Here is a 144179-nt window from a genome sequence, read left to right on the forward strand (position 1 = left end):
GTCTGAGATAACATCCGCTCCCTGATATATTTTTGCACATTTTTCCTAATTTTGAAATATTTGTTTATGATGATATTGTCAGTGATAACTTTTTGGGGAAAAGGGGAAAGTCGGCTGAATATTTAAATTGTAAAAATAAACAGGAAAAAGGTGTTCATTATCGAACTGTCTACCTATTGTCATAGTTTTTCAGTTTTTTTTAATCTATTGAATTTTAACAATATTTTTTTTTAGGTAGATAAGACAGATGGGATGCCACAGAGAGTCTGCGAAGTATGTGGTGATTTGGTCACAAAAGTTCATACCTTCAAACAACAAATACAAGCATCTCATGTTATCTTACAAATAGCGTTAGGTCAAATAAATCTAAACAGTATAGGAAAGCCAGAAAGTAAATCGGAATTTGAACACCCTGATTTGTTGCAACAATTGGGTGTGCCTGATTTACCAGAAGATGATAAAATAGATATTGGTGACGAAAATAAGAAGGATGTTTTACAACCAGGAATGGAGTATTCTTGTTCGTTTTGTGGCCTAAAATTTGAAACAAAATCTGAGTATATTTTTCATAGAAAACGAGAAGAAAGACAAAGAAGAACAAAACAATCCTGTCCACATTGTTCAAAAAAGTTTTTTACTTATGAATTAAAGGATCATATAAATTCTCACACAAAATCCAAACCTTATGAATGCGAGACCTGTGGTATAAAGTTTGGTTATAAAACAAGCTTAACATTGCATAATTTAAGACATAAATCTAACGAAATTCCAAAGTTCTCTTGTGGAGAATGCGGTAAAAATTTTTTTACCAAACACACTTTGGGAGTGCACCAAAAGATGCATGGAGGGCCCCCATACCCGTGTAAAATTTGCCGTAAGAGTTTTTCCAAGAGAAATGTTTTGAAGTTACATATGCGATGTCATTCTGGAGAACGGCCGTTTTTATGTACCAACTGTGGTGCAAAATTTTCACAACGAGGACATTTGAATACTCATATTAAACTTAAACATAGCAGTGAAAAACCATTTGAGTGTACCCAATGCGATAAAAAGTTTGCTATAAAGAGCCACCTTTCCGCCCACACCAGAACTCACTCAAAGGATAAATCTTTTTTGTGTACTGTGTGCGGAAAAATGTTTCAACAAGAAATTGCATGTAAAGCTCACATGCTGGGTCATTCTGAGGAACCCGGAATTTTGTGTAATACGTGTGGTCAACTGTTTCCTACTAGAATAAATTTATTCGAGCACATAAGAGAAAACCACGGTGAACTTCCTTTTAGTCCCGTGAACAAGAGACGTTGGCCTAGAGGTGTCAAAATACGCATGTGTGAACTGTGTCAAAAGCAGTTCGATAGAAAGAGCACTTATGAGATTCATATGAGGAGCCATACAGGAGAAAAACCTTTTCCTTGCAAAGAATGTGGTAAAAACTTTACTCAGGCATCGCACTTGTACTATCATATGAAATTACACAATGGAGAAAAAGATTTTAGTTGTCAATTTTGCAAGAAAAGGTTCACTCTCAAGGGTAATCTTCTGCAGCACGTCAGGACACATACCGGAGAAAAACCATTTCAGTGTGATATATGTTCGAAAAAGTTCTGTACACCTCATACTTTGAGAAGACATAAAATTACTCATATGCCTGATAATAGTGGAATTTAAGCAAGTTATATTCATATGCCTGATAACAGTGTAATTTAAGCAAGTTAGATTGTCTGATAATTCATGATGTTTAATTCACCTTAATTTTAGGATCGATTATTATTACAATGTTTTTAATTTTCAAACATTGTAACTTTTAGATTTATCATTTTTTCACGAGATATTTTATTGCTCCGTTTTTAAATTGACCTACTTACTTTTCGTCGAATTATTTGCCTGATAGTTTTGAGATTAAATTATGCATAGTGATAGTGACTATTTTATATTATCGTATTTATTTATCTTTTTTAATGACGCTAGGTGTGAAGGTTCTATTAATTTTCATAGAAGTTGCTGTTATGATATGTTCCCTTGCTTTATGATATTATCATTAACTATCTACGGCCTATATTTTGCTATATTAGGCACGTAATTTCGTTGGAAAATTTACGGGAACAAGAGCGAGTAAGATACTAGCAAATTGACAACAGTGTTAGAGTGACCATTATGATATTCTACTGAACAGTAGCATCGATATCTAATTTTAAATTAAATAAAAGTTAGTAGTCTTCTTTAGTTAGATTGTCGGTGCGTAGACCTGAGTGATGTTTATATCAGAGGGACTAGAGTTAATCTTCAATAACACAACTCTGTCTGACATAAATGCGTAAGTACTATCACAATCACAGCTTTAGCTATTTCTCATTTACTATTATCGACATTTCTGTTTAGTTGTGTCATCTTCCGAATAGGATTTGGCTATCGACCATCACTGCATCCTAAAGTATCTATGTTCGGGCGTGTCATACCTTGCGTAATATTCGCTGTCTTGACTGCTTGGTAAATGCTTCAAATGTTTCACGTACCGATACCTCATTACTGATGCTATAATTTCTTTAACATAAAACTAAGGTCTTCTTCCTCTCAGTTATTGAAACTTGATCAGAAACAAGGGATAGTATAAATTATTCATCAACTCTGATATTTGATCTCTCTCGTTCATAATTGCTTTGTTTTTAATGGGTTACTCTTTGTCTGATGTGTTTAGTCAATCGTTATCCTTTTTAAAAATGAATTAATTTTCTTTTGGTCTTTTTCCTAAAAACATTAAGTTAAAAAGCTTTAAATATATCTATTGGAAAGTTTCTCTTAATTTTTTTATACGTTTAAATTTATTTAAATATATACTTGTTTAAATATTATTGTGTATTTTTACGATGCATGTGCGATCTCAATTAATGTATTTATTAAAGTATGCAAATATCGTATTTTTTATTTTAATTCCCATATATGTATATAGAAGGATACCACCATCCAAAGTAAACATTATATTCCCTTAACAACAATGTCGGTTTACTTCCTATCTTTTGAAGAGAAAAAAACGGGATGTGGCAGTCCGGGATGGATCGAGGAGAGGAGCATGGATTCGGATTCGATTCTATTTATTTTATTTGATTTCACTTTAATTTTATTTTATAATTTATATTATTAAGAAACACGCATGGGACTGCGTTTACTACCCCACGTAATGTGTGGTCGCGCGATCTGTCGTTACATTGCGTTTCTTTTGTTTTTATTTTTTTACATCTCGGCACGATCCAGTGAGTCGACCAATGCATTCTGTACGTAGCCCGCGATAAGAAAGCTATGCCTCCAAAAAGTAGAGGAATATATTAAGCAAATAAAGGTGGATTTGACAGAAGAAATAAACTCCAGGTACGTTATGAATTTGGATAATTAAAAACAAAGATTCTGATACAAAATGTAGGTCAGTGACATAATTATTAGCGTCTGTGTATTATTTTAACAGGAAGTGTGCATAAGCAGTGGTACCTCGACATAAAAGTGTAATTCGTTCCGTAATCTTGTTCGTATGTCAAAGTAATTTTCCCCATTGAAATTAACTGAAATGTCATTAATCCGTTCCAGTCCCCAAAAAAACATGTTTGTTGTTTTTGTTAAGTGTTTTTAAATAAGAAAAATGTATTTAAAAGAAGAAACATTTATTTATAAGTAACAAAAAATACAGACATATTCTGTATGTATTGGAGACAACGTCTTCCAATTCTGGACCCTCTTCAAAACTGATTTTTCGATGCGGCATCGCAATAGATGCCGCAAACGCGGTATCTATTGCGATGTCTACCTTCAATCGGCGGTCTGCCAATACAAGATCGCGGATTTTTGTCACTTTATCCTACGTGATAGTCGTTTTCAGGGCACCACGGCGTAGTTAATCAAAAACCGACGTGCGATAATGTTAACTTGTTACGCTAATTTTTGACGGTCGCCATCGAAGTAGAAGAGTCATCGTACACGGCGTTCAAGCGCTCTTTAATTTCGCTCCGCGATTTCTTTTCAAAAAACAAAAATTGAAGCACCGATCGAGTTGCTCTTTTTCCATTTTTCTAAAATCCTCGATCTACGAGTCCTAAACCTAAATTTTGACATTAGCCGTCTATTATAGGAGAATGTACTATAAGATATTGGCGCTATCTTACGATGAAGCTAACTACTTATCAGACGTCTTACATAAAAAAACCAAAATACATAAATTAAGATTTATTGAACAGTTTTGATAAATTGTTTGTTTTAATTTAATAAAAATTTTTGGTTACATTACAGAATACCAAACCTAAAAAACAGTAGCTAATTCGCATACTTAATTGCTTATTGGACATAAATGACAAGACTGTATTGTCAAAGTTAGGAACTATTATCATAAATAACTCTTCTCTAATCATTATTAGTTTTGTAAGACTGACTGAATTGTTGTATTCTAAAGCTATAATTTTTTATGTATTTTCACACATCTTAATTTTTAATTGTTGATTTTCCATCTTAACTGTATCTTGAATTCATCTATTTTATTGATTAAATGATATATTCATATGCTTATTAACGAATGGAATAAATTAAGACTTAATGTATGTTTGATATCCTGTAGTTTCCGAAGACGTTGCTGTCATTTATGTCTTACAAAATGCATCTCAGTCCAGTAAAATCATACTAACTGGGGAATCCTATATATTTAATGGTTTTTTTGTGGGTTATGGACTTCCTTTCTTTTATATAAAATGGATTTAAATTTAGGAATTATCTGAATTATAATATAGTTTAAATACAAATATATTTAGAGTTAACCAGAGCCAGTTACTTTCTAGTTGTATAGTATGAATCCTCTGTAATTTGATTCACTTTTGTAATTCTTTGTAACATTTTTTGGTTAACATTTTGGGAAAAAACATAGTGTATATACTCTTTTACATAAGAACTTTTGAAAAATTAAGGAAACTCTACCATGTGCTATTCACTTAAATCTGTTGCATGTGCTTTAGAAGCTCATATAATATACTATTACATTTCTGAAACAAACTCTATAATAATTTCTTCTGCAACAATTTTCATAATTAACTAAGCAATAATGAAAAGTCTTGCAAATATATCCAAAGTGTGTGTAGATGTATTTGCAAGACTTTGAATATACTTATAAGTCTGGTATTCTGCTTCTATATAATTTGCACTATTACTATTTTATATAGTTGTTATTCTGTTGAATGTACTAAATAAAATGCTTACTTTATACAAATGAAAAATTATAACAAATCAACAGCAGAATAAAGTAAAAAAACTTTAACTAAGATATAATGTAAGGAATAACATCATATTTTATGTCATTTATTTTGTGAAAAATTGACAGAATACCCTCCCGAATTTGGATCTTGATTTAACTGGAAGTTTTCAGTGGATAGTCCAAATGGCTTCAAGATCATATTACCCAAATCTTTCAGTTTTCCTAAAAAACATATTAAACTTAATAAACCTCGTGTAGAATACAATAATAAAGTTAGACTAAAATACCTATGTACACATTATTAAAAACAATAAGTTGCGTTTGATTCTATAATAATAAACAGAATATAAAACAATTAATTTTGTCCGTAACTTTTTACCATTAATAAAAATTTCATCAGTATGGACTGGTTAATCCAATCTAAAATATGGACTGATCCAGGACTGATTACCAAGGATCCACATGCAGTACTGACTCAAAACATGATCAAAGAATCATAGTTTCCTATCCTATCTACAACCTGATTATACAAGATAAAGATTTTTGTGATACACAGATTAGCAAAACAACAACCTGGATGTGAAAATGTGAAAGACATTAATAAATTTTGATACCTGGGAATCACAGTTAACAAGGGAAATATTTAACATAATAAATAAGATACTAGTATCAACAGAAATAAATATTAAGGTGAAACTAAAGATGTTAAAATCAATTGTATTGTCATATTGTAATATTTTTTATATTATATGCTACATCTTCAGAATATTGAATAGTAGTATTACAAGTTGATCAGCTCATTGGTTCATTGTAAATGATCAAAGTGTATTAGAGTTGGATATATCATATAAAAATATCAATAATTTTGAATAAAGGTCGTGGCATATTATCATGCACGAATTTAATTTCTGAAAAATATAATTTAAATGGTTTTAAATATGAACAACTCACACTGTCCGGAAGTATCGTATCAGATACCTAATGTTTCCGTTCAGTATATTCGAAAACAATATTTTACAGATGCCGACAACTACGGAATGAGTCGAAACCTGTTGGTATAGATAATGTGAATTAGGGGTCCGTCGTTTTCTCCTCGTTGTTTATTTAAGTATTTGTCTGATTTTGATACAGAATATTTAAAAAATAATTTTCGAGGCTATTTTGTCATTTATGCATGTGTTTTTATTGCTTTGTGACAATTAATCAAGGAAGTGATAAACAATTATGACTTTTACACAGAAGTGGTACCTCTTCTTTTTTAAAAATACTCTTTGGTTTGATATGTATGGCTTCGTTAAATGTAGTATTTTGTATTTTAACTAAAGGTGTAATTAAATTTATAATATATTCAAACTAAATCCTATTCATTCTAAAATATCCATATTTTTCATCGTCATCAATTAATTCTTTGTATAAAGTCCAGTGTTCACCTTCCTTTTTCTTTTCTCTTAGCATTGGATGTACTTCAAACCTTCTTTTTACTGCAGTTTTTCATTTTTCATTGTTAAGTAGAAGACCAATTGCACATAATTTTTGTCGCGAAAAACGAGATCCTATCTTCACCGAACCAAACTGAAACATTCTATATATGAAAATGTGAACGTGCTGTCCGATTGCTGGACTGGAAACGCTACGTGCCGGAAACTATACATGCATGATAATATGCCGCGACCTTAAAAGTAATTGCTGACAATTGATTGCAATTTTCACTTTCTGACAGATAATGAAAATGCAAATCAAGATTGTTAAACTCATATTCTCACCTATAATTGAACATGACTACATTCTAGGATCAAGCCAACAAACATAGAGAAGCATTTCAATAGTTTTTTAAATTTTTTCATGATTGAAAAAAGTTAAGGATGAAGGACAAATATAAAGGTAGCATGAAGGTGACTTATCAGTATACATATGCATGGTGTGGTATGAATCTGAAGTACAATTCTTGATATATCATTTCTCAAAGAAGTTGCTGAATGAAAATTGAAGAATGTTTATGTACTGGTTGTGCCATCGGCTCTCTTCAGTCAAAGACTTTTCTGACTGTTGCATATAGAACTAAAGTAATAAAGTAACTCTTCATTGTTATCAATAAGAATTAGCTTAGATTTCATATTCTTTAAGTGCTACGTTGGTACAAGTAATTATAAAAGAAGTTAAATATAAATGTGTCTTATAGTAGAAATATATTTTTAGAAAAAGTTTTTATTGATATCAAGTTTTTGTTATCTTAAAAACTATAACTTTGAATATTGGTCCTACCAGTAAATCAGTAAATTTAAGTAGTTTTGCATTCAACTGCCTCAATTTGTGTGTCTTAATTTAAAGTAAGGAACTCAAAAATTGCAAATATTTGTCATGATTGGTTATATTGCTGTCTAGGAAGTACAATGACACAATTGTAAAATTTTGAAAAATGACGTTATTGTATTGGAGGGATCAAAACTGCATTTTCTATATATTTGTAAATCATTATAATTGTCTTTATGAAATCCTCTGTCATGGCAAAAGTCATAAGTACAATTATGACTATTTACAAATATGTAGAAATATCAAGTTTTGATCCCTCCAATACAATAGTGACATTTTTTTAAATTTTACAGTTGTGTCAATATACTTCCTGAACAGTGAATGTTCATCACACTTTTCACAAGTGCCTGTTGGACACTTTTCACAAGGTCACAGGCAATATTGGAATGGGTCACTGGAATTTGAAGACATTTGTTAAAGACAAGACAAATTTTGGGCAGAATTATCTCGAAAGCCTATACTGAATGATGAAACTGAAAAGGCTCTGCTACCACTTCCACTTCTTGTTTCTGTGAAGCAGGATTTTGGTGCTTTCCTGTTAAAAAAGCAAGTACAGAAATAGACTGGAACCTCAGCATCACATGCTGTGTTAAACTTAAATCCCTTATATTAAAACTCCAGTGGTCCAAAAAATATAAGCTTTAAACTGGTATGTGTACATATAAGTACATCTTATTAAAATACAACACAGTATGCTTAAATTATTAATTTAAGCATTAATCTGTAGCACAAATTAAACAATTATAAGTTGCTGATAATATGATTGCCTAAACATGAATATTCTACCAGATAATATATACAAGAACAAATTATTACAAAAGTATAGTGCATTTAAATCAAAGAGTATTGCTAATTACCTAACATTTCAGTTTTAAGCTTTTCATTTCGTTCTGCTATTAAGGGTGGTAACCTATATTGGGCTTGTAAAGCATCCTTATTATTCTTATCTAGTTCTAAAACTTTTTTATAATCAGCTAGACTTTCATCTAATTTTTCTGTTTCTTCATAAAGTTTGGCTCTTCTTAAGTACGCTCTAATATATGAATCATTAAACTCTATGGCTTTGGTACAATCTTCTATAGCACTTTCTTTTCGAATGAGTGAAATTTTTGAAGCAGCTCTATTTGCATACAAGATAGATCTATCATTTTCATACTTTAAAGGGCACATTCTTAAAGCCTCAGTGTAACTACATAATGATTCTAAATGTAAACCTGATTTAAACTGTTCATTTCCTTTATTTTTTAATTCTAATGCTAGTTTGTGTCTTTCTGCTTTTTCCTCCTCAGATAAATCCTTTTCTAATATTTTTAGCTCTTCTTCGTCTATATAATCGTCTGGGTTTTTAGTAGTAGTACCTGTATCAGATTCTTCCTCATCGAAATCTTTCGGAATATCTTCATTATGGTGACTATTCAATATTTCTTCAGGATTAGATTCAGTTACTTTCAATTCCGTTTGTAAATCAGTAGTAATTTCATTTACAATATCTTCATTTGTTGGTATACTAACACTTTCTTTTTCCGTCATAATTTAGTAAAAATATTACTAAGTGAAACAATTTTTTAAAACACTCATCAGATTCAAGATTCAAAAAACACAGAAGACAGGCAAATGTACTATGACTCGTCTATGACGTATGACAGACAATGACAATTGACAGGCAATTATGGGCAATTTGGCATCATTCTTCTTTCATGTTTTTGACCTTTATCGTAATTCAAATTAACATTTTTGGTGGCAAAAGTATAGAGAAAGTGCCGATGAAGTTAGCTACAAATGAGGTATAAATTTGTATTTGTCAGTATTGCCATATCACAAATAAATCACGAAAGAGCATGCGATATAATATTAATTAATGTTACTAAACATTCAGCCCTATTCTGTAACTACAAATTGAATAGAGGTCAGCAAATCGGATCGGAATTATAGGAATCGGTATTCTGTAACTTATCTTGATCTCTATCGGAATTTCGACTAGACAAGCTCTGTAGATCAAGTTTTGACATCGAAATTGGTCTTGACGCTTGCGCATTGGTATCATTATTGTTTTGACATTTATTTGTTGACTTGTTAATATAAATTAGCGGTTGATTAATTTTTGTAGATGCTTCATTTTTTAGTATGTGGTGTTATTTATTTAGATAAAGTTTACTAAATAATTTAACTGCTCAGCAGATGTTTTTTCTTTGGTGTTCCGCTTGCCATTTTGTATTCTTATTCTTGTAACAAACGTTTGAAACTTAACCAAAACAAATCAAAACTACTTGACGACAAGCTTGAAATATAATCTTCTTTTTTGATGAATTTTTCGCTCACACTAGCCTTTCCAGTAACATAACGCCACAGAACACTTATTTCACTTTTCAGTGCGGGGTTGCCACCAACTTCTGAGCGCGTCAAGTAGAAGTTGGCGTTTTCGATTTACACCGATGACGATGTGAGTTACAGAATGCCAATCCAAACACGAGAACGACGCGATAGATATCCAAAATTCCGATTTCGGGTAATTACGATTCAACTTGGTCATTTCTTTTCATTTTGTTAAAAGTTACAGAATAGATCTGATTCTCTTTAAGTTTTTAATAGAAGTTTAATTAATTTAAATTTAATTTATTATAATTTAAATTAACTTTGAACTTTTTAAATTCTTAAATTTTCAGGTATTCAGGTAGCATTTCATTCCAAAATTATAAGAAAATAGGCATAAAATTGAAATCTGCTGAACATCTATTGCAATCTGACAACTAGTGTTTTCAAAGTTTTGACAATATTGCCAAGTTTATTTGCTAATCTACCAAAGGCCAATTATAATTTTATTATTATTCGAAAAAAAATTTATAATTGGCCTTTAGTAGATTAGCAAATAAACTTGGCAATACTGTTAAAACTTTGAAAACGCTAGTTGTCAGAATGCAACAGATGTTCAGCAAATTTCAATTTTATGACTATTTTCTTATATCGTTATTACATTCGTCGAACTTTAAAAACTTAAAAAGAATGTTTAGTAAAATTAATTAATATTATATGGCATGCTCTTTCGTGATTTATTAAAACGAGATGGCAACACTGCCAAATACAAAACTTTCCTTCATTTGTAGCTAACTTCACCGGCACTTTTGCCCTGTAAAGCCCTAACCCCCTTATCTATGCTACTGACCCTACTCCCCTACTGTTGTATTGTAGCACAATACATTACTCTGTATTGTTGATGTAGAGTAGAGTATCTACTGACAGGACCACACCCAGTAATCTCTTCTTTGTTGCCAATGGCATCAGCAGCTCTCGTGCCATTTAACATCCAGCCACATGCCATTATCATAAAACTGGTATATTGACATTCTGTTTTCGACACCGTTCATAGGTATCTTGTCAATCAGTTACCAGCTGATGTCCGTTTGAAGAGATTTAAGGCGGAAACACATTATAGTCACGTCACGTGAGCTCACGTGCTATCACGTGACTGGCGCAATATGTGCAAGTCCACGTATTCATAAAATTTTGTGTACGCAGAATCATACTATTGTCACCTCACGTATTCACGACACGTTCGTCTGCTGTCACGTGATAGCACGCCTCTGTTATCCCGCCAATTTACATTTTGCAGTGGAACGTGATATTACGTCTAGCGTTTTGGTGTACAAAAATGGACGAGAAATTAATTGAACTTGTAAGAAATCATAAAGTGCTATAAAATCACTCATCAGCCGAGTACAGGGACCAGGCGATTCGGCAAGAAGCTTGGAAAGAAATTGGTAGATACTTGAAAATAACAGGTAAATTCAGTGATTTTATTTTGTAGGGTAGTGCCAACTACCCTACAGCAGCGACTACTCGTGAGGGATGCAAACCGACGTTACTAGATATGACCTCTGTGTCTTTGCTCGACTTTACTACAAAATATCATTAAACTTTTCTATTGGTATTTAACGTGTGTAGCGAGACTTTTTGCAAAATAAAACATATGTATTTCAATTATTGGTAAGTACTTACGTTAAACACATCGCCAATCTTTCTTCGGTACTAATCGCCCCTCTAAACTGAGTATTTTGCTAGTGAATGTCATTTTTAATGAGTCCATGCAAATAATTAAATTCTTCTTTGGACATTCTAAAATACATCTGAAATCGGTTTGAATGTTCAGTCAATAATTCGTGGACTAATTGATGAAATTCCCCCACTTCTTCTCTACGCTGATTTATTGGGTGAATCCAATCACTTCGCTGTATTCCATCATTAGCCACTGTAAAAGCAGCTGTGTTTTCTCTATCTTCTTCCCAGTCTGATGAACTTGACGACGAAGAAGAATCTCTATTTCGCTTCATCACTACGCTGAGTACAAACATGAACTGCAACGCAAAGAATACCTCGCGTGAGCGGACCCAAGTGTGTCTCCTAGCGTAATATCACGCGACGGTAAGCTTAACGTGATGTGACTATAATGTGTTTCCGCCTTTACTCTCCGGACGCTGGTACTCACGTGAGGCATGGTTATGTGTTGCCTGAAGTTAAATATAATAAAATATTAAACATCACTCACTTTTAAACAACATGTACATTTTTTGGTAACGTTAAAATTTTTTGTAAAGGGTTGTACCCTAATATTTTGGTGGCTCAGGTATGTTAACCTGTAAGTATAACCATTTTGATTTTTTAACCTTAGTCAACATTTCAATCACGTTTGCTTTAATTAAATGGTTTATACTTATTTTAGGTTTTTTAACCTGATGATGGAATTATTATTCCGAAAACGTTTGTTTTTTTGTATGTAGCCCTTTAAGGGTTTTTTAAATATACCTACATACAAAGATTTAAACCTCTTTTAGTGTCATTTTTGGTGATAAGCACTTGCGCTCTCCAAATGGACTAACTTTCTTCAATAATGCCATCATTTAAAAGCTTCTTCACTTCATTTTTAATAAAAATCTTATCTTCAGCACTATGCCTCCGCAATTTTATTGCGATAGGTTTACAATTTGAAGTCAGGTTACAAAATAAAGGAACTTGAGGTACTGAGGCTTCAACTACACTACATACCTTGAATACTTCTTTGGGTACTCCAAATTCAAACTCTTGCCTTAAATGGTTAGATAGAACAATATGACCAATGATAATATCAGCACAGAGATTTTTAACTATAGGTAAATTAATGTTGTCGTACGAGTTCTCACCAATTTTAATATTTTGAGTAGTCACATATCAACTCCAGAGGAAGGGGAAATATTAGATACACCAGGTCAATAATCTAGCAAATAAGTATTCCTTTTTCAACATGTTTATCAGATGTGTAATACTCAAAAGTTTTTAAAATCTTTCTTTATTTCTTTGTATACAGCATTTCAATGAATTTAAATATTTGTCATACAATCATTTAAAATATTCTTCCTTACAGTAATTAATGTTTTTCTAATAACTAAATACGTTTTTTACTAAACTAAGTTCTATTCTATCTTAAATATACACTCCCGCACTTCACTTCTTATTCCTCTTAATTCAATACAATTTCTTAACCATACTAATTTTTCAAAGATCAATATTCTTTTTCATTTTTAAATCAAAATAGCTGACCATATCCCGTGCTGGTCTTAGCTTGTGTAGAGGAGGGACGCTGAACTAAGTAGGGGTCCTTCAGTACTTTGTGCAAGACAGACTGGGCGGGGAAGTCCTCAACCCAGACACGGCGCGCCCCAATGGCTGATAGGGAAAGTTCCTGTAGATATGCAGGACAGGTATGAATAAGGCTTCGCCAAATAAGTACCCGCGGATCAACGGAGGACATGACACAGGTCAGCAGCTGTGTTATTAGTGGCCCGTGGCTGAGGAATACAATTCCTGACAGGTGCGGTACCACAAAGTCGCAGGCGAAAATTAAATACTGATTTAACCGGCTGTGATACTGCGAACACTCACCAACCAGTACGGCAAGCGTGGTGTTTTAATGCCATTATACCCCTCAAAACACAACATGTTGAACTTGAAACAAAATGGGACGATACCCCAGGTGGGTAGAGCTAGCAGCTCAGAATCCCACACCGGAAAACCGGTCAGCCTCATGGATTCTGGGGGAGGCACAAGCTCAACAAAACGCGCCAAAATAGATACGAACAAACAAAAACAGTTACTACTAGCCACATACAACATCCAATCTATGGCTAAAGATGAAAAGGTCTACGAATTAGAAGAAGGACTATCCAAGATAAAGTGGGATATTGTAGGACTGTCAGAAGTGAAAAGAAGAGGCGAACAATGCATCCATTTAAACTCTGGAAATCGCTTATACTATACAGGGAAGATAGACGAAACATATGGTGGAGAAGGATTTCTTATCAAAAAGTATCATTTCTACATATAAAAGTGTTTCTGATAGAGTAGCTTATATTATAATAGACCTAAATAATAAAACCAAGATCAAGGTTATACAAGTGTATGTTCCCACAATAACACATCAGGAAGAAGCAGTTGAAATGTTCTACGAAGATTTGATAAATGCATTAGAAGAAAATGATACAAAATATACCATCATTATGGGAGATTTCAACGCGAAATTAGGTAAAAAAGTAGAAAATACTGAAACCAAAATAGGGATGCATGGTTATGGCACACGAAATGAAAGAGGAGAAAAATTATATAACTTCTTAGAACAACAAAATTTATATGCCATGAACACACACTTCAAGAAACCAGCAAACCGAAAATGGACGTGAATATTTTCCGATAAAAACGAGATCGATTACTTTTTGTGTGGGAACAAAGACATTTTTGAAGATATAACTGCTCTCAATCGATTCACAACTGGCAGCGATCATCGCCTTTTGAGAACAAGGATTCTTAGTAAACAGACGAAAACCAGTAGAAACAGGCCACATAATTATCGTAATGAGATAGATCAAACTAAAATACGACAGAAGGGAGATGAGTACAGAGAAGTCTTAAGAAAAGAATTTGTAGAACATTGTTAACGAAAGCTCTTGAAAGCAGGACTGACTGTTGCAAAGAAAAGGAAAAATAAAGAAGACCGAATAAGTGAAGGAACAAAACGGTTGATGGAAAAGAGACGCACATTTCTAAGCGAAGGACAGCGAAACATCAATGGTTTCAAAGAATTGAATAAACAAATAAAGAAGGGAGTAAAGGAAGATTTAAGGAACTAGAATGAAAACAAGGTAGAAAAAATAATAGAAAAGAACGAAATCCTAAAAGTTACTCAGACATTTTACCGTGATTTATATTCCTCAAACAAGAACCCAGATAACACTGCAAAGGAAGACCTTAAGAGAAAGATAACGAATGTCAACTCAGAAATACTCCCTAACATAGAATCCTACGAAATAAAACAAGCTATAGCACAACTAAAGAACAATAAGGCTCCGGGTCCAGATGGAATACTTGTAGAAATGTTGAAGGAGGGGAATGAAATTATTCTCGAAGAATTGAAAAAACTTTTCAACGAATGTCTTCACAGAGGAGAAGTCCCAGATGATTGGAATGAAAGTTTGACAATACTTCTCTTCAACAAGAGAGACAGGGGAGATCTCAAGAACTATAGGTCAATCTCCCTGCTGTCCCAAATGTACAAACTATTTACGAGAGTAATAACTAACAGGTTAACGTCGAAGCTCGATAGCTATCAACCGGTAGAGCAGGCAGGATTCCGAAAAGGTTACAGTACAGCGGATCATCTTCTTACAGTCAGAACTCTAATAGAGAAAGTCAATGAATATCACTTGAACTTATATATTGGCTTCGTTGATTATGAAAAGGCATTCGACTCCATAGAACTTTGGGCAATAGAGAGCTATGAACAACTGCAGGATAGACTCCTGATACAGAATGCTTATACACGATATTTACAAGAAAGCTACAATGAAAATACAAATTGATGCGAAAACCAAAGCTATACCAATCAACAGAGGAGTTCGACAGGGAGATGTTATCTCACCAAAGCTATTCACACTTGGACTTGAAGACGTGTTCAAAGACATTAACTGGGCAGATAAGGGAGTAAATGTTAATGGAAGAAAACTGAGTCATTTAAGATACGCTGATGACATTGTAATATTCGCTACAAGTGTCGAAGAACTACAGACCATGATGACGCAACTATTTCAAGTTTCGGAAAACGTAGGTCTTAAGATGAAATTGAAAAAAAAAACAAAAATAATGACAAATACACCGATCATTCCAGAAATAACATTGAACGACATAAATTTAGAAACAGTAAGCGAATACATCTACCTGGGACAGATAATGAAAATTAACAAAGAAAATCAAACTGCCGAAATTACCAGAAGAATAAGGTTAGCGTGGGCAAGATTTGGAAAACTGAGTTGGATCTTGAAAAGCACTAAAATAGAACAGTATTTGAAAACCAGAATTTACGATCAATGTATCCTCCCTATACTCACGTATGGTTCACAGACGTGGACACTCACCAAGTCCAATATGGATAAAATAGTAAAAGCACAAAGAGCGATGGAAAGATCAATGCTCGGGGTGAGACTTATAGACAAAAAAAAACAAACAAATGATTAGAAGCAAAACGAAAGTAAAAGACGCAGGAGAACATGCTGCCAAATTAAAATGGAGCTTCGCAGGACACAATGCCCGACTAAAGGATAAAAGATGGAACCACGAAATACAACAGTGGAGACCATGGTTAGGAAAGAGAAGCAGAGGAAGACCACAAATGAGATGGGCTGATGATATCGGAGGACACCACTGGAAGCAAGTGGCGCAAAATAAAAGACACTGGATTGATTTCGGGGAGGCCTATGTCCAAAGTTGGATTACTGAAGGCTGAAGAAGAAGACCATATCCCGAAAATATTTAATTTCAATGGTCATACCGAATATGTATTCGTTAATTGTTTAAAAAAATATTTACACTATTTTTCCAATATTTAATTTCAAATGATTTTTCAGATCACCTCGCTGGAAATATTGCTTAAAACAAACTTTACATGCTTAAGGTTTTTCACCAGTATGTGATCAGCAATATATATATATATATATATATATATATATATATATATTATATATATACCCGGTATTTTTAGGCGCCTCGCCCTTCCGGTAGGGATCTATGGAGGAGTATCACTGAGCCGCAAGCCCTTATCTCTTGCCGTACTGCTCCACCATAGGCCGATCAGACACCAGCATATTCTAGTCTAAGCCGCAGATTCATTTAGAATTTTAAACTGCTGCGTTAGACTTTTTGTTTTCTGTACACCGAGCTGGGAATCGAACCGCTGAACCACTAGCAGTGAAGCGAGTGAGAGCCGGCCGCCCAGCCCGCTTGGCTATCTGACCGACTGATCAGAAATGCTCTGATCTGATCAGAAATGCCTTTTCAAATTACCTGCTATAGTAAACGTTTTAAAGCAAACTTCACACTCGTGAGGTTTTTCTCCAGTGTGTACTTTCGTATGCCTTTTCAAAAGGCTTTGCCGAGAAAGCTGCTTAAGACAAATTTCACACTTTTAAGGACTTTCCCCAGGATGTGTTCGTAAATGCTTTTTTAAAGTATCTGCTGCAGCAAATGTCTTAAAGCAAATTTCACACTTATATGGTTTTTCCCCAGTATGTGTTCGCAAATGCTTTTTCAAATTATTTGCTGCAGTAAATGTCTTCAAGCAAATTTCACACTCGTAAGGTTTTTCCCCAGTATGTGATCGCAAATGTATTTTCAAACTACTTGCCGCACTAAATGCTTTAAAACAAATTTCACAGTTATAATGTTTTTCTCCAGTGTGTACTTTCTTATGCCTTATCAAATAGCTTTGCTGACTAAAGTGTCCAAGACAAATTTCACACTTGTACGGTTTTTCCCCAGTATGTATTCGCACATGTATTTTTAAAGTATCTGCTGTAGTAAATGTCTTAAAACAAATTTCACACTTGTAAGGTTTCTCCCCAATATGTATTCGCAAATGCTTTTTCAAATTATCTGCTCTAGTAAATGTCCTAAAGCAAATTTCACAACGGTAAGGTTTTTCACCAGTATGTGATTGCAAATGCTTTTTGAAATTACCTGCCAAAGTAAATGTCTTAAAGCAAACTTCACACTCATAAGGATTTTCTCCAGTGTGTACTTTCTTATGCGTTATCAAATGGCTTTGCCGATAAAACTGCTTAAGACAAATTTCACACTTGTAAGGTTTTTCCCCAGTATGTGTTCGCAAATGTATTGTTAAACCGTTTGCTACAGTAAAAGTTTTAAAGCAAATTTTACACTTGTAAGGTTTTTCCCCAGTATGTGTCCGCAAATGATTTTTCAAAGTATCTGCTGCAGTAAATGTCTTAAAGCAAATTTCACAGTTGTAAGGTTTCTCCCCAGTATGTATCCGCAAATGCATTTTCAAATTATTTGCTGTAGTAAATGTCCTAAAGCAAATTTCACACTTGTAAGGTTTTTCCCCAGTATGTGTTCTCAAATGTATTTTCAAATTACCTGCTATAGTAAATATCTTAAAGCAAATTTCACACTTGTAATGTTTTTTTGGAATGTGAACTTTTACACTCTTGTTTAATATGGTTTCTTCATCATGTTGACTTATTTGTTGTTGTTTGTGGTATGGATATATAAGTGGTGTGTTTGTAGTTTCCATTTTATTGTTGATTAGGGAAAAGCCTAAAATATAAATGAGACTATCATAAAAATTTGTTCTTTTTACTGCAATTAAATAAATGCATACATTCAACAACAGGAATAAAAATAAATCAGTCTATAAGAAACAAATGTAGACTACATCCATGAAAAATATAGAAATATGTGCTTGGCGTAGGAAGGCGACGGATAGGGACGATTGGAGAGAAATTCTTGAGGAGGCTAGGACCCATCTAATGTAATTTTAATATTAAATATCATGTAACTTATGTAAATTTCAGTTTTTATTACTACTAAATATATTCTAAAGTCAACTCAGCGTTTTTCTAAAAAAAAAAAATTCATGATAACATATCATTAGTACACGTGCAGAGGAGTACAAATATACTTTTAGTTAAAAATGAGAGGGCAGATATATATATATATATATATATATATATATATATATATATATATATATATATATATATATATATATATATATATATATAATATATATATCAATCAACCTCGAAGGCTGTCATTAGCAATTGCTCCAAAAAACTGTTATTCTACAATTAAATATTAACAATTAATTTATAAAGTTATACCAAGATATGCAAAATTAGTACAAGATAGGTATATAAAGATCATCTTTGTTTTTTGAAAAAACGATTTGTTTTTTTGTAAATTGCAATGAGAGGTTTATATTGTTACAATAGATGATGACGCATCGTATGACTCAGAACTGTAAACATATTTATTACTAATATATTTTTTATTCAAGTATTTTCTAGATCACGCATCGGCCGGCGGAGACGCAGGTAATAACCGATGGGTCCCTTCCGATAAAAACCAGCCTGAGTTCCCGTTATTCGAGGCAATTCTTGTCAACACCGCCGACAACCGGTCTTCCCTAATGTTCGAGTCAATTCATGTCTGCTTCTAAGGGATTCCGAAACTAACGAAGTTTTATATTTAAAGAAGGAATTCTGTTGTAAAGGGACAGTTAGTTTCTGAAGATCACGCCGCGTTTTAAATTTGTAACGCACGTATTATAAATGTAGATAAATTATATAATTATTAAGGGTAAAATAAATTAGTAGTAATAAAGACTTTAATAAATTTGTGAGTGTAATAAATGGAACCTTTAATAAATAAATAAAAACAATAAATTAGACTTATAATAACATAACAATATCTTTAGTTTTTAGGGTTTATGGTTGACATCCTGTTGAATATTCAAGTATGGGCAAATACTTAATATGCAAGAAAGATGCGGCAGAAAATAAGACTTCTTTCAAGTGTGATGGATGTAAGAGGGCTTTACATATTAATTGCGACAGTGTAACAGCCACACCAGTAAGATGTCTTCAATTAGCAGCAGATACTAGGAAACTAAAATATTTCTGTGAGGATTGTGAGCAAGGTTTACTGTTAGTACTAATCTGTTTGGGCTTTAAGAATGGTTTATTTTGCTTTGATCTTATCTAAAGTGGAAGTTCATTCTACTACATTGGAGAGATCGCAGAACAAATGTTTACGATATTGGGCACATAAATTAAACATATGCATTATAAATCACGATACTATAGATATTTTAAAAACACTCAACATGGATTTATTAAAGATCCGACGAAATATCTCTGATTTAGTATTTGTGTTTAAATTAATAAATTGTATAATTTGTTGTCCTGAACGTCTCCAATCTATTAGTTTATATTTCCCTCCAGAAGTCTCAGATATGTTGATCTGTTTTATATACCTTTTCACCGTACAAATTATGGTATGCATTCACCCATTGATAGAACCCTGAAAATTATAAATAGGAATAATTTAGATATTTTTGGTGTCTCCTTGGCTTCATTTAAAAATCGGATAAACAGAGCTTGACAAGTTAGAGCTACTTTTTTGTTTATTTTGTTACGTAAAAATATGAGTCATAGTTTTAACCTGTAAACATGTTTTTATTCACATGTTTATGTTTTAGATTTTACGAGAGGCTTCTATTTACCTGAAGGGACCTTCCAGAAACATGTCAATGACTACCCAGTGACCATAAAGAAAGAGACAAAAGTAGGAACTTGTGTACCTGTGACATCCATAATCCGTCAGGCGACAACATCTGATAATTCCAACGACAAATTCGACCAAATGGTTGCAGTTGCAGGACAGTCTCTAAACCAGATGGAGAAAAGGAAATTAAGGGAATTTCTTCGGCAGTATCGTGATATTTTTGTACCGAAAGGAGGAAAGACGGGAAGAACTACCGTTGTTAAGCATAAAATTGATACTGGTAATGCTAAGCCAATTCGTCAAACAGCTCGACGATTACCACAGGCGAAAAGAGAGGAAGCTGAAACGATTGTTCAGGAAATGAAGAAAGACGGGGTGATAGAACCTTCTACGAGCCCATGGGTCTCTCCGGTGGTCCTGGTTAAGAAGAAAGACGGAACGACGAGGTTCTGTGTGGATTACCGTTTGCTGAACAACGTTACCAAGACAGATAGTTATCCTCTGCCTCGGATCGATGACACATTGGCTGGAAGTAAATTGTTTTCTACTTTGGATTTGAAGTCTAGATACTGGCAGGTAGAAATGGACCCAGTAGATAAAGAAAAGACAGCCTTCACCACAGGATCTGGATTGTGGCAATTCAACGTCATGCCATTTGGACTCTGTAATGCTCCTGCGACATTTGAGAGGCTTATGGAAAATGTGTTGAGAGGGTTATCTTGGAAAACATGCCTGGTTTATTTAGATGACATAATCGTCTTGGGGGAGACATTCGAAGATCATTTGAGGAATTTAGAAAACGTTTTTAATCGACTTAAAGCTGCCCAATTGATGCTAAACCCCAAGAAGTGCCAGCTATTTCAACGCTGTGGATAAGGGAAAAATCGATTCCATTAAGGAATGGCCAAAACCAACTGACAAACATCAAGTGAGAAGTTTTCTTGGACTATGTACTTACTACCGGAGGTTTATTAAGAAGTTTGCAGATATCGCTAAGCCATTAACGCGACTTACAGAGGAAGCAAGAGAATACCGCTGGGATACAGACTGCCAAAATGCCTTTGAGACCTTAAAAAAACATCTAATAACAGCACCAATTTTAGGGTATCCACTGCCAGAAGGAGAGTTCATCTTAGATACGGATGCAAGTAATGTGGGAATTGGAGGAGTGCTGTCTCAGATTCAAGGAGGACAGGAACGAGTCCTCGGATATTTTAGTAAAGTTCTTTCAAAACCTGAGCGGAATTATTGCGTCACGAGAAGAGAACTTCTAGCAGTAGTTAAATCAGTAGAGAACTTCTATCAATACCTCTATGGCAGAAAGTTTCTAATCCGAACCGACCATGCCGCCCTTAAGTGGTTGATGCAGTTTAAGAATCCAGAGGGTCAGATAGCCAGGTGGATCGAACGACTCCAAGAATACGATTTTAAGATTGAGCACCGGGCCGGAGTTAGCCACAGAAACGCTGATTCTCTTTCCAGAAGGCCATGCCCAGCAGAGTGTTCCCACTGCAACAAAACGGAATCCAAGGAAGCAGCAGTGCTTAGAACGACGATTGTCAACGACGACTGGACGCCTACTAAGATAAGGGAAGAACAAGAGAGAGATCCAGTTATACAGAAAATCCGAAAATGGAAAGAGGAAAGCCGTCGACCACCTTGGCAGGAAATATCAAACCTATGCTCAGTAGTTAAGACGTATTGGGCCCAGTGGGACTCACTTATCATCGAATATGGCTTGCTTAAACGAGTCCTGGAAAATGATGACGGTTCAGAGAAGAGAAGACAGTTGGTGATCCCAAAGAGCAGAATAGCCGAAGTACTTCGTCAGTTACACGACAGTCCATCGGGAGGCCATTTTGGTGTAAGGAAAACCCTTCAGCGAATTCGGGAACGGTTTTATTGGATGAACAGTTCCGACGATGTAAAGGACTGGTGTAAGAAATGTACTATTTGTGCCACGAGTAACGGGCCTTACCGAAAAAGGAGAGCTCCTATGAGACAATATAATGTTGGAAGCCCGTTTGAAAGAATAGCTTTGGACATCGCTGGGCCATTTCCAGAAAGTGAAAATGGAGGCAAGTACATGCTGGTAGTAATGGATTACTTCACTAAGTGGGTCGAGATTTACGCACTTCCAGACCAGAAGGCCGCCACCGTTGCAGATAAGTTGATCCAAGAATATATCAGCCGATTTGGAGTGCCTTTGGAGATCCATAGTGACCAAGGCAGGAACTTCGAAAGCGATCTATTCCAAGGAATATGTGATAGACTAGGCATGAAGAAAACAAGAACTACCGCGTATCATCCGCAATCGGATGGTATGGTAGAACGAATGAATAGGACGGTTGGCAAGTATTTGACAAAGATGGTGTCCGATCATCAGCGAGACTGGGACCAATACCTTCCGTTCTTCACAATGGCCTACAGATCTGCTGTTAACGAATCAACAGGCCAGACACCAGCCAAAGTCCTATTCGGACGCGAAATGCGACTACCTTGTGATCTAGAGTTTGGGTGTCGACCTGGAGAAGATGTAGCAGGTGAAGATTATGTGATCGAATTACGAAGAAGAATGGACGATGTACATGAGTTGGTCCGTTCCCACCTTCAGATCGCTAGCGACCGAATGAAGAAACGGTACGATACACAAGCCGAAAAGGGTTGCTTTAAGAAGAACGACAAAGTCTGGCTGTATAATCCCAAGAAGCGGAAAGGTTGTTCTCCCAAATTGCAGCAGTTTTGGGAAGGTCCATACCTCATTATGGAGAAGATCAACGATGTCATCTACCGAATAAGCAAGATTCCGAGGGGAAAGCCGATGATAGTACACCATAACCGGCTGGCGTCTTTCGAAGGTGACCACGACGTAGATGAAGAAGTGGAAGTAAACCAAGTCCAAGATGTGTCTGACCTCACGTTTGAGGAATTCATGGGTGCCTATGGAGGTACCGGTAAAGCGAGACATGGTGTTACCACTGAAGAAAAGCAAGATCTACTCGCGCTCCCCGATGACTACTCGCTGGCCCTTACCATCCCGGCCAGTATCAAAGACGCACCAGGGTTGGCATCCATCTTTCGAAGGAAGTTTGGTCGAGTTGCAGAACTTCAATGCCAGGTGCCAGCTCCCGGTAAAACCTTGAAACTCCAAGATGCATCACGTTACCTTTTCTACCTGGTAACAAAAGACACTGCCCGTGACCAACCTACCTACCGAGATGTATGGGAAGCCTTACTTCAACTGAGAGAGCACGTACTAGAGTCCGACGTGCAAAAGTTAGCCATGCCAAAGTTGGAGTGCCGCCAATTAGATTGGAGGGTTATCCGAAATATGGTGGAGGAGATCTTTAAAGACACCGAAGTCCAGGTGTTAGTCTGTTGCAATCCGCATAGTTACTGGTGCGGAGAGAAAACCGTCCCTTGTCATTTTTATACAACTGGAAGTTGTAAAAGAGGGTCCAGTTGCCGATACCAGCATACCGTTCCAGTTCTAGTCCCGACAAGGTTCCAGGAGGAACCATCTTTTGAGAGGGGGGCAATGTTACGTAAAAATATGAGTCATAGTTTTAACCTGTAAACATGTTTTTATTCACATGTTTATGTTTTAGATTTTACGAGAGGCTTCTATTTACCTGAAGGGACCTTCCAGAAACGGTCGAGCCGATGTAAAAATACCCGTTTGCCTTACCGTTATAATTTCGCCGCTAGTCGAGAAGGCTGTTCGATGGTTCTAGCGTAAAGGCAATGGCATATATAACAGGACATTTTATTTGGAAGGGACAGTTAATTCTGAAGACGCGCTCGCGAATTTAATTGTTACGTACGGATATATATAAATTATTGTCAGATAAGTTAATATAATAAATAAAAAAAAATAAATTAAATCCATAAGTGTTATAAATATTGAACCTTTTAATAAATTCACAACAATTTTAATTCATCTTGTTTCACATATAATTAATATTTTGTTTTATTTATAATTAAGATTTTAATTCCACTTAACATATATTTTATTTGTAATGGGGTAATGCATAGATAATGGGGCTAATATAGTGAAGACTACCAAGATTTTCCTAGGATCCAAAAGACATATTATTTGCTATACAGACACACACTCAGTTTAGTCTGCCAGAATTCTATGCAAAATTGTCCAGAACTTCTCGAGCCTGAGGTCCAAATCTTATCGGAAGTGTGTAACATCCTCAAGCGATTACATTGCTAAAGTTTTGTGCTCTCCAATTATAAAAATTGGCAGGACCCTGGTCTACCTGGCCTTTCGGCATACGACCGTTAACGAATCCACTGCCCCTACGAGTCCGACACCAAAATGAAGGTGCCACGCCACGTACACAAGGCACGTTTCGTGGGGCTCCACCTTCCCCGTAGTACCTGTGTTGCGATTGCCTCACCTACCCGTTATCCCCTCCTACAGGCGGATAGGTGACGCTGGCAGAGGAATTTCCACCTCGCACGTAGGCAGGTCGCCGCCGAGGATCTCTTCCCTACCACTCTTAAATCTCCTGGCGGGTACGTGTCGGGACACCAAGACCACGCTTGACGCAAGGCCAAGAGAGGTGTGTACGGACCCATCTCGTTCAACCTCGCCTGGTTCTCTTGGAATGAGAGTAGAGTGGTCCCACGAGAGTTTCGTCTCGGATACTAGGAGTGTAGACCGGTGACCGTGACACATAAGCGTTCGTGTGCGTTTCTACAAACCCGACAACTCAAGCGACGGCTCTCCACCTCTCAATTCCTATCCATTAGTCGCCTCTTACGACAGGCAGGGCATTCTGACCTCGGCCGTATTCTTATCTCCGCAAGCCGAACGGAGTCAAGCGATTACATATGGCAAACAAAGAAATAAATGAAGAAACCTATTTAACAGGCAGTTTGTGCATCCGCGTAGCTAGTAATACAAGAAAAAGACTGGCCGTAACTATAGACGAGGACTTGACCCATAAATTAAAAGTCAAAGGGCTTAAAGAATTTACCAGATTTGATCAAATTGAGCATTGCAGTTTATTGGGATTGGCTACATTATTGGACCCACGATTTAAGATGTATGTTAAAAATGCACTTACATGTAGCTAGTAAGTATTCATTTTTCAACATGTTTATTAGATGTGTAATACTCAAAAGATTTTAAAATCTTTATTTATTTCTTTGTATACAGCATTTTAATGAATTTAAATATTTGTCATACAATCATTTAAAATATTGTTCCTTGCACTAATTAATGTTTTTAATAACTAAATACGTTTTTTACTAAACTAAGTTCTATTCTATCTTAAATGTACACTCAGGAACTTAGTGTATATTTCTTCTTATTCTTCTTAATACAATACAATTTCTTAACCATACTAATTTTTCCAAGATCAAAATTTCTTTTTCATTTTTAAATAAAAAATGGCTGTTTGAGCATACCCCGAAAATATTTTTTAATTTCAATGGTCATACCGAATATGCATTATTTAAATTGTTTAAAACAATATTTACACTATTTTTCCAATATCTATTTTCAAATGTTTTTTCACATCACCTCGCCGGGAATATTGCTTAAAACGAACTTTACATGCTTAAGGATTTTCCCCAGTATGTATTCGCAAATGCATTTTTAAATTATTTCTTGCAGTAAATGCCTTACAGCAAATTTAATATTTGTAAGGTTTTTCCCCAGTATGTGTTCGCAAATGTATTTTCAAACTATATGCCGCAGTAAATGTTTTAAAACAAATTTCACACTTATGTGTTCGCAAATGCTTTTTCAAATTATTTGCTGCAGTAAATGTCTTCAAGCAAATTTCACACTCGTAAGGTTTTTCCCCAGTATATGTCCACAAATGTATTGTTAAACTGTTTGCTACTGTAAAAGTTTTAAAGCAAATTTTACACTTGTAAGGTTTTTCCCCAGTATGTGTTGCCAAATGCATTTTCAAATTACCTGCTGTTCTAAATGTCTTAAAGCAAATTTCACACTTGTAAGGTTTTTCCCCAGTATGTATTCGCAAATGCTTTTTCAAATTACCTGCTATAGTAAATGTCTTAAAGCAAACTTCACAATTGTAAGGTTTTTCTCTAGTGTGTACTTTCTTATGTGTTATCAAATGGCTTTGCCAATAAAACTGCCTAAGACAAATTTCACACTTGTAATGTTTTTCTGTAATCTGAATTTTTTCACTTTTGCTTAATATGGTTTCTTCATCATGTTGACTTATTTGTTGTTGTTTGTGGTATGGATGTTTAGGTGGAGTGTTTGTAGTTTCCATTTTATTGTTGATTAGGGAAAACCCTAAAATATAAATAAGACTATTATAAAAATTTGTTTGTTTACTGCAATTAAATAAATGCATAAATTCAACAACAGGAATAAAAATAAATAATGTATAAGAAATAAATGTAGTAATAAAAGATCTAAAACAAACAAATTTACCTTTCACAACTTATTATTTTAGACCCTTTGATAGACAACATCCATGAAGACATAAGAAATATGGGAATATATGGGAGAAATTCTTGAGGAGGCTAGGACCCACGGAGGGTTGTACTAACGTCACTGTCCAAATGGTAATACATACACATGCAGAGAGGTACAAGTATACTTTTGGTGAAAAATGAGAAGGCAGATATTTATCAATCAACCTCGAAAGATGTCATTAGCAATTGCCTCCAAAAAACTGTTGTTTTACAAGTAAATATCAATTAATTTATAAAGTTATAACAAGATATGCATAATTAGTACAAGGTATATGAAGATCATCTTTCGTTTTTGAAAAAACAATTTGTTTGTAAATTGCAATAACTGCAATGAGGGGATTATATTTTTAGTTTTTCTTTTTCAAATAAAAACTTAAAGCAATTGGAGCAAGTTGATAGTGATAGATAAGTAATTACGATCTACCAGTGACATAACTTACTATCTTTATTAAAGGGTTTATGATTGACATTCTGTTGTACATTCAAATAAGGCAAATGTATAATATGCAAGAACGATGCTGCTGAAGATAAGACTTCTTTCAAGTGTGATGAATGCAAGGGGGCTTTAAATATTAATTGCGCCATTGTAACAGCTACACAAGTAAGACGTCTTCAATTAGCAGCAGATACTAGGAAACTAAAATATTTCTGTGAGGATTGTGAGCAAGGTTTACTGTTAGTACCAATTTTGAAGTCTATTGTTGAAGATTTAAAATTGAAGTAGAGAAACTTAAATGTGTCAATGAAAAATCCTTATATGAAAAGGATAATCAGATTTGTGATGTAAGGAAGACTATTGATGAACTGAAATGCAGCTCCAATGCTTCAGTTTTGCTGTTAGAAGAAATGTTTATAGAAATGTGAGAATTGTAAAATCTAACAGTGTTATGTTGTTCAACGTTCCTAAATTCAATTCTTTGATTATTAAAGATAGGATAGAACAAGACATAACCAAAGCAGAGGAAATTATGAAGAAAATAGGAATAGATGAAGCAATGGATGATGTAGTGAAAGTTATTCAAGTAGGTAAGAACAAAGGTACCTTAGAGTTATTTTTTTTTTTTCAATAATAGTGTTGTTAAGGACATTTTAAGGAATAAAAAAGAGTACAGAACTCAACAATCAAAATAAATAGTGATCAAACAAATATACAAAAGAATGCATTCAGTAAAACTTGGAAAGAATTAAAAGACAGGCAAAATAAAGGTGAAAACGACATTGCCATAAAATACAGAAATGGTGTACCAAAAATTGAATTATTCAAGAGAGAAGGAAAAAACTAATTTCACCCCCATTACAAGTTTCTTGTTAGAATGTTAGAAGTTAGAGCACTTCATACATAACTTCAAGATCTTATTAGTTCTATTTTATGTTCTGATTATGACATATTTATATTATTTGTTGCAAGTTGGTTACAGGAGGATATTTTAGATTGTGAAATTAAAATACCTTCATATAGAACTTTTAGATGTGATTGTGATACTTGTTATAAGTGTAAGTCAAGAGTAATGGTGTTAAAGATAACATTATCCCTGTTCTGAAACCTTTGTACAAATCTATTCAACTTTTTTTATGTTCATGTGGTAAAGAAAATTTTATAATTGGAGAGGTACACATTTCCCCAAAATCCGTAGGATGAATATATGAACAATACTATTTATCAGTGGAAGATATATCTCAAAGGCATAATCATCATAAGACATATATATTCAATGACTTCAATCCTCCTGAAGCTTCATGGAATAACAATGAATCAGGTGTCCTGGTGAATTGTTCTCAAGGTTCACATGCATTGTACTTACCTGAGTTTTATGGTTTTTTGAATTTTTTCCAAATTATTAATATTCCAAATGAAAGAAATGTGTTTTTAGACTTAGTACAGTATACTCCCTCTATAACGAACACGGTTATTACGAGGTTTCGCTTATAACGAGATACATTAGATGTCCCGTGAAATTTCTATTGAACTATAACCGTCTATAGCGAGGCAAATTTGGTTATAACGAGAGAAAATAAGATCCAAAAACGTGTTTTTTACGTTTTTGGTCGGGTCGTGGCTATAAATAAATACCTTTTCAAAAACAGCCCCTCAATAAACTTAACTGCAGCCCGCAATAAACTTCTTTACAATGAATAAATACAACTGTTTCACATCTTTAGAAAATATGATAGAATGATACTGGACCATTTAAAGCAGTTAAAAATGACAGAGTTCTTAAAATTGCAGAAGCAATAGTTTATGTTATCCTTGAAAATACGCTTTATACATTATGTAGTTGGAAAAAAATATAAATACAGATTTTTTGTTTTAACGTATATCATTGATAATAAAAGTAAACAACTCTTTTATGTTTTAATATATTTCATTGACAATAAAAGTAAATAACTTTTTTTCAAAAACGCCATTCAAACAATATTTATTAGCATCTTATATTGCTCCGAATGGCTTCACTATAGGAAGTTAATGGTTTAGAAAACTACAGATTCATATGTATGCACAGTATTATTATTGTCTGATATAACGAGATCGGCTTATAACGAGGTAATTAGTCTGTCATTTCAGTTTTCGTTATAGAGGGAGTCTACTGTATTTACAAATAGTTGTGATTTACAAGTAGCAAAAGCTTCAGATCTGATTTTTTAAAATAGTTATCATCACATCATGCACATCAGTTCTACTTACAATATAAGTTTATGTGAATGTCAAGGTAAGTCATTAAAATATACTTTTATCATAATTTTGTAAACGCAGACTATGTAGGTCTTAATAACCATCTTTCAATGATACCTTCAATTGAAAATATGAACGAGATTATTTGAATGATGAACATGACTACAACTACAAATAAGAAATTTTGAAGCCCTCTCACTTATAATAACTTGAAAGATTTATCAATGGCTTTGCTAAAAATTTTTTCAGCCTTAAGCCCAATATTAAGGCAACCAAAACAATGACAAAACTTGCTTTTCAATATGAAATGAGTAAAAGCTACTAATAATTATTTCTTTGCCTCCTAGTCATGTATGCAACACTCTTTAGTGACACTAATTAGAGCAATACTCAATAGTATTAGCAAAGAATATGGTATTACCTATTACCCTTGTCATAGTAATCATCCAGTTGGTCCTCCAATTAAATGATGTTTAATATTACAGATATATTACTAAAAATGGATATAAAAGATGTATTTTGTTAACTTAAATGTTGTTCAAGGAAATATTAGAACTTCTGCAAAACTGCAACTATTTTATCTATATTTGGTCTCATATTTCTCATGTTTTTAGTATCTCACCTGAATCATCTTGTGTTTCCTTTTTAACATCTTCAACATCTATTATATCTACTTCTGTGGATAACTCACTCTGCATATATGGTATGTCTGCACTACTGAATCCATTATCACATTCCCCAAGTTCTTTCTTAATTTCTTCCTTAATATCCATTATATCATATTCATGTGCCAACTTTTTGTTGTCTTAAATGGTCTTAAACTTAAACCATATGAGGTATGTGTAAGTTGTAAGTAATGTGTAAACACTATTATTTATCTACAATATCTATTATCTATGGTGTAAACTGTAAACCTGCTGTAAACCGGCAAAAGTATAGAGAAAGTGCCGGTGAAGTTAGCTACAAATGAACCGTCAAATTTGCCTTTGCGGTATTGCCATGTCCTTATTATGTATATGTTTTATGCCTCAAATATGCTTTGAAACAGTACATTTTTATTATATTATTTTATGGAATCGGGTATTTTTTAAAACTTTTTAAATTTATATATGTTTTATATACATAATCAGGACATGGCAATACCGCAAACACAAATTTGACGGATCATTTGTAGCTAACTTCATTGGCACTTTCTCTATACTTTTGCCTTTTTGGATTAATAATCGACTCATTTCTAGGCATTCCGAGTCTATTTCTTAGGCAAAAGTATAGAGAAAGTGCCGATGAAGTTAGCTACAAATGAGGGACAGATTTGTATTTGGCAGTGTTGCCATATCACATATAAATCACGAAAGAGCATGCGATATAATATTAACTGATGTTACTAAACATTCTTTTTAAGTTTTGAAAAGAAGTTTAATTAATTTAAATTTAATTTATTATAATTTAAATTAACTTTAACTTTGTATGCTTTTAAATTCTTAAGTTTTTAAGGTATTCAGGTAGCATTTCATCCCAAAATTATAAGAAAATAGGCATAAAATTGAAAGCTGCTGAACATCTGTTGCAATCTGGCAACTAGTGTTTTCAAAGTTTTGACAACATTGCCAAATTTATTTGCTAATCTACCAAAGGACAATTATAAAAAATTTTTTCTATTAACTAACTGCAACTAATATCAAAAGAAGCAAATATTCATTCGTTCGTGTTTTATATAAATTTTAAAAAATACCCGATTTCATAAAATAATAAAATAAAAATGTACTATTTCAAAGCATATTGAGGCATAAAACATATACATAATAAGAACATGGCAATACCGCAAACACAAATTTGACGGATCATTTGTAGCTAACTTCATCGGCACTTTCTCTATATATATACTTTTGCCATTTCTTAACATAGATAAAGAATATATATTTTTCTTAAAATGTAACATACAGTTAAGGCTGATTTATAAACTTTACGTTGGTGTTTGCGCTGGCGTTCGCCGTTGACCTTGGCGCTGGCTATCATATAATTTATAATTCGGTGGCGTTGGCGTTAAAGCATACATTTTTGATTTGGTATTATTAATTTTTGCTTGAAAATTAATACAATGGAAAATGTTCGACCTTTGTTAGGTGCAGTGGCAATTATACACGACCGAGCCTTCGAAATAAAAGACAACGTCGATACAAACGGAGGCCCATTAACCAGAACAGAAAGACAAGAGGTAATTTTAATTATTATACAAATATAAAAAACTGGGATATAAATACCAGGAAGCAGGCTCCAGTATTTGAAAAATGACTGCAAATGGTAAAACCAAAAATAGATGTAAACTATCGCTCGGATGGAATTTCCAATATATAGGGAATATAAATTAAATTATTAATTATAATTTAGTTTGATTTGTTTGACAAACCTTGTCACCTTTTCGGTATGGCTTGGCTATTGGCTGCGATGACAAAGATACAGTTTTTTCTTATGTTCTATGATCGTGACTACAACCACAGAACTGTTGGTGTATTCTGTGCTACAACGGCAAAAGATAAAGTTGGTTCATCTTGAACGGAACAACGCCAACGGCGAACGATATTTATAAATAGAGATGTGAGTTTTCCATTTGACCATGTTGTAACGCGAACGTCAGCGCCAACGCCAACGTAAAGTATATAAATCAGCCTTTACACTGCATGATATTGTATTAAATAAAAAAATGTCAAAAAACTGGTTATACATTTGGTTAACTGGTATAAGAAATGATAAGAGACCAATTTTTTGACATCTTCTATTTTCTTAAATAATTAGATATTTTAAATTTTGTAACCCTGTACCACAGTTTATTTATACTATGCCTGTACTAAAACATATCCATGCTTCTTATTTATCCAATGAAATGGACAGTGGGAGTGTGACGTCACAACTGTCAATTACTTTCCAAATCCAAACAAAAGTTGAAATGCCCAATCTCAAGACTTTTTAATTTCTATAAAGTTAACATTTTGCTTCCTCTGCTGCTTTTTCTTTTAAGTATAGTGTTTTTTACGATAATACCATCATAATTCGGTGTTCTATTTCTATGAAATATAGTTTAAAAGTTTAAATTAAAGACATTCTAACCTTACTTTAGTGATAATTTTAATGCTATTTTTATAAAACAACATGCTTTATTATTTACACAACCTTGTAAAATTGTTGTAGTAACTATTAGAATACTTAGATATTGCAAAAAGCGGAAAGATTCTGTAAAAAAAATGAAAAAATAACGAAAAATACAAATTATCCCACACTAAACAAGATGTCAATAAAATCTACGTAATCACTTCCATGGTCCATTAAACTTACCCCCACAAATGATGTCTGATGTCATTGCTTATCTCTGTTCTTGTTCTATTCATATTATCATTTAAATTTAGTTATCAGCATAGTATAAAAAAGAAACTTTGTGGTTAAACTGTGTTATCAGTTATACGTTATACCACAGAATACTAATCACAAGTATTCTGTGGTTATACATTTCTATATTCTATATCTTTAAAAATAAATGTGTTTTGTTGCTAATGACCAAACTTTTATGTTTTAGCGAAGATATTTGCAAAAAACAACTAAAAACGGTAATGTAATAAAATTATTATTTAAGATTAAAAAAAATGATAATTTAAAAAATTTGTAAATATTTATTCTAAGGAAATAATTTTAATTGGAACTTTAAAAATAATCCCTGCTAAATATGGAGTTTTACCCCAAATAATTAATATGTTTTTTATTACAACTAGCCGATATAATAATAATTTTTAAATATTTAAGTGTAAATATTTTTCGCCCACTTTACTGAATTCTTTAATAGTATTTAAATACATGTTTATAAATTATTTGTAACCAATGTTAAAATATAATATAAAATGTGAAATATTGTGCAACATAATTAAAGAAGTCTATGTAATTAATAATGTTTATTTGTGTGATTTATTCAGGTATACTTGTAAGGATTTATTTCAAATTGTTTTACCTATGTATCTATTTTCTAACAATATTTCTTGATTATGAGTAACCAAATAGCATTATATGAATCCTGCATATGATGGAAATTTTGGTGATTGTCAACATAAATGTAATTATGTAACTTAAATTTATTATCCACAGGGAAACTAAATGCCTGTAGCTGGCTGTATATGATGTATTACAAAAAATTTATTTAAAAATTCCTTTATAAAAAGTATATATTAAAACACCCTATCGGACTACATCACAGAACATTTTCAGAATTAATATTCCGTCATCAGTGCACTAACCCATCCAGATACCACCGATGATGGAATATTAATTCTGAAAACGTTCTTTGGTGTAGCCTGATATAGTGTTTTAATATGTACCTTTTATAAATGAATTTTTAAATAATTTTTTTTAATTCACTAGTGGGGAAATACATACTTTTATGGAGATATAGGTAATACTATTGTGGAAGTTTTTATATAATTACTTATTAACTGAAATTATTGTATTGAATTTATTATTTTATATTAAATAAATAGTGTGATAGTTTACCTATGTGTGAAAATGGCACGTTTTAAAAATAATGTATTGAAAAACCAATACATTTATGTATAACAATGATGAATAATTATAATCTTATTATATAGGAAGGCAGGGAACAACTGTTTAATAACAGATCTGCAAGTTTTTTACATCTTTTAGATTGAGGTTTAACTGTAGGCCTCAGCACCTACTGTCGAGACTCTTTTTGGAGACCTAGCTCTCTTGCTGCAACTTTTTCAGTCCTTCCTAAGCTTTATCGTGGTTTCCTAAATACTGTTCAGTAGTTCAGAAACACATTCTTGTTGGGTACCTGATGTGGAGTTGCTTCATAGAATTAACATCACACTTCACAAGTGTGAATCGACAAGGTCTTACAGCTCTTGGAAGCTTTTATATAACATACAATAATAGTTACAATTAAAGATGCTACCTGGTGTACTTAGTTTACCTTTCTAAGTCTCATCTCTTCACCTTCAAAATCTGATAAATATATTTTTGAAGAACATTTAGTGGGTACAAAATTTAATACTTTTGATGAAATCAGGAAAAGTTATCTACATATAATACAAATAAACTCCTGGTCAAAATTAACGCACTACTCATATTTTTCTCAATATTCTTTATTTATTGATCATTTACTGTGCAAAAAGTTGCCTATTAACCTTGTTTGACAGTGACAGTTGTTACGTAAGCTAATAATAGTCTTGATTTAACAATAATTTGTATTAAACTTCGTTTTAGACTAAAAGTGAGTTAAACTTTTCATAAAAAGTGCCGATTAAAGCTAAGTGCTTGTGAGAAACAAGCTTTTTATTGTGATATTTTTTATCACATGCATGTTTGGAAGTTCATTTGCATAAAAATCAAATAAAAAAATTAACCGACAAAGAAATTTGTCAATGGAGGAGGCAGTGCGAGCATCGACTCTCCTAGATGAAGGATATTCAATGAGATACGTTGCAGGTTTGTTAGGAAGACATCATTCCAGCATCAGTCGCAAGGTGAGGTGATATAATGAAACAGGGTCGTACCATCGAAGACCAGGTCAAGGGCAAAAACGTTGCACTAATCAAATTGATGATCGTTTTTTGAGACAACGTGCTCTCAGAAATAGGAGAGTCACCAGCAATTTACTAAAAAATGAACTAGCAGATGTTCGAAATGTCACGATATCGTCTCGAACAGTTATAAGATGTTTACATGAAGCAGAATTGAGCAACAGGAAACCGGCCAAAAAACCCTTGCGTACCAGAGAACACAGGGTTCAGAGATTGAATTTTGCAAGATTGCATCAAAATTGGACCATCGATGATTGGAAACTAAAGGAGACTAAAGTAAGCCTAAAAGCTCCAGATGGTCGTGAGCGTGTCTAGCGAAGGCGAGGAGAAAGGTTTACCAGCTGCAATATCCCTCCTAAAGTACCTTTTGGTGGTCGCTCTAAAATTTTTTGGGTGGAATTTTTTTTTGAAGCTCGTACGGAGTTGGTCCCCATACGTAAGAGGTCTATGAATGCCCATTATTACTTAGACAACATTATTGTCGAACATGTAATGCCTTTTGCTCCGTTTCTTGGACCTAATTTTTTATTCATGCAAGAAACGCTCGTCCTTATGTTTCTCGACAGGTTATTGGCTACCTAAATGATGTTGATATTCCATTATTAGAGTGGCCACCTAGCAGTCCGGACATGAATCCTATAGAGCATCTATGGGACTATCCCAAAAAAAGATTCTAAGTCATAGACCCCCTATTGCCAACCACAACCAACTCATTGAGGCCGTTATTGAAGAATGGGAGAATATTCCGTAAGTTTTTGTTGAACATTTAATATCAAACATGCCACGACGCATAAATGCAGTCCTAAGAAGTAGAGGAAGGCCCACACGGTATTAGTGTTGACCCAGATGCATTTTATTGTGTTACTTTACTGATTTTTTTCCTTTTTGCAATTTGGAGTTATGCTAGCTTATTTACGCATTTCCGGCAAAAACAAATTTTTAAAGAAACAATAAGGCAAATTAAGGTCATGATAAAGTCATGTTGGACTTATTTGTTGGTGTTTATTAGTATTTCAATGTAACTTAGTTTTATTTTGTGTTCATATTGTAAATATTTAGATTATTTAAAGTGGTGCGTTAATTTTGTCCAGGAGTTTATATTGGTTGCTGCAATACAGTTGCATTCCCCTAGTGCGACAAAGGAAACTGACACAAAGCACTAAAGCAGTCCCTGCATCTGTTTCTAATTTGCTGGTTTATCGACCACATGACCTAAGTGACTGATAGAAGGTCATGTGATCTATAAACCCAGCCTAAAAGAGATGGAGGGACTGCATTGCCTCAGTTTTCTCTGTCTGCACTGGGGGGAATGGGCTGGTATTGCAAAGATAAGTATATATCTTGCATTATATGTCTACGAGAAAAGCTAAAAATCTATTTTAGGTTATTTCAGCTGGTAAGAATATATGACATCCGCTAGCTATGATGTGCTCTGGCAATTATATTAAAAGAATGGGACAATGAAGCCAGAAACTTATGAGCTTAAATAAAAAATACAAATATAAAGTAATATATTACTGTCTTATAGGGATAACAAAGAATAGAACAGGGTCAATTTGTAACACTCTCTTAAGTAAAATAGGCTGTAGAAATTAAAGAATCAGATTAAGATACAGGAATTTTGGACAGCTGTGTCATATTCTAAAGAAATAAAAAAAAATTGAAAAACAAATCCTAATATGTCGAAGAGACAAAAGAGAAGTGAATGAATCTAAAGTGTCAATAAATTGAAGGTGTAGAAGAAGTATTAACATAAACCATAAAATAGGGAATAGTAAATATAACAGTCCATTGTCCAATGTACATTTGACAACCAGTTGTATTCGAAATTAACGTTAAACAGTAATAAAATACATTAAGCACTCTTTTCATTGAAGTCACCATCAGTTCTAGACCTATCCTCATATCCTTATTCATGTATGATAAATTTGCTGAATGGAATAGGTATATCTATCCTTGATGTAGTTTTCATGTGTAACACTACATTTCCATTGTGTACTAGTTATTTCTTGAGCTCCATTCTTTATTAGTTCTATAACAGTAATATCTGAGTTGTTCTCGCAAACACATTTCTGTTTGTGACAACAGCACAAGGAGTTCGGTAGGATTTAAAATACAAGAGTAAGGAGGAGATAACCATAAAATATCCCTTATTCTTAACTAAATTATCAACTACATACGTCTTAATAATATTTACTACTTTTAAAACACCAAGTAATTGTTTCTTTTGAAATTTTCATCTGACCAACATTTTCTTACTGTATTGTAACTCCCATCATCATCATCATCCAGCCTCAAGAGTCCACTGCTGAACATAGGCCTCTTCCTCATGTTTCCAACCCCGTCTATCTTGCGCCGCTCTCATCCAGTTTTTATTGAGTCTTCTTAAATCGTCAGTCCATCTTGTAGGTGGTCGACCGACGCTTCTCTTGTCTTCCCTTGGCCTCCATTCCAATAACCTCTTTGTCCATCGCCCATCTGTCATTCTGGCTATGTGTCCTGCCCATCTCCATTTTAGTCTGGCTATCTTCTCGATGATGTCAGTCACTCCGGTTCTTCTCCTGATGTCTTCGTTGGTTATTCTGTCTCGCAGAGTTATTCCTAACATGGACCGCTCCATTCTTCTCTGCGTGACTCTCAGTTTGGTAGCTGCTGCTTTTGTTAAGGTAAGTGTTTCTGCTCCGTACGTCAAGACTGGGAGGACGCACTGATCAAATACCTTTCTCTTTAGGCATGTGGGCAGCTCACTTTTAAAAGTTTCTCTCAGTTTTCCAAATGCTGCCCACCCAAGGCCGATTCTTCTCTTCAGTTCATGAGTCTGGTTATCCCTGCCAATCATAATTTCATGTCCCAGGTATTTATATCTATCTACGAGTTCTATTTCTTTTCCACCAATACTGATGTTCTGGTTGGGTACCAAATTAGTCATGATTTTTGTTTTCGAGATATTTATATTTAAACCTACACTTTCTGTAGCCACAACGAGTTCCTGTACCATCTCTCTTGCCATACCTAGATCTTCAGCTATTATAAGTATATCATCGGCGAAACGTAAGTTGTTTAGATATTCTCCATCTATTTTTATTCCCTTTGTCATCCAATCCAAATTCTTAAAAGCATGTTCTAGCACCGTATTAAAAAGTTTAGGTGACATTGGGTCTCCTTGTCTAACCCCCCGTTCTATTTTTATGCGATTACTGTTAGTATGTAATCTGACAGTGGTTGTTGCCTGAAGGTATATTTTGTATAATAATTTAGTATATCTATAATCTAGCCTGCATTCTTTAAGCGCCTGTAATATTTTGCTTAGCTCAACTGTGTCAAAGGCTTTGTGAACATCGATAAATATTAGAACTAGAGGTTTATTGTATTCCACTGCTTTCTCTATTAGGGTTTTTATACTTTGTAGATGGTCATTTGTTCCGTAATTTTTTCGGAATCCTGCCTGTTCCCTTGGTTGATAAGTCTCTAATTTTCTTTCCATTCTCTTAACTAGTATTCGCGTAAACAACTTATATATATGGCTGAGGAGGCTAATCGGTCTGTAATTCTCTAAATTTGCTTTATCTCCTGCTTTGTGTAATAGAATCATAGTAGCGTTGTTCCAGTCTGTTGGAATATTGGCGCTGTGAAGGCAGATATTGAAAAGTTGTTTAATTTTTTCAAGTAATACATCCCCTCCAATTTTTAGTGCTTCTGATACTATTCCATCTTCACCCGGGGTTCGATTATTTTTCATTTTCTTAAGGGCTTCTTTGATTTCTGATTTTGTTATATCGGGCATTAAATCTGATCCTTGGTTTAATACCCCAGTTTTTAGTGTAATTGGAGGTTCCGTATTGTTATCTTTTTTTCTTGATCTATATAACTCTGTGTAGAACTCTTCGACTATTCTTAATATTTCATCTCTGTTCGTTGTTTCTTCTCCAGTGCTGTTTCTCAGTTTGTTAATTTCTATTTTCCCCTTTTGTACGCTCCTCTTCAAAACTTTCATGTTCTTATTTTGCTCTATTGCCTGTTTTGTTTTTTCTACATTGTAGAATCATCATCATCAGCCTCTCTCAATCCACTGCTGGACATAGGCCTCCCCTGTTTGTCTCCAAAGTGTTCTATCTTGTGCTTGCTTTATCCACTTTTTTGTTGTCTTTCGTAAGTTGTCTTGCCAACGTGTTGGTGGTCTTCCTCTGCTACGTTTATCGGCTCTTGGTCTCCATTCAACTAGTTTGCGAGTCCATCTTCCGTCCTTCATTCTGGCAACGTGTCCAGCCCATTTCTGTTTTAAGTTACAGCTTCTTTCAATGACGTATATGACTTTGGTCTTAGCTCGTAGATCTTCGTTTCTAATCTTGTCTCGCAGAGTGGCCCCTATCATTGATCGCTCCATTCTTCTGTGCGTTACTCTTAGTTTTCGTGCGTTTTTCTTTGTGAGCCATAATGTTTCTGCATCATAGGTCATCACCGGTAGCACGCATTGGTCGAAAACTTTTTTCTTCATATTTATTCAACTTCAGTGGATATTTAGATGTTAGATAGTTGGACGTTTTGGTCACCAGTTGGCGTAACCTGCACGATCTAGGCATCATTTAAGTGTAATGAAGCCTCAAACTTTGGGCGTCATTTTGGGTAAAGCCCAAAACGTTGATCGACTGACGCTGGAAAACCACCTGCGAACGGCACTCTGCTTTACTGCAGGATTGGTTGTGGATAAGAGTTCCAGCAAGGTATAAATCATAAAAGAAACAAAGAAAATTAGCTGGAGCCATCTTTTTATTCAGGAGATACAAGGAAACCAAATGACATGCAAATAAATAAGAAAAGAAAGACACAAATAAGATTGACATAACTAATCGTAAGTTCGAAGGAAATGGTTGCCTGGACTATATATTAGTATACCTGATTATACAGGGTTGGGATAAAGTATGGAACCCAGTAAATATCCTTGAAACGAAAAAGAAGATATTCATGAAATTTTTTATGCTGGTACAATGATATATAACGCATTTAACCCCACATTTTTTAATTTAAATGGGACGGCCTGTATATTTTTGCAGAGTATAAAAGAACTTGTAATTCCCAATTCATATATACCAAGATGTGTAGAAAAAATTGCTAAAACGAGAAAAAATCACTTTACATTTAAAAGATAAGTAAATTTATTTACTAAGACCAATGGGAATAAGTAATAATTTAAAAAATGTTCAAAATGTTTGCCGTTTGCCTTCTTAACATAATAAATAATAATCAGAATGCCCACTCTCAGATACCGCCTTTGAAGTTTGTCAGCACGCGGTCGCCATATTTTAAACGGAAACATAGACTCGAATTGAGAAATTTGTGATAAGCTACGACAGAACTGTAATTTAACTTTTTATAGATTAATAATTTAGTACATTTGACATAATTTAATCTATTCTTCAACTAAAAGTACGAATAAAATAGTGCGTATTATGTCTATAGTTGCCGTTACTAAATTAAACCGGGTTAATTTTTCTATGCACACCAGATAAAATGCCACTGAAGAGTACTGGTTCCGTTTAAAACATGGCTGATTCCGTCTGCGCGAACGAGATGCGCGTACTTATTTTTTCAAGCAGAGTCGGCGTTCTGATTATTTTATTCTGTGACCAAAGCCTATTAATTTATTTATTACTTTAATTAGAATAAAAACGAAAACTTATGTCTTAAAAAATGTACCTAGTAAAAAATAAACGAGTACTATCTAGTAGGTAACTGTTGCCAAACCAATTTACAGAAATTACGTTGTAACACGTTTAAGAACTTATAAAGAAATGTGTAATATTAATAAAAAAAAAGAAATCCACTATGTGGGCCACTACAAATCCAAAACACCTAAAATTCTTTAAAACATTCGTTATATATGTATTTCAAAATATCAAATGACATATATTCATAAACTTCAACAAAACAAGTTAAATCAAAATTCTCAACGAATATCTATATTATTGAACTTAAAGCCAAATGAAATAAAGGTCTTCTGACGTTTTATTCTTCCGCAAGAATCCGAATTGATGGCAGCACACATTTAACGTCACTTTTATTAACATGCTATATGTCGTCAACAGCGGGAAACAAAAGTGTGTTTTTACTTTTAGCACTATGACGCAAAAATGTGACTTTAAAGTCGTCGTTTACTGCAATAATATTCGCTACATAAAAATTGATTTTTTATCACGAAATGCCACCAGCACATAAGAATTAATCTCAAGCAAATCCTGGTAACCACCAAACTCAAAATCTGTTATTGATTCGGCATCTGAGGACTCAGACACAAATGAATCAGTGTCAGTGTCCCGTGTCCCTGGATGATGATAGTGCAACAGCTGAAGTACTCTCTGTTAATTTTGTCTTGGAGCTTTTATAGAGAGCACTGCTTCCTTTTTTTTTCTCGTAATGTTTTTCCTCGATTTTTAACTTCTCGGGTGTATCAGTTACAATCTTGCTTCGGCATTTTCTTCTCATTTTGAGATTTTTTGGGATGACCAAACATTTGTTCTGGACTTCTGAAGAGCTCAGTCAGAGCTTTTACTTCAGTCAGTTTCGACAATTTCTTCATTGTGAGGAAAACCCTCTTTATTTGTCAAATTTGTTCTGCAGCTTGGCTGATATTCTTAATCAGTTGTATCACCCTTCTCTAATATTTCATTCCTATCGGTTACGTTACTAATCAAAAAGTCACTCTAATCAAAGACGTATTAATGAAAAGACATTATTTCGCATTTTTTGAAATCTGCCTTTATGTTACTGTGGGTCATAGATTTATCAAACGCATATTCGATACATTCCGCGATTTTAAAAATTGTTATTAGCTTTCCTGGATTTATCATCACCCATGAGTCCATAGCACTGTTATAATATGTTTTAAATGGAGCATAAACAGCCACATCCAGTGGCTGCAATTTGTTGGAACAATATGGCGGTAAAGGGAGCATGGTAACTCCGTTGTAATCTCTCAATCGAGAAGTGGCTTTCATGATTATCCAAGATCAGTAATATTGGATTTGTTTTGGAACTGCTCGAGTGTTGTATAAAATGCGTATAACAGCTACAAATAATTCAGATTTCATCCATCCTGAGGGATTGCTAGTCCTAATGTTCAAGCCGTTTCGCATGGTGCGCCGTTTAACATGTGTTGCTTAAAATTAACTCTTGTGAAGATCATGACAGGGGGTAACAGCAGGGAGTAACAAACAGGGGGTTGCAGTTCCTGAAACATTAGGGAAAAAGTTAAGTATTGTAGTAAGTCATACTTTGATAAAATTTACAAATGCAGTTGAATTTATAATACAACACGTTAACCACAGTTGTGGTCGATGTTTCATCTAAATTGAAAATGCGTGTGTCTTCAGAAAATCCATCAAAACGCTTCAAAACTTACTTTAAATTTCGGAAAAAAGTGCATCCACATTACAACGATTAAAGGATACAGCCCTAGATAATCTGCAACCTTCCGGTTGGCGGATGCTGAGTTCGGGATGTCTCTTTCTGAAACCATGAAGTGTATGAATTATTTTATTATACAAACAGAGTTCGTAAGCCATTGTATTACGTAATTTTTAACCAATATTTCTTGTTCATCATTGAATGCTCTTCTAGTGGGGTTTATACAATAATACGTCGTTCGAAGCTTCTTTAGCTTTCTTTACGTATCGCGTTAATGTTTGATGTTTAATGCCATTTCTCTCAACTGCTATTCTTAAACTACATTTATGTTTTAATACATTATCTTCAGCAGTTTTCATAGCCTCTGTGCTAAACAATCCTTTGTTAGATTTATTTTTTTGACCGCGTGACATCTGTAAGAAAAAATCATAATTGAAGATTAGGTTACAACATTGTGGGTCACCTTGAAACACGTCCCATGGTAGCCCAAAACATTTGCCTCAAGGAGGCCCATAAAGCATTATAAATAAAAGTCATCGTGCAAAAACAAAACAGACTATCACAGAAGAAGATAATATAAGGTCTCCTTGGTCAATTAAAACGATAACATCTGGAATGTGTTATAACTCATTAAAGTATTTAGTATAAAAAAACTTACCTCTTTGGAAAACAAACAACACGTGTAAAAAAACTCTCGGGATGTGTGCACGTACCTAAACAACACGAGAACGACTGACCTTTAAGAGGCTACATCAGCGCGTCATCAAGACGGAAAACGCGTTCCAAGATTACAGCTTTAATTTTGAATATTTTGTCGAGATATTTGGCACACATATACGTGATATAGTAAAGAATGGCGGTACGGAGCCCAATTTGAGAAATATGTTAGTTTGTGGAAATTACTCTATAACTAAATAAAATATTACAAAAATGAGTCCGTACCGCCATTAGGAAAATTCTAGATCTGGAAAAACTGAAAAGATCCGAAACTCAAAAGAAATTTGAAGAAGAAATAAAGATGAAGCTGAGTCAAACTGCGGAAAATCGTTTCTGGTATATATACTATAAATGGTTTTTAGTTCCATCAAATTATCTCGTATAGTCAGAGAAGAATAGTTATATTTTCGTGGTTTTTGTCTTTTGTTCTTAGCCTTACAATTTTTATGTATATTATTTTGAGCGACAAAGGGCAAAATTGGTGATGACCAGGCAGGATTTACGTCAGGTAGATCATGCATAAACCATGTTCACACACTCCAACAACTGCTAAAAAAGAGAAAACAAAAAAAATGCATGTTATATTTGTGGACTTATGTAAGGCCTACAACTAAGTGCTAGGATCAGAACTCTGGGAATCAATGCACAAATTATAATTCAAGTGACTTTTAATTATACAGCATAATGCAGGGTTTTTTTGAATTTGCCCTATACTATAATAAATACACTTCAATTTCATTACAAATTTTGAAGGCGGAAAATAGTGTTGGTTTTGTAGGGTAGAAAAAAATAATATAAATACCATAAATAAGGATTAAATTTTAAAACACCCATCTTCTTCTTTAGATACCGTCTCCTCTAAGGAGGTTGGTAATCATCACAGCTATTTTCACTTTTGAGATTGTAGCTCTGAACAAGTCGACGGAACTGCAATTATACCACTGTCTCAGATTGTTGAGCCAGGAGATGCGTCTTCTCCCAATACTTCGTTTTCCCTGTATTTTTTCCTGCATTATGGTTTGCAGCAACACATATTTATCCCCTCTCATAACGTGGCCGAGATATTGTAACTTTCTTATCTTAATCGTATTCATGATTTTCATTTCCTTTGTCATCTTTCTGAGGACCTCAACATTTGTTATTCGGTCCACCCAACTTATTTTTAATATTATTCGGTAGGTCCACATCTCGAATGCTTCAAGTCGATCGCTCACCTCTTTTTTTAAGGTCCAGGCCTCCACCCCATACAGCAGCACCGAAAACACATATGAACGTAATATTCTTATTTTGAGTTGCAAACTAAGGTCTCTACTGCATAATACTTTTCTCATCTTATTAAATGTTGCTCTAGTTTGTCCAATTCTCATTTTTATTTCTTCTATATACTCGTTATTTTCATTAATAATTGTACCAAGATATCTGTATTTTTTTACTTTTTCTATTGGAATCCCTCTTATGTTTAAAATGCCTTGTTGTTGTGTTTTGGAAATTGTCATAAATTTTGTTTTATTAGCATTAAGCGTTAGTCCGCTTTCCTCACTAGCATTTACTACATTATCTAAAAGTGTCTGAAGATCTTGTATATTCTCTGCAATTAGTATAGTATCATCGGCATATCTGATATTGTTGATGGGTCTGCCGTTGACATTTATTCCAATTGTTACATTTTCGAGTGATTTTTTAATTATTTCTTCCGAATATAGATTGAACAATAAGGGGGAGAGTATGCAACTTTGCCTTACGCCTCTTTTTATCTCTACTTCCTCCTAAAGTTCTTTGCCTACTCTGACTTTTGCTGTTTGGTTAAAGTAGAGATGAGTTATTATTCTTAAGTCTTTTTTGTCAAAACACCCATAGTTGTAGTAAAATAAGTAGTATTAAAAGTGTTATTTGTGAAAAAATTTATGATCCCATTTATCTATCTATATAAAAGGTTAGGACGACAACTCACACTGTTTGTCTGCGACGATAACTCCTAGCCTCACCTAAGAAAGAAATCTGAACTACCAACTGACATCATATTTTGTTCTTGAAACGATACGGTTGATTTATTGCTAATTCATTCTAAAGATTAAAAAAAGAGAAAAAGAGGTTAATCTTTGTATATGGGTATATTTTATCACAGTATAGACAACAACCTATACTGTGATTTTATATACAAAGATTAACCTCTTTTTGTGATACGTGGTATACAGCCAGCTGCAGGAATTATTTTCCTTGTGGATTCTAAAAATTGATGATTCAAATATCCTTTCTGGGAAATTTTACTGCTTCATCAGTAATTAATTTTTTCGCAATAATACTAAAAATATAGGTTACAAATTTTTATTAAGCAAAATACCTTTTGAGCGTTTTGTGGTGGGATAAAATAGTTAGTCGGATCGTGACGTATGATACATCATTGGAAATGAGAGAGGGTAGCGTATATGTAGAGACATAAAACACTTTATATTTATTTGGCTTACAGGCAATAAGTTTATTATTTTAAAAAAATTAATGAGTGACTGTATGATGGCAACTAATTGGAAACCCCGTCGCATGCGACGGGCAAAATCACTAGTATGATATAATTACTTACTCGTCTAAGCTTATACCTTTTTGTTTTCAGATCATAAAATAAAAATGGAAGAAGAAAGTGACTTTGAAACAAAATTCCACAACATAAAAGGAGATGAAATAGCTGACAGAAAGGCAAACTTTTTTAAGCTTCTTCGTACACCATCATTATTTTCTAGTGAAATACAGTTAGACAATACTCTCAAATGTCTTACACCTACTACTTATCAAGAACAGTTATTTTATATTGAAACATTAATGTATTTTAAAAGAACAGAGGAACTTTTGGACATATTGCAACAAGGAAATGAAATCTTTATAAGTAAAATTTTAAAACAGCAGTGGTTTGTTGAATCCGCTTTTAAAGATGTCGAAGTTGATTGGTTTGTAAACGATTTGCTGCCTTGTTTGTCATTTAGTGTGAAGAAGAAATTGATTTCAAAAATTGCAAGGTGTTTGAATGAAGAAAAATTGGATGTTTTATTTGACCAGATTTATTTAAAGTACGTATTTGTCGTTTTATGTTTAAATTTGTTGTACCAGTTTGATACAAGTTTGCTAACTCAAAAGTTTGTACCAGATTTTTAGCATATACAAAAATGATTAACTATTTCTTTGAATTTGGATGTCGATATTAATATTTGCATACTATCACAACACAAATTTAACACAGAGGGCATCATTTTCAATTTCAATATTAGGGTTTTGGATAAATAACGTGGACACATCTGGTGTTTAGCTAAGAAGAGAATGTTACATGAGCAGTGCCAAGAACTAGAAGAAATTGAGAAAAAATATGACTTTTGAATTAACAGGAATGAGAAAAACACTTCAAACTAGGCAACTAAGAGATGAAAGTGGTGCACTTATAACAAATATAAACCAAAAAATGAAGAGATGGGCACAATATATAGCGCAACTTTTTGAAGACAAAGAGAGAACAGAAGCACCAAAAGAATTTAAGGATGATACTGGGCCTGACATTATACGAGAAGAAATTGAATATGCAATGAAACAAGCTAAAGGTGGTAAATCTCCCGGGCCTGATGAAGTTCCTATCGAATTACTCAAAATTGTGAATACTGAATCTATTGATCTTCTTTATACCATACCATATATAGAACAGGTATAATACCTAAAGAATGGCTCCAATCAATATTCATACTGCTACCCAAAAAAGCCAATGCAAAGGAGTATAATGAACATCGCACCATAGCCTTAATGAGTCATGTCTTGAAATTGTTTTTAAAAGTAATTCACAATAGAATACATAAGAAATTAGATGAAGGCATAAGTAATACACAAATGGGATTTAGGAAAGGACTGGGAACACGAGATGCACTGTTTGCAGTAAGTGTTCTTTCGCAGAGATGCTTAGATATAAATCAGGAAGTATATGCCTGTTTCATTGATTTTGAGAAGGCATTTGACAGAGTGCAACATAATCGGCTTAAAGAAATTTTATTAAATAAAAACATAGACAGTAGAGACATTAGAATCATATGTAACCTCTATTGGAACCAAACAGCAAAAGTGAAAGTTGAAAATGAACTGACCGAGGATATCCAGATTCGCCGTGGCGTCCGCCAAGGGTGTATTTTATCACCCTTGTTATTCAATTTATACACTGAAGCCATCTCAGAATTAGCGCTTACCGAGGTCAGTGAGGGCCTTATAATAAACGGTGAGCCACTTAATAACATAAGATATGCTGACGACACCGTCCTTCTGGCAGGAACACTAAAAGAACTGCAACACCTTGCTGAACAACTAAATATATATTGCAACGATTATGGACTAAAAATAAATTTGAAGAAAACCAAGTTCATGGTATTTATAAAAGCACACAACATCAAAGTTAAGCTAGTACTAGATAATACAGAAATTGAACAAATATCTTCGTACAAATATAGGGCGTGGATCACAGAAGATACTGATCAGACAAAAGAAATAAGATGCCGCATTGCGGCGGTCAACTTCTAATAGAATGAGAAAACTTTTTTGTAATCGCGATATCAATATATCGCTCCGAATAAGAATGCTTCGATGTTATATTTTCTCTACCCTTTTGTATGGGGTTGAAGCTTGGACACTTAAAAAATCCAACATTAAAAACCTAGAAGCATTCGAAGTGTGGTGTTACCGACGTATTTTGAAAATATCATGGATGGATCGCAAAACAAACGAACAAGTTCTCGAACAACTAGGAAAACAATGCGAAGTTTTAAATTCCATAAAAATCAGGAAATTGGAATACTTGGGGCACATCATGAGAGGTGAAAAATACGAACTACTAAGGAATATAATGCAGGGAAAAATCAAAGGCAGAAGAAGCGTAAGAAAACGTAAAATCTCGTGGCTACGCGATCTCCGTGAATGATTTGGATGCAGTTCAATTGAACTATTCAGGCGCGTAACCAACAAAATTATAATTGCCAGAATGATTTCCAATCTCCGATGGGATCGGAACTTGAAGAAGAAGATCTGGTGTTTACATTTTTTTCATCTTATAATTGATTCTTTTATCCTTTGTACGTTTGCAGGAAATGATTTTTATTTAGGGTTTTTTTGTGGAATTTTTGTAGGTACACTAACGTAATATGTTTTTTTTAATTGCAAACTACATTATTTAACCATTAAGACATTTTTAATGTGGAAAAAATAAGAGAAGTGATTAGGTAAACCGTAAATCTAAACTTACTGGAAGCTATTGGACGATGCTAGGAATAACCTTTTATTCCGACAATAGATCTACGGTTTACCCTTAAAAACACTATCTTTTGCACTCTTTTCTCTGCGTAAAAGGTTATAAGATATTGTTGTGAATTTATTAATTGTTAAGTCTTTAATTTATAATGTCTTGTTCTTATCTTAATTCATTAAAAAGCACAATAACTGATATTTATTTATTTATCACTACATATACAATAATTTATTAGTAGGCGAGCGTAACAACAATATCGCGAGCGCGAATCTTCTTTATTAACCGTCCCTCCATAACCAAAATTCCTCTATAAATATAAAGTCCTGTTATTCGAGAATGAAAACAGTTGTTTCTCGAAACACATCGAACATAGACCGCTGTTTTGCTGAAAGGCCTTCTAGACAGAGCGGCGAATTGTTCTCAGAACCGGTATGGTTAAATCGGCTTGTCTCCAGAAGGTTCGAATTGTTGTTTTTATTACAAAGGGGGACCCATCGTGTGTCAGGTAGGCATTACCTAAAAAATACGTGAATGAATGAAAATATTAGTAATAAATATATTTACGGTTTTGGGTCAGAATTTATCGTCAGAATTGGGTCAGAATATATATATATATATATATATATATATATATATATATATATATATATATATATATATATATATATATATATACAGTATACTCCCTCTATAACGAACACGGTTATTACGAGGTTTCGCTTATAACGAGATACATTAGATGTCCCGTGAAATTTCTATTGAACTATAACCGTCTGTAGCGAGTCAAATTTGGTTATAACGAAAGATATATTATAAATAAGATCCAAAAACGTGTTTTTTGGTAAGTGTTTTTTACGTTTTTAGTCGGGTCGCTATAAATAAATACCTTTTCAAACAGCCCCTCAATAAACTTAACTGCAGCCCGCAATAAACTTCTTTACAATGAATAAATACAACTGTTTCACATCTTTAGAAAATATATGATAGAATGATACTGGACCATTTAAAGCAGTTAAAAATAACAGAGTTCTTAAAATTGCAGAAGCAATAGTTTGTTATCCTTGAAAATACGATTTATACATTATGTAGTTGGAAAAAAATTTAAGTACAGCTTTTTTGTTCTAACGTATATCATTGATAATAAAAGTAAACAACTCTTTTATGTTTTAATATATTTCATTGACAATAAAAGTAAATAACTTTTTTTCAAAAACGCCATTCAAACAATATTTATTAGCATCTTATATTGCTCCGAATGGCTTCACTATAGGAAGTTAATGGTTTACAAAACTACAGATTCATATGTATGCACAGTATTATGATTGTCTGATATAACGAGATCGGCTTATAACGAGGTAATTAGTCTGTCATTTCAGTTCTCGTTATAGAGGGAGTCTACTGTATATATATATATATATATATATATATATATATATATATATATATATACTTCTCCAAGAAATTAACGCACCACTTTAAATATTAAAATATTTTATTAGCGTTAATAAAAATTTCCATTGTAATGTTATATTTTGCAAGCCCCTTGTATATGCTATTCGTACACTCTATATTTATTGACTGTGTTTTATCGCTATAGTTTTTTTTGGCACAAAACAAAAAGAAGCAAAAAATGTACTAATTCTATAAAATATACTAATTTCCAAGTATTCTCGAATTTTATTCGGCTACTTTTTACTTGTTGATTATTTTCAATTGTGTTTATTAGGGAGCGTCAATAACGTAATTTAACCCGAGATGAATGTACCCAAGCAGTGATGCTGTCGGAAGAAGGTTACCGAAGAATTGGTCGTCGGTTTAATGTGTCCCACACATCCGTCTCACGGGTGTTGGAAAGATTCCTCGAAACAGGGGATCATACTCGCAGACCAGGGCAAGGACGAAACCGGGTAACTACCCCTATTCAAGATCGATTATTAAGAATTTCTGCTCTTCGACAACGTTTTGTAACACATCGAAGTCTACAAATTCAGCTTCGAGACGTGTATGCTATACAAATTAGTACTGAAACTGTTCGCCAGCCACTTAGGAAATACAACTTAATACCTAGGAATGCTGCCCGAGGTCCTCTATTAACTGCAGAGCATCGAAGGGGGAGACTACATTTTGCCAGAGAACACGTTAATTGGTTAGAGGCTGACTGGGAACGAGCGCTATTTACTGATGAATCCCGATTTTGTTTGTACAATAACGACAGACGTGTTCGTGTGTTGCGACGACCCAACGAACGATATGCTCAGTGTAACTTCTCACACACCACATTTTTTGGTGGAGGATCCGTTATGGTGTGGGGTGTTATTTCTTTGACCGCACGTACGGACCTAGTGGTCATGCAAAATGGAACTGTTACAGCTGAAAGGTACATATTGGAGATCCTGGAGCAACATGTAGTACCATTCGCTCCTTATATCGGTGAAAATTTATTACTAATGCAAGATAATGCCAGACCTCAAGCTGCACAGATCGTCAGAAATTATCTAGAAGAGGTAGAAATTGACACTTTGGAATGGCCAGCACCTAATTCGGATTTAAATCCGATTGAAAATCTCTGGGATATCCTTGGTAGGCGATTAAGAGCGACACCGATCCAACCAAACAACTTATAGGAAGTGGGAGAGAGGCTGATCTAAAAAATCTTATAGATTTGGAGAGAACTAGACTAAAATGAAATACGGCGATTAATTTTAAGTATGGGCCAACGATGTGAGGCTGTTATACGTAGTAGAGGTGGAAACACTCGTTATTAAGACTTTTTTCATATTTTAGTTTACTTTTCTTATCATTATTTTTTTTTTTAATTTTTCTTTTAATTTTTTTTTTCTCCTGTACTTCACCTTTTTTTGATGATTAGACAAGTTGTTATAATTACTAATAAAATGTAGAATAAATCTGGAATAAATAAAGTTTTAATGATATGATACAGAAATTTGATCTAAATTTAAATACAATTACTGATTTTATAACTTTTAATATTAAAGGAAATAAATTCATTTGAAGATTTAAAAAAAATTTATATAAATTATGTAAAAAGTCAATTCAGTACAAATAATGAAAATCTTCACAATGGCTAAAAACAATAATACAATAAATACCTTGCAGTGGAACTGTTGTTCCGCAGTAGCAAATAAACCTAATTTAATTAATATTTAAAAACAGTTTAGTATAGAAGGCAACAAAATCGATGAATTTTAGTCATAATGATCATTTATTTTATCAGTTTGTTCGGCTATATTAGATAGAAATAAATCATTCAATATCTTAATTGTTGCTTTGTATTGTCCTTCTGGCATAAATATGAAATAGGGAACGGACCAACTCGTGTACATCGTCCATTCTTCTTTGTAATTCGATCACATAATCTTCACCTGCTAATCTTCTCCAGGTCGACACCCAAACTCTAGGTCACAAAGTAGTCGCATCTCGCGTCCGAATAGGACTCTGGCTAGTGTCTGGCCTGTTGATTCGTTAACAGCAGATCTGTAGGCCATTAGCCATAAGAATACAAATATATTATATTACAAAGATTTACGTTTCTTTATTTTATATGAACGAATAAAACAATTATTAAATTCTGTCGTTATCTTATCAATCAGCATACAAGAAAATAAATCAAATTTTTATAATAATAAGATTATAAAGCTACATACATTTATATTACGTGAAAACCAATTTTACTTAAAATTTTCTTTACTTGAAACAAGAAACAACAAAACTTTTAACTTTTGATTAGCCTAACAAAACCTCAGTTCTTAAATTTGAATGCTAATGACCATGATGTCAAACCGATCCTTCACAGATATAAAATTCAATTGTACAAACACTTACAGCTTATTTTCTTCTTGAGTTGTATGTTGGAACATACCCAGAAAAGTCCAGTCTCCTCAACGATGTGATCTCTCCTCTTTGGCACCTCGGCTCCTTCTTAACGTCTCTGCAAACCTCCTGCAGACTACACAAAAACACATGATTCACTTCTCCAAACTCAGCTACTTATTTATGACAACAGGACCTCCTTTTGTCAACTTGATGCCGTAAGAATACTTTCACATATACTTTATAAAATGCCCACGGTAGATACAAGGACCTCTTTTAATCTACTTTTTATCTCCTTCTGCAAAACTATTCACTTCTTTTCGTTACGCCGGTATCCAAACTCACGAACCACACCCTATCTTGAGACAAACGACTGTTTCCTTTCGATGACCAAAATATAACTAACTCCTCCGGTCTCCTGATCGGCTCACAAATTCCCATTTAAAAACGACCGTCCAATCAAAAGCTCAAATTGTGTTTACCATGATTTTGGAAAAGCCTAATTTCGGTTTCAGAGAAAAACTAAATAGCTTACTTTAAAATTGGTTTTGTCAATACATCATTAATACATATTTCAAAAGATTAGAATATGGTCATTTAATACTCGACTATACAAACAATGAAAAGATTAACTAAGACAGGTAAAATGTCTTCTAATTCTAAACAAAGGTTTTTTTTTGATAATTTTGTTTGAAACGGAAAAAGGTCGTTTGCCAAACAAATTTCTATTCTTATCTACACTAAATCTTATCTTAAATTACTATATACATTTTTGTTTATAATGATATCTTAAAATTTTATTCCGATGGATATTTTTATTTATTTTTCTTTGGTTGGGAAAGAAAAAGTATGACAATATATATATATATATATATATATATATATATATATATATATATATTATATATATATATATATATATATATATCTACGGCATTAAGTGAACTCCGCCCATGTTAAAATTCAGGTTCAATTGAGCTCCGTGGTCAAGTGGATACCGATATACGGAGCTCACTTGACAATTCCGTAATATTGGTTCAGTCGATTCATCAACATGTAGAGTTTAATAATTTATAAAAATTTTTTGGAGCCCGTAAATACCCCTGTATCATAAATGTATATCGCTTAGTTCACGTGTATATATTATAGGGGTCGTTCAGATCTTCTTCATTGTATATTTGAACCATACGTTTATCGGTTTAAGTAAGCTCTGAGAGTTTGGCAACTGTGCGATTATACCGTATGTTTTCAACATATACCCTGAACGGTTTATATGGGCTCCTTATTTTTATCTACTGTTTGTAGACAGTGGAATGTCATACGCATTACACTGTGTAACAGAGGATATTATATTACCTGGTATAACTAAGTACTAAAATGTAACTGGTTCTTTAAAAAACAGGTATGTAGATACAAAAGGATTTGGGCTTATTATTGAATGGAATGTTCGCTTGCATCGAAAATTTTATTTTTTCTGTATTTTTAAAGATGTTGTTTTTTTATTTAATATAATTTTATTAGTTCAATTAGTTCAAGAAATTTCGTAATATATTTTGTTTACGTGAGTATGTCTTTGTACATTTTATGTAAGCATCTGAATAATAAAAACTACTTTTATTTTATCCAATCTTCTGCGATATATTGTATAAAGCTTTTTTAATATTTTAGTTCTGGTCTTATTTGTGTACTACATATGATATCTTGATAGAAGGTTATCTCAAAATAAATATGGTTAAGTGCTACAATAGATATTTTTGTGTTAAAATTAATAGAAAGAATGGTTAATTTGTCTAACAAGGTATATTCGGCAGCAGAAGCATATAGTACAAGCGTCTATGTTTTAAGGGCGGAAGGACGTGCGCCTCATTTTTAGCTGACAAGCTTGCGAAGAATATTATTTCTGGTCCTCAATTTACCTTTTAGTTTTAAACAATAATCTGTGACTGACCCGGTGTAATACAAACTATTTTCAAGGAATTTATAGGAAGTCTACAGTTCAATGATTTTATGACAAGATTGGATGTTCAGTTTTGTGAAAACGTCTATGTCGAGGAAATTGAAGGAGCACCCACGAGTTTTTCAGGGGTTTTGGCTGAAAATTGATTCATAGTTTATTTTTATTGTGCAATAATAGGTGTCTCGTCTATATAATAGAAGTCCTAGTATCTACCGGTATGGATCGTTTGTTTGTGTAAATGTTATACAGTGTAGGTGCCTTTATGCTACCCCAAGCGAGACCGTTCTTCATCTGCTATTCTTAACATTGAGTGATACAAAAAATATTCTCTTGTGTAGGCATACGCAAATTATATAAGTGAGTTTGTTATCTAAGGGGATATCGTATAGTTTTTCGAGAAATATTTTGTAATTTAAGGTGTCGTAAGCGGCATTTGGATTGAAAAATACCACCCCTGATACCCGATATTTTTCGTACCCGTCTTTGATGTGTTGGGTAAGATTTAGCATTTGTAATGTACCTGATCTTCCCTATCTATAGCCACTTTTGTCTTTTAATTTGAGCTTTTCTTCAAATATCGGTGAAATCATATTAACGATCTTGTGCAAAAGTATTTTAAATAGCTGACAAAATAAAGATATTGGCCGATAGTTTTTGTGGTCGTTGGAGTTTTTGCCAGGTTTAAGCAAGGTAACAACTTTGGCTTGTCTCTAGATTTTGGGTGTTTCCATAATTTGAATACAGTTGTTCATCATCCGGATAAGCCATTGTGGTGTTTTTGGTCCAGATTTCGTAATAAGCTTTGTGCTCAGATCCTCAATGTCGGTAGTTGTATTATTTTTCATTAAATATGTAGATGGTGGATCCAAGCTCAACATCGTTGAAAGTTTCTCTGAAAGCTGACTGGTTTTGTCCTTTCTTACTTTGAGTTATTCTTTGCTTTTTTTCCAACAGAGATAGCATGTCTATATCTATAATGTGGTTTTTAGCGATAAGCTTTATTCCAAATACCCTACGTTAGGCCCTATATGTGTTTCCTGCACTAGAAATAAGTCAGATTCGTGTTTAGCGCATATGTCTGATAAGTTTAAGTAAAGTAAAATTTCTTGATCTCTAGATATACCCTTAACAGTTATAAACATTATGTTATTAGAATAGTTGGGGACTAAAAAGGACCAATTTGACAAAATCATATTAAAGGGGTGACTGAAGAATTAGCCGATTAATTATTTAATCATTACCCTGGGTATACCCGATTGTGGTGGTTTTCTTAGTACTTAAATTTTCGTAAAGGCTCGTTCTTTGAACCCCATAAGTAATGCCTAATATTTTACTTTTTATTGAAAATTTAAATTTTACATGCCGTGTATTACTTTTTGACGATATTTCGAATCAGATTTGTATAGTAATAATTTAAGGTATTAAAGAGCCTGTTTGTGGAAAATAAATAAGTTTGTGATATCGTTCGCAACTCATATATAGATAATAAAAAAATAAAAACAGTTAAAATAGGTGTAAAAAATTTCAACTTCATACATCGGCGCCATTGTTCAGGTGATGGGTTTATCACAGATATCAAAGGTTACATTTTAATTCAAGGTTCTATTTGCGTATTTTCAATATTAAAAAAGAGTAGGAAAAGACACGTTTATGCTTTTTTTTTAAATCTATTCTATTTTCTTTCTAGAGTTCTGTCTTTTTTGAACGACCTGTGGTCTTTTTTCAATTGGACACTTGTCCAAGGCTATGACAAATACTTTGTCCTCTGCTATTCTAAATTAATATGACTGATTCCAGTTGCTGCCTCCTGCTGAAAAAAGTAATACAAAACAACAAAAATATGAAATGCTTAAGACCGAAATTAGGTAAGTGTGAAATAAACAAAAAAAAAGATGAAAACGGACTAGAAACAAACGTTAAAGATGACATTATAAATATTATCCACCATTTCTACTCAGAACTATATAAAACAAAAAAGAAACCACCAGAAACAATTAAAAACCAACTTAAGGCTAAAGTAAAAAATGTCAACTCAGAGCTACAGCCAGAAATAAGCAAATCAGAAATAAAGAAGGCATTGAAAGAAATGAAAAACAACAAATCGCCAGTAAAAGATGGAATAACTGCAGATTTGAAGAGATATGGTGGAAAAGTGGTAATTAACAATCTACATTCCGTTTTTAACAAGATATTAAAAGAAAAAAGAATCCCAAACAACTGGAAGGAATCCGTAACCATTATCCTACACAAGAAAGGGGATAAAGCAGATATAAAAAACTACCGTCCTATAACACTCCTCAATGTAATGTATAAACTCCTAACAAAAATTTTAACCAATAGATTGACGACAAAATTCGATGGATACGAGTCAAAAGAACAAGCTGGTTTTAGAAAGGGATTCAGCACAAGTGACCATTTACTAAGTATGAAAATACTTATAGAACGAGCAAATGAATAATGAAAAACGAATAAGAAAATGAATTGACCACAGATATATGGAACTAATAGCCAATATATATAAGGAAGCCAAAACAACAATTAAAGTATATGAATAAACAAAATCAATACAAATAAATAGAGGCGTGAGACAGGGTGACACAATATCACCGAAACTTTTCAATCAGGCTCTGGAAGATATTTTTAAAAGATCAGAATGGGAAGAAAAAGGTATAACAATTTATGGACAACGCTTGAACCATCTAATATACGCTGATGACATCGCATTGATAACAGATAAATGAGAATAATTATTTGAAATGATGAAAGAACTGGACGTAGAAGCTGGAAAGATAGGCCTTAATATGAATTACAGCAAGACCAAAATTATAACAAATACAGATGAAAACATCACAATGATGATCGGACAAGATGAAGTAGAACAAGTTCAGGATTATATATATCGGGGTCAAACTATAAAACGTAACAAAGAAAACCAAACAGCAGAGATAAAAAGACGAGTTAGACTGGCATGGGCGGCATTTGACAAACTAAGCTACATTCTTAAAAACAAAAGATATCCACAGCATCTTAAGACCAAAGTATACAATCAATGCGTACTCCCTGTTCTAACTTATGGTTCCCAAACGTGGACATTTACAAAAGTAAACATGGACATAACCATAAAAACCCAAATAGCAATGGAAAGACAAATGTTGCACATAAGACTAATGGATAAAATGGAAACGAGTGGATAAGAGAGAAAACAAAAGTGAGGGATGTTAGATAAGAAGTTGCAAAATTGAAATGGAGATTTGCCGGTCACAATATAAGACAAAAAAAAACAGATGAAACAAAATTCTTATAAGTGGGAGACCGTGGGAATATAAACGAAGCAGAGGAAGGCCCCAAATGAGATGGGCAGATGATATCAAGAAGCACGTGGGCTCTAGGTAGATGACTATACCGACAGACAGAGAAGAATGGAAAAGGATTTGGAAGGCCTATGTCCAAAGATGGACCGAAAAAGGCTAATTAGATAGAGATAGATTCTTGTGATCTTAGTATTTCCGTTGATTGAATAGTATAGGGTATCCAATATTTTAATTAACGGTATGTCAGAGTTTTATTAATTTTTATATATATTTGCAAAATGAAGAAGAAAGTTCAGTACAGGCAGTTAAACAGCTGATCTGTCAATTTAAAAGTAAGAGCAAGTACCAACTTGCTGAAAAGCATACCATACACAAAAGGGATAATAAAATGTACTGCACAAACTATAGCGATATAAGCTATATATAAGCTATATATCTATTAATTATTAGGATATACAGTATTTTTTCTAATACACCTGGAACGATTGAGTGAATAGGTGAACTATCAAATAGGAGACTATTAGTGTGGAATTAGAAAGACTAATAAATCGTTGATCAATTATTCACTATTAGGCAGTTAATGAGAAATGTTGGGAATACAAAACAAAAAACATTAAACTAGTTATTTATAGATTTTAAACAAACACTGATATAATCATAAGAATAAAACTATGAAATACCATGGCAGAACTAGGCTTACCTAATAAACTAATTTAACAAGGAGTAATCTACAAGTAAAGTATCTTACTGTCGACTTATTTTCAAATGTACTGCAAAGAGCTCTAAAAAATGTGAACGAATTATTAACAGCTGTTTTGAAAACTAAATATTATGAGACGAATTGGGGATATTATATTACACAAACTAAACCGCTTGCCTACAAAAAATATTAGGAAAATATGATACGACGGAAAAGACTAATGACTTTACAGCTAATTGCCACATAAGTATCAATGTAACTATAGCTCACAAAATGGGTTCAATTACATTGCAATTTTTAAATTTTTCGTGATAAAATGAAGTGATTCATTGTTGTTTTGAAAAGGTAAGTTGTTTTTTATTTTTGTATTCCTATCATCTGATATTGTAATATCAACAACATTTTTCATAATATATTCTGAAATGCGCTTTCTATTACTGATAACGAACAAAAGTTTTTTTAACTTCTCGTTAATATAATTATGTAGGAATTTAGATTTTTATCTTGTTCTTACTATAGTGCTAAAGCACAAATGTAGTTATAGTCTACCGTATTTTTTCATAGTGGTCATAGTTTTTGATTGTAGTATAGCTTATGTGTTTATAATAACTAGCACATAGAAAATAATAAAATTTTGTACCCTGTGCTTTATGTTTATTATCCTTTATTGTATTGGAACATCTAGAAGTATAGTAATACATTTTAATTGTTGAACAAAAGAGAAAATAAAAACACTTTTTGTGGTGTGCCACTTAACCATACACAAAATCGTACACAAATAGTCAAATGGTAGTAAAAGTTTCCGATATAGGCCGCCATACGGCAAAGGCATCGCCGCGCTCGATGTCTATACTATGAAATGTTTTTCAGATAGTCTTCGGATCAGATTTTTTCAAAACATTAAATTACATCTTTTTGTCTTTCTTTATTTAGGCTAACCGCTACTGTTTTTTTTCTTCAGCGTTTCTTCTTAAATTACATTAATGTTATATTTACAATTCTTTCTGGAACGAGCTATAATTTTTCTCAAATAACCATTTTGTGTGGTTTAGTCACCTTACGGTTTAGCGTGCTTTGGCTCTTTAAAGTCCCTTTTAATATTAATATCGTTTGAGAAATTTTTCCCAGATGACTAAATAAATTTCTTTAACATACAAGAGAGAGGACGTAGAGTAGGGCATAACGTAACTTAGATGTTGAATGAAAACTGCAAATTGCTGCTTAGATTGACAAATACCACTCCTTATACCTAATATCTTTTGTACCCATCTTTGCTGTGTTGGGCAAGATTTAGTATTGGTGACGTACATGATCTTTCCTGTCTATAGCAACTTTTGTCTTTTAATTTGAGTTTTTCTTCTGTTTTACCTTTTGAGAAGTATTTTGTAAAGCTGACAAAATAAATATATTGACCGATAGCTTTTGTGGTCGTTGGAGTTTTTGCCAGGTTTAAGCAAGGCAACAACTTTGTCTTTGCTTTGTTTGTCTGAAGACTTTGGATATCAGTAACTGTTGTATTTTTGGTCCAAATTTTATAATAAGCTTTGTGCTCAGATCTTCAGTCAGTGCCGTACTATTCTTCATTATATACGTAGATAGTGGATCCAAGCTCAACATCGTTAAAAGGTTCCTTCAGCTGACTGGTTTTGTCCTCTCCCATTTTAAGTTTTTCTTTGCTTCTTTGCCGGCAGAGATAGCACTTTTACATTTATTATGTGATTTTCAGCGATCAGCTTAATACCAAATACACTATTTTTTGCCTTCTATGTATTTTCTGCACTAGAAATACGTCACATTTGTGCTAAGCGCATATGTCTGATAAGGTTAAGTAAAGTAAAGTGTCTTTATCTTTAGATATGCCCTTAATATTTATAGACATTATTAGAATAATTGATCCTAAAAAGGACCGATTTGACAAAAATCATATTGACCGGGTGATTCTGATTAGCCGATTAATTAATTATTCATTACCCAGGGTACAACTGATTACGGTGGTCTTATTTGTACTCAAATTTTCGTAAAGGCTTTTCTTTTGAACCCCATAAGAAATGGCTAATTAACTTTTCATTAAAAATAATTTTACACACTGTTACTTTTCGACGATATTTCGAATCAGATTTGTATAGTAATAAGTATAGTTAATATGAAGTCTCTTTGTGAAAAGTAAAGGAGTTTGTAATATCGGTCACAACTCATATATGAATGATAAGAACATAAACGGTTAAAATAAGTGCACAGAATTTTAACTAAATATATGGGCGCCATTGTTTAGGAGATGGATTTATCCCAGAGATTAAAGGTTAAATGTATATTCCAGGTTCTATCTACGTATTTTCATTACTAAAAAAGTATATTTAAAATAAAGGCCTTAAGATATATTTAGATTCTATGGAAATTAGAATCTATGGAAATTAGCAAATTAAAAAATACAGACATAATTATTCTGAATGACAAAATTGAGACAAACAGTTGCCTCAAGTATTGTTTATATTGTAAAGGTTATCGTCATAGTATAGTCAGAACGCAACAAGGTTCTATTGGCTTTTCTGCTTTTTGTCTCCTCATTCCTATTGAAAACTTAGCCACGTAAATAACGTTTTAAAAATATGTATCAATATTTCTTTAGTGCCTTTCCTAAGATAACTTTTTTTAAGCCTACTTCGTTTGACTACATGTAATGGATTTGATAGTTCCCAACAGATAAGTATTGATTGTAGGTTGGATAGCAGTTGGTTGTACAGGCATGTGTTGATAAATATGATGGGTCGGTAGGTAGTTCCATTATTCCTAAATCTGACCATATGTTACCTCCCCTGTTGATTCGTGGACGTCCTAAGGGCATTTTTTCTCTCGGGGCATTCTCCCAGTTTAACTTGGCAATGCAGTTATTAGAAAGCCTTTGGATGTAGCCAGCGTAACTTTGGCGTTGAGATTTAGTCTCTTGTATGACGTTGCTATCTTTATATATCTGTTAGACCTTGGCATTAGTTCCGGTTCGGTATTGGTTAGTATTCGGACCTTTGTAAGTTGGAAAATAATTCTGATGGCTTTTCTAGTAATCCTGATCTAATTAATACCTAAGTTTTACTTACATTGTTTTGTCAGCGTTCTCGTCACATTTAAGTCAATAGCACTGGTTTAATCACTGTTTTATATATCCTGATTTTAGGGATTTGTATTAGACTTCTGGATTTAAAAGTGTTATGTGGGTTATATTTACATCAGTTAGCTACCTGAATATTCCATTTTATTTCTTATGTGACAGCGTTATCTACGATACCTAAAACGCTGCAATCTTTCAAAATTATATGGCTTTATTGTTACGTTATGCCCTACCCTACGTTCTCTCTCTTGTATGTTAAAGAAATTTATTTAGTTTTCTCATTACTTAATATCAGACCGTTTTTTGCTGCTAATAGCATTATTTTGTAGCATTCTAATATTTAATCTATGAATTAAATCCGGATAGCAAATAGATATTTTTCACTTTCTCGGAGAAATAATATTCTAACATACAAAATCCTATTAAATTGCCAAAACCTTTCTTGCATATTATATTTACTTATGAGGGACAGCAGCAATATCAGTACCATAATAAGGCGTATAGTCCTGGACTGGCTAATCGTTGGATAATTGAAAGCATGAGTGTAGCAGTTATAATGTTTTCGGGACTGCTACCTGGTATCGGGGAGCAGAGATATCAGTACCAAGTTAGTGCATATAGGAATTGTTGCTTGAACTTTATTATTATTAAACAGCACTATATTTCCTAGTAAAATCCTCATGACTTTACAGTAAGACAAATTTTCGAACGTTGGTTATGGAAACATCATGTACATACCACCGGATTCCCTAGATCGACATTCAGCAAAATTCTTTTAATAATGATGCGGGAGTAAAAATATAAATATCTGGGAGCTTACATCAACAAAGAATTAGATTCAGACTAAGAAATCAGGGTACGAATAGAAATGGCAAGGGCAGCGTTCTTAAAATTCAAGCAATTGTTCTGTGACAAAAATCTTAATACTGCGCTGAGACTGAGGTTTGTTGAATGTTACGTCTGGTCTCAACTATTGTACGGAGTAGAAATATGGACGGTAAAAGCGCAAATAGTTAGGAAGCTTCAAGCCTTTGAATTTTAGATATACCGGAGAATGTTGAGAATTCCATGGACTGCCAGGGTCACCAATGAGGAAGTGCTGAGAAGGATGGGTCGAGACAAAAAATTGTTGAGAACAATAAAAGTACGCAGGACTGCATACCTGGAACACATACTAAGGAATATAAAGTCTTCTACAGACCATCATGCAGGGTAGAGTCGATGGCAAAAAGGGAATAGGTAGAAAGAGGAAGTCATGGCTGCGAAATATTCGTGACTGGACAAAGATGACTGTAGACGAATTATTCCACGTTGCAAAAGACAGAGATACTTTTAGAAATGTGGTCGCCAACCTCCGTTAATGGGGACGGCATAGGAAGAAAAATAATGATACGCTAAACAAAAAAAAAACAGAGATGAAGATAGGCGCCAAGAAACTCTGTGTTATAAAACAGTTGAATAAAATACAGATTCTCGATTCAAATATTCAAAAATTTAATGAAGAGCTTACCAAAATAGAAATAACGTCTATTTAAAATGCAATTCATTAATGGCTCAAGGTACAAAGCAGTCCTAGCATCTGCTTATGATATTGATCTTATAAGAAACTCTCTCCGCAAACGACATCTTCAACAAAGTGAAGAGAGCACGAAAAATGTTTTACTTAAAATCAACAAAATAAAAACCAAATACAAGCGAATCAACAGAAGAAAGCAATTCAATACAGAGCATAATTCACTTAAGACCTATTTTAATACATGAATGCGAATCATGGACAATGACTAAAACAAATAAGGAAGAACTCCGAATATTTGAAAGAAAAATAATAAGAAAACTTTTTTAACCTCATTATCATATTGCTACAAATCCGTATAGAATAAGAACACATACTAAATAAAGAAAGCTCTTATAAATATATTGTTTAGGAAAATAAATCGCTTAAGGTAGATCGGACACATGCATAGACGCCAAGATGTCAAACTTGGTTAAAAAACGTAAACTAATTTTTGAAACCAAATTCAGTATTTTGTTTTAATCTGTGCCTTCTAAGAATTGCAAGGAAAAACAGACGTTGATAAAACTGTTATTAGAGACATGGGGAATCTAAAAATTGCATTCCACAACATATCTCCTCAACTAAGCAAAAATCCTTAACGAATTGGTTTCTAGTACTCGTACAGAGTATATCGGAATAAAAGGAAAAAGACAGTTAAGCAAAAAGAAAAGTGCAAACATTTACGTTTTAAGGGTGAAAGGATGTGCGCCCCATTTTTAGCTGACAAGCTTGCGGAGCATACTATTTCTGGTCCTTAGTTTGCCTTTTAGTTTTAAACAAGATTCTGTGATTGACAACGTGCGATATAAACTATCTACAAGGTATTTATAGGAAATTCAGAGTCCAAGGATTTCATCACACTATTGGATGTTCAGTTTTGTGAAAGCGCCTGTGTTGGGAAAATTGAAGGAGCGTTCCTAAGATTTTCGGGGTTTGGCTTAAGTATCTACTGGTATCTGTTGATCATTTGTGTAAATGTAATACAGTGTAGGTGCCATTACGCTACGCCAAGCGAGACCGTTTGTCTGCGTTCTCCATATTACCATTGAATGATACGAAAAATCTTCTGTTCTGTAGATATACGCGGATAAAACGATGTTTACAGTTTGTCATACAGTTTTTGGAGAAATGTCCTCTAATTTAATGTGTCGTAGGCGGCATTTAGATTGACAAATACCACCCCTGATACCTGATATCTTTCGTACCCGTTGTTGCTTTTTGCAACAACGGGTACGTTATTACGTACGTTATAAGTATTACGAATAAAAATAAATAAGCAAGAAGAATATAAGTGAACCATATTTAAAATAAGTGACAGAAAAAAGAATATTATATATACATTTACTTCTAAATTAAAAATAAAATACTCGTATACCTGATCACGAAAGATACAAAATTTACAAGCGACAAAGTATTTTTTAAAACAACCGAACATATTATATGTAATAATTGTAATAGATATGTTGGCTATAATCAAATTACCATAAAGTCACCGAAATATTTTATCTGAGTAATGATTCACTACTGATTGCTACGTTACGTTATACGATACATTTATAGTTAAAGCGAAATTAGGTGTTATGCCTACTTATTATTTTAGTATCTGTTACAAGTTACATACTAAAGTATTATAGTAAGATATTGAATTCCCTACATTTAAAAATTGAAATATTGAAATTAGACAGTAAAAAATTGTAATTTTAAGATTGATTTACAAATTATTATAATTTAAATTTTACTACTTTATGAAACAAATATTGTACATCATAAAACGTAGCAATCGAAACATCGGAACGTACATTTATATAATAAATTTTTCAGTGTCAATGCATTAAAAAAATACTAATACATAAAAATTGCCTTTTCCAAGCTTATAACAGACACTAACTTAAGTTTAAAAATAATTAAAGCAAGTAATATAAATTACCACCATAAAATATTTAACTACATTAACCAAGTATTTGTGAAATTTCAGAATGAATAGATTGATTGATATTTAAATAAATTTCAAGTTCCAAAACGTACCTGCTATAAAATTTAAAAATCTACGACTAATCAAATTATTGGCAACATCGGAGGAGTTTAGTTGTGTACGGGGAAGAATACATACGGATCCCAAAAGTGTTTTACCCTATTACGGAGTTCATTTAATCCTACGTGTTGGTCGGAGTCTACATAAAGCGCTACCCAGATAATAATATACACGGTGTATATTCTCCTGGAGTTAGTATAATACCGTTTTAGTACGGGGCCCACATTAACCGCTAGATCTATATATATATATATATATATATATATATATATATATATATATATATATATATATATATATATATATATATATATATATTCAGTAATTCACTGGATTTTTTTCATTACACCAGTTAGAAAATATGATATTTTGTATGTTTCAATATAATTATTGCTATAAGTAATTTTTGCTCTCCCATTTTATTATTTTAATCAATTTTTAAAGATCTATTAGTGTTAATTAAAATTATTTTCAGGTATGGCCTTTCTTTGGCACTTCCTATACTAATAAAGTGTAGCGTTGTTAAAATACAGTCCGTAATTGAAGAAAGTGATTTGAAATTAAGAACAGTTCAAGTATTACAATTATATGATAAATGTGAAAATATCTTTATATTGTACTTAAATCATATCAATTCTCTTACATCTTCCACTTACAATGATAAAAAAGTATTGAATCACATTGCAAAGAAAAATCCAAAACTTCTACTTAAACTTAAAGAATGTCAAAAAATTAGCATATCTAAAATTGGTAAAAGGATTTCTAAAATAGTAATAAACACATTTGCAGAGGGGATACCATTTGATATAGAACACTACTTACCCATTCTTAACAAATCAGTTTTAATACGGAAAGTAGGGCGAGATTTCGATCCAGTGATCAAGAAGAAATTCCCTCATGAATTAAGATATATAAAACCAGTTATTGACGACTGGTTCAAATACTACCCTAAAAAAAGAAGGTGGGAATGTTTTACGCAGACTTGTTTTGAAAAATATTCAGACGTTGATTTAAATAAATTATTATTGTTTGTGGATTATTATAATCTCATAACACTTAATTATCCAAGAAATATTCTACATACGTGGGCAGAAGTTAACTACAGAGGAAAGTATATAAGTTTCTTGAAATATTACGAGCTTTATAGAGCTATTGGTATAATTAAAGAAAAAATACAAAATGAAGAAGCAAAATCAGAGAGGGAATCGTTAGTTGTATTTTTAATATCACTTTGTCGTAACGAATACGATTTAACTGCACTTGAGGCTGTCCTGGAATACATTTGTACAAAGTAAGTATTGCGACAATTGTACTGTTCTTATTTTTTTATATATTAGATGTATTGTGTGGGTTTTCAGTATCTTGCGTATGTGAATTGATAATATCACTCAATATTTCCTGACGACATCCAGCATTTTTACAATGGTATAGTAGACCCACATTAAAGATTAGATACACTGTTTAATCTTCCATTCAATATAACAGTGTAAGACAACCACTCATTAACGTGATTATAGATTAAGATCTCTGTGAAAGAATAAATTCATTCGAGTATCTTAAACTATGAAAAATATTTTTAATTTAGCAATAAAAGTTTAACTCCACTTTTGACAATAATTTGCCAATGTTGCGAAATTTGTAAATATACAAATAACGTAAACAAAATTATAGAACGAAAATACTACTTGCTAGTTATTACAGTCTTTGTCTGTGTGTATTATTGTCCATACAAGCCACTAGCGGTAGTGATGTGGAGATGTGGCAACTCTAGCTATCTAAGGATACCAAGAAACTGTGCGAAAATAAGCTTCTTCAAACTTGTCGATTTCCACAAAAATAATTTTTGTGGGTACTACAAACTTATTGTTCCTCGTATGCTAAAACGGTATAAATCTTTGACAGACTGGAGAGCACTATTATATATATATATATATATATATATATATATATATATATATATATATATATATATATATATATATATATATATATATATATACATATATATGGAATAACTCCTTGACGAATTTTTGAGGGCTTCTAAAACAGAGGTATTGCTTCTTGCCAGTCTTAATTCGCTCTGCTACTTAGAGGGCTCTGCCTGGTTTTCGATGAGTCTATTTGATAGTGGATATCGAAGGTGAGCGATAAAATATCCTATCTCGCAGTTTGTCAATTTTTATATTTTTGGTCCAAATAATCTTAAATAGGACTATTTCTCACCCCATTCAGGAATATTTGCGAAAAGCGGCAAGGTCGTCTTTATACACAAGCATTTAAATTTGGCCTATTGAAAACAGACACCATTTGGAACGCGAACTGTCCTATCTAACATCTATTCTAATTTACGTGAAGTGCCTGTGAACATTGTACTGACTATTTTGGTATAAGCAGTCTAAATAGTCTGTGCAGCATAATTGACAGTAACGGTGATACAGAGCGTGATGTGCAGGAAAGAATTCGTAATACCTTATTTTTCTTCACGTGCCATATCAGAGTTATCCGACGTTGGCGATCACCATTGCGAAGGCTTCTCTATCTGCTGCCACATGGAATAATTGTCCTGCATTCGATATCTCAGTTTATGCACGAATCTTTTTTATCCAGGAAACCAGTTTTCTTCCTACACCTCTACGGCCTTATATTTTGCCTTTAAGGATCAGTTATAATATATGTCCCAGATAAGACATTTTCCGATGTTTAACAGTCTTTAACAATTCTCTATCTTTGTTGACTCTCCTTAGTAATTCCATGTTTTACTAGTATTTTTATGTTATCTTCAGCTATTAGCTTCAGCAACTTAGTTGGTGTATCATCTGGACGACAAGCTTTCCTAATTTTAGCATTTTTAAAATTGTGTTCTACCTCTGATTTCATAATTTCTGGGCCGTCGGTACAATTTTGGTAGGATTCGGTAATATTACTTTTGTCTGTAAACTAAAACTATGAATAAGTCGACTAAGAACACTAAAACACTAAACTAAGAATAAAATAAACTAAATAAATAATAAATACGAAACAATAGCACAGATAAGACAATAGGCTCAATTTCAAAGCAACAAACAAACAAAAAATAAATAAATACCTTTCTTCAGTCTTAAGTAATCCAACTGGACATAGGCCTCCCCCAAATCAATCCAGTGTCTTCTATTTTGCGCCACTTGCTTCCAGTTGTGTTCTCCGATCTTCTTAATGTCATCAGCCCATCTCATTTGTGGTCTTCCTCTGTTTGTCTTTCTTAACCTTGGTCTCCACTGTTGTATTTCGTGGTTCCATCTCTTATCCTTCAGTCGGGCATTGTGTTCTGCGAAGCTCCATTTTAATTTGGCAGCATGCATAAATACTTAAAGGATGAAAATTTCACTGAGTTGACATTGACATAAGAATATTCTCTTATGACGAGCCGCATGATAATGCTTATGACAAAATCATAAGACAAATCACACAGTGTAAACATGTAAATTTCACTCCATGACCAAATCATATGACAAATGACATGATAAATCATGTTCTGTTAAGAAAGTTCATTAGATTTCCAGAAAAGTGCAAGATCTGACAACAATGTACATACCACCATTACAAGACCCTTACATACCAAAATCTATAAAAATCGTGCAAGTCGTTTCAGAGATAATTGAGGCGTTCCATACATAAAACTCACTCTGTATATCCTTAAGGATATTACAAAGAACACTACATAATATGTATTTTCAGAATTTAAAGAAAAACCTTTCAACGTTATTAAAGTTTTTTTAAGGTGGTTTAAATATGTTTACCTCAATCAAAAAGAGGCGATTATCATGAGGAAATGAACTTGAATGCCTTGAGAAACGTTCTTTCTCTATATGACTCTGGTAGAACCTGGATTTAAAATTATTATAGTGGACAGTGTTCCTTACCGACTTCAGTACGTAGAAAGTCATACAGTCATACATCGAAGATTGGTTAAAAATATAATTTTGATGACTTAATGGTAAAGATTAAAATATAGTGCGAAAACATGAGTTCTTATCTCAGATTTGTAGTCGACGAAATGATACGTCAACAGTGTACTTTGTTATTAATCTGTGGTCTCTTCTTTGCTAATCCTCCTCCTCCTCAATCTTTTCTCCTTCGTAAGGATGTAGTGGCGTCATGTAATTTGTTTGACTATTTCTGTCCAATTATCTCTCTCCTGTGCGTGTTCTCCACTATCATTCGCTCCATACATTCTCTTCTTCTAGTTATATATCCAAAATATCTCAGTATATTTTGGTTGATAGTTGTGATGAGTCTAGTTTTTATATTAAGTTGTGCTAGAATTGAGTTATTTGTGCGATGGGCGGTCCATCGTATGCACAACATTCTACGGTAGACCCACATTCCAAATGCCATTATACGCTTTGAATCGGCTTTATTTATTGTCCCAGTTTCTGAAGTATAGGTGACGATAGGAAATATTAATGCTCGAACAGCTAATCTGGCAACAGCTAAACTCACAAAGATGGAGAGATGCTCAATCATCTGCGTTTGCCGACGACATAATACTTATTACCGAAGATCTGGGTGAAGCACAACAAATGGTACAAGAATTAGAAAGCGTATCTGCAACAATAGGTCTAAAAATGAACATCAGTAAGACCAAATTTATGAGAAATTTAGTTCCCAGCGAACACCTAATCATCCAAAATCAAGTGGTAGAATTAACAGAAAAGTACATATATCTTGGTCATGAAATCAGAATAGGCAAGGACAACCAGACCTGCAAATTTCAACGACGAATAACACTTGCTTGGGCGGCGTATGGTTCACTAAGAGACATCTTTAAGAGCAACATCCCGATAGCTATGAAACGGAAGACCAATGCGTTCTTCCTATTATGACATACGGAGCAGAAACTCTCACGCTCACAAAAACAACAGCACAAAAAAGATCTGAAAGATCAATTCTCGGCGTGACAAAAAAAGACAAAATAAGGAATCAAGACTTAAGGAAAAGAACAGGTATCAGTGATGTCGTCGAACGTATAGCCAAGCTGAAATGGAATTGGGCAGGTCACATAGCGAGACTGAAAGACACAAGATGGACCAGAAAACTAATTGACTGGCGCCCAAGAGAAGACAAACGCAGCAGAGGACGACCACCAACACGCTGGATGGACGACATTGGACGAATATCCAAGAAATGGCAACAAGAAGCACAGAACCGTGAAGAGTGGCGAAAAATGGGAGAGACCTATGTCTAGCAGCGGACAGAAGAGGTTGCATAATGATGATGATGATGATGATGAACAGGCCATTGTGATGCGTCGACAGATCTCGTCTTCCCATCCTCCACTGTTAGTAATAACGTAGGTAGCCTAAGTACTTTGGTTTTCTGCATATTTATTTTCAAACCATATTCCGTACTCAAGGTGCCTAGTCTATTTATAATTTGTTCCAGTTCTACTGATGATGACGCCAATATAACAGTGTCATCAGCATAACGTAGGTTTTTGATTTTTTTTCCTCCTATCGTTGCTCCACCTTGCCATTCCTCAAAAACTTGACGCATAATATGTTCACTATATAGATTAAAGAGAATAGGGGATACTATGCATCACTGTCGAATTCCAGATTTTAATTTGAAGTTTTTAGAAACCACATTATTAACTCTTTCATTAGCAGTATTATTTAGATATAGTTTTTATAATAAATATATTAGATGTGCTGGCGTACCCATTTCTCTAAGTACATTTTATCCCATTTTACGACATCGAAGGCCTTGGAATAATCAACAAAGCATAAATATGTTTCTATGTTAAACTCTCGAGATTTTTCGATAATTTGACGAATATCAAGAATCTTGTTCCTCTACCTGGGACGAATCCGCATTGTTCTTGGGGAATTTGTGGTAAGAGAATTGATTTTAGTCTTTCATTGATGATGGTTAGAAGTACTTTGCTCGCGTGTGATATCAATGCTACTGTACGGTAATTACTGCAATCTGTCGGTGAATAAACGTGAGTTTACCCCAGTCATTTGGCCACTTTTCGGTATTACAGATCTCATTGCAAATTCTAAGCATTACTTCCGTCCTTAATTCTCCCATTTCTTTGAGTGCTTCAGCTGTTATTCCATCTTCTCCTTCTGCTTTTCGGAATTTTAGCTTTTTAATTGCGGCCTCAATTTCTGATTTCAATATTTGAGGTTCTTTTTCATAACTTCGCGTCTCTGTATTATTGTCTGGGTCGTTGTTAGAGAATAGAATTTCGCAATATTGTTTCCACACCTCTGCGGTACCGTCTGGGTTTGTTATGGTATTTCCACTATTATCTTTGATGATCTGTGTCTGCGGTTTTAATTCTCTCACTAGATACTTGACTTTTGAGAAAAGTTCTCTAGATTATTGGCGGCCATCATGTTTCTCTAGCTGTACACATATGTTTTTAATATAATTATTTTTGTGCTTTCTGTACAAGTGTTTTATAGTTGTATTTATGGTGCATATCTTTGCTAATAACATCTATCAAAATTAAATACTTAAATGACGCTAGAGGGTTGACGTTTGCGGTTGAAGATTATAGGGGTAAGAGATATGAGAAAGTGGCAGGATAGCAATGCAGTACTGTTTATAAAGGTCTCTTTAAGACAGATTTTGTATTTTCGTAACCTGGAACTAGAACGGGATGGATTATATAGAAATAGAGTTGATTTGATTGGAGAAGGTGAAGTTATGTATTTTGCTCTACTGGTTGAGATACTTTTCAGTTCTTATAAGGAGTTGGGGTTTAAAATCGTTAGAAGGCCGTTATCATCACCCCGACTATTACTTTTTAATTATAGTATGGTTATATTTTAATTATTTAATTAATTTTTCAACATTTAATTTTTTTAGGCACAAAAATCAACACATAGGCATTTCTGTCTTGAAAGAGCTGCAATCGTGGAGACTTGAGAATTTCAACGAAAATATCTGGCGTTACACCAACGAACTAATCTGTTATTTAAAAAATCAAAATGCATTCGAATTTAAGACTTTTAAATCGGTTTTGAAACAGCAATTAGAATATTTGGTTAGGCGTAAGAAAGAATACAAAGCTGAACTTTTATATTATACTCAAAATATAGAAATTGAAAGGTTTAGCGTAGTTGAATTTTACGCAAACGACCATGAGGTAGAAAAAACAATTTATGTAGATATATGCAAAACTATTTGTGAACCCAACTATACCTGTTCGGTAAATATTTCTCATGTTTTACGCGCTTATTTGTTAGCAGTCCTAAATTTTAGTTTAAAGAACCCTAAGTATCGGATAAATATTATGGAATTTGAAAAATTCTTATCAATTATAGACGTCAGTTTTAAAAAAACCCAATATTTTAATTACGAAGATTTAATTTTAATACCCAAAGTAATTTTATATAACATCAAATTTGAAGATTGTGCTGTTCCACATCAAACTTTTTAGCTTTAATGTACTCTATAACCGATGAATCAAAATCTCTAGATGTCTTTTCCTCTGTTTTAAATGAGATTCTTAAAGAAGATCGAACTCCAATTATTACTGATACAATATATTATTATTTTGAACATATATTCCCACATTATCCCCAAAAGACGATAATTGATTGGTTCTTAAGATATGAACCGGATACTTTAGCTTGTTATGTTGATCATATTTATGGAAATTCCTATTTACTTGCTGGTGTCATAGACTACAGTATACAGCAATTTACTGCCTACCATCGAAACGAGCTTGTCAATGACATGTTGAAATTTTATTTGGAACATGTTTTTGAAGACTATCCCTCTGAGGATTTAGTGGATTGGTTCATAAAAAACGAGCCTGGTACACTTCAACCGTATTTCGATAAAATACTGGAGAGTGATGTAATTGGCATGTGCCATCTACCTTTAATTAAGCAGTACTCACATTTAGGTTTTGATAGGGAGATATCGACATTTTGTGAAAACAAAATAGAAGAAGATGTCGATGACAAATTTCCCTTCATCGACAAATTACGTATTATTCTGTCTACGGATGACTTCGTAAAATTCGTTAACGAAAAATATTTACCTAAAAAAGACAAACTAGATTTAGAAGATGAAGAAATGTGTGAAATATATAACCTACAGTGCGAAGTAGCTAAAATTTTGGCTAAAGTACATGAGCCGTACAAAATGCTACCAACGATAATGAAATTTTGCAGGGGAGATTACTTACAATCTACATTACGTTCTTTGTATAAAGCGTTTTACAGATCGCCCGAAAAACTTTTATATCCATTTGTAGAAACCTTGGCAAAACAGGCCGTTTCAGCGAGAAAGCACGCCATCTATCTGAGCTGCGGAGTATTAAACAAGCTGCATAGCTTGAATATACTTGTGGGTACCAATGAACGTAATATTTCAAGTAATAAATATCACTTTTCGGCAACTCTGAAGTTTTTCCTAAAAAACCCATCCCCCGACTTGTTGGAGAAACTCTTTGAATGCATGGATAAAACCAATCAAAATGATTTCGAAACTATGGAAAGTCTGTGTGTGGCACAAGTACCGAGAAGATATAGTGGTCAATATATTGAACATTGTTGGAAATTTTTTGAAAACATTGAGAGTCAGGGTGTGAATATCGATGAGTATTTAAAAACTTTGATAAATTCCTTGTTAAATACAATGGTTGTGCATTTAACAGCAAATTTTGTGACGTATATTATACAACGGTATTTTCCAGTAAAAACGCTCGAGTTAGCAGATTTTGTTGTTCTAGTTTTATATAAGCGTCCTTCTGATAGAGTACAAAATATGAATCTATTGTTTCAAAAAATTCCTGAACTGTCATCAACATCAAAACGCCATCTTGTGAAGCAGTTTATTAGTTATGCTAGAACAGAATATTTCAGTGTTGATATAGTAAGTCTCTTTTACACTAACTGGATGCAACAGGTAGGGATATTTACCAGTTTTTTCGAATGTATATCGTTAAAATTATTATTACTAAAAATTGAAACCAATTCTCTTATCCACTATGCATCTGGGGTTGTTGATTACTTGGACGAACTTATCAAAAATTTTGAATATCATGCCTATCCATATTTTAGACTAGCGTTTAGAGATACCTTGAAAGACATGACAATAGAGGATGAATATACATTCTTCTTGAATGTTGTTAAATATAGAATTACTCCAATGACGTGTATATTTGTTTTGGACGTTATGAGAGACAAACCACTTGAAAAAGTAAAAAGTATTTATCAAAATATCCTAGAAATTATAAAACTTGCCGATATACCCGTTGTTCATATTTATTATAAAAACAATTCATGCAGGTTCAACAAAAGTTAAGTTATTGTCACTCAAAGATGTTATTGTTAAAGTCATATAGTATATGTGCAGATATGAGATTCTATTAATGAAATTATTATTATTTTTTATTATCCCGGTTTTTTTATAGCGTTCTCCGCCTTCCGGTTCCCAGTTTCCAGCTACGTCGGTCATTCCATTCGCCAGGGTGAAGGTTTCTTTTCGACATTGCCTTCTGAATGCCGCCCAGCCAGGATTGTTTTGGCCTTCCTTTCTTCCTTCTTTCCCTTGGCGTCCATTTTAAAATTTGGTTTGGCAGCCTGTCGTCGTCCATTCTTTTCACATGACCATACCAGATCAGTTATCTCCTTTGAATTTCGTCAATGATGGTTGACTTGACTCCCATTATATTTCTGATATGGTCATTTTGTATTCTATCAAGCCTTGATTTTCTAGCTGATCTTCTCCAGAAGTCCATTTCCAATGCAAGTAGGCGTCGCTCAAGGGATTTAGTAAGTTGCCATGTTTCGCATCCATAGAGCACTATACTTTTAAAGATGGAGATGCTTTCTTTGATTTGATAGTTCTTTTGACCATAGCATCGGGTTTAGGCATCCTATCAACCTTTTTCCTTTCACGATTCTTTGCTCTCTCTTTTTCGGTGCGCCCACTCTAGTTGATTGTTGTTCCCAAATATAAATATTCCTCACAGTTCTTGATTGTTTCATGTTCGTTGACCATTAGATCTTCTACTTCATTCCCGATGCATAAGTATTGCGTTTTGTTTCTATTTCCAGTTTCATTAATGAAATTATTACGCTTATATTCTACTCTCTTCCTCTGAATTCTTGGTGTTTCCACTTTAAATTACACACACAGACACACACACACACACACACACACATATATATATATATATATATATATATATATATATATATATATATATATATATATATATATATATATATATATATATATATAGTAGTATACTTTGAGTTTTTAATTATTTATTGCATTAAAGCAATTCTGAGTTATAGGCGTTTGAAAGTTTTAAATGGTTCCAACATCTATATTTTTAAAAACCAACACATGTAATTTGTTTAAAAAGAAAGTACACCTTTATGCTATTATATTAACAGATACCATATAATTAGAAATTTATATTTATATTTATTTATAAGAAAAAAAAAAGTGTTTTTAAATTACGACTTGACTACTTTTTATGAAAAAAAAACATAAAAATTAAAAAGTGGAATTATGTCAAAATATATTTCTAAAAATTTTACCTATGTATCAAATTTTACTCATATCAGCATCACTGTCGATGTCTTGTACATTATTTCCAGTGCATGATGGTTAGCAGTAGTCACATTTTCGCCACCAAAAACTCCTATACTATAGAATTCAATATTGCCAGAGGTAACCAAATTGACAAATTTTGTAACAGTTTCAAATTTTTGGGTTTTATGTTTAATTATCTATTCCAATTAAGGCCAGCTGGAAATTTTTCTTATACCAACGATGAAATATACTCAGGATGGAACCTATCAATAAATACTTGCGTCCAAAGTAACTAGTAACAATGGCCGACTCTTGTTTCAGGAATGTCACTGACGTGCGAAAAAAAGTTTTCTTTCGAATCTCGAACCATTTATTATTGGCATGATAATATGCTGGTGGAAGAATCATAATATGGCATTTGGGATAGGATAATTTTAAATGTGTTGTGGGATTGTTCATAGAGGATAGGAATTTTGATTATTACGAGCATAGTTCGCTACGCGACACAAACTAATGTTTTAGATAGTTCAACTAGTTCATATGGGTGTTCGTAATTTACTAATAAAGAATTTCTGGGATACATTTTTAAGAGATTTATTTTAAGATTTTCAAGTTCTTTTAATGTAAACAATTCAATATTGGATATGTGTAGATGGTTCTGATTAATTTCATCAAAAATTCGTATATGTTTTGAAGGTTTAATATTTCGTTCTGTAATGCGACATTTCCGTCGAGGTCAGCTGACAGCTTGTTAATTGTGGATGTAAGCAAGCCATTATTTTTATTTAAGTTTATTAAGAGTTTTTCGATTCTCGTATCGCTGGCTTGTCCATACGAGATCTGATTAAGTGTTTTTATTATCTCGTTTTGTTTCATTTCTATAGCGGTAATATGGGTTTATAGGAGGTCTAAATCTTAGTGGTCTGGGTTTCCTGTAATATATTTTATAGGTGTACCTAGAAAGTTGAAAAGTCCTCTTTTTTGTGTTCTTTTACGTGCAATTTTGTGTAGGTCATCTTCTGTTGTGTTTTTTCTTAGATACATACAGAAGTTGTGAAAGATCGACTTCAAGTATCTCTTCGGTGTTTTCGTTATGTTTGTCTAAAGCGTGTTGTCTTTTTCTTTTTGTTTGTTGTAAAGTTCTTGGATGAATGGTTGTAATTCGTCTTTGTGGTTTTGGTTGTATGTTTCATACACTGTAAAGTCAAAATCGAAATGTATTTCTTCAGCATATGAACCGTAAAGAATTTTATAAGTGTAGAGTGGAAGCGTTCTACGGGTGAATTAGAAGATGAGTTGTTGGCAGTAGTGAAATATATTTCTATTTTATGGAGGTTTAAAAATTCTTTAATGATTGCAGAATTGAATTCTGTGCCTGGGTCGCAAACAATTTTTTGGGGATAGTTATGATGTGAGAAGTAGTGTCGAAGTTTGCCCAGAATGGTGATCGACGTTTTTTCAGGTAATTTATAACATTGGGCGTACTTAGAGAATGAATGAAAGACGTATATGTGTAGTATGTTAAACGGTTTTTGTCCCAAGAGTGGTCCTAATTCTAGCGGTTTGTAAGGGTGTCTTTCGTACTTGTTTTTTTAAGCATATTTCGCAAGTGTTGAGTAAGTTTGCATGGAGGGCCAGTAAAATTTATGTCTGAGGTGCTTGTAAGTTTCTACTATTCCATTATGGTAATCGGTGTGGTTTTTTTGACACATTCTACCTGTTGTCTTTCGTCTTCGATGTCTTGTAATAGTTTGTTGCAAAATATTGGTTTGACTGTGGAATTTATGTTTTCTTTAAAGTAATTGCATATGAATGGTCGGAATTCTTGTGGTATTTTTATCGCAAATTTTTAGTTGGGCCTAAGTAAATGTTGGAAAGTTTCTAGTAATTCGTTTTTCCAATCGTCGGTAATAATTACTATGTGGCGGTGTTTGTTAAAAATTTTCTTATAAGTCATTTCGTATTTTTCAGAGTTGGTTTCAAATATAATTTGGTTAGTTGACAAGTTGGTTAGTTCTTCCGATATTTCTATGCCTGTAACAGGATTTTCGACAGCGGTGTGTTGCGTGTTTCCGTCCGTTGGGTTTTGGTTTTGATCAAATTCGTTTAAGAATTCGTCGATTTCGAATTGGTCACTAATATCCGGTGGTTCGGCAGAGTTTGAACTAGTGCTTAAGGCATTTATTCGAACTCCACTGAGAGCGTCTGCTACTTGATTTTCTTTTCCTTTTTTATATCGGACTTCAAATTGAAATTCTTCAAGTTTAATTTTTTGGCGGGATAATCTTGAGCAAGAATCTTTGATTTTATTAATCCAAACGAGTGGGTTGTGATCTGTTTCTATGATAAAATTTTGGCCATACAGATATGGGCGAAAATGTTTTCAAGAATCTACCATGCAAGCAATTCTTTTTCGATTGTGGAATAGTTCTGCTCTGCAGTATTTAATGTCCGAGAGTAATAGGAGATCGGCTGGTTATTCTGGGATAAGACAGATCCAATAGCTATGTTTGATGCATCTGTTGTTAATACGAATGGTTTAGAAAAGTCGGGGTATTGGAGAATCGGGGCGTTGGTAAGTAACTGTTGACATTTTTGGAAACACTCTAAGAAATCTGGATTAGTGGGGTCAATGGTTGGGTGTTTTTCGTGTACATCTCGTGGATGGAGAGGTGATCTTTGCAAAGTTTTTACAGAAACGTCTGTAAAAGCCAATAAGACCTAAAAAGGATTTTATTTCCATGACGGTTTTAGGTAGAGGATATTTACTGGGATTCGGTTTTATACCTTCGGGAGTAACTATGTGGCCTAAAAAGACTACTTCTTTAGTCAAAAATTCGGATTTATCTAATTGAACCTTTAGATTGTTTTCTCGAAATGTATTAAAAATTGTGGAGATGTGGACCAAGTGGTCTTGTAGAGGTTTGGAGAAGACTATAACGTCATCCATCCAAAATTTATGTAGGAAGGGTCTCAAGATATTGTCCATTAATCTTTCGAAAGTGGCAGGACTGTTCTTTAGTCCAAAAGGCATTCGCAAAAATTCGAAGTGGCCGTGGGGTACTGAAAATGCTGCTTTGTTAATAGAATTTGGGTCAACTTCTATTTGATGGAAGTCTTGGGCGAGATCTAGGGTGGTGAAATATGTAGCTTTACCAAGATTGTCAAGGATTTCATAAGTTTTTGGTAAAGGATACTTATCTGCGACAGTATTCTCATTGAGTTTCCTATAATCGATCACCATGCGGAATTTTCGCTTCCCTAAGGCATCAGGTTTCTTAGGGACAATCCAGACAGGTGCCGAGTAAGGTGAAACTGAAGGTCGGATTATCTTGTTGTCTAAAAGTTTGTTTACTGGTCGAGTGATCTCCTCTTGCATACATTTGGGATGTCTGTAGCCTCTGACGTAAATGGGTGATTTCGTCCTTGGTTTTTATTTCATGTTTCACTGCTGATGTGAAAGTTAAATTCTTCGAATCGTAAAAAATGTCTTTTTATTTTTTACAGAATTTTATTATTTTACTTCTTTCTTCTTCGTTTAAATTTTCTGTTTTTATTGCTGATTCGTGAAATTGGGTCGGGCCGGATGAAATATCGCAATTGTCTAGATTTTCGACGTGTAATGTCTCTAATGGTATAGGTTTCTGTAGTGTAATGTTTCCTAAAAATTCGTCACATACATTGTAGATTGAGTTAGGTATTTGTAAATTTGCAATTTTTGTGGCGTTAATAAAGACTTGTCCTTGTTGTATATCAACGGGTATTTTATTGTATAAAGTATAGAAATTGATCTCGACGTTGTAAGTGGTTAAATTTAGTACTTTAGTTTCATAATTTATTACGGCTTTAAAACGTTCTAGCTTTGAGTTTCCTAAAAGAATGTCGAAATCTTCGCTCCAATCCGCAATTCGAGCATTTATAGGTTCGTAAATATTATAGACTTGCAGCAGAGGTGTTTTTATATTTAGTAAGTAATTTTGGGTTGTTTTCATAGATGTCAGTGTGAACGATTTTTTGTAAATATGTGAGGGGTTAAAATATTTTAAAACTTTTGGCGAAACGACTGTGTGGGTGCCACCAGAGTCGATTAATACTTTAATGTTTGAATTAGGCAAGAAGAAAAACGGTAGTCGGGGATTAGTTTGGAGATTACTTAGATCGATATCGGTGGTGGATGCTCGTCGGTCGGATCCTCGGGAAAATCCTGAGAAGTTTGTTCAATTAATTCGAAATCTTCGTCTGGGGTTAAATCTATATTGAACTGATGCGTGCATCTAGTGGACGTGCTCATGCGTTCATTTTTTGTGGTGATAGTCTGTACATCGGTCATTGGAGTAACATGATATCTTTCAGGTTGTGGGTTTCGGATTTGTAGTCTATTGATTGTTAAAGTTATTATTTTGTATAGAGTACATACAACTTCTGAAAGAATAGAAACTAGACAGTTAATATGGTATGGACACGTACAGAGGATGGACGACAACAGATGGCCATAAAGAGCTATGGAATACAATCCAAGTAATAGAAGGAAACGAGGAAGACCAGCCAAGTCTTGGATACAAGGTGTTATGGAAACCATGAAAGATAGAGCCATTGATGAAGACACCTGGAGAGATAGAAAAAGATGGCGATCGAAATGCGGGAAGCGGCAGAAGCTGTAGGATCCCCGCTTATATATATATATATATATATATATATATATATATATATATATATATATATATATATATATATATATATATATATATATATATTATTTTGTGGGTTATGTCTAGAAGAATTGAAATTCGATTGAGAGGTTACATTGGCGTTGGGCCTATATAAAATTTGTGTTCTAATGGGGGTTGTTTCTTACTAGGTTTGAATTGGTTTGGGAAAAGTTTTGTCTCGGATAAGAGTTGAAGTTTGGTTGAAAAACGTTTCTAGTGGGATTTGTATTGTTATTATAAAATGTCTGATTTGTATTAGCAGGGTTTTGTTTTGGTAAGAATGGTTTATTATTTTGCTGTGTCTTTAAATAATTCATATCTTTCTGTTGAGATTTGTGATTGTCATATATTATACATTTTTGTAGCGCTTCTTTAAGTGAATTTATTGAAAAATGTGACAAATATTCGTCATAAGGCTCATTAATGCCCGTGCAAAATGTTTTTAACGCTATATTTTTAAAATAAGGAGTCTTAAAATTAACAGTTTCAACGTTGTCATTTAATGTCGTATGCTGTAATAAATCATTGGTAACTAGAATATCTTCGGAGCGTCTGTCTCCGTATTTAGCTAAAAGAGCTGGACGTACTTCAGCCCATGCTGTTTTGTTTGAATAATTAAGGAAGTCCCGTGGTTCGACTTTGATACGAGAGATGATGTTTGAATTTAAAATAAATTCCTGAGGTGTTAACTGCTGACCTACCAGGAAGGTAATTAAATTATGAACTGATTTTAGAAAGGTAGATAAGTTATCTCCAGTGGAGAATTTTGGTAACGTAGCACATAAGCTAGTGATATCGGCATTTGAAAATGGCATTTCAAATTCTGTGATTAAAATGGTAGGAATTTGTTGAGGGAAATCGGCGTTGATACGGGTGTTAGAATTAATTTGAGAATTCAATGTAAGGTTTTCAAGTATGTATGTATGTACAGCGTTGACAGGCCTTTTAGGCCCATTGCTGGATGGATAATTTCCATCGTTTTCTATTCTTAGCTAACAGCTTCCAATCTCTGATTCCCATCTCTCTGACATCTTCCATCACTGCATCTTTCCATTTCTTTCTTGGTCTTCCTCTCTTTTTTTTGCCCTCAGGTACTCTCCAAGCAATATTGCTTGGACGCTGATGATGTGGTTCTCATTGCAAGAAATGGAAAAGAACTATCAAATATAGCAAAAAGACTGATTCGGGAAAGCTCTAAAATGGGACTGAAAGTTATTAATAAATCGAAGTACATGGAGATCTCGAGGCAAAAAAGGAATAAGCACCAGGGGATCCTTTAAATTGGAGGTGGAGAATGGATCAGTTGTAGAATTCGAGAAGGTGGATGAATATATGTACTTAGGTACTCTTATTGGTCAGACATGTAAAGAAGAAACTGAAATCAACCTGAGACTGACCAAGAGCAACAGATGTGCTGGAGCCATGAGCAAAATAATTAAGGCCAAAGATATATCTCGTAATACAAAAATAAGAGTATACAAAACTATAATTAGACCTACAATGCTATACGCTGCCGAGACATGGACTATGAACAAAACCGCACAGAACACATTGGAAAGAAAGATACTTCGCAGAATATTTGGTGGAAAAGTAGTAGAGGGAGAATGTAGAAGACGAACTAATGCAAAAGTGTATCAGTTGTATGCTAACCCTACAATAACAAAAGTGGTGAAAAAACGTAGACTAGAATGGCTCGGCCATCTAGAAAGAATGCAAGGTAATAGACTAGTCAAGAATATTGCTTGGAGAGGTTTTCAAGTAAAGAGTTTAAATTATTCACAGAGTCTTCAGTTATATTAATAAAAGTGCTCATAAATCAAAATAGGAATGAAAGGATAAGGTACTTACAGTAGGATGATCTGTTGGGATGTCCTGCACATAATCTTTTCTTTTCCAAAGTTCGGTGGATGTCTCGTTTAACAACTGAGTTGACCAAGGAAACTGTTTATGCTTCTTTTACGAGCTGTATCCTGTTCGCAGTGCCAGATAAATTTATGCACTTTCGATATAACTTTTAAAAAAGAATTATTTATTTTCAAAATAATACAATTAAATTTTCTACTTCAAAAAATACAATATTACTTTATTAAAATCTTAATTACAAAAATTGAAATGCATTGATCAAATAATAATAATCGAATGAATGTTATAAAAATAAAAATGGGTTTATTGTCCGGAATTGTTGCACATCGCACGCCACTGATGTAACTTTAAGGTTACAAAATATTACGGCAACAAAAGTGTTAGAGAATATAATTCTTAGCTTCTTACATATTCGTAATGCTTACAAATGAAACGTAATTTTATCTTTTATTATCTGCTGTATTTCTGCTTTATTACATGCAGTACCCAACCATTTTGAATGTTTTTTGTATTCAACTCATATTCAATACTTAAAACGACAATTGACTACAAAATAATAACAATTTAACGAATTTATTGAATTATCAAAAATACATTAAATGATTGACTTAACACATAATGTTACCTGTTTAACATTGAAATATCGGGGATAACTATATTTACGTTAATTACCTGTCAAATTCACGTCGGACATTGTAGCTAGTAATGTGACGTCAGTTCCGTGGTTTATCAGCTACGTGTAAATTTATGCATAGGTCCTGAGTATATTACATCGTTGGTTCATACCTACTCTATAAAGAGCCATATTGTTACACATTCCTTTGATTTGGTTTGATTGGGTTTCTTGCTTTCAAATTTTGGAAATACGAGTTACGGAAGTCTTGACACATGGTTTCACCCATTGGTGAGTGCAGCGAATCTTTGTGTTTTTCAATATAACCATTCAAGCAGATTATCTTCATTAGGCCCTTTTGGGTAAAATTACCTTATACTAACTAGGAATTTTGTAAGGTATGGCAATCCTTTCTTGGATATCCAAAAAATGTTAAATTCCTCATTAAATACCTTCGCAAAAATCCCATGTAAGACTTTATTATCGAAACGTGTGTTGAAATGTTCATGTAGTTTAGTGACTTATAGATTAGGGTCCATATATCTACGACTATCCGATCTCGTATTGTGCTGATTCTCGAGCTGGTGTCAGTAGTACATGATTTTATATAGATGTCGCCACTTAACTCAGTTATACAAAAATATGGACTTTTTATAGCTACTTTTTGCACTGACCCCTTCAATTATTTGTATGGAAGGAAAAGTTTGAGGATCATAATATTAAATGATGTAATTAATCATGTTCTTAACGTGCAAAAAAAGAGTATAGGTATCTCTAAAAAAATTAGTGCATCTAAGAATTTTTGAAAATATTAATTTTATGAGATTGGCAAGCATTATAACTATGACTATTCAAAAAAGAGATAGCTAAATGGAAATAAATAGTGTTCGATTCACCGAACATTAATAAACTTCTATGTATTTCTCCTCGAAATATTATTTTAAAGATATCTTAAAAAATTTCAACAAAAGAACTTGCTTTCCAGAATTTGTCGGGATTTTATTTCTTTCGCCTAAAACACAATTTCCCGCAACTGATATTGGTCCATAGTGAAAGGACATTTGTTGTTGATAATGCCACATTAACACAATTTTTCATTTTATTTTACCCTTAATTGAGAAACCTGTTGATTAAATAGTATTCTTGACCAAAGTTATAAGAATCTCACTTAAAGAGCACTCTTTTATATAAAAATGTATGTAGTTCATGACCATGTAGTCCTAGTTGCCTTATTTGTTAGTGCACAAAAAATTAGCTTTGTAATCGTAAAAAACTTTTGAAGTACCTATTTTTTTTAATTAATATGATAAGCAAACTCGGAATCTCATATATTTTGGTATAAATATACATAGCTTTATATAAATTATATTTATGTTTAACATATGTTATAACTTTGTAAATGTTTATTCAACTATTTTATATTAAACATTTTAAAACAAACAGTTTATCATTGCTTTTTATTACATTATTCAACAAATTAGGAGTTCGTATTTTTATATTTAGCATGTTTAATGGCATACAGTTTATATAAATAATATATTATAAAATATATATATATATATATATATATATATATATATATATATATATATAGGGTGTCCCAGACTAATTTACCCACGCTATATCTCTTAAACAAATAGAGATTTTCGAATGGGACAAAAAGTGATCTATTCTACTTGTAATACACTTTAATATGGCATAGAAAAAATCATCCCCTAAATATTCGTCCCTTAGTTACAACCCCTAACTTTAATTTTTTTAATAGCACCCTGTATATTTTTTTATAGTTTTGTATGTGGTCTTCTATCGTCTATTCAACAGATTTATTAACAGTAAAATCGGTTTGTAAATAATCAAGAAATCAATTTATTTTTTATTTTTGTTAATTAAGTGTCCCAGACTAATTTATCCAGGCTATATTTATTAACAAAATAGAGATTTTTTAAAGGGACAAAACTGGTCTATTCCTATTGTAATACACTTTAATATAGCTAAGAAAACATCATCCCCTAAATATTCATCTCTTAGTTACAACCCCTAACTTAAATTTTTTAATGGCACCCTGTACATTTTTTATAGTTTTAGATGTGGTCTTCTATCGTCTATTCAATCGATTTTTTAAAAATAAAATGGTTTTGTAAGGTATCAAAAAAATATCAGTTTATTTTTTAGTTTTGTTAAATTAATCAAGATAGCCTTAAAAAATAGAATAGAAAAGAAATATTATGCTTTATTATCACTGAAAATTTTACTATTTTAACTACGTAGTATAACTTCTTACGTGCGTACGAAGTTCACACTCTTTTTATGTAAACATTATTTTTAATTTTTCAAAATTTGGTCTTTGTAGGAGCATACGTTATCTTCCAGTGTGCAAAAATTAACAAAAAATTCTCTTATAATAAAGTCACAATATTTGAAAAACTTTTGCGGTTATTTTACGTCTTGGATATTACCCTTAATTCTGGTTGCCATGATTTGATCTGTCAAATCAACAATTATTATTTTTGACCTTTCGTATTAGACCCATTAGACCAGTAATAATTATATTTGTTGTAATTGTGTATTTATAACATTTCGATATGCCTTATTTATTTTCGCCTGACGAGTACGTTGATATCCTTTTGATTTATGGAGAATTTCCCGACAATTATATCAAGAAAAGTTTCCAAATCGAAACATTCCTAGCGAAAAAACCTTTAAGAATTTGGAACGCTTACTTAGACAGGGACATTTTCCTAATAATAAAAGAGGTACAATTGAACGCACAGTAAGATGTAACCAAAACCTTATTAATGTACTAGCATATGTTAATTTTAATCCCAAGGTGTCTGTTAGAACCCTCGCCAGTGAATGTGGCATTCCAAAAAGTTGTGTGCATAAAATTCTCAAAGATTTTAAGTACCATCCTTTTAAAGTGCACCTAGTTTAAGGATTACAGCCTGGTGATGACCAAAGACGTCTTGAGTTTATTGCAAAAATGATGTTAAAAATCAGTGATGATCCACTTGTTTTATCAAAAATATTGTGGAGTAATGAGGCTAGATTTCACAATATGATGGTGTTGTCAACCGTCACAATTCCAATTATTGGTCTCCCGTGAACCCACATTGGATGATGGAAACAAGATTTCAGAATATTTGGGGTATAAATGTGTGGTGCGGTTTATTTAATGGCCGTGTTATAGGTCCTTACTTTTTTAACGGTACTCTAACAGGTGTTCGATATTTAGACATTTTAGAAAACATTCTACCCGATTTGCTAGAAGATATTCCTCATGAGCGTCAAGAAATGTGGTGGCAACAAGACGGAGCTACTCCACATAATGCGCGAATCGTTAGCGACCACCTACAAAACCGTTTTGATAACCACTGGATAGCAAACAACTCTCCAGAAATTATGTGGGCCGCACGTTCATTGGATTTGTCACCTCTTGATACTTTCTTTTGGGGAGCGATAAAAGATATTGTTTATCAATCAAAACCGCAAAATTTAGAGGAATTAAAAGAAAAAATAAGACAAACATATCGCCAAATTACTCCCGAAATGATTCGAGCCACATGTACTGGAATGGACACGAATCTTCTGGAACGATTCGAAATTTGTGTTGCAGCAGGTGGATTACAATTCGAACGTTTAGTGTAAATAATACTAGTTGGTGTTTTGATTTATTTTTTCATGTAATTTTTATTGCATTTATTTTTATTGTTCCTTTAAGTTTTATTGTTCCTAAGGTTGTATTTTATTTGTACGAGTAGTATGTTCAATTTGCAATTTATTTAAAGTTTGCAATAAATTGTTTTTGTTTTACTTTCATTCTTTTCTTTTGTAATATTGACGATTTATCTAATTTCAGTGGCAATAAAGCATATTTCTTTTCTATTCTATTTTTTAAGGCTATCTTGATTAATTTAACAAAAATAAAAAATAAACTGATATTTTCTCGATACCTTACAAACCCATTTTATTTAAAAAAAAATCGGTTAAATAGACAATAGAAGACCACATCCAAAACTATAAAAAAATATACAGGGTGCTATAAAAAAAATTAAGTTAGGGGTTGTAACTAAGGGATGAATATTTAGGGGATGATTTTTTCTACGCCATATTAAAGTGTATTACAAGTAGAATAGATCACTTTTTGTCCCATTCGAAAATCTCTATTCGTTTAAGAGATATAGCGTGGGTAAATTAGTCTGGGACACCCTGTATATATAAATTCAATACTATGGCAGAAAAATATAAGACCGGAAACGAAAAAAAATATATATATATATATACCATATTGAAACCAGTAATTGTCTATGGCTCAGAAGTATGGAGGTTGTCACAAAAACTTAAAGGTAACCTATTGGCAGTTGAAATGGATTAGATATTGAAAAGACTACAAAAAAAAATATTAGAATGGATACCACCAGAGAAAAGAAAACGAGGACGACCACCAACAACATGGATGTAAGGAATTTCAAAAGCAATGTCAGCAAGAAATCTATCTGAAGAAGACAGGCAGAATAGACAGGCTTGGCGAACGGGAACCCAAAGGCGGATTACGCTATAAACGGGATATATATATATATATATATATATATATATATATATATATATATATATATATATATATATATATATATATAATAAAGGAAAAGATATCGGCATAGCTCGCAACACAGAAAAAAAATATAATAAAATATGCGTATAAGATGGAAGGCAACCGTATATACGTATTTCTGACTATTGGTCGTCTTCAGTACGGTGCAGCCAAGTTAGAAAAGGAGCATATTAGCATATTAACTTGGGAAAGGATCACTACAGGAGCAATGCGACCAATTTGTGGCAATAATGTTAGAAGACTGAGGTTTCCAGAGCAACAACCAACACATCCACGGAGGAAGCTAAGCTACCTGAGGAAAGGAATGCCAAACGTTTAGAACGTTTCAAACAACAAGAAAAAGCATAATGCGAGTTAATAGTAAAATAAAGGTAAAAGATATCGACATAGCTCGCAACAAAGAAAAAAAATATAACAAAATATGTGTATAAGATGGAAGGCAATCGTATATACGTATTTCTGACTATTGGTCGTCTTCATTATGGTGCAGTCAAGTTAGAAAAGGAGCATATTAACTTGGGAAAGGATCACTAAAGGAGCAATGCGACCAATTTTTGGCAATAATGTTAGAAGACTCTGAGGTTTCCAGAGCAACAACCAACACATCCACGGAGGAAGCTAAGCTACCTGAGGAAAGGAATGCCAAACGATAATTGAAATTTATAGAGCCAAGAAAAGGCAAGTATCACTCGTTTCATAGTCATTCGATTCTGTTTCATAGAATTGATCACGTTTTGAATGTCCCTTTGGGGATAAGTGGTCTCTTGTAGCTCTTCACATGTTGTTGGAGCAGACATTCAACGTCTTACACACCTTGTGAGAAGGCTCTATTCGCTCCGTGCGTGACCATGGTAGGGGTACTTTGAAACGATGCCAGCGTGCGTAACGGCGAAATGTGACAAAATTGGACCTACCTTTTTACGCATAAATTTTATCAAAAATGTGTGTCGCAATAATCCAAAACAGTCGTATAGTCGTGGAATAACCTATATATAAAAAATAGACAAGTTTTGTAAAAGCCTCAGCTATGCGTGTGAATGTTGAAAGAAAGAAAAAAAAAAAGAAATCCGAAAAATGACCTTTTTGGAATTAGGGACGAATAGGGAGGGGCAACCGGCTAAAATTGCGCCGAGCTTTATTTACATAAAACGTAAAAAATGAAAAAGTTGATTGAAGTTGTATAGATCTCAAAAAATAAGATTAGCTCCGCAAAAACCATGAAAAAACATGTTTTTTGTGGGTTTAAAGGTGTTTCGCCCAATTTTTGACTGCCCTAAAGGACCCAGTTACTTCGAATTATATAGAACCTGCAAAAAACCTTGATTTGATATATTTTAAAATGTAAGTAATGTGAAGAAAATCCCCAAGAACCCTAAAAAACAGTTTTTTTGAAGATGACGCACCTGGAGGGGAAAAATCTGGAATATAGGTTTTGATTAATACACAAAATAAAAAAAAGATCTGCATCCACCTAAAAAAAAGATACTTAACCTATGGGTATATAAAAAATAAATAAGTTTTGCAAGAGCCTTAACAATGCGTGTGAAACCTAAAAAATTGAATTCTGGGAGTGAGGATATTTTGGCTATCTTAACTGCTCTTTGTCAGTATAACGCGAAAACAAAACATGATTTTACTGAACTAAAATGGAGATCTGAGCTGGTGCGTACTATACATATTTATAAATCTGTCAAGGTAACTAGAAAACAAAGCATGGTGATTATAATGTTGCGGAACTGGAGACCTGCGCCGGTTATTCTTGCTGGCGGATACTACATATATTTATAAATGTATCAGTGTAATAGAAAACAAAACATTGTGATTTTACTTAAGTTTTTATTTAACAAAATTATTGAATATCTAACTCTAATAAATTGAATGTGAATTAACATCAGCCTTACAATTAATTTATTAATCATCAAACCAGAACTAGTCCTATAAAACAAAAAATAGCAATATGAAACTTGACAATTTTTATATTAGATAAACAGTCCTTAAAACCTTACATACAATATTTCGTATTTGACAATTGTAGAGTAAAAAGGATAGGTGTTTATTTATTATCAGAATGCATTGTGGAGCTATAGTTGCAACTCAGAATTTTGTAATCTAGAACTATCACTTGAAGTAAAAAATATGTATAACATGAGATATTTGTCAGATTCAGTCTTCAACCACATCAAAAACAAATAAGGCGCAAAAGAACATTCGAGAAGAAAAAAATTTAATTAAAGTAAACTCTACTGAACTGATGGTGTAACAGTTTCCTGGTGAAAAATACGACATACAAAAACTGGTGAAAAATACAAAAACATAATGAAGAATACAACACATGAACTAAGACATGAAATATATGATTACAAAGGGTATCTACTGAAAACAAAGAGCACAAGTAAGAATAGAAAGAAACAATTGTATGGGGAATCGCTAATATTTTAGCAGAAGGCATACGAATAATACATATGCTTGGCTTGTATACAATAATTTTCCCATGATAATGATTACCTAATGCTCATTTACCCCAGAAATACCAATTGAATTATACGATATTGATATTTTTATTATTTATTAGCAACCAACAAAATATTTCATTACTATAGAACAGTAAATTGAATAAAAAAAAAGAAACCTAAAAAATCTACCGAAATCTTCATATATGTCAAAATTTAATTCACAACATAAGTAGAAAATTATTTAAAACAAAACAAGGAATACTTTAATCTAGATTATCGTCGTCGGGCTGTTTAGGTTCTGGTTTTGGAGTTGTATCTGCTCCGGGAAATCCACCGGGAAAGCCAGGAAAACCTCCTGCGCCGGGGAAGCCGCCTCCTGCACCTGGAAAACCGCCTCCTGCACCAGGGAATCCCATGCCTGCACCTGGGAATCCAGCTCCACCAGAAAAACCAGGAATATTCATTCCCGATCCGGCGAATTTACTTGAAAGTTTAGTGACAAGATTCATTACTTTGGGGTTAGATTGATATTTGACGAAGTTGGAAGGATTCATTGAGATATCTTGGAACGCCTTGGCTACTTCTGGATCCTGTCAATAAAAATGATTTAATGAGTTTTTTACTAGACTACTATACTTTTACATTTAGTATTCATATGTAATAATAAAGAAATAAGCGGAAATACATTTTTCACTACTAGTAGTCAAGGCACTGTAAATCTACGAAACTACAAACTGTCGCTTTTAATATATTTCATTAATAAAAAAATATTTCATACATTTTTAGGATGATCACTATGTAGGTTAACAAAAGATAGAACTTTTTGGAAGCATAGCATTCTTATTGCTTTCTTATCTTAATCTCATGTATAATAAAATAAAATTAATAAAATAAATGAAAAACCATCGCTCCATGCGTAGACGAGAATAAAGCGATGCTTTCCCTACTTGAGTGCCAGATTCCGTTTTTTTTACAAAACCATTGTATGCTTCATAATAAAGCTATACTACTTTTTAAGCCATAGATTTGAAGTCCATTCTGTAACTAAAGTCAGAGCCTGTTGCATTATGTCTAATGTCTAGGGCTAAGATGACAGGTGATCCATATAATCCAGGACATGATCAAATTCCACAAAAGAGGAGCTAAGTCTACCCCTGTGGACAACATCTGGTTACCTGTGCTGCTGACACAATACACCCCAATAACATTGCATTCATCACAGCGATCCTCAGCATGCCCTGCAGCTTGTTTCATCTATTCCTCTTAGCCAAATCGCCCTTGTGATTGTTTCGTAGGTTTCTTGAATGCTCCCTCTATATCGATAAATCGGCAGTATTTTAATATGTCATTTGATTATTATATAAGTCCATTGGGTTTTGACAGATTAGTTATATATAAACTGTTCACCAATGCTCGATAGACCTCTTATTTTACCCTGGTAAATTCAGTACTCTTGTATGAAAGGTACATCAAACCTTCACATAGCAACATTAAGTTCTGCTGAAGTTACTGTTTCTATGATGGGGGTTCACCTGAAGGAGTCTGAATGGCGTCAACGAGGCCTCTGATGATTTTAAAGGATACCTTTGTAATGGTTTAAGGAGATCTCGTCAATCGTGAAGACTATGATTTATGCATATTTGAAATTCAGATTTTTGAAGTGTGGAAACATGATAATTGCTGGAAGCCAAATATGGGGAATAAAGTCAATAAGAAAAATAAATGTATTCCAATGTGTTTCAGAATATTCATAAAATAAATTGATTTGCAATTAAAGTTCTCACACAAATTCTTCTTGTTCTTAAAGTGCCCTCTCCTCAATGGAGGTTGGCTATTACAATTTTAAACTCTTCTCTATCTTCAGCTGTTCTTATTAGCTGTTCAAAATTTAGCCCTGTGCATTGTCGGATGTTTCTGAGCCACGATAGTCTTTTCCTTCCTAGGCCTCTCTTTCCCTCGATTTTTCCTTTCACTATAAGTTGGGCATATTGGTACTTATTATTTCTCAGTATATGGCCTAGGTATGATGTTTTTCTAACTTTTACAGTGTTAAAAAGTTCTCTTTCCTTGCCTATTCTATGCAGCACTTCTTCGTTTGAGGTATGCGATGTCCATGAAATTTTGAGTATTCTCCGGTAGATCCATATTTCAAAGGCCTCCAATTTATTTACGGTTGATGTTTTAAGGGTCCACGTTTCAACTGCATATAGAAGAGTCGACCAGACGTAGCATTTTGATAAACGTAGTCGAATTTCGAGTTTTATTCGAGAATCACAAAGCAGTTTTTTTTATTTTTTCGAAAGATTTTCTGGCCAGGTACTTAAATCTATTGACCTGTTCTAAAATGTGCCCATTTATTGTGCAAGGTTGAGGTACGTTTTGGTTTTTTCGGATTGACATCACTTTGGTTTTTTTTAATGTTTATTTTCATACCAAATTGCTCACAGGTCGAGTTGGTCTTGTCAATGAGTCGTTGTAGACCTAAGTCGGAATCCGCAATTAACACTGTATCATCGGCGTATCTGATACTGTTGATATTTACGCCATTCACATTGTCTCCATCCTTGGAATTCTCCAATGCTTCTTTAAATAGAAACTCGGAGTAAAGATTAAACAGCAGAGGCGACAGAACACATCCTTGTCTAACTCCCCTCCTAATTTCTACTTCTGCGGATGTGGAACCTTCGATCCTAACTCTGGCGTTTTGGTTCCAGTACAAGTTTTTTAAGAATTTGATCTCTTTCCATCTAAACCGACTTCTTGCAAACGTTCTAATAGTAGGTCGTGTCCTTACTCTATCAAATGCTTTTTCGAAGTCTATAAAGCATATAAATATATCTTTCTGTTGGTCGTAGCATTTTTAGGCGAGAACTAGTAAACTGAACAGGGCTTCTCTCGTTCCCATCTCTGAATCCAAACTGATCGTCTCCGATGATTGTTTCGCACTTTCTATAGATACGATTATGTACGATTTTTAGTAGGACTTTTACTGCATGACTTATAAGGCTTATCAAACGGAACTCATTGCAGTGTTGTGGGTTTGGCTTTTTTGGTAGTGGGATGAATATTGACTCCAACCAATCTTGGGGTATTTTACCTGTATCATAAATGCGATTGAATAAAAGGACAAATATTTCGATATTTTCTTCGCTGATTAATTTTAACGTTTCTGGGTATATTCCGCCTGGACCTGGGCTTTTATTTGTTTTAAGATGATTAATTGCATTTATGATTTCAGATTTCAGAATTGTTGGCCCTTCGTTGGTATTTTCCAATCTTGGTTCTCGTATGTAGTGAAAAAGAATTTTAATATAGTTTTCCCATTCTTTCAGTTTATCTTCCGTTGATTCTAGCAGTTTGCCATCCGTGTTCAGCATGGTGTGAAAAGTCGTTCTCTTGGTAGTCGATGTAAACTCTTTTACCTTTTTATGTAAATTAAAAAAATCGTGCCTTTGTTGTAGTTCTTCTATTTCCACGCATTTTGTTTCCAGCCATTTCTCTTTTGTTTCGGTTTTTTTCGAATTATTCTATTTAGTCTTTTGTATTCTCGGTCCTTGTCATTTTTTCCTTTAGATTCTCTTCGTTTGTTCATTAATTGTAAAATCTCATCTGTCATCCATTCCTGTTTGTTATTTCTAGGTGTTACTTTTAGATGTTTTTCCGTTACATTGTTTATTTGTTCTTTAATAGTTTTCCACAGAACGTTTGTCATCGTACTCGCTAATTCTATTGTGGTCGATATTTCCTAAATTTTTGTTTAATTCTTTATTTACTGTCTGATGTATGGTGTCGTTTTTCAATAATTGGATGTCTAATAGTTGGTGTTGAGGTTTTTGTTTCTTTATTAGTTTCCATCTTGTGCGAACTTTTGCAACAATAGGATTATGATCGGAATTGATGTCAGTTCCAGGATATGTTTTTGCACTGATGATTGCATTGTGATATCTTTTGTTGACCAATATGTAATCTATTTGGTTACGGATTACTCTGTTTTCATTGTGTTGTGGTGAAGTCCAAGTGTACAATCTGCGAGGGTGTAATTTAAACCATGTTTAAATTACACACAAATTCACACAAATTACTGTCTATTTTACATAATTACCCACATCATATAGCATACCATATGTCAGTTTCCCCCAAAATGTACAGAAGGAATAAAATTAAACTGCTTATTTCACTAAATATTATTTCTATATTTATTAGTAAGTAGAATCCGCACACAGGGGAATTCTGCGCATCAGTATCTTGACAACACGGCATAAGTATTTTAACATTTACACATCGACCACATGTTTGTAATATGACTGCATTCGTAGTGTGGGTTTAGACAAGCTTGCCGACTGTTTGTTTTTCAAGACGTTGATGTAATTTTCGAATAATCTTTAAAAAGTGGTAAGTGCTTTTTTGTTATTAATTTTCATTAAAACTATTCCATGATTATTTTGCTTTATATGCCAACATCATCATTCTGGCTTTACAGCCCTGCGTGGGTCCTAGCCTCCTCAAGAATTTTTCTCCAGTCCTCCCTATCCATCGTCTTTCCCCGCCAAGCACGTATTCCCATATTTCTCATGTCTTCATCGATGTTATCAAGGAACCTTGTTCTGGGCTTCCTCTTCTCTGACCAATGGGTCTATCAAGGAGCGTTTTTCTAGCTGGGTCATTTTGTTCCATCCGCATTACATGTCCTATCCACCTCAGACGTCCTATCTTAATATGTTTTCCAATGTAGAGTTCAGCTCTCTGAACCATATGTTAGGACTGGGGGTATTATTATTTTGTAGAGTTTTATTTTTGTACTTCTCGATATAATTGTGGATTTAAGGAGGGCATTGAGCCCAAAATAGCATCTCTTGGCCGTGAAAATTCTGTAGTAGTATTATTTTCAGTATTAAGGAGCGCTCCTAGGTATACAATTTCGTTCACTGTTTCGATGACGTCGTTTTCTATAACGAGTGGTCGTAGGATTTCTGGTTGCGTGCTTATTTTCATAATATGTAAAGAAAAATTCCAAATCACGTGCAAAACAACACTCATAAATTTTCACTTCCACGCCACTAAAAACTCAATTAGAAATAAAACAAGAAAAGAGAAATCTTAAGAAAAAAGCTAAAGAGGTCAAAAAAACTGAAACCAGGAAAAGAAGGACACGAACAGTAGAAAAAAAAGTGATGATTTAGACCTAACATTAGAAAATGATGAATGTTTGGTGTGCAGTGAATTCAAACAAGAGAAAGAAATTTGGCACTGTCGTGTAATATGTTCAAATTGGGCTAATTCAAAATGTAGTTGGGATTCACAGTTAATTATTCGTGCGATATGTGTGCCAAGGTCGAGCGGAAGACAGTCAGAAAATAAAATTATCTCTTTAATGTTCTTTTTTAATTTTGTCTTTAAGAAATTTGTTTTTACAATATTTGCTTTATTACAATAAATTTTTTTTCTTCGAATACAGCTTTATTTAATTTTTGCGCAGAATTACCCCACTTGGTGTTCTGAAATTTAAACATTTTTCTACCATCGGCTACAGAAAACGACGTCATCGAAGCAGTTAACGAATTTGTATACCTGGGAACGCTCGTCAATACTGAAAATGACACTATCGCAGAGATAAACAGCAGAATTTGCACGGCTAATAGATGCTTTTTAGGCTTGATTTCCTTTTTAAATCTACAGTTATATCAAGAAATACAAAAGTAAAACTCTACAAAACAATAATACGCCTAGTCCTAACATATGGTTCAGAAACCTGGACTTTAACAAAAAGCAATGAAAACAAGTTAGGATGTTTCGAAAGAAAAATACTAAGGCGAATCTATGGAGCGGTAAATGAAAATGGTGTCTGGAAAAGACGATACAACTTCAAACTCTATAGAATATACCAGGAACCAGATATCGTAAAACACATTAAGATATGACGTCTGAGGTGGGTAGGCCATGTAATGCGGATGGAGCAAACTGACACAGCTAGAAAAACGCTCCTTGATAGACTTATTGGTCAAAGAAGAAGAGGAAGACCCAGAACCCAAAACAAAAAGGCAACTTAAGAATCTAATTATTAATCTAGATATGCAATATATTTTTTTTAACTTTTGTAATTTGATATACTGTTTTAATGTACAAATTTTAACTGTTTACTTGTTTCTTTGTTATTGTTTTGATGTTTATTGTACATGATCTTTACTTTTTACTATTTGTTGTATTTTATTGTAAATGGTTCTACCGTTAAACTAAATAAATAAATAAAATAAAAATACTTGGGGGAATACCACGCAATGACAGTTTTTAATCCGTAGTCCATAAAACTTTAAACCTTTTTTATGGGAATTAGGCCTCTCCTAATTCTCGCCATTCATCTCTGTTGTTTGTAAGACGTTTCCACATTGGCCCTGCAGTTCTTTTAATATCGTCGCTCCATCGCATTTGCGGTCTTCCTCGTCATCTTTTGGCTTCATATGGCCGCCAATTCCCGATTTATTTATTCCAACGGCCATCCGTAAGACGTTCGTTATGTCCAGCCCATTTCCATTTCAGTTTAGCTGCCAGATCGACAGCATCTTTTACTTGTGTTCTATTACGAATGTTTTCATTGGTTTTTTATGAGAATAGGAGCGCAGAATTTCCCCGGTCTCTCCTACACTTTACATATTTTAACATAGTGAATGTCACTTCTCAACTGGAGGCTTTATTGTGCCCATAAGCATTGATCTACAACTTATTTTCTGCAATAGCAACTGTTAATGAATAAGAGTTGTGTTTTTTTTAAATCAATGTTATATCATTTATTGATGTCTCATATTCTTTTGTATAAATAAAGAGCCTAATTGAGACATAAACTGTAAACCATTGGGCAATTATGTTTATTATCTCCAATTATAAGATAAAGTTATATACCATAAATAAATATTTTTGTGGAATAATATTTTTATCACATGTTTTGATTTTTGAATTTTTATCAAAACTTGAGTTCATTTATTTTGGATAATATTTAATGTTATGTACCTCAAAATATTTAGACGAGAAGTGATCAAATATGAAATCACTAGAAGTAATTTAGAGATTTTTTGTAAAACCGAATTTAAGAAAATATTAACACTGATATGGCGGATGTGTTAAAACAGTAACAGCGCGAGTACGTGCCATTCCATCTACTCGTAATCGATGTGATTAGGGCGATGTTGTTTAATTAAACACATCAACTTTAACTGCATTCTCATAGTACACAATATTTTTTCCCGGAGACATTTTTGCATTTCAGCCTTTCGACTATTTGAGGTGGGAATATGTTCACTCCGGCGACTATGGTATGATGCATTGTCCATAACGATGACACAGTTATCTTCAACACGTTGCAGAACATATTAAAACCACTGTTCGAAACAATCTGCATTCATGTCCTCAATGGTAATCATCAGCTTTTTTGTGATAAAATAATTAAATTACTGTCTTTTAGAAAGCTGCTATCACTTCCAATATAGGTCACTATGAGTCACTTTCCTTTACCTGTCGGTCCTCGGAATCCTTGTGATAGACCTTTAACAAAAGATTACTGACTACTTGTTACTTCTTCATGTACCATGTCCTTTCAGAACGTTGGTTACCAGCATAGCTATCTTAATTTTATTCACTGCTACCCTAAATAGCATGCTTGTATCAACACACCATACCAATCTCGCAAGTTCTTCAACCATGAGGTTCTTCTTCGTCCTGGACTGTGTTTGCCTGCTATTTTTTCTTGCATGATATTTTGTAGCAACCTATATTTGGGACCTCTCATTACATGTCCGAAATACTCCAGCTTTCTCTGCTTGATGCTTTTTATGATCTCAGTAGTCTTGCTGAGACGTTCTAGTATTGTGGAGTTTCGAATCTTCTCCACCCAGGAAACTTTTAAAATTCTTCTATAGCACCACATTTCGAAAGCCTCAAGGCGATTTACATCGATTTTATTCACAGTCCAGGACTGGACACCATAAAGTAAGACAGAGAACATGTAGCAGCGAAGTAGGCGGATCCTCAATGCCAATTTTAGGTCTCTGTTACATAACACCTTGGACATCCTTCTAAAAGCCACTCTAACCTACTCTATCCTAGATCTAATTTCGCTGTGACTTTCTGCGTTACTTGTTACAGTAGTGTCAGTCCACACATTTTTAACAATATGTATATCCAGCATTGACCCAAGTTTCATCTAAATAATAGATTTTTCTATTTTGTTCACGGAACACTGATATTTTACGCATATAGTTACGACGCCATGTAATGATTTCAGGTCTCTATTAACTCTGAATTCCTGTTTTACTCAGCACAAGTAAATTCTAATTTATGTAACTGCTTATGCTTTATGTTATCCAATTTCATAACTCATTTGGGGAATTACTTCATTAGTTTTTATTGCAGAAAAGATTTGGTCTAGAGTAGGAATTTCCTTATTAAAATAAAAAGAATGAACTGTATGTCTTATTTCTGAATTTTTATGTTCATTAAATTCAATTGGTTTTTTACCTCATAGATGTGTTTGTGGGAAATGAACTTCACCCGAGCGTTGTTTTTGACGAACAATCCTGTAAATAGTGGATGGCGATACTTCTGTCATACATTCACAACAACTGATTGCCTCTGCCTGAGACAATATTTTTCTCAAATACTCATACACATTAGATACTATTTTTTAGCTTTAAGTCCTAACTGTTTGCGAGAACTTTTCACATTTATACTCTCCCTGCTAGTACTAGGTTCTTCCACTTTTGTTTCATTAAACAATATTTAACAAAAGCCATATATTGTTAAACACACAGGCATCTGTGTGCTTCTAAAACACAATGTACTTATAACTCTGAGAAAACTACCCTTTCTCTGCTACTAACATGCTACCTGGTAACATTCATTGCGATAGCTAAACAATACGAAAAACCCAACTGATCACATTCATGAGTCATTTCACTTTATTATTTGCCAGACTAGGGAATTAATTAATAAACAAAACAGAGCGAAAATGATCAAGAAAATAAAATGAGATAAAAGAACTGAGAATATATGCATTTAATAAAAAGGTACTAATATGAGAAGCAAAGTAGGTGATACATCAGAGAGTATAATAAATGTGCCAGTGTTTTATCTTGACACATTAATAACCAGGTATCACTGTATGACACCTCATTTATTTACAAAAGTATATTTAAAATCCTTTATAAAAGGTATATAATTTAAAATCCCTTTCGGGCTACATCACAGAATGTTTTCAGGCTAAAAAGCCCATCCTCAGTGTTTTGCTACATTTTATTTAAAAATATGTTGTGATGTTTGAGTATTTCTTATATAACCTGCATGGCAACAATAGTTGCCATCTAGAACTAATTCAGACATCGTCTGAGGGTCAGCAGCAACCCCTAGTGGGAGTCTTAAGTGACTTTTTAGCCCGAAAATGTTCTGTGATATAGCCTGAAAGGGATTTTAAATTATATACCTTTTATATAGGAATTTAAATAAACTTTTGTGACTAATGGTATACAGACAACTATAGGAATTTCATTTTCTTTTTAGATAATTTATTTACTTCATATATTCTAGAAATACAAATTATTTTTGTATAATTAACAATTGTTAATTGCTGGCAAATTGTTTAAAATATCATATGATTATGTTTAAATATTATAATCTAAACATTAAATATTTACAATTATACAAAAATAAGACTTTAGGGTAAGACAAGTTTTTATAACAATGGCCAGTATAAGAATTTAAAACAAATTAATATGACCAAAGTAATTACACATCAAGTAAAAAACCAAAAACAAAATAGATATTACAAAACTATTGAATACTTACAACAAATATCAGAATAATAACATAAATTAAAGGATTATAGGATCAAAGAAAAAGATACAATATGACTAATATAAAAAAACGAAAGCAAGAAATATTTGTATACCTAAGATATGGAATAAATATTTCTAAAAGCTATATAATTAATCAAATACAGTAGAACAAGCGAATAAAACAAAATGAGGTAAAAGAACTGACAAGAATACCAACTGTTATGGACAGCTGTAATGACAAAATGAACAATAAATTTTGAATCAATCTACATGCTATTACAAAAGGTAATTGATATACTGACAACCTGATTTAATTTACAGGATACTAAATATAATAAAACTTTACCTGCAATGCAGCCATAACTTCAGGATCTTGGAATAATTTATAGAAATCACCTGCGTTTCCCATTGGATCAGCATCATCTTCAGGTTCTTCCTTAGCTGCAGATGCAGCTTTAGCATGTGCTTCTCTTGCTTTTCTAATCCTATCCAATCTTTCTCTCTCTTCTTTATCTTTCTTTTTTCTCTCCTTCTTCAGCAAATGTTCTTCAATTCTTTTAGCATTTGGTGTGACTTCTTTTAACCATTCATCAGTCTGTTCATCACAATCTATGTTGCATGCTTGCCTTAAATCTTTAGCAGCCAATTCCCACTCTCCTAACAGTCTATAAGCTCTTCCTCTAAATTTATATGCAGGGGCAGAATCACAATTCAGTTCTAAGGCTCTTGTACAGTCTCTGATGCAAGCATTTGGCTTGGTAAGCTTTAAATAAGCTTGGCCCCTCTTTGCAAACAATAAAGCACTAGTTGGGTTGAGTTCTATGGCCTCTGTGAATAATTCTAAGGCTTTTTCAATATTACCTAAAATATAATTTGATATAAGGCAAGGTTGGATTTTGAGTCCTAAGCCCAGATTTGTACTCTACTCTTAAAAGGTGCAAGAGTAATGGGTTCCAAGAAACCAATTCTGTGGTCGCAGGGTAAAAGTTCTTAAGTCAAGTTTTGGCCATTTTGAGTTTAATGGACCAACGGATAGGTGGCTATCTATATTTGTGGGTAAAAAAAACCTGAGTCCTACATAACGATTCATTTCTACAATATAATTGGAGGAAATAATAACATAAGTCAAATATTGTTTGTTTGTATTTGGGAACCTTAGTGACATAAGAATTTATTCGCTTATGAAATTTTGAGCAAAAGTTCCTATGTCAGTTTAGGAAGTTATACATAGTTATAAAAATTGCTGCCAACCTTGAATTAACATCACATAAGAATAAAGTTTCTTACTGTGATTCACAGTTTATGTTTGAGAAGCTTGTTTATCACTGTGTTACTGTGTTATAGAAGTTTGTATTTTATCTAATCTAGTTTATAACGAAATGGATAGTTTTTCAAGAGGAAAAAAACTAGCCCTAATGGGTTTATCTAAACAATATAGCTGTAAGTATTACATATAATTATTATTACTATGTAAAATGCTAGTGAGGTTATGATTTATATTTTATTAGTTTACAAAAATTGCAATGTTTTAATATGTAAATTATTTTAAATTTACTGCTAGTAAACTTATGATTTGTATTGGTTTCATACAAATAGAATTGATTTTTATTTTGACATATTTGTTTTATTTATCAGATAAAAACTAGGCAACCACATGCACATCAGCCAATAGTCTAGCAACAACAAGTACATTTGGTGATGATATGCAGAGTGCCTCAAAAGATAAATGTAAGTGAAAACTGAGTTTAACAAACATATTTTACTAGCTGCAGTTTGTTTTTTCGTGTTTTTTTTTAATATCGCTTCATATTTTTTTAGTGAAAACTGTAAATGAGTTTGAGGATCCTTTTCATAATAGTGATGATGAAGACAAAGACCCAGATTACATTCCAGAGTTAGATGAATCAAATTTAGATATTTCACTGAACAATTTAGATAATAATATTGCAGGACAGAAGAAAATTGAATTTACCACACCACAAGGTACTAGTGCCAAAATGGAGACACAGGAGAAAGTAGTTCAGCAGTAAAAACAAAGAGTACTAGAAACATAGTTCAAACAGTCCCTTCTAAATGATCAAGAATTGTTAGAGCAACAAGGAAGATTTGCAGAAATACTGGTCAACTTTATGCCACAGAAAGTGGTAAAGAAGTACAGGGTAAATTTTGTCACGATTTATTACCATGTCGATTGAATTGTAGTATTAGATTTGAGACGGCTAAACGACTCTGGTTTTTGGTCTTTAGGAAGTCACGATCGTCAAGCAGACTATATTGTTAGCTTGATTACGTCCAAGCCTAAGGCAACAATTCGTATAAGCTCAGATACTAACAACCACAAAAGGGAGTTAACATATACCTACAATATTAAAATTGATGGAGAATTCCATAAAATATGTAAAGTATGTTTTATGGCCACTTTTGATATCACAGAAGGGTTGATAAAAGTTCAACTCAATAAAATACTCTAGAATTCAGATGGAGCAACTACTATAAGTACTGACCATCGAGGAAGACATTCACCAGTAACAAAAACTACACAGGAAAGAAAAGATAAAATCATCAATCATATAAATTCGTTCCCAAGATATGAAAGCCATTACAGCAGAAGAGATACTGAAAAAAAGTATCTTCCATTTCATTTAAATATTTCTGTAATGTATTTACTTTACAAAGAATCAGTAACAGACCACCTAGTATCCTACAATGTGTACAGAAATATTTTTAAGGAAATTAATTTAAGTTAATGATACATGCAACATGTGTGATACATTCAAGCTAAAAGTGAAATTATGTAAAGATGAAGTAGAAAAACAAGATCTTTTAATTAAATTGAAACTACCTAAAACTGTCGCTGACAAACATTTTGAAGCAAAATCAAAGGATAAAGCTGATGCAATAAAAAAACCCTTCAATTAAAATTGTAACCTTTGATTTGCACCAAGTCTTAAAAACTCCTTATCTACATTCATCTATGTTTTATAAAGGTCAACTGGCTGTATATAATTCAACAGTCCATGAAGGTGACACAGGAGTAGCTTGGAATTTTATGTGGAATGAAACAATTGCAGGATGAGGTGGTAATGAGATTGGTTCTTGTGTATACAGATATATTTCCCAACTTTCACTAGATATAACTCATTTAATCATGTATTCTGATACATGTACAGGTCAAAACAGAAATTCACATATAGCTTCTATGTGTTTTTCAGCATTACAAAATTGCAATTAAAAACAAAAGATATGCGTACTCTGTTATATAAAACATCTCTAGAATTAGATGTGCCTTTTAAAAAAATATCTTTTCTAAGAAGAGGACAAAATATTCCAGATTTAAGGCCTGCAACTTAGTATACTGAGTGTTTACCTATAAGTAAAGAGAAAAAGGCAGACTTAATCAGCATTTTACATTTAATAAATCCAGTGTTCCATGACTATTATAAAAACCTAAAACACCCTGGATCTAGAATGAAGGATAACGTCACCTCTGATGATGAGTAACATTTATTTTTAAGATTTTTCTCTTAATAACGAATCAAAAAATATTTAGTTTGTATGATTTTATTAAATATTTACTATAATACATTTCTTATTTATTTTTAATACATAATATATTAAATAATGACTACAGATGCCATTTTTTTTCATAATAGATGTATTGAGATAGTGGTCTAAAAAACTTAAGTCATATAACCCATTGGAGTATAATTACTTGTCATTTTTTAATGAATTTAAAATCATTTTGATCTAGTTAGCTATGTAACTCCTAGATAAACAATACACCAAAACTGATATACAGTTAAATTCTTACATTTAGTTACGATTTTAAAGTTATGATTCTGGAAAAATGTCAAAATATTTCAAACTCGTATTTCTTGATACAATGATTTCTGACTTAAGAACTTTTACCCTGTGACCATAGAATTCATGATATAAATTAAGACTAAAATTTAAGACAAGTGTTAAAGAAGTCCTGAAATTGTTTTCTTGTGGCATGTAATTTACATTGACTCATGACTGATTTGATAAACATTTACAGCTTAAGGTTATTAATAATTTTTATTTTAAAAGTTTTTTGAAAACAATTTCCATCGACATGTAAAAACAAATGTTGAATGTAATTAATATTACAATCAATTGTAGTTTAATCCCACATAAAATAATATTTAAAACAAGTCTTATTTTAAGAATATCTAAATATAAAAAATAATACAAACAACACATGGAAAGTCGAATGCTAAATATAAAACCAAATACAACTAAAGGTTGAGAAAACCTATAAGTGGATTAAAAAGGAAACTACAATAAGATAGGGAGACATAGAAGTCCTATGTTGGAAGAGAAATAAGAAAACTAAAATGTTAATTTGCAGAACATAACATCAGATATGAATATGACAAGACAAATAATTTAATCTTACAATAAAGACTTTGGAACAACATGACAGGACAATGAAGAGTACAAATGTGTTTAATTCATAACCCAGAGGTGGATAAATATAGTTATAAACAGAAAATGGGAGAAATCAGGGAAGGGTTATGTCCAATATTGGATAAATATAAAATATATAGAAAGATAAAGAGATATGAGTACTATATACTATACTGAATAAAGCAACATAATTACCTTCAGATAACTGTGACATAGCTTCCATTCTTTTTTCGTCAGCTTTGTCTGCATCCTCTTCGGTCAGTTCTTTGGAGGGATCTCCCATTTTTTGATTCATGTCATCTATAAAATCTGGTTCTACACATCCAGTCATGTCAAATTCTAATTCAGATTCCGGATCAGATTCTATGACTTCTTCCTGCACTGGCTCTTCATTAACTTCGTTGGGTTCTACTTTGATATCCGATGGCATTTTTCTAGTTTCAGGGAGTGAAGCACCCAATGATTCCAAATAGTCTTTGAAAAATTTAAGATCGGGCAAATGAAGAATATCAGGATTTGACTTACATAGTGATATAAATTGTTTTAATTTGTCAACAGCCTCTTTACCTATAGGGCAACTCATTTTTGGATTCACAATGATCGAATTAATACAGTTAAAGATATGGTATTACCCAATTAGATTAGAATATTCTAGAAACCGGTATATCTACACCTATCTTTGGAAATTTATTAAACACATGTAAAATAAACAAAATTTTCCTTAGTCATGAAATGACAAATGACATGACATGACAGATGTCGATTTTAATACATATTCTGTGAATGGATAATGGAAGCATTTTTAAGCGAGAAACTATTTTTAGTATCACATAAGAATCATTTTGGTATCACATAATAAGAAAGACAATTAAGAAACCCATTGTTTCTTATTATGCGTTAGTATTCATTTTTAAAAGGATCTAATCTATAAAAATTGCTGTATACAAAACCTCTATACAGTATACACAAACTTAGCGAAATGTTCCGTTTAAATTTAAATGTTTCCAAAACCAAAATTCTGGTAAGTATTATCAAAGATAAAAAATATACTAATATAATAGAACAAGTAACTTCCATAAAATATTTCGTAGCAAATATCAACAGCTAGTGTAACCAAAAAAAAAAGAAAGCTATCAAAAATCGAACAAGCGAGGAACACATGAACATGAAACCATTTTTAACCAGATCAGACCTTAGTCTAGAGCTTATAATTCGAAAGATCAGATGCTACGTTTTCTCTGACTTGCTGTATGGCCGTAAAATTTGGACAATGTACTCCGAAACAGAAAAAAATAGATGCCTTTGAGATGAATATATAGGGGAACCCGGGGTGGAACGGGGTACCTAAGTTTGATAGTAATTTGTGCGATATTTAATGAAACTACACCATCATTTGACAAATCTTATGTTTATTTATTTATTTCTTTACAAGGAAAATATAGCTTAAGTTATAAAAACAAACGTTTCTGAAAAAAATGTGCATTACAAAAATAAAGGGAAATTTCTCATTCTGCCTTCTGCCCCACCTCCCGCGGCATAATGGGGTGCCCCATACTATAGATAATATCACTGGCAAAGTTCACAGACGAAAACGCTTTCATCATCGTCACTATCTAAACCAGCACATGCTAGATGTGCCCATTTCTTACAAATGCTACAAGAACACCAGCCTTGATTGGACTTAGAGTAGTAATCATGGCAATACAAACAGGCCGTATCTTCTGCTATCTTCGGATTCAGTTTCAGATATTTTTTGTTTCTTTGCCTTAGTTTTAACCTGTTTGTTCTTATTTTCTCTCCTTTTTCGTTGAGTTTTCATCATTTTTAAACATTAATCTCTGTTTAATTTTTTTCTCTTTAGCTTCGTTTATAGCTTGCAACTTTTTTAAAGATTCTTCCAGTTTAACCTTATAAGATGAGGCGGTAAGGACAGCAGTCTTTCCACGCTTTTTTACAGCTCTTTTTGTTCCAGCTTTAACTTTTGGCAACGGAATTAGGTCTCTTGGCGACGTGACTGAAAAATGTGTGTCGGCATTAGTACGAACAGAGGAATCGGGCATCCAAGAACATCAGGGTTTAGGAACATTCACTGGTGGGGGAAGATTTTCGTCAATTGTCGGTACGGATGGATTATTTTTGACAGGATTATCAACTATGGGTGTGGGATGAACATGGGGTGAGCAGAAATGCTTCTGTACTGGTGTAGTTGGCGTTGAGTCAGTTGTCTCTGGCATAGCCGGCGATGTTTCCTGGATTGTACTGCCATAAGGATTTTCCAAGAAAATATCTGTTGTTGCTGATGGTAGAAAGTCATCATCGGTGAATTTATTCATATTGAATGGCCAGATACCAGATTTTTCAAAGCCAATAATGGCAATTCTCATATTTGCTGCACTTACGAAAGCCTGGCCAAAAAGAGTTGATATGTCGAAAAGCTGAACCACTCTCACTGGATGCGAACTGAGCCACTTCCTTATTTCATCCTCATATTACAAGCTCAAGTGCTTTATAAATGCAACGTCCAATGGTTGAATTTTGTGAGAGCAATGAGGAGGGAAGCACAATATTAACACACCATTGTCGCGTGCTAGATCTATTGCGGCTAAGATCTTTGTGTGTGACGTATGCCCGTCAAGAACTAACAGAACTGGGTGTTATTTCGTCGCTTTAGAAAACAGAATGAACTGTTGTAGTCATTTTACGAAAATCTCTGCAGTTATCCAACCAGAATCGCTAACTTCAACCCAGCCTCCTGGTGGGAGACCTGTTTCAAATTCACGTTGTTCCTTTTTTCGCAGAAATATTAATATTGGGGGCATGTAAGATCCGGTAGCTGAGCAACATATTTCGGCTGCGATAGTGGTGCTTCTTTCAGCAGAACTTAAGACACCTACTTGACTGTCCTACCAACCTACTGTTGTCCTCTAACAGCTATTATTTTCGAAAACTGCTTGGGAACCATGCTAATACCCGTTTCATCACAGTTGAAAATTCGAGTGGCATCTAATAATTCGTACTTGTCCAGAATTTCATTAAGCAGATTAAAAAAATTCGATACTGCTACTCTATTGAATCCCATAGCCCGTGCTCCACAAGTTGCTTCGGGTTTTCTTAATCTTAAATCAGGGTGACGTTTGAAATGGGTGACCAGTTTTCTCCTCCATTTCCGATGTTCTGTTGAAGTTATGCTTGCAGTTATTCTTTTTTGCTAGCTGGTATGCTAGTCGGCGAAACTCTTTCATAGTCATGCCGAACAGTTGTTTTTGCATATCTTTCAGATAAACGACAAGCTCAAGCTCTTGTTCAATAGTGAAAACCGTTTTATACTTTCCTGACGTTTTATTAATGACAGCGTCTGGATTCTCCCGTCTTTTTTGAACATATCGCTCCAGCGTTGATGATGGGACACCAAACCGATTAGACGCAGCCACATATCCCATTTGTCCACTGATAACCGCATCTACAACTTGCTTCATAACATTGGTAGACCACGACTGCTGGGTGGTTTTCTTTTTGTAGTTACGTACCATCTGCGATCAATAAAAAAATATAATCAATACGAGAATTTCAAACGATAAAATACGAGAAGAAAAATGTTTATCAATATAATAAATATAATCGGTAGCAGAATGGGGTATACCCCATTGTGCCCCAGACAACCGTTCCCACGTTCCCAGAAACATTAGTGTTATAATAGGTTATGTTTATTGGACGCGAGTCATTACTACAGTTTTAGAGAGCTAAAAGTATATTGAAGAAAACATGTAAGGTTAACTTCGAAAAAAAGAATAGTATATAAACAGTATAATTACCTTAGCGACACAACGAAAAAATTAGAATTTACAGGTTTCTTCTTTGATCTCCGGTAAAACACCAACCATGCGTATTCCCAGACTGACAACCACCTACTTCATACGACTCGGCGTGACGAACTAAGCGTTTTGTTTGTGTGATATTCGCGCGTCTATGTCATTTGTAGGTAATATCACGTCGGTTTCCCATTCTGCCCCGGTAGGGGAGAGTGGGGCACATTCGGCCCCATAATTGTTTTTAGTTAAAAAAATATAAAAAATGTTTCATTATATTTAATTTGAAAACAAAAAAGTAAAATTTATACTTTTGTCCATTTAAAAAGTAAATCAATTTTGTTGAATATATTTTAGTTTTTTGTTAATAAATAAATAAAATATATATTACATTCTCGCTGATTGTGCCCCCAGTTGGGGTACTCAGCCAGGCCAAGAGGCACTTTGGGCCGCACTGTTTTAAGGTATATAGAAACGGCATTGTTACAAGTTAAACAGTTTATTAAAAGAAACGTTATCAAACATTGTTTTGAATGTACAAAATATGGAAAAGTAAGAAAATTAGCACATCAAAAAAGAACTAATGAACTAAAAAACATTATTAGCTAATAACTAACAAAGATATTTACTTAACCGTAATTCCTCAAAGTTGTAGTGAAATGTCACCGTCGAATCTCTTCGAGATTTACAGAATTTGGTAAGTCTGGCATGAATATTTGATTTTTCGCAGATTTCTGTATCCTCTATTTGAGGAAAATAAAATTTATTAGAATTTCACCTGTGCCGCAAATATTTGACTAAATATTCAGAATCAGATATTTTTTCAACTATATTTCCAACATAATAAACCACTGTTGTTTTCAGTTCAAATTTTACTAATATGAAACTGTCTTTTATGAGTTCCTCGCCGGATTCAAAAGATGCAAGACTTTCATTCTCATCCGAGTAGTCACAAAAAATACTCACTTCCGATTCACTGCTAGAGCTTTCATCAAAAACTTTTTTTAAATTTTTTGGATTTTTGCTTTCTTTGCTTGTTCATCCCTATTGCTTAAGAATTTTTGCTTCTTTCTTAGATTACTGTCCTCTTTTTCTGATTTCACTTTTTCTTTTATTTTCTATTTCTTCCAATCGCTGTTTTTCAGGGGTTTCTGTATAAATTCTAGATTTTCCTTGGTTTGCTTTAATTTTTCTTTTTTATCTTGACGTTTTTCAACTATAGGCAAAGGTCTCACATATTCAGGACTTAGAATTTTGCTCGGAACTGTTTCGTCGCCCTCGATCCCCGACTTTTCATTATTATCTTGTACAGAGTCATCAAGGACTACGCCGACACTTTTTGAATTAAAAGATGATTATTTATTTCAAAATCTACATCTTGATTTGAGATATTTTCACGTCTTGATTCATTCTTATAGACCTTAGTGGCATCCAAATCTGCGTCACTAAATGCTTGCGAATTAAGGGGCCATATTCCTGGTTTTTCAAAGGAGCTTGTAATATTTTTAAGTGAAAATGCTTCTAAAAATGGTTGTTTTGTAATTTTTGGGATATTTTTAACAGCAACAGTTTTTCCCGGATTATTTATCATGCACTTATTTAAGGAAACAAAGAATTTACTCTTAAAAGGCCCATAAACTCTCACATCAAGTGGTTGGAGTTTATGGGAAGTATGCGGAGGAAACAAAAGCATTACTATTCCATGATCTCGCGCATAAAGTATTAGTGTGCGACTCATGGTTGTCCAGCAACAATAATATTTTATTTTCCTTATCGCATTTTGTGTGGTTGACAACGTGTCCCAGAGTTTTAATAAAAAGGTCTTTAGTCATCCACCCATGAACATGTTTATTCCTAAAAATGTTATCAATTCATCTTTTTTTAGATTCAGAACCTTATTCCTTTGGACAGCATATAAGTTGCTCTGATAAACTATATCATCAATTATGGAACCTAAAAGACAAATAAAGATTTCCAGTTTCGCAACTAGAAAAAATACCCTCTACTGTACCTACGTGTTGGGTACATATATTCTGGAGATGCAGTAGTTATTTCTCTTTTACGACACTTTCTATCTAAAATTGCCTCATTTTGTTGACTCAAGTCAATTTCATGCATTGAATTTACCTTGACATCTTCTGTTATACCACTTTCTATGGACTGAGTCACATCTACTTCTAATTCACTTGAAGGTTCTGGTACAGCATTGTTAGAATTAATTCATGCCTCATCATCATTATCTGATTCTTCGTCAGTTTGGAAATTTAGGTCATCCGGTATATCATCAAACAACAAATTGTCAACAATATTTAATAATTCCGCATCACTTAGAGGTTTTTTGCTAGTCCAGTCTATTTTTTTCCATCTAAAAAAAAAAAAGAAATGGATTAGAATATAATAAGAAACGATAGTCGCGAAACAAATTTATGTCCAGTAATAAATTACTTCTAAATGCCTGACGGTACTTTTAAGACCGCAGCGAATAGTATCAGTTTTCTCAAACACCTTACACCAGTAATTATTTATCAAAAGTAAATACTTACGTTTGCACTCAAATGTTTCGTCTACGATATTATAATCAGTTATACCGAAATACGTTGATAATTTTCAATTTATTGGCACACGTGTTGCAGACTGGTTACAGATGGAGATGACTTCACAACACAATAGTTAGGTTATGGACTAAAAGAATACTCCATCCCAAGTTGGGATGGAGTATTCTGTGCTAATATCGTTATTGTATTAGCGCTAAAACAGTGTTGCCGGTTGATTGAAATTAACTTATATTAACTATAAGGTACTTTCTTGAAAGTACCTATAGGAAAAAATCAAGGTAAATATAAAGATGTGTTTTAGACATATTTTTAAATAAGTGGTATTTTAAAGTACCGTCCGTCAACTAAGGGTTAAAAACTAGTGAAATACTAAAAATCTTTTCGTTAATTAGTGATCCAGTAGTGCAATAACAAAAATAAATACAACAGAAACAGTAAGTTGGTTTCATTGGGTTTTGGCAGTTTAGCTACAATATCGCGTTTTAGAATAGAGCTAATATCATCCTGTATCGGGTAAAAAAATCCATAATTTTGCTTTCTTCTCATAAATTTGACCACTGGTTCAGCTGGGTCGGTGATAGCTTGAACACAGCCTACATAATGATATGTTGATCTTTTTGTCGCAAATTTTACAAGAATAAAATCCCTTACAGAAATTTTGGTATCTTCAAGTAAACCATCCATTTCATAATCTTCCGTCATGTCTATATCTGAATCAGATGAATTTTTCAATTCCAATGAGGCATCTGAATCACTTGATGAAGAACTAAGTTTCCTTTTTGGAGGTTTAGGTCTTACAATAGACCTCTTTTTGTTACTATCACTAATACCTTGACCAAATGAAATTGAGTTGCCTCCTCGGTTTTTGTGTTCTACTTCTACACTTTTAAAATCATCTTTCACCTTATTACCTGGTATTTTTCGTTTCACTACTTTTAATTTCTTTTCTTCTCTTCTTTCTGTTTCTATTTCAATTTCATTCTTTTCAGGTGTACTGGTATAGATTTTGGATCGACCTTGTTTGCAATTTGACTTTTTTCGGTTTAGTGAAAGTGTTGGATAGGGCCTTATATCTTGCAGGCTGACAAACTGTTTTTTTGAGGCTTTGGAGGAACTTGTAACATTATGTAGTACAGTATTCAATACAAGATCAGTAATGAGTGAAGTCACAAACTCCTTAACATTCTCGTTTGTATTGCTGGCAGTAACTAAACGAACATTGCTTATAATATTAATTTTCAGTGAACTTTCGGGAGTTGTGTTAAGCAAAGTTGAAGCTTCTGCGATTGTGTTATCATCTATGGAATTAGAAGACTTATTTACTTCTGAAGTGGAATTTTATTTATTCTCGTCCAAAGGATTTTGTTCTTCGTGCAAAACACCAATAAAATCAGAATCATTAAAAATTTGTGAATTAATGGGCCAGATACCACACTTACGGAAAGCATTAATTATATTGACCGGATTAAATGATAGCAATGATGGATTGGCGGTTAAATGACCAATATCGTATATTGTGATTCTTTTGCCAGGGTGCTCAGAATGTAGTCGTTAAAAGCCACCTTGCATCGACTTTTAAAGGGTCCATATACTCCCACGTCTAGGGGCTTCATTCTATGGGTGCAGTGTGGCAGGAATGATAACATAACTAGTCCATTTGCTCTGCAATAATTTATAGCAGCCAAAGAACCATGAGTTTCATGGTTATCGACAATTAACAGTACTTTGTTATCAATGGAGCAATTCATATGTTTTTGTATGTGTTCCAGCACCTTTACAAATATGTCCGCCGTCATCCACCCACTTTTAGATGCAAACCCCACTGAACCAGGTACCGATCCAAACATAAACGCATCCTTCATATGCACCCTCGGAAATATATACACAGGAGGGACAGTTGAACAAGACGCTGTAATAATACCGCAGAACGTTACTAAGTTTCCTCTTTCAGCAGATACGCATTGGCCAATTTGCTTTAGTCCACTCTGACAAATAATTTTTGGTGTCTGCAATACTGTTGTTATTGCTGTTTCGTCCAGGTTTACTATTCGATCTGGAGAAAATTTATATTTTGCTTGAACCACAGTATACCTTTCAAAAAATACTCTTACATTTGCTGGATTAAAGGGAGATGTCCTAGAAATACTAACGTTTTCGGGTTTCCTGTAAGAATCCTTGCCTGCTTGCTGATGTTCAGACCAGTTTGGAGGAAAGTTGGTTTTTAGGGCTACAGCATACTGATAGGTCAGTGACCTGGCGTTAGAATACGTTAAGCCGAAATGCATTGCTGACGACTTTGAAAAATACTTTTCCAATTTAGCTTCTTCTTTTGCTGTGAAGACTTGTCTGGATGCATATTTTGACGTACTTGGGGAATCGCCTTCACTAAGTGATTCATTTGCTGAATCATCAATTTGTAAATGTTGTGTTTTAGACCTTAATTTTTTCACATGTCTATGAAGAGTGGTTTTAGATATGTTGAACGTTAAAGCGGCATTTCTAAGTGTTGTTTTATTTTTAATTACTTCCCATACGGCTTTCTTTATATCTCCAGCATTTATATCTGTACGATTTGTTTTTCGTTTGTAATTTCTTACCATCTGTAAAAAAAACAAAACCTGTACCAACATTTTTGCTAGAGTTTTAACTTAATAAATGGAACAGATTGGTACAATGTACCACACGTGGGGCAGTTTGGTACACTGTACCAATCTGCCCCCGTCTATTTGGTCCAATCTGCCCCAACCGACCCTGGCGTCGAAAAAATTACGTCGTCAGTTTACAATGCACTCTAACCTTGTAACTAAATATGGCATTTAGCCTATAAACATCTTAGATTATTACATTAAATCACGAATAGCAACACTCTTTGTTTTGAGGGTTAAATTACCATATGATGAAATGTTAAAAAACTTACTTTTGACGCCTAAAATTTTCAACTGGCCACAAACTGTTTATATGCACTTCTACACATACAAGAGCTATGATGGCTTCTTATCGACTGACAGCACGCCTATAACTGAAATACTGGAAATATTCGATTGTATTAAGGCGGTAAATTCTAATTGTCCCATGGTGCCCCACGTACCAATGTACACCACCCTACCCTATACCAAACCTGTTCTACTACAGTAGAACCGTACTCCAATTACAAATGATTACTAAAAATGGATAGTTCTATTCAATCTAAAACTCCTACAACTAATAATACACCAAACAGTGCCTCATCAAATCAATTTAATGGATCACCTACATATTCTTTCTTAACCAATCAAACACCACAATCCAATATATTTCCATCAAGAAAACAAGCAATTATTTTTGATTCAATTGAAAATACCAATTTTAGATGATTACTTGTTCGCTCTGAGTCTTCTGATACAACCAACCCACATCATCTTCTGTTCAAAATTATCAAATAATAGAGTATGTATATATTAAGCAAACGAAAAACTAGCTGAGGATTTTATAAACAAGAATGAAAAAATTCAAATAAACCAATAACTCTTACAAGCTCGTAGACTAATTAGCCTCAGTCAGTGATTAGTATTGTCCAATGCCTGTCCCTCAATCCCACACTTAGTGCTAATCATCATCATCATCAGTAGCTCGACAACCCTTTCTGGTTCCTGGCTTGTTCTAGGATTTTCCGCCATTCTGTTCGGTTCTTTGCTTTGTTTTTCCAGTTGGTAATCTTAAGTGTTTTCAGATCTTGTTCCATGTATCTAAGTTTAGGTCTTCCCTTTGACCTTTTCCCTACTGGTGTTTGCCTCATTATATGTTTTGGTGTTTCAGTCTGCAACATCCGTTCAACAGTCCGTTCAGACGTCCGATATTTATGGATGTTATGACCTCGGGTTCATTGTATGCTGTGTATCCTTCAAAATTATATCTTGTGCGCCATATGTCATTTTCTTTCACCCCCTTATATTATGCGTCTAAGGATTTTTCGTTCAAACGTACCTAATAGGTTCTCATCGCTTTTCGACAGTGTCCATGTCTCTGATCCATATACAAGGACCAGTTTTATCAGGGTCTCTTATATTTTGCATTTGGTTTTTCTTGTGATGTTGTTACATCTTAGATGTTTAATTAGTCCATTATATGTTTTATTAGCGATATGTATTCTTATCTTAACTTCTTCACTGACATTGTTATCTGCGGTAACTAGTGAACCTAGATATGTAAAATTTTTCACGCTTTCGATGTTATAGTCTCCTATTGTCAGATTCTGTAGGTTTCTTTGGCCTGTCGATTTGCTGGCCTTCATGTATTTGGTTTTTATTTCGTTAATGTTTAGGCCACTGTTTTGTGTCGCTCTTTCTATCGCATTAAATGCTTCTATCATCTCTCTTTCGTTTCTAGCTATGATAGCAACATCATCTGCAAATGCCAATATTTGTACATTTTTGTTATTATTGTTCCTCTGGTGTTGACTTTTGACTCTCTAATTATTTTCTCTAATGTGATGTTGAATAGAATACAGGATAGGGCATCTCCCTATCTTAGGCCCGTTCTCACATGGATTGTATCTGTTAGTGCGTTTTGAATTCGAATTTTGCTTTGTACGTTAAGTGTTCCTTTAACTATATCAATGAGTTGAGTTGGAATATTAAACTCTTTCAGTGCATGGATCAGAAATTCTCGATGGATGCTATCATAGGCACTCTCAAAATCAATGAAAAGATGATGTGTGTCTATATTAAATTCACTAGTATTTTCCAAGATTTGCCCCAAGACGAAGATCTGATCTATTGTGGACTTCTGCCTGCAGAAACCACATTGATATCCCCCAACTATTTGTTCCGCATTTGGTCTCAATCGGTCATGTACAATATTTGACAGTATTTTGTATGCCACAGTTATTATCGTTATTGCCCAGTAGTGGCAGTAGTAGCACATTGAAGCTGATCTCCCTTTTTATGTAGTGGGATAATTACTCCGGTATTCTAGTCTTGTGGGAGTTGTTTATTATTCCATATGTTCACTATTAGTTCGTGTATCGCATTCAATAGGAAGTCTCCGCCTTCCTTTATTAATTCTGCGCTAATGTTGTCTAATCCAGGTGACTTGTTGTTTTTCAGTCTGGTAACTGCTTCTTGCAGTTCAGCTACTGAAGGGGTGGTTGTTTCTCTGGTATCCGTTTGATCCAGTATAATTTCATCATATAATGGATCTTCGTTTTTTTTTTTTAACTTTTCTTTGAAGAATTCTGTCCATCTTTGTAGTATTTCATTCTGTTGAGTTACTATATCTCCTTCTTTGTCTCTGCACATCATTGTTCTTGGTTTAAATTCTTTTCTACTTTTGTTAAGTTTTTGGTGGAATTTTCTGTTTTCTGATGGTTTATTTAGTTCTTCCATTTCTTAGAGTTCTTTTTCTATCTGTTCTCTTTTCTTTCTGCGATGTATTTTCTTCTCTTCCCTCCTTAGCATTCTATATTCCTCCTCTGTCTTTCGTGTTCTATGTCGTTGTTGTAGTCGTTGATATGTATATTTTTCCTCTCTGTTATGTTACGACACTCTTCATCGAACCACTCTCCTTCAGATGATTTGAGCTTTTTTTGTAGACCCAGGGTCTCTTTGGCCGCGTCTTGTATGATGTTTTTACACGCTTTCCAATCTCTGTTTATATCCTCGTACTTTTGTCTGTTTTCTAGCCTTCCTCTCAGTCCTAATATCTGCATTAAAATCACATGGATTAAATCTTTGGTCACCTATAACACTGAGAACTGTAACGAAGTTGTAGCTGGCTAAAAACGTACCAACTACCCGATGTCCGAAGAAAGTAACATATTGGCACAAAACGATTTAACATCATACTTAAAACAAAAAATGATTGAAAAATGGCAACAAACATCCACATCTTTGGAAATAAAAAAAAAAGACAGAAGAGAGCAAGTGATACTTACCCCTCCGTATCGGCCATACACGACTTACTCATGACTATTTATTACACCGCAAAAATTAACCAGTGTGTGAAGTGTGCAACAATGTTCTAACGGTAAAACATTTTTTAATACAGTGTCCCAAATATAACAGTGAATGACTCAAATATAGCATACCCAACTCCCTAAGAGATGTCTTAGAAAAAAATACAAATACCCAAAAAATATTTTCTTATCTTAAAGACTGTCAATTACTTCAAAAGATCTAAAACATACATTGTAATACACATACATATTATTATTGTAAACTTATGTATATACACTAATTGTATCAACACATTGACACATTAATCTAAATACGCTAATGACCCTGCATGGTTGATGCGTTATTAAAATAAAAAAAAAATAGGCGAACTTATAATAATTGTAAAAACGACATTGTATTTATATGAAGTTATTTTGAAACGAGAAATGTTTAGAATAAAAATTTAAACATAAGATTCAATATTGTTATTAATTACATGACATTTATGATTTAAAGTTTGACCGTTCGAGAATCCTTACGAATCGAATTATACTAAAGATCTTTTATTTTTCTCTTTGTTTTGCTACATCTTTTATTCGCAGATATTCTTTTAATTTTTTAATGTGTAACAGTTTCAAAAAATTTATTATAATTTCGAATAAATATTCAAAATAATATTGCTCACAACATCTATCCGCCGAGTGCATTTAAATTACCTCAAGAACCCCACTGTAGTTTCTAACATCTCCGATAGATGAGAGCGATCGTTAATTCGTCTCCATTCCATCTTTTTATCTCCTTGAACGTCAAACAGTCAAGACGTTATTTTGTTTAAGTGGTCTCTTAATGAGATAACCAAAAAATTCCTTTTCTCTTATATATTTTCAAATAAATATTTATTTTTAGACCCTTAGCCGGGAGCCCTGATAGTTACTAAGCTATGTTTATTGGCCCGAGATTGTATAGATATGGATTTATGATATGTGTTCTGAAATACAACCCTATATCTTTTTATGGTGTATAGTAGCTCCTGCTAGATAGACCGAAGGTTTCGGTCAGCAAATTACCTAGGGGGTAAAAAGAAAAAAAATTATATCCCTTCTTCATGCCCACCAGCTTTTGGATAAATCAGGTTGTACCTATTTTATATTTTTTTTATTGAGCAGTGAAGAATATTTATGAACTAAATAACAGTGAAGTGATATTGATCTTTTAATTATAATAGTTATTCTACCTAATAAACAAATGTATTTTTATGTGAACGAATTTCGAAATTTGGGATAAAGTATAATTTTATTTTCATATATTTATTAAACACAAATTGTTAATTTATTTTTTTGGATGACGTAACTTTTTAACGTAGAATCTTTTAATAGTTTTTTGTTTATTACAAAAATAATAAAAGGATAGTTTTGTTTTAAAATTTTCTGTTCAATTTTTTGAACTCGTTCCTTACGAGAATAAATTTAAGGATGGTGCCCATTACATTTTAATTTTAAAGATAATACACAGCTTCTATATGATTTTTGAAAGAACCACACCCACTCTCCGACATGAGTGAACGGCCTTGATCGCGTGTGAACCAAAGTGAATAGTTTGCTCAGGTTACAAATTTTCATTTAATGTCTGTATTTCTTAGTTTTTTTAAATTCAAATCTGCTTAGAATAAATATGTGATGAGTATGGAGAGTAGTAAATCAGTGTGAAGACCGCATAAGTCCGAAGTAATACAACGCCAGTACAGAAGCTTCGCTTAAAAAATTAGTATAATAAACTGTAGGCCTACCAGCAGGTAGGTTTACAGAATGACCACTTGACAGTGATTTAATTATTCTCTCTCAGTGCCAAATAAAGTTTAGAATGAGATAATCGTGCACGTATCAACGGAACATATATATACCCTGAGGAAAATTGTATTAAATAATTATCCTATAATTCGCTCCGTGCGTGACTGACGCGACACTTACTGCCTTCATCTGACAGTTTTGGACCTCCCAATTTGAGGTTAAACATATTTTATGTTAAATACATACGAAATTGACAATGACCAATAATTAGTTTTTAAATTATATTTTTTCAGTTTACGTACAAAATAAATGTAGTATTAAAAACTGGGTTTCTAAAAATTTTCAACCCCAAACGGGAAAGGGAAAAATCTAGTACTGGCAAGTTTTTCATGTGGAAGAGCATGTAATTAAAAATAATAATAGTAAAAATTATGATATAAAAGCCAAAGTCATCAGGCAGGCTGCAGTTAGCTTGACTCTCTATTGAAATATCATTTAAGGTAAATTATTTAAATTTTTCCTATTTCAATTGAATAAAAATGAAATGTGATATTTACTTTTTTATATTAATAGCAAGAATCCATCTTTTTCTTTTCTCTAATTTATATGTAATCTTTGGAAACGTATAAAAACTACACTCATTATTTTTACTATTATTAGCACAATTAAATACGCAACATGTATTTGCACCCATTTTTGATAAAATTTATGCGTAAAAAGGTAGGTCCAATTTTGTCATATTTCGCCGCTACGCATGCTGGCATCGTTTCAAGGTACCCCTACCATGGTTACGCACCGAGCGAATACGGTTTTACCTTAAACGATCATTGCTCAGTAGTTATCGTTGCCGTCTTCCCTAGGAAATGGACCTTATGGAGGTTAAATTACGTGATGATAGAATATTCTGTTATATTCCTATTTATGATTATTCACTGAGTCTTTGAATTTTTACTTTTATTTGATGTGTTACTCTTTAATTATGCAAGGCAGATCAACAACAGACGCAATTTTCATTATGAGGTAGGTGATGGAAAAATACAGGAATAAAGAAACAAACGCCCAAATGGTATTAATTGATCTTAAGAAAGCATGTGATAAAGTTCCTCGGGAGGAGGATATTAGAACAGATGTGAGAGAGACTGATAAATTTCATGTGAAACTAGGATTGCACTGTGGACCAAGGCTCGGTGCTTAGTCCTTATTTATTCTCATTAATTCTGGATCAAATAACAGCAAAACTACAGGGTAATATTCCGTGATACTTAATGTATGTTGATGATGTAGTGTTAGTAGGAAATAGTGAAAGCAACTTAGAACACAAAATTGGAACAGTGGAGACATGTTCTTGGAGAAAAATGTTTAAAACTTAGAAGGACAAAAACAGGTTAAGACTGTTTGTGTTTACTCATGTTCAACGTAGAGATGTTAATCACCCAATACGAACAATTGCTGATCTGTGGGTTCCTGGAAATAGTAGGAGGAAGACCAAAAAAGACCTAGAGGGAGACGCTTAGGCAGGACATGTCGGTAAAGAGTATTGATATTGATATAACCCAAGATACAAACTTATGAAGAAATGTAATTAGGGAAGCCGACCCCGCATAGGAATAAAGGCAAAGAGAATGATGACTCTTTAATGATAGTATAGATTAGTAACGGCTTATATGTTTCTATTTTTATAAAGTTGTATTAGATGCTTACTTTACTTTGTCACATAAAATATACATAAAAAATAAAACAAAAAATAAAAACAAAGATTTAATATCAATATCGGTAGATATCAAGTATCTTAGTAATAAAAATCTTTTAAAAAAGTTACATGTTTCAATATATAACAGTAATAAATAAATTTATAAGTGTAATATCCTTTGTACATACTTAAACTAGTTTAATCTAAAAATTAAGGCAAGTCCACATCATATCTTGAATGTCTATAGAGAATGTAATGTTGGACGATGAAGAATATGTCAAAAATTACGCTGAATAATCCTAGTCCAAATTTGGTTGGATCGCCGAATATTGAGACCCAGTCATCTGGAATAAATACAAGGGTATTATAAATTATATTCTGTATGTGTTAACCTGGTAATCGGTTGATAAATACGACATAATTCAAATCAAATATCAAATTTTTACCACTATATAGGGTGTGGCAGATAAACGGCCAATTAGAAATATATCGAAAACTCAAGGTAACTGAATTATTTGAGTGAAATATTTTTATCTATTTGCTACTTTGTTGCTTATAAGTTCATTTTTTAATGGGACATTCTGTATATTTTTTAATTTTGTAAATATTCACGTTTTTTTGAACATTTTTTATTAATACTCCTTTATACCTATTGTAAACCGTTTTTGAGTTATAATGGTTTTTATATGAAAATTACACTTTTGTACCATGCAAATAAAGGTCAATATCCTCGAATGTAATTTGAATAAAAGTTTAAATTCCTTAGGAACTTATTAATCACATACAGCTTTATCGTTTATAATGTAAAGTTGCCTTTTCATTATACAGGGTGCTGTCAAAATTGGCATAAAATCGGGATCCTAAATTTTCGCCTAATTCCTTTTTTTCAAATGGGACTCCCTGTATCTGATTCATTATTTTAGAAAAATACGTTTCTCACTATCCGCCGTTTCACTAGGCAGTTTGTAGGCGTTCATGTTGGTTGGGGAATGAGCAGAGATCATTCTTTTGATCTTATTATTGTACTGACATAAGGTATGCCGCGATCTTGTACTCCTTAACTTTCAATTTTGATAATTAAGAAGGCACTCAACTCCTTAGAACAGCGTTTCTCAACCTTTTACCATTTACGACCCAATTTTCTATAATTATATTCACCGCGCTCCCTCTCGTATAATAACAATATATGTATGCAATAATAATGTACCTTCAGTATTTTGACGTTAGTTATAGTACAATGTTCGCTAGAATCCAGTATATTCTATCACGCGAATTCCAAAAAATAGGTACCGCCTATCACCACCGAAATTTCTGAAACCTTGCAACATCAATTGCGACCTACTAGATCAGCAAATTCAGCAAGTGTATTTATTATAATTAAGCATTGTAAAACCACTTTTTTTCAGTCTGACAGTGTGATATTAATCTGATATATTTGTATTTGAAGTCTGAATAATATATTTTGAATTGTAACTAAAATCTTTTGCTAGTGTAAATAAAAGTTTATTTTGAGTGTTTGTGATTTTTAAAAAAGTGTATTTCAAAAGAACATTCATAATTCGCAAAACTTACAGTAAAATCTTAATTACCAAATTGCCACGAATAGGCGGGGGTAAGTGATGAGTTTTCTGCACTGAAAACCAGAGCGTTCAGTAAATTATTACCGTTTTCAATGTCCTACTTTTGCGAAACACTATTTTTTGCGGTAGCTACTTTGAAGACCAAATATAGATCGCAGCTAAATATAGAAAAAGAACTGTTAGCTATTAGCAATAGCGCGCCCCCTAGAGATGCGCGCCCTACAGGTTGAGAATCACTGCCTTAGAATACAGTTTTAGTATGATGTTTTTGGCTGTTTAACGATATTTAGTAGTTCTCTTTGAGTATTAGCTCTTCTATATATTTTCGCCGAGTCAGTCTTATGTCCAGATGCATTCCTAAATATATAACGTCATCAGCTTAAGGTAAAGTGTGGTTGTTCAATTGAACTGGTGAACATGTTTCTTTGTGAATAGAGAATGTGAGGTGTATTGATTTTGCTTCGTTTGCTTTCATGCGCCTTAATAACCACTTTTGTGTTATAACAAGTAATGAGAATATCACTGGTGTAAATTAGATACAGGATTGGTTTATAGAACGCTGCCTTATGGTACAACTGATGTGATGGGGTTCAGGGAAGAGTAATCAGTAATTTTTTTTATAGCCCTTTTTCTATCCGAATTGTCGAATAAAGGCCTCTCCCATTTCTCGCCATTCATCCCGGTTGTGTGCTAAGCGTTTCCACATTGGTCCTGCGACTCTTTTGATATCGTCGCTCCAGCGCATTTGAGGTCTTCCTATTGGTCTCTTCGCATCGTACGGTCGCCAGTTTCCGACTTCTTTGTTCCATCTACCATCTTCGAGACGTTCGTTGTGTCCAGCCCATTTCCATTTTAATTTAGCTGCTTGTTTAGCAGCGTCCTTTATTTTTGTTTTGTTCCGGATTGCATCGTTCGTTTGCCGATCTATTAGTGAGATACCAAGCACTTTTTTTTTTTCGAATCTTGTCCATGTTCTTTTTTGTGAATGTCCAGGTTTGAGCTCCGTAAGTGAGAACAGGAAGGATACAAGAATCGAATACTTTGGTTCGAAGGTTTTGGGGTATCTTTTTGTCTTTCAGTATGTATGAGAGTTTTCCAAATGCGGCCCATCCCATTCTTACTCGTCTACTTATTTCGGTAGTTTGGTTTTCTTTGTTTACCTTGATATTCTGACCCAGATATATGTATTCTTCTACATGTTCCACTTTTGTTCCTTGGATGGTTATCGGCGGTTGATCATCTTTATTCGACATTAGCTCAGTTTTACTCAGATTTATTTTCAGTCCTTTTTTTATGGATTCCGTATGAAGTTCATAGATCATCGTCTTCAGTTCTTTCCAGCTGTCGGCTATTAGTACTACGTCATCTGCATATCTTAGATGGTTTAAATACTTTCCGTTTATCGATAGTCCCTTCGTTTCCCAATTTAGTGATTTAAAGATGTCTTCAAGTGCGGCAGTAAATAGTTTTGGAGATATTCCTCGGTTGATTTTTATTGGCCTCGTTTTCATTCCGTTATCCATCGTGACTACCGTTTCAGCGTGTTGATATATATTATGTATTAATATCCTATATCTAGAATCTATTCTGCTGTTGACCAGTGCTTCCTCAATAGCCCATAATTCTATGCTGTCAAAAGCTTTCTCGTAGTCTATAAATGCTACACAGATTGGTAAATTGTATTCGTTAACTTTTTCTATTAGGACCTTTAGTGTGTGAAGATGGTCACATGTACTGAACCCTTTTCTAAATCCGGCTTGCTCTACTGGTTGATATACATCAAACTTTGTTGTCAATCTATTTGTAATTATTTTTGTGAATGTTTTATAAAGTTGTGATAGTAGTGATATTGGACTATAATTTTTCAGATCTGTATTGTCCTCTTTTTTGTGTATTACTATTGTGTTAGCAGTATTCCATTCCTTTGGTATGTTTCCTTCAAATAGGCATTTATTAAAAAGTATTTTTAGGTACCTGATGACTTCTTCTCCGCCTTCTTTCAACATTTCTGCCAGAATTCCATCACTACCCGGTGCTTTATTTCTTTTCAATTCTTTAATTGCATTTTCTATTTCTACTTCGCTTATTTCGGGCATTACTTCAGAATTTACGTTTGTTATTTGTCTTTCAGATTTTGCTTTGAAGAGTCGGGGGGATCGTTTCTTGAGCGGTATAACTCAGTATAGAAGTTTTCAACTTTGTTTGATATCTGAGCTTTGCTTGTTTCTAGTTGGCCTTGTTGATTTTTCATAGTTATAATATTTTTCTTTCTTAATTTCGGTTTGGTATATTTCAGACTTCGATTTTTCTCTATCACTCTTTCTACATGTTCTTGTTGATGTTTTTTAATATCGTCTTTTATCTGTTTTCGTATGGCTCGATTAAGTTCTTTGTATTCTGTGGTATTTCTTTTGTTTAGTGACAGGAGCTCTTTTCGTTGTTTCAGCATATTCTTCGATTCTGCACTTATTTTGGATTTTTTGTTGTTATGGCGGGTTGCTACTTCTGAGCTAGCATTCAATAGTTCTTTTGTTATAACTGAGTTAATTTTATTAACGCTGAGTTGTTCTAGATTCAGTGCTTGGGCGGTTTTTAATTTGCTAGCATATTTTTCTTTATCGACTTTTAGCTTTTCTGTGTCTATTTGTATCGTGTTATTAAAGTTAATTCTACGTTTGCTATACTTAATCCTTAGTTTAGCTCTAACCATTCTGTGATCACTACCCAGAGAGACATTATTTATTACTGTTACATCTTCTACGATACCTTTCTTGTTACACATGATGTAATCGATTTCGTTCCTTGTTTTTCCGTCTGGTGATAACCACGTCCACTTTCTTTGCGGTTTTTTCTTTTAAAATTTGTTCATTACGAAATATTTGTTGCTATGTAGGAAGTTAACCAGGGTTTCTCCTCTCTCATTTCTAACACCATAGCCGAATTCACCAATATAGTTTTCGCTTTCTTCTAGTAGTTGTCCAATCTTAGCGTTGAAATCTCCTATTATAAGTGTGTAAGTGCTGTGATAGTTCGTGTTGGTTTCTATTATTTTCTCGTAGAACTCATCTATCTCTTCATCGGGGTGTGTTGAAGTTGGGGCGTACACTTGAATGATTTTTAGGGTGATTTTCTCGTTTATATTCATCACAATCATTGCAATTCTTTCTGAGATTCCCATATATTGTTCTATTTTATTAGCATGTTTCTTAGAAACCAGAAATCCTACGCCGTTTAGACTTTGTTCTTTGTGCCCTTTGTAATACAAGATGTTACCTGATTGCAATGTTATGCGCTCCTCACCTTTCCTCAGGTAATCAGTAATAGTAAAAGGGAACCAGGAAGTGGGAAGGGGTTTCTTTATCTTATAGAATAGACCACCATGCCATACTTTATCGAATTTTTGTGTCAAATAGATGAAGGCTGCAGGGCAGTAGCGTTTTTCATTGAAATTATTAAAATTTTCCATTGCAATTATTAAAATTTAGTAAAAATTTTATTATTTCTTGAATGTACAAATAAAAAAACACTATGTAGGACAAAAGACACGAATACTTACCATAATTGTAGGCATCGACCATCATTTGTAACATACTCAAGGTACCTCCAGTAAAATCTAGGAATATATTTCCTATACTCCATCCAATGGTACTTTTTCGTTTGTAGTTCATGTAGGCCTAAAAATAGAATAATAGTTTCTTTAGTTGTTAGTATAACATTGAAGAAGTCGAAGGTCGTTAATTTAATAAAAATAATAACGCAGTCTACAATTTTTTGAAAAATGTAAAGTAATCACTAAAAGTTAGTCAGAGTAAGTGATATGACTAAGTTCTCGACTAACCATCAAAAAAAAATACAATAGATTATCTGAGGATATAGAGAAGTACAGGTAGGGAATCCAGAGAAGAAGATATTAGAGTTTACTTTAAAGGTCAAAGAAAAATATCCCTGTTGCATATTTCATTTTTTGCAGACATAACTAGATTATTACCTAGTAAGCGTTAATTTTATAGTATTAAAATCATTTTTGAAATTTTCATCCTACCCTCAGATTAAAAAAAAAAACGCAACGGAGAAAATTTTGCTCAAATTCAAAGTATTTCACTTTTTTTATTTTTATCCCTATTTTGATGATTTTAGCACACTGTGTAAAAATTTATAGATTTTAATTTTGTATTGTGAGTTTTAAAAAAAAATTGTATTTGACTTATTATACGGGGTTAATTGAAAGGTGGTTTTTTATCCTAACTTTGAAACATCCCGTGGGATAATTCCGTTAGCGGATTTTCGTAAAACCTTGTTTTTCGGTTGCAACCATGTCTTCCAAGTATTATGTGTTTTGTTTCATGTAAAAATATCGATTGGTTCATTTTTAGGAGCGAAATGACTTTGCCACCCACAATTTACGACTTTTCCTATTATTACCATTATCTTTTGTATTTACTTGTAATACGACGATGGGGGCTTTGGTGATTAATATCGAAGGAATGTCATATCGACATCCCAGAAGCACTGTATTTAAGTAATGATTAAAAGTAACGGCATGATCCTGGTTTTTATGAACAATGATAACAATATCAAAACATAAAAAAAAAACAACTTATTGGTAACTTCTAAATACGCAAATAACAAAGAAAAACTAATAAAAAATAACTTAATACTTTGCATTGCCTCCTACAGCCTCTATAACTGCCTGTACACTTCGGCTCATGCTGTCTATAGAGCCAAGCGAAGTTCGTTAATTGAGTCTGGTGCGACTTCGCGACCTCTAATATTTCTACCAAGCATGTCCCAAACGTGCTCTATTGGGCTCAGATCTGGCTAACACGCTGGCCAGTTAATTTTATTAATACTAACTTTCTCTAAATACTGCGTGACACACATTGCAGAGTGGGGTCGCACATTATCTTGCATTAATAGAAAATCTAGAAAAAGGGTACTTCGTGATTCGCTACAATAAAAAATATTCCTGCCCATACCATCACCGAACCCCTCTATGGCTAACGCGGGGACTGAAAGCACACTCCACAAATCTCTCTCCAGTTCGACGCCATACTCGTTCTCTCCCATCTGATGAGTGAAGACAGTATCTAGACTCATCCGTAAAAAGAACATTACTCCAATGTTCTAAATTCCAATGTAAATGTTCCATGGAAAATTGTAGTCTAGCCATTCTGTGCAGTTGAAGTAATTTGGGCCCAGTTGCTGGGCAATGGTGATGCTTAGGAGACATGGTTGCAACAGAAAAATAAAGGTTTTACGAAAATTCGCAAACGGAATTATTCTACAGGATATTTGAAAGTTAGGATAATAAAACCACGTTTTAATTAAACCCGTACAAAAAGTCAAATATAAAATTTTATCAATAAACTGACTAAACCACATTAAAATTTATAAATTTATACACAGTGTGCAAAAAAAAATTATCAAAATAGGCTTAAAAATAAAAAAATTGAAATACTTTGAATTTGACCAAAATTTTCTCCGTTGCGATTTTTTTGCGATTATATATATATATATATATATATATATATATATATATATATATATATATATATAAGTATATATATGTATATATATATATATAAATATATATGTATATATATATATATATATATATATATATATATGTATATATATATATATATATATATATATATATATATATATATATATATATTTATTTATGTGTATATACACTCGCGATCATAAAATCCGGGTCACCTTGAAAATTACCGATATTTCATTTTTAACGAGCTTTATCGTAAATAATAATAACACAAATACAAACTAATGCATGTTTCTGAGAATTGTTGCAGTTTCCTTTGTAACAAATAATTCCAATAGTGCCGATTTCGCGGTAAAGTGCACACTTCCCAAAATGAACGCTACCTGTAACTCCGCTTGTTTTAAATGTCTCGTTTGTACTTCGACTTTCTGTTTAAATGCAACGGACAAACGTTTATTATTGCCACCATTAGTGTTTATTAGTGTTTATTTTTTGACAAAAATGCCTTTGACTGTTTGAAACGGCACAAATTGTTGCACTTGTGGAAGACGGTCACACTCAACGGCAAGTCGCAAGAACTGCAAGAACCGTAGAAGCCTTTCTACGGTTCAACGAGTGCTTCAACGCTTTCAGGAGGCAAGTTTGCTAACCAGGCGACCTGGCTCTGGACGAAGAAGAACGACCAAGGCACTAGATGACCATTTCCTTGCGTTTCAGGCTTTACGAAACCGGACCTCGACTGCGGTTATGCATCAAAATCGTCTAGAGGAAGTACGAAATCGCAATTTTAGTGTTTCAACAGTCAGAAGAAGACATCGTTCTCTTTGACTATCTTCTCGGGTAATGGCTAGAGGACCGCCACTTCGCCGTTTGTCTCGAGTTGCACGACTAGCTTTTGCTCGACAATGCGCGCATTGGGGAATTAACGATTGTATCAAAGTGTTATTCTCAGATGAATCCCGTTTCTGCCTAACTGGATCCGATGGACGTGTAAGAGTTTGGAGGAGAACCTGTGAACGATTTTCACAAGCTTGCATTGCTCCAAGAATGCCATTTGGTGGAGGCTCGGTCATGGCTTGGGGAGATTCCGGAAGAACATGTTATGCCCAACATGGCAGGGATTGGAGAAAACGCCGTTTTTATGCAGGACAACGTGCGACCGCACGTTGCCAGGATCAGTATGTAATACTTGGACGAAGTTGGAATTACGAGGGTACCCTGGCCAGCTAGGTCTCCGGACATGAATCCCATCGAACATCTCTGGGACAATTTAAAAAAAACGTATTCAAACCCATACACCTCCTCCTAACAACGCACAGGAGCTTAAGGATCTGTTAGTGAGAGAGTGGAATAACATACCACAACATGTAGTCCGGAGAAAAATTGAGAGTATGCCCCGTCGTCTGCATGAGGTTATTAGAGCAAGGGGACGCAATACACGATATTGGTCATTGAAATTTCACTGATTTTTTACCACGTTCTGTATTTTCCATTTTTTTTTTTTCGTATGTCTGTTTTATCAACAATTTGATTTGTTTTCTGTTTCTTTCAATAAAACAATAAAAAAACCATTTTTTTTCTTTCAAAACAAACATTGATGACAAATAAAAGATACATTAGCCATAGAAAAAGGTAATTACTGCACCAGAGGCAAAAATATTTAAGAAACTTGAAATTTTCAAGATGACCCGGATTTTATGATCGCGAGTGTATTAATATCCAATCACATTACTTACCTGTGGTATATACTTAATGAGAGTTATAGTTAACTTAACGTAAGAACAATAATACAACAGATCCAACCAGTGAATAACGTTGCAAGCTGACAAGATAATACTGATTAAGATGAAAACTCCAAATATTCCTAAAATTCCCCTGGCAGTTGTAGACACTCTTTGATCTTCTCTTTCGTAGATAAAACACTGTATGATTGTCAATATTGTTGCTATAAATGCATGGACAGCAAAAACAATATCATTTACTTTGACTGGATTTAACCCTCGAGGATACCTATGTGCATATTCATCCTAGAATGAAGAAAAACTGAAGTTATTTAAAGTTACAAATTACTTTTTTATCGCAGAAATAAAAAATGGGTTATAATTATACATGCTGCTGTACATCGCTGCATGATCTCCTCACATGCCAAAGAAGAATCCTGTTCTCCTGTTCAGTACAACACCGAAGCTGTACACATTGTTATATTCAATTCAATATAGAGCATTAAGGAAATTAAATATAGGTATGCATGTAGTTAAGAGCATTAAGGAAATTAAAAAATAGAAAATCACCAGGGGAGGACAGAATACCGAATGAATTCCTCAAGTACGGAGGACCAGATGTGACCAAACAACTAATATAAAACTAATCCAAAAAATAATAAAACAAAACAGAATTCCCCAAGAATGGAGATCAAGCATCCTAATACCTCTCTTCAAAAAGGAAGAAAAATCGGACCCGGAAAATTACAGAGGAATTAATTTATTAAACACAACATTAACAACCAAAATAATAACAAATAAATTAAATGAAATTATAACACTAGCAGAAGAACAACAAGGTTTTAGGTCGGGAAGATCACACACCGACGCTATATTTATAATGAGGCAAATGCAAGAGAAAGCATTGGAATACAATAAACCGCATATCTATGTTTTGTGGACCTTAAGAAGACATTTGATAGAGTCAAATTAAAGGACGTTATCTACTTATTGTATGCAAGAGGAATAATCAAAACGATCGAAAATATCTACCAAAACAACAGAATAAAAGTAAAAGAAGAAGAACTAACTCACCCTATTGAAAGCTGAAAATGGGATAAGACAGGTAGATTTCCTGAGTCCTCTGTTGTTCAACCTGATTATGGATGAAATAATACAAAAAAGTAAGAACTAAACAAGGATACCAAATGGGGGACAGCTTAAAATAATCTGCTATGCAGACCACGCAATACGACTCTCTCAGAGTGAAGATGACAACTTATGCTGCACCAATTTAATATAACCGCCAGAAAATTTAACATGTTAATTTTCCCAAAAAAGATAAAATGCATGGTTATAACAGCAAAATTACTAAGATGTAAATTGGAGCTGGAAGGTCAGATAATAGAACAAGTGATAAAGTTTAAATATCTGACATACGCGGCAGAAACACGACCTGACACAAACAGGACCAAAAGGATGTTAGAATCAGCAGAGATAAAAACACTCAAAAAAATTGATAGTTAAACACTATGAGACAGAGCTAGAAGTACAGATATACGACGTAGAAGCAAGGTGGAGAACATCAATGACTGGGTATTTACGCCACAATTCATACTCAACGTGGTACGTGTGTGCTGTTTGCATGTTGCGTATGTGCGGGGCTGACAGCGCCGATGGAACAGGTGCCGCAGAGTGACAGTTCTTTACGGTTCCGGATAGTGCGCAAGACAAACACTAGAACCAGGCTTGTCAATACATACATAGAAGCATTTTGCACCTAATAAACCATTTTTGTAAAGTTATTTTTACTTCTTATAATTAAATGCTATACAGTTTGAGTTTAAAGGTCGTTTACTATCCTACATTAAACACTGGGTAAGCAATAGAAGAGTAGAAAGGAAAGATCATATACGCCGAATGAAAACAAATAGAGTAGTAAAAGACGGTTCCCCAATAGGAAGATGATCAGTAGGAAGACCACGTAAACGATGGAAAGATAACTTACTGGAAACAAATTGAAAAACAGACAGAGTCATGTCTACATAAAAAAAAGAAGAAGCAGACTAGACCGTTGAAACTGCGGTCAGCCAACCTAGTATAAAACTAGTATTATAATCGATTCACTTAGCTTGGGAATATTAAAGAGTCATTGTCGGAAACATACAACACAAAAATTCCTAGCACAACTTAATAGCTAAAATAATCTTACTTTTAAAGACTCATTAAATTAAAAAAAGATGAATAATCATAGATAATGGAAGAGTATATTCATGAATTTTGATTTAACATTTTCTATTTGTAAATAATCAATACACAAAAACTACTACTATCTCTGTAGCAGATAACGATTTGTTTTTAGTTGTTACCACCCGTTGAGAAACGATTGACACAAGTGTCAAACACGAGACTATAGATTACTTTTGTATTGTACCGTTTTACTTCTATTAACCTATTATAAACAAAAGTCTATAATAGAGTTTAAGTAAATCTACTTTATTGTTGAAAAGCACAATCTAGTATAGACAGCACAATATCGTATATAGTGATCAATTTAAACATTCCTCTTGGCAGTCGCTATTGAACTTTCGACTGTAGTAAATTCTCACAAACTGCTTAAAGAATATTCTTGAGTACTGTTTTTTCAAACCTAAGTAAAGATGCACGTTTGATTTAGATATTAAATTATACATATTTTGCACAGTTACGATGATACTTACCCTAATTTCTGGAATGTAGTACAACCCCAAATTGAAGAGAGAATATAGGGAAAATCCAACCACGTTTAAAGCAATAAAATCGAAGTTCAAACCAACAACACTAAAAAAATTAAAAACATTTATATAATATACTGTCTTTAAGTTATCAGAATAAACTTCAGAGCACATATACAACGTGATACAAGAAAGAACCACGTATTCCATAAAAACCCCGAAATTATTACGATTAATCATTATTTTAATAAAATCACTATGATTTGAGCTATTAATTATTATTTTAAAATACCAGTATTATAATATATACTATATTATACTATAGTATATACCAGTAAACCAAGTAGGGTCTCTTTTGCCAAACCTTATTTCAGATCTTAACCTACTACATACCACTGGGTCTACAGCGAGTAACGAAGGTTCTCTTGCAAAATCTAATAGTCTACATATCCGAGACCATTCAATAATTCTTCTTTTTTTTTTGGAGATACTGATCCTCATCAGTATAACATGCAATACTTTCAGAAAGAAAATTAATCTCTCCAGTTGCTATAATTTTTTTGTTTATTTGCGGCGTTGACTGTTTACATACTTTCGGTTTGTTCTATATATCATCTAATTGGAGACGTACATTATGTAAGATCTTATCCTCCACTTCTGTTATTTTTAGACCTTTTTCTGTTTTTTGGTACCGAAAGAATTCATTATTCTAATAATTTATGTATGGAGCTTCCCCATTGTTCTTCCTACAATCCCATTCTTAGTGCATTATGGTCCTCGTTACGTTTTATCTTTTTAACGTTCGTTTTTATCTTTGAATTTTCATTATTAAATATTTTATTGACAATTATTGCTCGACCAAATCCACTTAAGATCTTTCATTTTGTATTGCTACTTGTTTCCATCGTATAACCAGTCCCAGTCTAAGAAATGTCTTTTATAATTACTTATACTCGCTCCTTAACTGCAAATCCAATATTCAAAAACTGTTTTCACTCTTCTGCACGGTTGTTTAAGTATTGAAAAAAAAGTTTAAAAATGTATTTTTACTTCACTTATAAAAGCATCAGAGTGCTCTATGGGCTTAGCGGACGTTTGACTGTTATATTGACGATCGTCACCTTTTAACTGCTACCTGGAAAAGATTTTTGGCTTTTTATGCATACCACTGTCGCCGTTTTTAGGATGTTTTTTATCTTTCTTTTGTCGAATTACCCTGGTTCCATTACGTACTCTTTCTCTCCAACTAATACGAACTATTTTTTTCTAACATGCCATCTAACAATCTTGTAGTTTTTTAAGCATGGCGTATGTTGTAGTCCGTGCTTCTGCACCATTGTAAAACATCGAAAACATGGATATTTCGATCAAGATTTATATCATGCCCATAAAGAATTTTCTTTTACTTAAAGAAAGCTGTCCTTGATTGTGTAATACGATATCAAACAGCTTTGTTTTAGCGAAAATTTCTGTAATAAAAAGTGGTTTTGCTAGCGATGTCCATACTTCCGTATATTTACATTTCAAAGACCTCAAGGCAGTACTAACTTTCATGGTCCAAGCCTCTTCTCCATACAACAAGACATAGTACACGTAGCATTTGACAATTCTGTGCCTGGTGGTTATCATTTCTAATCTTGTTCTTATTTTTAAGTTTGGGTCTAGGATGTCTGTTATCCATTAGCCCAAGTATTGGAATTTTGTTACTTGTTCTATTGGCGTGTTGTAGATAGTTATGTCTGCAAGTTAGGATTTCGGTCTATGTCCGTAATCTTAATTTTTGTAGTGTTAATTTTCATGCCGTTCGTCGCTTTCTCTGGTTAGTTTGTCTAGCAGAAATAGGAAGTCTTCTCCACTATCTGCTAACACCGCTGTGTCGTCAGCGTATCATAAATTGGATAGGATCTTACCATTTATTAAACCACATTTATTATCATTCGTTGAAATATGTATTCTGAGTAGTCATTGGGCGATAGGACACATTCTTGTCTTACTTCTAATGGGTTTCCGTTGTTAGGCGACTCTCCACTCTTACTGACGCCACCTGGTGACTACATATGTAAAACAGAGTCTTGTTTTATTAAAACCTATTATTAGACACTAATTTTATTATATGAGCTTTTGGGTATTACTAAAAATATCTCAATGCTTTCGCTGGTGCCAGCTGTTAAACCCGTTTCTCACGTGATAGTCAAACATTCAAACAGTCAAACATTTTATATAATTGTACTAACCTTTTCCTTTTCCAGTTGATATATATTTGCGGATAAAACGAAACAGACCAAGCAACAAAATATATCCAACCTATAACAGCTGAGAATGTATCCAATCCATCCTTTTTGTACACAGTAAACCGAACGAATACGTCGCTTACGTCGGTCCTAAAAAAGAAAATATTGGTTACGTTTTTATTATTGATGATTTATATATATATATATATATATATATATATATATATATATTATGATATATTAGAAGTACTTTGGGCTTATTTCATTTTAAAACAGTTTTTAATCGTTAATTAATCGTTAATGAAGCGCTTATGACAGGACCGGCGCTCGGGCTGTGGCGTGTATAAGAAAGAGAAACAAAATCTAGGGCACAAATTTTTATTGGTTATTTATACACCAAGGGTATTATTAAGATGATTACGCCAGGAGAGCAACATAATCTAGCCAGAGGCCTCTGGCCCGAGGGGTGGATGTTGCTTGATGGGCGTAATCATCCGGTAACACCAGTGTACATACCAGATTTTATTTTTCAATTCAGATAATATAAGAACTAAATTTGAGATGTTTTTACTTTTTATTTTACAGCACCTACAAACTATATAAACATAGCATATTTTGTATTATTGGCGTTACCTAATGATTACGCCCATCGAGTAACATCCATCCCTCGGACCAAAGGCCCTCCGGTTGGATTATGTGACTCTCCAAGCGTAATCATATTTGATTTTAAAACATTGTTTTTTATTTGTTAATGAAGCGCGTATGGCAGGGATGGCGCTCATTTGTACAATGAGAATTTAAACCAGTAAAAATTTGTGCGGTAGATCTTGTTTCTCTTTCTTATATACGCCGCAGCCCGAGCGCCCGTCCTGTCATAAGCGCTTCATGAACGCTTAAAAAACAATCTCTTAAAATGAACTAGGTCCAAAATACTTATCGGCAAATGATAGAAGAAAGTTTGAACTTGAATGTAGGTGCTTGGTGAATTCAAAAATAATGTGTTTTACTCTTGTTCCCTTGAAAATCGCAATTTTGCGTTTTTCTCAGTTTCAAATTATTTATAACTCGAAAACGATCAAGTTTAAAATGATCCAAAAACAAAAAAAAAATTGTCTGGGCCGAAAAAATTGATTGTTACGATTTCTTTAAAAAACTTGGACAACTTTTCGTCTGGGTGTCCTCTTGAACCTATTTTGGGGTATCACATGAAAGTAATTATGCAAAAAAATCTCATGGGAATATTTTACCGAACGAACCCGAGCTTTTTGCTTTGTCTATTTTCGGAGACAAATATTTGTTTGTACTTACCACTCGTAGTAGTCTTTTTATATCACAAAATAATAATATAACCAGAAGCAAATAATATATAAATATATGTACTTACTCGTTAGATGAAGCATTAGCATATAAATCAGAATGTCCAGCACGTGATGTTATTATATTTACTGGAACGGTTTCGTCCTCCTTTATGTTTTTTATCACAATTTCCGAGATATTAGGAGTGATAATATCGGTGTGTTGTGATATTAATGATATCGTCTCATCGTTATTTTTGATATCAGCAGCTCTATAAATCAGATAATTTAAAACAATTTTAAAATGAAAAATAGTTAACGCCTAAAAGTGACATCAAATATCGGTCAACCACGTACGATGTAATTATTTTTAGGAGATAATAATTAATACAAGATGTTGGTTGGTAACTGAATAAATCTTGTTTTATAAGTCCTTTTGTGTGGCATGCAAACAAAAATTCAACGATGTTATGAATTTCTAATCCACATGTGTATAGATATCAAAAAGTTGACCTCTCTTCTACATGTAGTATTACTCAGTTCAGTATTATTACATTACACTATTTTCTCAACTAATTCATCCCTATTTTTTTTCTTTTACCATTAATATACGCAATAATATAAAACTAAGTGGTAATTAAAAAAGGTTATGTCGATGCCCTATTACGATGATAGACATATAATACAGCGTTGCAATACAGACCGTTCCCCCAGTGCGACAGAGAAAACTGACGCAAAGCATCCCTGCATATTTTTCAAATGTGCCTTCAAATGAGTTTATCGACCACGTGACATAAAAGACCAATGAGAAGGTCACGTGGTAGATAAACTCGGCACATTTGAAAGAGATGCAGGGATGCTTTGCGTCAGTTTTCTCTGTCGCACTGGGGAAACGGTTCTGTATTGCAGCGCTAAGTACATTTCTATTATATGTCTATGATTGCGATTAATAACATTCTGGAAATATAGATTGTACACCACTAGTTATAACTTGTCACAGCATAGAGCATACATCAAAATAGCAATGTAAGTGCGATAAGAAAAATAGGGTTAGTATTACGAATGATCAGAGTAAGGGATGGCGTTACTAGTCTCGCCGTAGTGTTGACTACAATGCCGGCTCTACCGATTCGGCAGTGTACCTACCGAAAATACCTAATTTTAACCCTCTATTGCCCGACTTTTTTGTAAACTTAAGAGAAAATGTTTTAATTTGTATATATGCTCAAATAAGCATTTACAACAACTAGTAATTTTTTTAGATTTTTTAAATTTTGTTTGGGCACGACAATACAACAACCAGCTGTTAACAACAGCTAAATCTGCTAAGGTGAAAAAATATTTTTAGATACCACTTTTTAGATCTTATGTCTGTTCGGTAAAGAGCAATTAGTGAATCCATAAGATCACCGACACCTCCCATAAATTTATTATAAAATTGCACTGCATTTGGACAGCATACATCAATTCTTGATTTTTGTTTCTTATCCCTCCCCTTGACTAACGAAGTAGGTTCAGAACCAACAAATGTACTAAGCAAATGAACCGGTTTATTATCGTACCACTTTAACGGTGTTAGTATTATGCCATCTACTGTAGCGTGCTTTTCTTCTACAGTACCTCTGCCCTGTTTCTTCATATTTTTGTCATCAGAAAAATAGCAATTAGGCAATCTGTTTGGACGAACAGTTCCCAAACATTGCATTCCACGTTTTTCCAATTCAATCTGCAACTGAATGCTATTGAACCAGTTGTCAAAATATACTTTATAGTATTTGTTTGGTTCGACTATCTCACACAATCTTATTACTACATTACCGCTGGTGCTTACATTAGGTAAATGAAGAATATGTTCAATAGTTCCTGTATATAATTCCCAGTTATAAACAATACCATTGCTATCACACAAAACAAATGCCTTGTATCCCCATTTTTTAGGTTTGTTCTTCATATATTGTTTTAAAGAATGTGCCCCTTTGAATGGTATCATTTGTTCATCAATACACAATTTTTCACTCATTGGAATACTTTGAAAATTTTGAACTAGACCGTTGATGAATGGTCTAATTTTGTATAACTTATCATTATTGTTGATCATATTTTCGTTATTGAAATGAATTTTAGTTTTTATTTCTTCCCAGCGATTCCTAGATATAGTGTCAACTATTTGAGCAACACGTGTTTCCTTCTGCCAAAATGATCTTGTCCCTTAGCAAGCCATATATTGACATCAGTAGAACAGATCCAATAAATTGGTTTAATTCTGCTAGTGTCGTATTCAATGGTTTATTTATATTCTTTTGCAGTGCATACAAATTACTTTGTTCTACTATGTTTTCCAGCATATTGGTAGATATCATCTTTTTAAAATAATGTAGAGGGGATTCCGGTTCTAATAATTGGCATGTCGGTAAATTACCTTTCCATTCTGGAATTGGAAATACTGTTCGGGGACCACTCTTCCACTGAATGTTTTTTTTTTGATCATTTTTGACCTTTTGAACACATTTTGTTCAGTGTGTTTTTCTGTTTTATCGGTATCATCCTCATCTTCATCTTGGTCTAAATCTAAATTGGTATCCTGGTCTAAATTTGCTTCGTACAAATCGTCTTCATTTTCCATTTCATTTGATCCTGAATCGATTGATATCTGAGTACCTATAGAAAATTCATTATCACTCTCTTCAAAGTCAGAGTCATCGAATTTCTCGGATTTGTTGGGAACTTTTACAAACAATAACGAATATTTACTGCTTTTCCCGTAGAACGTTTTCGTATCCATCCTAAAAAAATAATTTAAAATGATGTGGTCCAGTGTGGATTCAAAGCAACATACCTGTTTTTTATCACAGTACTGAAACAACACAATAAAATAAACAAATTTTAACGGCAATCAATATCTAAATGCTGATATAATGCCTCTATGTATTTTTATATAAATTCTACACAATTTATAACAATAAATCACGATCGATAATACAAAAAATAATAAGGCAGCCATGTGCATTTGACATACTGTTAAAAATTTCCATATAGGTTTCGTCATAGGTTCATAGATGGCACTAAGTGTATTAAAATGTATAACCAAATGTTGCCTGAAATCAACAGAGGGCATCTTAGAGTCGGAAATTGTTTTAAAAAAGGTTTCTGCATCAAAAACTCCTTTGTTGCCTTGAGTACACACGGGGCTATAGAGGGTTAAGATAAATGTACCTATATTTGGTACATTTAATAAGTAGGTAATCAAATCAATATACACTTTATCTTCCCTAATATAGCTTTGCTTGTTTTAACAAATGTATTGTTAATACTAATAGTAATGTTTCTATTAAAAATATTTCTAATAATATTTATCTGTAGTTCAATTAATTTGTGTCAACCTCTCTGGGACCCCGAGTACTAATTATTACACAAATCATGAAAGAAACACATGAAAAAGAGAAAAATCAAAGCAGTAGCCCTCATCGTACTTAATGAAGAAAAATGTGTAACAAAACCATCAGCAGACTGTAGCAGGTTTGGTTGCCAATACTAAAAGAAATACTCAACAACAAGAACATACCAACAACAGCGGGGTAATAGGAAGCGGAGACATCGCCTACAGCTCACACACAATATATATTCAATACACAATACACCATCATATAATCCATGTTACACAACTTACGTTACACATCCACGACTACGATCCGCACTATACAAACATATACAACAAAAAAAAAACACGCAAAACAGTCAGAATTTGATATTCCAAGGGTAAAAATACTACCCTCAAAAAATTTATTCAAGCATAAGCATGCTGTTGCCTACAATATCGAGCCCAAGTTTGTCAATTTTTAAAGACATAACCTATCAACAACTCGTTTGGTTAAACCATTATATTTCCCAGAATTTTTAAAAAATAATCTTTTTTCAGAACGATTTCCGAAGTGGAAATCGAAACGTCAAACTTTAGTTAGTTTTAAATGTAATTTGAATTACAATCAATTGCGGCTTAATTTCATATAAACATAATATTTAAATTAGACATGCCATAAGAAAGCAGTTTCAGAACTTATATCTTATTTCAATTATTATTGTGCTAAACATCAAATTTGATAGCATAAAACTAGGTAAAAAATCGCTTTTTGAGCAGAGGTTGTAGAAAAAAGTAATTCTGTAAGGATTAGTACTCCAGTCGTCAGAGACGAAAATGCCACTAAACTTCTAAACATCATACGAACAAGCTGAATTTTGCCGAGAATGTCAATTTTAGGACGCCAAAAAATATGCAAAAAAGTTTACCACTTTTACCCTCGGGCTTTCTCCTAAAACCCTCCTCGTAGAGGGGGAAACGTGAAAAAATCGATTTACCAAGAATCTGTACGCCATAGAAAAAAATTTTTTAAATAAAAAATGTAGCTAAGATAATTTTGAACAAAAACGTTTTGTGTAGAATGAACGGTTCTGTCAGAAACAACGCTTGAAGCCATCGGCAATTTTTAATGTCAGTTATGCGCGCGAAATTAATGTTCAACCAAATTTGTATCAGCCCGACGGTAAAAATTCGATATCTTTTGATCCGAGTGTCCTATCTACAAAAATCAAGATGCGTTTTAAAGGTAAAGAGTGCAGCTGTTGTAAGAAATTTTTGTATTTTGCCGCAAATAAACTGAGTTATTATAAAGGCGTTAAATAAATAAACGGGGCGCGATTTTTGTCAATTTTTATGATTCTCACGAGATCAATACAATTTATCCCTTTTATTAATAGACCAATGTGGTGTTTCGATAAGCAGAGCCTTGTCTTTAAAACGTATAATATAAAATTTTAGTTTTGATTTTTGGCAACAAATGTGAGGCATTTAAAATATATAAACTTTTACATATAAATATGTAAAAGTTTAAATTCTATGTTTTTAGTCATGCTTTAAATGTCTCATAATTTGTTGCTACAACTAAAAATTCAAATTTCATGTTATAAGTTTTGAAGATTGGTTTCTAAAAATCGAAATTTCACTATGACCGGTCAATTAAAGTGATAAATTTTATTGATCTCACGAGAATTGTAAAAAATGGCAAAAATCGCTAAAAAATAAATAAACGAAACGTTTAGTTATTGAACAGATTTCGCGCGCGCAACTGACATTCAAAATCGCCGGTCGCTTCAAGCGCTGTTTCTGAGAGAATGGTTCATTCTACCTAATTAATATTTTTGTTCAAAATTATCTCAGCTATTCTACGACGTACAGGTTCTTGGTAAATCGATTATTTTAAGTTCTTACCTCTCCACGAGGGGGTTTTAGGGAGAAGCCCGGGGGTAAAAGTGGTAGACTCTTTTGTAACGTTTTTGGGGTCCCAAAATTGATATTCTCGGCAAAATTCAGCTTGTTCGTATGCTTTTTAGAGGTCAAATCTCTGACGACTGGACTATAGGTAAAAAGTAGGATCTTTTTAATTCGCAGCAAATTTTTTAATTTAATTTGTTTAGAATATTTAAGAAACGTAATTAGCTTAATGGTAAAGATAAAGACGTAATATTTTATTATACAAATTTTAAAAATGATTAAACTAAAACAACATTGCCTGTGAGTGTTAAAAAAAAATTAGGCCGAAAATGAGATCTCGCACCGTGTGAAGGAGAAACTAAAAATTCAAGCGTACAAAAAATAAAAAAGAACTTTAAAATGCTGTAAGTTTCTTAATGTTCGGTTCTATTGAATGGATTTTCATCTTTTTTTAACTTGCATGTACTTTTTCCGTTCATTATAAATATGCAATGTTTTACAATATTAATTACAAATAAACAATGTAATTTGTTTAAACATTTAAACAAATATTTTTCATAAAAAATTCAAATTTTTAATTGATTTTCTATTATATAATAAAAATAAAACTTTAAGTCTTTATCTATAAAATGATACTAATTACGTTTCTTAATTATCATTAACAAATTAGCTCGAATTAAAAACAAATATCCCTTCTTTTTACCTAATAGTCCCAGAATAACTTGTTTTCTTTTAAAACCCTGTAAAACCCTTTTCAAATATGAAAAAATATTTCCTGGTTGCAAGTCTGAATTAAGTTTACATTGTTATCTGGGAACTCTGGATGAATAACAAAAATTTGTCATATTTGTGCCTAAGCTCCGAAAGTGCAATAGCTCATAATGATGAACGGGTAGACATGTAGAGATGTACATAAAAAGGCCCAGCACAAAATGGACGAAGTTATTAATCAGACTCCTTTCCGGCATATGAAAAAACCACTATTCTAGAAGGCATACAAATAAAAAGTATTTCGCTGCAAATCTCAGCTTGAGTGAAATGTATAGTTTATACATCAAACAATTTAAAAAGAAGCCCGTCTTAATAAAAATATATTCTCGTGAATTCCACAAAAATAAATTAAAAGTTTAAAAAATCAAACAACGATACTTGTAGTAAATGCAATACGTTATTAGAGAAAGAGCGATATTCAACTAGTGAAGAGGAAACGATAAACATAAAAAGAGAATTCAGTAAACACATAGCAGCTGCCACAAAGGATGAAGACAAAATAAGGAATAGAAAATCCACCCCACATCACTTATGCCTTTGATTTGCAAAGAGTACTTCAGACACCAAATTTATCGACAAATCAAATGTTTTATTTGCCTATATCATCATAATATAAAATTTAAGTTATATTTTATTTTGCTACTTACGGGGATCAGAATAAAAACTCTTATGTTTATTCAATGTTTCAATACGCTATTTTTCAACACCCGACGTTAGAAGTAATCGACCACAAATTTCTCGTTCCTGGCCACACACATCTTGAATGTGAATGGCCAAGAAGAAGAAGAAGAACTTCAGTACTCGACGTACGCTACCCCGACTTACGCGAACCCGGAGTTACGCTATTTTCAAATCTCGTCGTTTTAAACTGTAAATGAACGTGAAATACAGCGAAACTGTATAATTTTCAGTATCACCACTGAATTCCATGAAAATTTGGATTTAGGTTCTATTTACCCTCCATTAACTTTTGAACTTGTGTCGTTGGTTGCCTATTATTTTTTAGGGGCGAAAACTAACTATTAGAAAACAATCGTATAATTGTAAATTAGAGCGGGTAATTGATTCAAATCATCTTTTAATGAAGTGAATGAATGTCAATTAACATTAAACAACATAACTATAAAATAAAAAAGTACCATATATTTGGCAAGAAAAAATATATTTTTTATTTTACCATATTTTTATCAAATAATAATAATAATAATAATAAATTTTGATCAATAGTCCAATTAATTGTATACAAACTACGATTTCATAGACTATTGTAAACCTTTGATCGTGTTTTATTAAAACCGTTGGATTTGTACTTATGCCCTTTAAAGTGCAGACCACAGAATTGATATCGTAGTTGTAACTTTTTCGTTACGTTTTCTTTTTATTTTAAAAACAGTAAAAACCGCAAACCAAATTGTCGCAGATAAAATGACTACTGTACCTATTTGATGTCACATTTATGAATTAATTGATTTGGGTTAGATTATTATTAATTAACTGATACTTACGGTAGTGTAATCTCAATTAAAAACGTATCATGTAGTTTTATCCTTGCATCATGGGTTGATACACTTATTTTACTAAGAGTATGTTGACATACTGAAAACAACAAAATTGAATTTAAATTTTTGTACACAAACTTAATACAAGAATATGTTATAATAAAAAATAAGTTTGTCGTATATTTCACGCTGTAATTAAAGCGTAAACTTTAGTCAGTACATACACTATTAATGTTGGCGATGCAGATTTTTTCACATCTGTGGATGCGGATTCTTGAACCTGCACATCCGCGGATGCGGATTTCGAACCTTTTTACAACAAACTATATGGGTGCAGAAGTAAAATCGCAAGACTAGTATTTATTTTATAATTTTATTACCTATCTAATTACTTAGTAGTGGAAGTTAAAAATTGGAGCAGTATATTTCATAAAAAGATTGCCGCCTTCTCAGGACAATGTAACGCAGAGGTTCGTAAATTAAACTCGCAATACTGAACAATTGTTCGCTTGAAATACTGCCTGGCGGTGTCGATAAAAATTAGCGTGCTATTGGCATCGAGCAAAAAGGCAAAAGAGGGAATCTAATCGTTATGAAAAGGCGACCAAAAAAGTGGCTTCTGATGGCGGACATATCCGGAGAAATGCGAATGCGCCAAATTTAAATTTTCCGACACTTATTAACAGTAGCTATAAAATAGTTTTCAGAATGTGTCTTAGACCAGAAAATTTTAATTAAATATTAACGATAACAGTCTAAAATGTGAAACAATTGTTAAAAAACTTCAATATAAATAAGATTTCATGTGACAGTTGGGACAAATAATAACATAACCCAACTAAATTTGATTTCTTAAACAAGGAAAGACTCTCTTTCCTTATTTAATTTGGCCTCTCAAGATGGCACTTCCTGTCTAACAATATTTTTGCCCCCACTACCTTTACATTCCCTCTTTTGTCTTTTTGCTCGATGGCTGTTGGTGACAAGAGTCTTAATTCTTCTCCTTGAACGCTTCACCATTTTAGAGGATTTTCATCAACGTTGACCTTTTTTTTTTAATGCGCTAAGAAGCTAATTCGTTTTTGAGTATAGTTTCCGCGCTAACATTTTCTGGTGCTTTCTTACTCTCATCTTCACTTGACGAATCCAACATCATAACAAGATCGTTCTTTGAGCAGGGTTTTCTGATCAAACCTGACGGCCCTAGTCATAGCTGTTCCGTATCATGTTCCGAAGAAATTGTCATTCTCATTATTTTAATCAGTTAAGAATTAAGAGAAGGGGAAACGCTATACTCGATTTTGCTCATGCTCACCACCAAAATGTCTTCTTTATTTTTTCTCTAAGATACTGATGTAAACAAATTATATTTAGAGTGAGGGTCTAAGTAGGTAGCGTGTTGAAAGTTCAGTTTTCAGAGTCCTGCGATCTGATTCTGATCTTGTAATAATCATTTTTTTTGTCAAGCATTTCAATTATTGGAGTTACAGGGAAAATAGGGGAATGAGAACTACTGAGATTCCGCGTTGGTTTTTCAAAAGGTTTCAATAACTCTATATAACTTTTAAGGTAAAATAGGGTTAATTTTTTTGCCATTCATATGAAGCCATGAGAAATCTTTTACCTTTAAAAAACTCCCGAACCTGTAAATTGTACTGTTTTTAAAATGTAAGTTTTTTAATATGTCTTGGCAAGTATGGCTAAGCAAAAAGACGTGAACGATATATAATCAAATTTTTCGATAAATGCTATAACTTTTTCAGCAACTTTGCCATATAAATACTTGTACATAGTCAGTCAATTTTTTTGAATTGACATTGTTAGAGTCCCACCATGAAATCCATTTAACTTTCATTAGAAAGATATCCTTTAACACCATCAGAAGCCTCCATGGCTCCAGAGGTCTACAGGCGAACCTGCAGCACAGTAAGGTAGCTTCGGCAGAAGTTACTGTTGCTATATGTTGGATATAACTTTAATACAAGGGCACTGGATTTACCAGGACCAAATAAGAGGTCTATCGGGCATTGGTCAAGAGCTTATATATAGACCATCTGTCAAAGTCACGAGGTCAAAGTCAAATAGCCAAACGATATATCAA

The 144179-nt window shown here is 33.4% G+C and overlaps 6 protein-coding genes across 9 annotated transcripts in view; 2 read left to right on the plus strand and 4 right to left on the minus strand.

The window, feature by feature from the left end:
- Positions 1-2900, plus strand: part of LOC140437339 (uncharacterized) — a 16387-nt gene extending 13487 nt beyond the window's left edge. For 2 of the 3 annotated variants that reach the window (XM_072526815.1, XM_072526817.1), the window contains exon 2: positions 235-2900. In XM_072526815.1, the coding sequence (XP_072382916.1) occupies positions 235-1668 (1434 nt within the window). In that variant the 3' untranslated portion in view covers positions 1669-2900. The remainder of the gene's footprint in view (positions 1-234) is intronic. The other variant, XM_072526816.1, reaches the window with a different exon arrangement.
- A 1294-nt stretch (positions 2901-4194) lies between these two features.
- On the minus strand, positions 4195-9173 carry Ttc1 (Tetratricopeptide repeat domain 1). The gene is made up of 2 exons (XM_072526818.1): positions 8389-9173; positions 4195-5443 (listed from the first exon to the last, which is right to left on the minus strand). The coding sequence occupies exons 1-2, from the start codon at positions 9059-9061 to the stop codon at positions 5322-5324; spliced, it is 795 nt and encodes a 264-aa protein (XP_072382919.1). The 5' UTR covers positions 9062-9173; the 3' UTR covers positions 4195-5321.
- A 3696-nt stretch (positions 9174-12869) lies between these two features.
- LOC140437341 (uncharacterized) lies at positions 12870-30449 on the minus strand. Of its 2 annotated transcripts, XM_072526819.1 has the most exons (3): positions 29899-30449; positions 26157-26420; positions 12870-18160 (listed from the first exon to the last, which is right to left on the minus strand). In XM_072526819.1, exons 1-3 carry the CDS (start codon positions 30047-30049, stop codon positions 17010-17012), a joined length of 1566 nt encoding a protein of 521 aa, XP_072382920.1. In that variant the 5' UTR covers positions 30050-30449; the 3' UTR covers positions 12870-17009. The 2 variants fall into 2 exon arrangements, with proteins under 2 accessions (XP_072382920.1, XP_072382921.1); XM_072526820.1 differs by lacking the exon at positions 26157-26420.
- Positions 30450-31671: 1222 nt separating this feature from the next.
- LOC140437342 (uncharacterized) lies at positions 31672-72151 on the plus strand. Its single transcript, XM_072526821.1, has 4 exons — positions 31672-32875; positions 45582-46032; positions 65198-66013; positions 71578-72151. Exons 2-4 carry the CDS (start codon positions 45596-45598, stop codon positions 72149-72151), a joined length of 1827 nt encoding a protein of 608 aa, XP_072382922.1. The 5' UTR covers positions 31672-32875; positions 45582-45595.
- A 16729-nt stretch (positions 72152-88880) lies between these two features.
- Positions 88881-104505, minus strand: LOC140437344 (putative protein FAM10A4). The gene is made up of 3 exons (XM_072526822.1): positions 103962-104505; positions 99682-100196; positions 88881-90107 (listed from the first exon to the last, which is right to left on the minus strand). The coding sequence occupies exons 1-3, from the start codon at positions 104347-104349 to the stop codon at positions 89781-89783; spliced, it is 1230 nt and encodes a 409-aa protein (XP_072382923.1). The 5' UTR covers positions 104350-104505; the 3' UTR covers positions 88881-89780.
- Positions 104506-119571: 15066 nt separating this feature from the next.
- Positions 119572-144179, minus strand: part of Ctns (lysosomal cystine transporter cystinosin) — an 82233-nt gene continuing 57625 nt past the window's right edge. Inside the window, exons 3-9 of the mRNA XM_072526823.1 lie at positions 142085-142175; positions 134632-134814; positions 133251-133397; positions 131023-131122; positions 128339-128629; positions 124653-124770; positions 119572-119860 (exon numbers count right to left, since the gene is read on the minus strand). Of these exons, the coding sequence (XP_072382924.1) occupies positions 119727-119860; positions 124653-124770; positions 128339-128629; positions 131023-131122; positions 133251-133397; positions 134632-134814; positions 142085-142175 (1064 nt within the window). The 3' untranslated portion in view covers positions 119572-119726. The remainder of the gene's footprint in view (positions 119861-124652; positions 124771-128338; positions 128630-131022; positions 131123-133250; positions 133398-134631; positions 134815-142084; positions 142176-144179) is intronic.

This window comes from Diabrotica undecimpunctata, chromosome 3, assembly GCF_040954645.1.
Source record: "Diabrotica undecimpunctata isolate CICGRU chromosome 3, icDiaUnde3, whole genome shotgun sequence".
In the NCBI taxonomy this organism is placed as follows: Eukaryota; Metazoa; Arthropoda; class Insecta; order Coleoptera; family Chrysomelidae; genus Diabrotica; species Diabrotica undecimpunctata.

What these genes read in the sequence shown, in the direction of transcription:
- Ttc1 (XM_072526818.1), bottom strand. Translation starts at nt 9,061, where the DNA reads ATGACGGAAAAAGAAAGTGTTAGTATACCAACAAATGAAGATATTGTA. An exon ending in GCTTAAAACTGAAATGTTAG is followed by an intron (nt 5,444 to 8,388) that starts GTAATTAGCAAT and finishes TATGTTTTTTAG; the next exon opens with GAAAACTGAAAGATTTGGGT.
- LOC140437341 (XM_072526819.1), bottom strand. Translation starts at nt 30,049, where the DNA reads ATGGATATTAAGGAAGAAATTAAGAAAGAACTTGGGGAATGTGATAAT. An exon ending in GGAAACACAAGATGATTCAG is followed by an intron (nt 26,421 to 29,898) that starts GTGAGATACTAA and finishes TTTATATTTTAG; the next exon opens with GGTTTTCCCTAATCAACAAT. An exon ending in TAAGACATTTACTATAGCAG is followed by an intron (nt 18,161 to 26,156) that starts GTAATTTGAAAA and finishes TTTATATTTTAG; the next exon opens with GCTTTTCCCTAATCAACAAT.
- LOC140437342 (XM_072526821.1), top strand. Translation starts at nt 45,596, where the DNA reads ATGGAAGAAGAAAGTGACTTTGAAACAAAATTCCACAACATAAAAGGA. An exon ending in TTTGACCAGATTTATTTAAA is followed by an intron (nt 46,033 to 65,197) that starts GTACGTATTTGT and finishes AATTATTTTCAG; the next exon opens with GTATGGCCTTTCTTTGGCAC. An exon ending in CTGGAATACATTTGTACAAA is followed by an intron (nt 66,014 to 71,577) that starts GTAAGTATTGCG and finishes TAATTTTTTTAG; the next exon opens with GCACAAAAATCAACACATAG.
- LOC140437344 (XM_072526822.1), bottom strand. Translation starts at nt 104,349, where the DNA reads ATGAGTTGCCCTATAGGTAAAGAGGCTGTTGACAAATTAAAACAATTT. An exon ending in TATGTCACAGTTATCTGAAG is followed by an intron (nt 100,197 to 103,961) that starts GTAATTATGTTG and finishes ATTATATTTTAG; the next exon opens with GTAATATTGAAAAAGCCTTA. An exon ending in AAGTTATGGCTGCATTGCAG is followed by an intron (nt 90,108 to 99,681) that starts GTAAAGTTTTAT and finishes TTTTATTGACAG; the next exon opens with GATCCAGAAGTAGCCAAGGC.